We start from the raw sequence: 144,179 nt of genomic DNA on the forward strand, positions 1-144,179 counted from the left end.
CAGAACATGTGCTCGATTGCCCAAGGGAATAGGCAATCCTCCGAATGAATATTGAAATACCCAGTCGTTATTTGTTCTGGGGGAGTGCCAGGGCCGCCTGCTGCCTGGGCTTTAGTGGAACTGAATAGGGGCTCCTATTTTAAATACTCAAAGGGCATTCAATGCAGTTGCCTTCAGAAAGATTCAAATGAAGACCCCCCCCCACCCCGCCCCGCATAAACATTGTTGAGTTGCAACACCTATAATGAGAAAGATTATTGTGTGTTCTACCAGAGAATTATGATTCCAGGCCCAATCATTTGGAGTAAATTCCTCACCGCTGTTTCTCCACTTATATCTGCAGATGAACTGGCAAAAATTCAATGGCCAGGACAGGTTTGGAAAAATGAGGTGTGCATTCAAGTTGCCCAAAGCCCACATGAATAGTGTGTACAGCCGCGCACCTCTCTAGGGAGGCATTATAGACCCGCTTGCGTGCCGCACACCTCTCTAGGGAGGCAGTTATAGATCTCTGGACCCGCTTGCGTGCTTGAAAACTCGCCTGGTACCCTTTGTAAAGACAGAGCTTGAGGGAGTGGAGGCAGCAGAAAAATCCGAGCAGCAGAATGAGCTGAGGATTCTCCCGGGCAGTTTTCTGAACACTGTAGTTGCAAAAGTCATGCTGCTTAAATGAGAAGGAATTTTGCGGACTGCGGGTGATTCTGCCACAAGAATCACAGCGTTTAGGGTCCCCGTTCTCTGTACTTTTTAGTTCTGATTGCTTTGAATGCAAACTAAAAAAAAAATACTGGAGGACAATGGCTCCTCTCAAAGCAGGTCCCAAGCTCCTATTGGGTAGAAATATCCTGTTTTAATATTGAGAGGTACCGCTTTTGTTTAATTACTTTTTAAAAAGTATGCCATCGATTTTTAGAATGGGTCCACCTTGCTCAGCCTGCTACCCTTGTAGACTCTAAGGCATAAGGGTACAGAAGACTTGCTTGCATGGAGCAAGTTTGAAATGTTGGGTCTGACTGCAGCATTCCCCACAAATAAAATACTGGATCTCGATTTAGGGGGAGAAGGCAGAATTGGAGTTTCCAGTAACTATGGCAACCAAATCAGAAGCACATATTAATGGGAGGCAAAAGCAGCTGGCAGTTTGCCTGGGCATCACTCGGAAGCACTGGCTGCCTCAGGTGAGTGTTGTAAATAGGACTGCAGAATTAGTTCTGTAGCCTCTACTTGCTCTGCCTGAAGGAGCGCTGGCCCTGGCCCCGTGTCCCCCTCCAGCCATTTATTTTTGCCACCTTTGAGAAACCTGCCATCAGGCTGTTATTGTTAATTTGAGTCTATCTCACTAGATTGTGAGCTCTTTGGAGTCAGGAGTGCTACTTTAATTTGCAACCCTGTACCCTGAACATTTCTCATTTATATAAATTAGTGTGGGGCCTGCAGACCATGGCACCAGAGAGACTGGCATGGAGCTGGTGAGGGGAAGCATGTCCAGAGACTGGCAGGAGTGGGGATAACTCCCTCCCTGTTGCCATGCCTGCCTTGGTGCTCCTAACCTGGTGACCCTCCAACCAGGGGCTCACAGGTAGTCAGTCAGTCACTTAGCCCAGCCCCTGGAAATCTTTCTATTGCAAACAAGGCATCTTTGTAGCCTCAGCCTTCAGCCAATGACATTTACCCACCCTGGATATTCTCACCCCCTTGGTTACCCTCAAATAAAGTATATGTGTTCAAACCCACCTCAAATAAAGAAATATACACAAGCCAAGGTTGTCTCAGAGTGGTTTTATTGAAAATCATCAGACCTTCATCTAAAAGAGCTATAACATTGAGATACTTAGAGAAAGCCTCCCCTACACACACACACACACACACACACACACACACACACACACTAGCTCCCAGCCTGACCAGGATCCTGCCCATTCCAGACTCTGCTTCATCCCACCAGCCAAGTGTGCAGCAGAATCTGAGCACCCTGAGGGGGAGAAATTGGAAGACCCATAACTCAAACATTCATCGCAGACCCTACTTCACTCCTCCTGGCCTGATGTTCACCAAGTCCCATGCCCCAGAAGGAAGAGGCAGACGATGGATCTTACCCTTTCCAGACTTCACCCCGACGGGTGTACTGGTAGCACCCAGACACCTCATGAGGAAAGGCAGAACCCAGAACCAGAGATTAGTATACTTGTATAACAATAAGAAGCTTGAGAAAGGTTTGCCCAGCTGAATTCAGTTCCATTAGGCTGAATTGGGTATAATTGAATGAAATTGCATTTACTTCCTTCTAACTTCCTCAGCTAATCCATCTTGCTAGGTATATTTGTATTACACAGTAGGTATGGCTGGGCAGTTTAGGTAAGTGGGATTTAGAGTAAATTCCAGAGTTCTTTCTGGGGCAGAAGCAACGCCATGAGTCTAGAAGAATATTGTCTGCTGTCTGCTCCAAGTGGGTCACACAGCTCAATCCTCTGGGGCCATGTTTCTGATGCCACTTCTATTTAGCTGAGAGGATGCTTTAAATAAGTCTGTGTGTTTCTCTACTTATGAACCCTCCCAAATAATTCCTTACCTCTAAGAAAAACTGTGCCCTCGTCGGAGAAGAAAGATTCACAGTGGTGTTGAATTGGCGTCTTCCATTCAATACTCCTGTTTATGCTGAAAAATGTAAATAAGGATATTTGCTCTTTATAGATGAAATAATGGATACGGCGATTAGAAACTTTAAAAACTGCACCCTGAGTTAAGTGATTGTAAGAATAAAACTGTCAAGTGGCCTTCGTTGCTTTTATTTTCCTCTTTCTTAATTTAAGAAATGTGTAAATTTAACCCCTGGTCCTAGAGGTACCAACTCTGCCCACAGTGTCATAGCTGAGTCAAAAACCATCCTTCCATCCACAGGGATCCCTTAACCTTTCACCAGCTGGATGCTCGCCTGCCCTGAGACTTTTATGCTCTCAAGCATGGGAACAGTCTAAGCTAAGTTCTTCTGGATGTTTCTGGGCAAAGATGTTCTTGACAGGGCAACCTTGTGTTTCTTCCTTATCTTCTGTGATCATTGCTTTTGTGGCCAGAAATGCTCTGAAAATGACAGTGTGCTCTCAGTAAAGTACTGATGAGTTTCTGGTTCTTTTAAGGGGGGAAAAACAACAACAAAACACACTTGACTCTTTACTAGAAGTCTTCGTTGTTATGGAATCTGCACTGCAAATGAAGAACCCAATCTATCAGTAACAGGAGTGAGAATAAGGTCAATGTTCCTGGAGTTCTTCCTCTGTGAATGGTACCACTGGAGACTTGCAAAACTGTGCATCTTTAGTTCATCTGCTCCATGGACTGGTGGTGGTGCAGGTACTTTTGTTAAACTGCCTTCTAGACTGTGATCCAGAGAGAGAGAGAGAGAGAGAGAGAGAGAGAGAGAGAGACAGAGACAGAGACAGAGAGGCAGAGAGGCAGAGAGAGAGGGAGGGGCATTAAGTCAGGCAGCTATGAAACACTTCTGCCAGTCTCTGAGCCCAAGTTGTAGGATTTCATATTCTTAATTACTGGCTATTTTTGGAAGGGGGGTAGAGAAGGAAAACGGCTCATGTTCCAGGATCTCATTATGCTAAGTGATTTTTTCCCATTTCCTTCTCATTAAGACTCTTTCATGATGCAAATTTTGTCACCTCCATTTTTCTTCTACGAGCTCTTTAATAATAACCATTAATCACATGGCCATTAGGAGGAAGAATTCTACCCCATCTCATCTTTCTCTTTTGTCCCCCTTCCCATAGTTACTGAGTCCTTTATTCCAAGAACTGAGTTAATCCTGAGAATACTCACAAACAAAACAAATATAAAACAATCTACACGTTCAAGAATTTCACATTTGGTGGGAGATACACTAAAGAAATAATCTTCATATAATTCTTGCATTTGCTAAATTAGTGATATGCACAGGCATGCTTACGTTCCCTTCGCATCTTCTGTTATAGGGAAAGACTGTGTGCTCCATTAAGTTGAGGGTCAGCTACAACTTCTGGATTTGCAGTTTTCTTCATTCATCCCATGCTACGCAATCCAAAACAACTCTAACATAATTTTTAGGTTAAATATTTCTAACTTTTGAAGCACTATAAACAGAAACTGCCAGGCTGAAAACATGTAAGTTGTAGTTAGAGCACAAGCACACTAGAAATAATTTAGAAATTTACCTTGAAGTATATGAATGAAGTGCTTAGGAAACATGAGTGGATTTCATGTTTGGACTTGGGCCCCATCTCTGATAAATGTCAATAGGTATATGCAAACATTTGAAAATATAAAGAAATAACATGAAATGATTCTCATCTCAAGCATTTCTCACAAGCAATACTGGAGCTGTCTGATCTTCCATCTGCTCTAAGCCAGCCATTCCACAATGTGCAAGCTTTACTTTATATCCTCAGCAACGTTCTTCCTGCCACTTTCTCTTCCTTCTTGTGTTCCTAGACTTACTGGGTGTGCCCCCTACCCCTCCAGCAGCTTTATAGAGGAGGACAGTGTCAAAGCCAAGGTCCTACAGCACATCAAATGCACACTCACATGCGTGCTTGCACACACACACACACACACACACACACACACACACACACACACATACACTGCTTCCTGCCAATGCTTTATTTCTTGGGTGCTTGCTGTCTGAGTGTAATATGTTACTGACAGGTCTCTTTAGGTGATAAGAAACTATAGAGTTCTGCTAAAATCAAGATATGTTCCCTATAGGTCCAACTTTTACCCAGAATGTTCCTTTGCCAAATTTTAGTAACAATTATATGTAATCACTTTTAGAATTTCTTAAGTTAGTTATGAGGGTTTTTTTCTAAGTTTTTTTTTTCTTTTTTTATTGGATATTCTCTGTGTTTACATTTCAAATGTTATCCCCTTTCCTCCCACTCCTATCCTCCCTCCCCCTCCACTTGCTTCCATGAAAATGCTCCCTCTCCACCTCAGTGCCTTGGCATTCCCCCACACTGGGCAAACACGCCTTCACTGGACCAAAGGCCTCTTCTCCCATTGATGCCAGACAATGCCATCCTCTGCTACGTATGCAACTGGAGCCATGGGTCTCTCCATGTGTGTTCAATGGTTGGTGTTTTAGTCTCTGGGAGTTCTAGAGGGTTTGGTTGGTTGATAATATAGTCCTTCCCATGGGGTTGCAGACCCTTTCAGCTCCTTCAGTTCTTTCTCTAGCTCCTTCATTGGGGTCCCTGTATTCAGTCTGATAGTTAGCTGCAAGCATCCTCCTCTGTATCAGTATGCTTCTGGCAGAGCCTCCAAGGAGGCATCCATATCTGGCTCCTCCCAGTAAGCACTTCTTGGCATCAGCAATAGTGCTTGGGTTTGGTGGCTGCATATGGGGTGGATCCCCTGGTGAGGCAGTCTCTGGATGATCTTTTCTTCAACCCCTGCTTCTCTATTTGTTCCTGTATTTCCTCCCATGAGTGTTTTGTTATCCATTCTAAGAAGGACTGAGGCATCCACATTCTGGCCTTCCTTCTTTTTTGAGCTTCATAAGGTCTGTAAATTGTTTCTTGGGTATTCAGAGCTTTTGAGGGCTAGTATCTGCTTATCAGTGAGTACATACTATGTGTGTATGGGTTGTTAATATTAATTATTTTTAGTACTATCAGTGGATAACAGAGAAAATGGAACTTAATTTTTGTTTTACTTCTGCCTTCTCAAGGGAAAATATCTCCACATTGAAATAAAATGAGTAAGATGTAGCACCTGTTAAAAGATCATCTGTTTATAGCTGGGGAATTCAAGTCAGCCAGCTCAAAACTACTAAAAAGAAAAATGTGAGAGCCACACCAGTGATGCCTTAGATGCTTCTCGGGGATCTTCCATGGCCAGTTAGGCAACACAAAGCAGCATTCTGGCATTCTGCAAGGAGTGTGGTCCTGTCACTGGAGGTGACTCCAGTGTTCCTATGGTTTGTGAACATAGGAAAGATATGAACGATGTCTTAGAGACTGAGTTCACGTCCCATTGTTCTCTTTGATAGTGTCACTGAACTAATTCTATTGTTCCACAGTTGCTCACCCCCATTCATCTTAGAAATGATGCTGTTAGTAACATAATAGTAAGTGGGCCAAATCTGGCCCTTCCCACTCAAACTGAACAGTCTTGTACAAGCACATAAATCGAACATACCAAGAAACATTGATGAATATGATTTTTTAAAAACCATTTTAATAGTTGACACTATTTGCAATATAGATTTCTAAATCATGTTGAGTTAAAAAGGATAATGAAACAAAAAGCTTCCCCTGCCCCCACCCAAGAAAACATGGAGTCTATTTTGTGTTATCCAACTATTCCTGGGCATAAGGCCTACTCTGGAATGTGGTGGATACACCTAATGACACTCCACTGGGGAAAGATGATTTTCTGTTTATCAGTTCCTATCAACTGCAAATATATTATTGGTTAGGAGTGGGACCCTGTGTCCACTTCAGCCTCACGGTGATAGGGCCCAATCGATCTGGAACTTGTGCGAGCCTTAAGGGTTCTGCCATAGTATCTGCAAATTCATATGTCCATTATTAGCCTTTTGTATATGGAAGACAGTTTTCTTGGAATCACCCACCACCTCTGGCTCTTATACTCTTCCTGTCTCCTCTTCTGCATAGAACCCGGTGGCTTGAAGGGAGGACTTTGATGAAGATAACCCATTGAGGACTGAGCATTCCAAAGAATCTCACTCTCTACACACTGTCTGGATATGAGTTTCTGTGTTAATTCCCATCAACTGTGAGAAGAAGCTTCTCTGATAAGGAATGAAGTCTGTGTTTTTCAAAAAGATGGACTTTCAAGAACCAGCTGAACCTCAGATGCCTGTCCAAGTTCTACATCCTGTTGTTACTGATCAAGACTCATAGATTATGCCAAGATTCCTAATGGTTTGAGAGGTGCCACCCAAAGTGTAGCCAAGGAAACCTCCACAGGGAGCTTAGTCTGGACCCATAATATGTGAAAGACCAAGGATTACATGGAATCTGTATAACCAGAGTCTGAAATATTAGTTCTACAGATAGATAGATAGATAGATAGATAGATAGATAGATAGATAGATAGATAGATAGATAGATAGACAGGCAGGCAGGCAGGCAGGCAGGCAGGCAGGCAGGCAGACAGACAGACAGACAGTAAACTCAGGAACATGGAGACTCTAGGCCCATCACATCTATACTAACTTCCTGTCCTCTGTACCTGCTGCCCAGATTCATTTATCTCCTTATCCAGCTGCCCTAGAGTAACACTATCAACTCTCATTTGCTCATAGTGTGCAGATATAATCTAGAGGACACAGGTAAGAAAAACTAACATTCCATGGAAGATGAGGGTGGGGTTCAATAGTGATCACCCGAGGACGCCATCCTTTATTGCTGTAATCACAGTTGTGTCCCATAATAACTACAGTCCCTGGAAGAGTCTCATGCATGGTTTTTGTTCACTTCATTTTGATGTTCCAAGCATATTGGATACAAACACAGATTCAAAACATCCTGGCCTTGTACCAGATTAAAAACACAATTAACTAGTTAAACATATTTGAACATGCTGAGAGAGGGCTCCAAAATCTGGCTGTGAGGCTCAGCCCTTAGCCTGGCCTCTTCATCGTATTTGGCAAGATATAATGAGAGCACTGAAGAAACAGACTCAAGTAAGTATCTCTTATTGCCCCCGTTTCTTTCTGCTTCTCAGTCTACTTATTTAAATCTATCACAGTCACTTTCTCCTTGATAACCCTTTGCATTGAAGACTTGGAGGTAAATGTGATTTCTCTCTCTCTCTCTCTCTCTCTCTCTCTCTCTCTCTCTCTCTCTCTCTCTCTCTCTCTCTCTCTCTCGGTGTGTGTGTGTGTGTGTGTGTGTGTGTGTGTGTGTGTGTGTGTTTCTAAGAACTAATATATGATTCCTGTGTTCTGAGTCCCATTACTATAAGGAAGTAATGGCAAGGTATGTAGGAGAGAATTATCCGTGCTTTTCTGATGCAGCAATATTTATGGTTCCTAGTCTGTATTTAATTCATTTTGATTTAATAAGTCTACCTCTGAGCAAGTTAACTACAGAGACACCAACAGGCTGAAACATTCACCTGCCTCCAAGCAAGCTGATGAATCTTTGATTAGAGCTGGCAATGCCTGTAGAGAGGCCACCAGTCCTTGAGACTTTTTTTTTCAAAGCACAGCTTGTGGTTATTGGCCTTCCTGAGGATCTCATATTTATCTGAGTCTCTTGTCAAAGGACTTCAGCAAAGTGAGGGAACAATCCCTGGGGCTTTTCTTGAGCTCTATTTAGCAGTGTACTGATGGCCAACACACACACATGTACACACATACACACACCAACTACAGCAATTTGTGTTTGACTTGAATCTTGAAAAAAAAAAAAAAACATACAGAAACAGAAAAGTTGGGATCCATTCCGCAAATTTAAATATAATAGCTAGACTATCTTTGAGCAGAGTTTTCAGTTTTTAATATTTTTACATTATTGGACTATATCATCTTTAGACTCTAACATTTGTGTGTATTTTTTATTGAAACAGCTTTTTAATCAAAATGATTGTGAGGGGATGGGTATAATGACTCAAATCAGTAATATCTGTAGTCTGAGCCAGAAAGAATACTACGGATCTGAGACTGGGATGAGCTACAGTGTAAGTAAGGCCTTGCTTTAAAAAAAAAAAAAAAGATGGTGATTTACTTCAATTAGTACAGAGTCAAATGGTACCATAGTTACATGATGCTATAAATACACACACTCTCCTGAGTTGTACACCTAAAAATGGTTAATTATTAAGGTGAATTATGCTCTATGTAATTTACTATAATAAAAAATTGAAAAAGTAGTCAACATGTCTAAAGCAAGATAAATAATATATCATTTCTTTGAAATTTCATTTTTTTCTCATTTCACCAAAGTCATCTACCATACTAGTTATGTGGACATCTGTTTACAAAACACATATAACAATAACTAATGTAGATCTTGCTTTCCAGACTTAGGACCAAACGTGGTCTAAAATGAAAGTTAAATTTATCAATATTGGGGGTTTTCATGAAGTGTATAAAACCTTCACAGTCCACTTTAAATATGTAGTGTAGCTTCAAGCATAAGAGGTTAGGATGACTTGAGTTGACTTGATTTCCAATGCAGACTCCAAATGTTTTTTATGTGTACTGTTCTTTATACATGTGTTCTCCCATTCCCCCTCACTTAGCCAAGCTAAAGAGCTACTTCCAGGTAACCTTGATGATCTAAACACAATCATTTCAACCCCTAGGACACTGGAATGTGCTGGGTTCTATCATTTCTTTTATCATATGAATTTCAATAGCTTATACATGTTCTTCTTTCACTCGTTTATAAACTCCCAAATGAGGAACTGTCTCATGTCTTTATGTCTTCAAATTTAGTGATGTTTGAATATAATCTGAACAATCAATGTGATCTGGTCAAGAAAAGACCTAATGGCAATCTTCAAGAGTATTTCTAGAAATGGTGTTCTCTCTTTAAACATTTTGGCACATATGTTCTTCATATGGACGAGGATCTTACAGAATTAGCCGCATGGCGGGATGACAGCCACAAGTCCCATGTTTGAGAGTGTGGCTAGAGAGAAAGCAGGTGTGTCATGCATTCTTCCTTGAGAAACTATTCTGAGTCTGCTATTATGTTCTTCTTTGATAAAAAGGAAAGATGATAACACATGAATATATTGAGTTGTTTGAGTTGATTTGGTTTCCACTGCAAAGTCCCAATGTTTACTAGCTGAGTAGCTTTTAGATCTGATATAACGGTATATGGCCTTCAGTAAATTGTGGCATTAGTATATAGGCTCTGTGTACTTGATATAATGATCAGCTGAGATAAGGTAAACAAAGTCACCAGCCCTCAATATGTTTCATGAGTAGTGTTGTGTTATTCAGTTTGGCTTAATGTGCGTCCTCCATTTTATTACTATATGTTAATTACACAAAGAATGGATTTAGGATGAGTATATATATAGTCATATATCTTGACTATAGCCAACCCTCACTTCCATAATATATTCCTCTTTGCCCATTTCCCCTGATCCCAAACCTTTTCCTTAATAATCTCTTCTTTTGCTTTCATATCCCTCAAGGTATTAAAGCTAAGCCCCTTGACACCAGGAGATTATGTTTTGGAAGGAGACACTAGCCATGGAACATATGGGACCTTGATATAACTGGCACACTGGGAAAGGGGATGCCCGAGCAGAGTAGGCCACAGCTGTTAGGCTAATTTTGTTTGCTAAAAATAACATCTCAACTGACCAAAGCCAATCCAGCTATTCTGTGGAAGATAGTGCCTCAAATAGACTGATTCCTCTTTATAAAACTCTGTCATGCTATTGCACGATTCTCCAGTGTTTTCTTTTCCATCATTACCTACAAGCAAAATGCATTATATAAAAACCACATAATTAGCTCAGTAATATTATTAATACAATGATGTCATAGGCCAGCATTATTACACTTCAGTGATGCTCCATGTACTAAAATTGGCTGAAAGAAACAAACAGGCAGAGCTGCATGGAAGAGCTTTGGACCAACTGAGTCACTTGGAATACTCTCTCCAGCCTGCTGAGATGTAAGCATGTTGTTCAGTGAGCTCCAGGTTTCCGGCTGTCACAGGCTTTGATGATGCAGCTTTGAGTCATTTCTGCACATGTAAATAACCCCTCACCCACACTTCTGTAATTAACCTCAATATATTGGTTCCTCACTGGTTCCCTGGGTCAAACTTTTGCGTTGCCCACACATTTCTCTGTCATCTGTGATGAGTAGATATCTGTGCATTGTATATTCCCAGGAAAACTTTTCTTATACAACACCTTCATACCAACTATAGGGGCAAAGATCATACAAGATACTTCATACCATCCTCCTGTAATTTTCCAGAAAGAAAAAGACCAACCAAAATCCTATGAATCTTTCCAGATGGTATAAACACTTTACATGAAACAACCAGATCTGTGGGTTCTAAGAGGTGGATTCTAAAACCTTCTTCATGGTATATTTATATATCTATATGTTTATATGTCTGTATGTCTATCTATATATCTACATATATCTACATATCTATATATCTACATATCTACGTATTTATCTATCTATATATACATCTATATATCTATATATCTACATATCTATGTATCTATCTATATATATATACATCTATATATCTACATATCTATAAACCTATATATCTACATATCTATATATCTACATATCTACATATCTATGTATCTACATATCTATATATCTATGTATCTACATATCTATATATCTATATATCTATATATCTATATATCTATATATCTATATATCTATATATCTACATATCTACATAGCCATAAGTATTTCCTATAGAGAAGCACAGCCATATCTCTGTTCTCATGCTTATACTCCAAGGCAGAGAGATACTTGTACAATTATTCCACTTTCTTCAGGCCCCAAGGGCCTCCACATACAGTTTTAATCTGAGTGTAGCTATATGGGCCCAGTTCTGTTGTCTCAATTGTGGACACCGCTAAGACCAACACTTCAGAATTTCTGATCGAGTCTGGAGGCCTCCGTTGCAGCTAGAGCACTGGTCTACAGCTTGATCTGCCATTCTGCCTCCTTCACGGCATCGGCATTCTCCTGTGAGCACCTTCTGATTAACCTGCTGCATACCAATATAGCACCTCCTCATTTATTCCTGGGGATATTAGGCTATTCCAAGTGGATTCTTGGGTAGCTATAACATGCAAAGAAGAATATGAGAACCAGCCAGAAATTTTAGGACTCCATGCCATAGAGGTTTAAAGCCTAGGGAGGAATAATATTATATGTGTGTGTGTGTGTGTGTGTGTGTGTGTGTGTACATATGTACATATGTATAAAGCTGACTTAGGACAGTGAGGGGAGTAAGAGCGGGGCACATGCAAGAGAGGACACATATTCAGGGCAGAAGCAGCAGCAACATACCCTTCTGCTTCAGTCCCCTCACATTAAGGTATGAGTCACACATAGGCCCTTGAGAGACGGGAAGAATGATGGTGCAATGGCAAAGAGCCTCTCAGAAGGTCATGCCATGCTGACGTGAGTGTGAGAACAGCTAAAGACCTTGGGACTCCAGGCTGAGAGGCTAAGAGCCCGGGAAGGGGATAAAAGAGGAAAATGAGGAAGGGGCACCGATGATCAAACTATATTATCTACTTTAATATGTTTCGTGGAAAACACCTAAGTGGAGAGATCAGCGTCTGCTCATCGGCCATCCTTGTGAAGTGATTTCTCTATACACGAAGGCTCACTTAGGGCTACGCTGGGCCACAGCTGGAAGAATGTAATAATCAGGTTTCTTCTCCTTTAGCCCACTTCCAGACCTGAAGTCTTTAAGCAGGAATGCTCTTAAAAAGATCATATATCTTTATAACATTTTTTTCAAGGAATAAAATGAGCTTGAATATGACTAGAGGATATACCAAATAGGCTTATAAAAAGGAAAACCTGTTACAGGACAGACCACAATTTCATTGGCTATCTACCTAAGTTATTGTTCTGAAGACAGGTATCTTTCCGTTACAGAGGAGAATATAACTCGCACACAACTCTCAGAGGCATTCAAACCACATCAGTTTGTATGAAAATTGCCTACATACAATATAACACTATAGCCAACATGACCTCCTGTGTAATGTATTCCACCTGCCTTGTGGGGAACTCCTACTATTGTTCGACAGATTCACTTATGTAATAAATTTAATACCCCACTCCCTTCCTATCCTCCTCCTTCTCTCTCTAGTATCCAACAATTTTCCCTCCTCCTTCAATGTCTTCTTTTCTGTGAGATTCACTGAGTTTAGTTAAAGTTTCTTGTCTGTGCATCGGCAGAAGGCCATTTCCTGGTACCAGGGCAACACTCAAGAACATGCTGCCCTTCCCCCAACAGTCATTAACTGTCAGTAGTCCATGAGGAAGGGGCAGGTCTCCATGGACACGCCCCCATAGATGATAAAATGTTGATATGTCTAATCTTGTGTGGGTTGTGTGCAGGAAACACAGCTGTAATGAGTTCACAAATGTGTGGCACTATTATCAGCAAACCTTATAATGCTACTGAATATCTCCCCATATTCTAGATCTTATATTCTTCCCACCTGTTTTCCCAGATGCTCCCCGGGCCAGTCAAACATCACTTATTCTCAGCACTTTGGGCACTTACTGGTTTCTGAGCCATTGCCTGCTGAAGTAAGAAGTTTTCTCCGATAAAGGCTGGGGTGGTACTAGACTAGGCAGATAAATGAGAGTATCTGTAAGGCAGTTTGACAACATGACCATTCTATAAAACAATATATTTCCCCTATAAATCCCAAGCCATGGGCTCTTGACCAGGTTTGCAGAAAAAAAAAAAAGTATAAGTTCCTTTCTACCGGGCAAGCTTCAAATCCAATCAGAAAGTGGTTGGTGACCCCATAATACCCACAACACTATTTTGCTAGAAAGCACATTTTGCCTGAAGGATTGTAGATTGCAGTATTCATAGCTAAATGAAGCTGTTGATGCCTTTTCTTTTTACCAAGAAGTCTACATAACACCTTCTGGCTCTATGAAGTCTAGCCAATAGGGAAGAACCCTAAGGCTCAGCTCCAGATTGATTTCTCTGTGTCATGTGACCAATGTGTACATTGTCTTTATTAAGGAGGACTTACTCTATGTGTTTGGAGTTTAATTATGCTGAGTCCTTCACTTATATAGTCTCTTAGTCAGACTGTTCATCTGCAACAGTCATTAAAGGGTATGACAACCAGTTTGCACAATGAAGCAAGAGAGAGAGAGAGAGAGAGAGAGAGAGTTTTAATGCTTTGAGGCATGTTTCTTTTCCGTTACATGTTATTCTTAATAAATTTGATTAAAGGTCCGGTCTTTATTGCCTTACAATCTCCAGTCAGTTCTCCATGCACTATTGGAAGATTTGATGAACCATATTTGTTTACACATGACTCTTTTGTCCTCTCTTCCTCTTTTTTCTTCCCAGTCTCTCTCTCCATCTCTCTTTCCTTTCCTTCTGCACCCCTCTCTGCTTTCCCTTCTCGCCTCTCCCAGTCCTAACCCCGATCTAAGAGCTTAAAGGCTCACAAGTTAACTCTGACAGTTAGTGGAATGTGATCACACGGGGAGATAATTCTGCATCTGTATGTGCTCCAGTACAGAACAGGCTACACGTGTAAAGCATCGGCCAATGAGATACTGAAGTCCAGAACTGTTCAGTTTCTCTACTTATATTTCATTAGCATTTGGGAAGAGTGCCAATGTTTGGTTAAGCTAAGCCCTGCTGATGTTCTTGTCAAGATAACATAAAAATGCAGCGTCAGCTGTAATTTTATTTTGTCTCTTCTTAGCGTCTTAGCGTCTCCCCACAATGCAACAGTGTGCTATAGCAATAGCCTGTGATGTGTTGAATATGTTCTCTCACTTGGTATTTCCTTTCTACAAGATCTTTTCTCACCTTGTCCCTGGATTCATTGTATATCGTAACTAATATTTCTTTCCACACAAAGACTTAAAGGAACATGTATAACTGCTGTAGTAGGGCTATGATGTCTCTTATGCCTCCATAAATGAATGTATATTTCTCTCCTTCTTTGCCACACACAGTCTGCAAACAAAAAGCTCTGTCTGATCGCCTGACCTGGTGAGCCTAGCCCTTAAGCAATGCCACGTGCTTAAGCACATTTCTATGAAATTTAATATGCTAAAGACTCCTTTAAGTGTTCCTGTATATTTTATTTCTCTCTATTCCTTGATGATTGCTCAAACATTTCTGTATGTCAACACAGGCGTTTTCTTCTCTCCTCTGCCTCCACTTCCTGAGGTGTAACACCTGCCAGTAATTTAACATCATTTTGTCATCAAAGATAAGCTCTGGTGTTTTAAACATCAGCTCGCATGGGAAAGCCAAGCATTCTCAGGTTTACTTTGCAGGGGAACGAATTCCTATCATTTTGCCTTTATGTTCATAATCTCTGGTTTATGTAAGGACTTTTTGTATGATGTGGGAAAGATGTCTAGAAGGATTCCTCCTTTCCCTTTTACCCTTGTCTTCTCCCTTCAGGGGTGTAGACAGGGCTATCACAAGGCTTAGAGCATCAAGCACTCCAGAATTAACTTGTAGCTCCAACACAGGTCTCAAGTTGCTGGGACACTCACCTCTATATTAAACTTTGGGTAACAATAAGAAAGCTCACTTGGGTGAATGTCGTTCATTATATAACATGCATTTATCCACATTCATTTCATATATAGCAGCTCAATAAACCTGTGGTTAAGTACTAAATACATTTGGCAGCTCAATAAACCTTGAGGTTAAGTACTAAATATATTTGAATAGAATTTTGGTGTAGTTAAGTAATCTGTCAGTGTTTACACACTTAAAAAGTGGCTCCAGGAAGCAGGTCATTTCATTCTTTGACCCAAATGCCATTTCTCTGCTTTCTGCTAATGATTCTTAGAAATACTTTTTTTTACATACTCATAAACCTAGATTTTTTAAAAGACACTCTTTAAACATTTTTAAACTCAAAGATTAGTAAGTTACTAATTTTAAATTTTAGACACTCAACTCTATCAGATCTAATATAGTAGATTAAAAATGTCAGAAATACATAGTGACTACAGAAAGTTCTCTTTCTCATAGACACACTGTGATTCTTTTATCGTCTCTGTGTGTGTGTGCATGTGTGTGTACATGTGTGTGCATGAGTGTGTGTGTACATGAGTGTGTATGTACATGTGTGTGTACGTGTGTGTGCATGTGTGTATATGTGTGTGTGTGTGTGTGTGTGTGTGTGTGTGTGTTTCCCATGATAGAACAACCTTTGGAACTCATTCCTCTCTTTCCAACATGTTAGATCCAAGGGATAAAACTCGAGTCATGAGTCTACAGCAAAGCACTTTGACCCACCGAGCCACCCTACAGGCCATGGTCAGGTTTTAGGATTCATATTTTAAGTCAGCTATAAAATATCTTCACTTAGAGGCCAGTTTCTGCAGTGTTTGTGTTAGTCCAGCCTTCTCGTAGGTATAAAAAGTAATGAGCGAGACAGATTCAAGGTTAATTGCTACCCAGAGAAGGGCCTATTTTCAAAGCTATAAACCCAGAGCAGTTACCCTCCTGAAGCCGGCTGTCAGTGTTCACTAGGATACTGGATAAGTTTTTAAGTTAACTCAAAAGTAACAAATTAGCAAAGAAACTCTAATGGTGTTATCAGATAAGTGCCACATCACTAAATCAAACAATAAGTTGCTTTTAGAGTCATTAGTGTTAGTGACACTCTGAATCACACTGGAAATCCAAATTTAACCATTTCTCTGAAACAATGAATATCATGTGGTTTTAAAATTCCAGAAATACACATGCCTGTGCTTTTGCTGTCTATATCTCCATGAGTCTTAGAGATTGTAAACCTCCCTCTAGAAAACCACAGAGCAAATCCCAACCATAGTGGGCAGTTTTTTCTCTGGCCTGTTACTTTAAAGTGCTACTTAGTAGCAGGTGGAATAAAGCCGAAGTATTGGTGTCCAAGTCTTATTTTGGTTTAATTTCACACTCTATCCAAAAGCACTGTCTCGTTTCCAGCACCACTCTCTATTTTTTTACATTTTTTTTTTTTTTTTTGAGAATTTCCTACATGAGTACTGTGTTTACAGCATCTCCATTTCACCCTCCCCACCTCCCTCTCACACCGGTGACTCTGTGCTCCATCTTCTCTCTCATATTCGTGACCTTGTTAATTATTATTTTTACACAGGCAGACAGAGTCTGCTGAGTCCATCCAGTGTGTGGGGCAGATCACTTGGGACAGCTCACTTGGATTAGGTAAGCTCTCAGGGAGCTGGTCACTAGAGAAGATGGATTCTCCTTCCTTTATAGTCATTAATTGCCTGTAGTTCTTCATATAGGGTTTGGGCTTTGAGCTTTGTGAAATCTCCTGTCCGCACTGGCATATCAGTTGGTGCTCTTGTGTTCCGTCTCACCCTTAGTAAGCCAAGCACTTGTTCCATTGACCCATAATGAAAAACATCTCCAGGTCTGTTTTCCTTGTAGAGTTTAAAGTGAGTGGTGGGGTGAGGGGAGAAGATGTGGAGGTGGGGAAGTGGCTGGAAGGGTTAGAAGAGATAAACAAGCTAGAACTCATCTCATTCGTTTTGTTTTCCTCTGGAAACTCTGTCTCCTGCTGCAGAACTCAGGAGAAAAATGATGTTCGGGGGTGTCGTGAAAACTTAGTGCTCTCTGCCCTTCTCCAGTTGCTTTTTTTTTCTGGAAAGCCTGCAGAACCATAAACTCCGAGGCTACAAAGTTCAACTCTGATCTATAGTGAAACTGCCCCAGGTGTGTTTTACTACATCATAAAATTGAACTGGGAGGTGAAAGTCGTAGGAATCAGTGATTTTTTTTCTCCTATACAGCATGTTTTTCAAGGAAAAGGTGACTATAGAAGAAAAAAATCAAATGAATCACTAAGTTATTATAAAAGGTTGTCCCTGTGACCGCCTGTACACTCACATACAGGAGAATGGCGTGCTGGAAACTCCTGAGCAGTAGAATCAGGCAGGCCTGGCTTTAATCCATCCCTGAAGTGTAACTTGGAAAAATAATTTTGTCTTTATTATTTCATCTGTTTTCAGATCTTTGGAGGAGGAATCCACCTCAGAATTATTGTGAGACTACATGAGAGGGGCATGCATATAAAGAGCTTCAAAGTCATGCAGCCCAAGTTACAATCATGGCAGAAGGCTCAGAACCATAGAATCTTAGCATTCCAACTTCTGAAAGCAGGAATACCGTTACTACCCATCCTGCACAGATATTGTGGAAGACTAAAGGAGATGAAAAAGCCTGGTCCACAGCAAGGACCACATAAGCATCTGTGGGTGCTCATTGGACTAGTTTCCCTCCAAGTTTAAATGCATCTCTCCGAGTTGCCACTGAACGTTCTCTGCATGTTTTTAACGTATATCAAATGTTCAAATATTACAATTTAGAACTTAGGACAAATTTTACTTTAAATTTTAAATTGCATTCTGAAGAGAAGTAATATATGCCTATTCACAGAGCTATTTATTTTATTAAATTTCTAGAGATTTTTAAAAGATCTTCTGTTAAGAGTTTTTAGAAATAGAAAGTAAGTATGAGAAGAAATAAGGTCTTATTCATGGAATTACCGTAAAAATTTAACAAGATAACTTCTACTTTTCTTCATTTCAAAAAAAAATTAGTCTTATAAAAACTAATTGTATGAGATCCTTAGGGGAAAGAGCTGGTCTCCCAAAAGTGTTGACACCCCTGGGAGCACAGGTGAGACCATCAAGTCTGCTCACATTCCTGACCCACGAGCAATCTGGAACAGGATCCTTCTGGTTTCCACCTGTATGCTGAACTAGCCCTGTGCCACACCTCTCTGTACCCTTTTCCTGCTAGGAGAGAGCTGGTCTCCCAGGAGTGCTTGACACACAGGCTTGCAGGAGGGTCAACCCACCTTCAGAGACAGCAAGACCTGCTAACACCAGACATGAGCAGATGGTGAGAGGCTGGTGCAAGTCCCTAAGCAACAGAAACAAAGGTATCATCAGAACCAAGTTTCCCTACCACAACAAGCCCCAGATACCCCAACACACTGGAAAAGCAAGATTCTGATTTAAAATCACAACTCATGATGATGTTAGAGGACTCTAAGAACATAAATAATTCCCTTAAAGAAAAACAAGACAATACAGGTAAACATATAAAAGCCCTTAAAGAGAAGGGGTTTGTAACCCCATAAGAACAACAATACCAAACAACCAGAGCTTCCAGGGACTAATCCACCATCCAAAGAGTACACATGGATGGACCCATGGCTCCAGCCACATATGTAGCGGAAGATAGTCTTGTTTGGCATCAATGGAAGAATAAGACCTTGGTTCTGCCTAGCCTCACTGCCCCAGTGTAGGGGAATGTCAGTGTGGGGAGGTGGGAAGGAGTTGGTGCATGGGTGAACACCCTCATAGAAGCAGAGGGAGAGGGTATGGACTATGGGAAATGATGGGGAAACTGGAAAAGGGGATAACATTTGAAATGTAAATTAAAAAGTCCAATAAAAAACGTTAAAAATCTTAATATATAACCAAATTTATAAGATAAAGCAGTTGAGATAGATGAAAATTTTAGTCCCTTTCTCAGAAATTACTTCTTTGTAATCAACCATCAAAGAGAAAAATAAAGACACTTTTTATGTGTAATTATCAAAAACAGCTTTTTCAAAATACTACTTTCTGCATTTATGCTGTTACCAGATATGTGCATACTTTTGTAAAATGAAGAAAAGCAGACAGGAAAAGGCATTAGGGTTTTTTCCTTAGAAGTACTATTCACGATCATAAAGCAATAAATATGGTGTTATTGTATGTTGATTTTAAAAGTAACTACAAGTATAGAAAGTCCTTAAGACAGTTTTAAGAGAACAACTATGAGAGAAAAGAGAGAAAAGGCAAATGCAGTGACTGAATGATGTCATCAGACTATCTGAAGGAAAAGACATACTATATATAGTTTATAGAAGGCCACACTGTAAGAGAAGAAACTGGTCTTTGGGAGACTGAGGCAGGAGGGCTGAGAGTTCTGTGTTGGCCTCAGCTGCACAGCAAAAACAAAAACAAAACAAAAAATAAAAAAAAATACTTACAGATTAAAAATTAATTGATGAAGGAAAATAGGATCAAGTTACTGCCAATCAGAGGAAGCAGGAGTGACTCTGCTGATTTCAGATGAAACAAATTGCAAAGCAAAGAAAGCTATCTAGAATATTAAAGGTTAATCAGAAGGATATTGTGTTACAATGAAGGAGTCACTTTTCCAGAAGACAAAACAATATTTAATAGATTTGTACCTAAAAGCAGGATGCTAAACTATCTGTGATGATGATGATGACTATGGTGATAAATGCAGCCACAAGAAGAAAATCAAATAAGTGTATCATAGCTGGAGACTTCACCACTTGCCTTTATGAAGTGGACACAATCAGAAAGTCTGTGAGTTAATTCCAGCAGCATCATGAGCCCACAGGAAATAATGAAGATTCCCTAAACTACCCCATCCAGCAACGAACAATATTCAGTTCTTATAGTCACATGGAAGACAAACCCAGACAGGCTACATTCAGAGCCGTAAAATGCACCTTAACAAGTGTATGAGTCTAGAAGACATACAAAGTGTCCTCAGATCTATGATGGAATTAAGCTAACAACAATAAAAAAATACTGAAGTCTGATTAAACAGCACATTTCTATATAACATATGAGTCAAGAAATAAGTTTCACTAGAAACTTTAAGATACCTTTAACTAATTAAAAGTGAAAAACAATTATGAAAATTCGTGGGGTGCAGTAAATTCAACTCATTGTGTTTCATGCTGATAATAGGAAGAGGGGGGTTCTAAAATTGATAGCATGCTTTTGCCTATTGCAAGACAAATTAAACCCAAATTAATTGGAGAGAATAAATAATAAGAGTTTATACAAATATCAGTGGAATTGAAAATACAAACAAACAAACAATACAGTAGTTGGTCTCTGCCTTCCTAATACTGCAAACATTTAACACAGTTCCTGGTGTTGTGGCAACCCCCAACCATAGAATTATTTTTGTTGTTACTTTATAACTGTAATTTTGCTGCTTTTGTGAATTATAATGTAAACATATGACCCCCAGGGGGTCGGGACCCACAGGTTGAGAAACACTGCAATAGAAACACAAGAAATCAGTACTTAACATGAAGGTGAACCCTAGTATAAACTACAGGCTGTGGTCTGCTCATCTGAAATGACCAGTGTACCCTTGGGGGAGGATGCTGATAATGGGGGGAGGTATGAATGTGGCAGTAGGAATATCTCTATACCCTTTCTTTTCTTTACTTTGGATCTAAAATTGCTCTTTTAAAAAACACTTTTAAAAAAGCTCTAAAGAAAACACTGTAAAAGATTTGAATATTCTATGAACCAAGAGAAAAAACAGTGGTGAGGAAGTAATTAAGGAGGGTAACCCCCATTACCCCATCCCCATTCCTGATAGGGCGAAATTAACATACTAATTACAGCAAGACAGAAAAAGGTTCCTCAGAGATTAAGTAGATTCTCTTTAAACTGCAGAGTTTATCAAAGCTTCTTGTATACACGTTTAATAACATACAATGTCACTTGAGCGGACTTTCCAAAACATACTTAGCTATGAAACTCTATATTCTCCTAGAGGCTCTTAAGGGAGTAATGTTGCCTATGATGTGCTTTCTGAAATATGCTGTAAAGTGAAAGACTTTTTCAGAATGTCTTCGTCTAACTTTTCATCCAACTTCATTTTTTTGTTACTATTTTTAAAGCAATAAGCACTTTCGCAAATTACCAGTATCATTTTCTTTCATTTTCTATAGCAAATATGCAAAGGTTGTTGTTGCTGTTATCTATCAATTTACACACACACACACACACACACACAAACACACACACACACATACCCATCCATGCAGAGGCCAGAGCAAGACATTGATGGCTTTCTTCTAAGACTCTCTGCCATACTGTCTGAAGACAGGGTCTCTCACTGGGGGCTTACAGTGTTGGTGAAACTGTGTGGCTGGTGAGCTCTGGGGATCTTGTCTCCATATCGCTCAATGCTGGGGTAACTGTCAGGGCCAGCTATACTTGTCTTTTCATGTGAGCTCTGAGGGTCTGAAATCAGGTTCTCAAGCTTCCCAAGCAAGTGCTCTCACCCTCTGATTGTCCCCTTCCCCCTTCATTTGTAACTTAAGAGAAAGAGGATATCACACAGCCCGGAATTAGAGGAATAATGTTGGAAGGATTCACTTCCATAAACCTCTATAGAGAACTGTTATGCTAGTGTGTAGAGCAGCAAATTAACAAGCATGCAATCAGTTGAAATACCTAGAGAAAACCAAAGAAAGAGCCAGAGGAACCTGAATGATCTGTAGGAGAGAGAAGTGTCAAAGATAGGGCTTTCCCTTGAAGAATAAGCAAGAAAATGAGTCACGGTAGGGGATGAATTTTGCCTGGCTCAGGAAGCAATCTAAAATGTCATGGAAAACACATTTCTCCTGCCTTCTTCTGTTTCTTGTTAAACAATCAAGTTGTTTGTGTAAGAGATATACATAGACATGTATATAGATACAGGATTATAGATGGAGGATTGTATATAGATAAGTATATAGATATCGAATTACAGATATATTTAATGATTACGCTAAGCCTTTGGCCTGCAAGAAAGCCAAGTAGGATACCTAATGTCACGTGTTCCATGAGAAAGGATGCATCCCAGTTTATGCTCATGAAAATAAAAGGGAAAACAGTGCCATCAGACTTAGTGATGAAAATTATGGGTTTTGGCTACGACAGTTGATGCTGGTTCCTGCATTACCAGGTTCTATGGACTTTGGTAAGTACCCCTCAGTACCAAGCTGTCTGTTTATACAACAAGCATAAAAATGCAAGTCATTGGAAGTGTCTTAAAGTCTGTGACAGAGTGACAAAAGTTGACTATAGTGCTTAATAGCCGAAGCTCTAGCTCCATCCTGCAAAGCTGTGTCCCACGAAGTGATTAGATTTGAGCATTACTGTGGTACTTCTGGTAGTCCATATTTAAAACCTGATCAGGCTTAGGAATCCATCATATTTGGATTCAAATTCTAATTTTCCCACTATAACTTATTAATAACCCCAGCTCCAGGGGAACCCAGTGCCTCTGACATCCATGAACCCCAGCAGTCATATGTGGATAGACTCACACACATGCACATAGCTAAATTCTCTAAAAGGATCATAACACTACCTCCTTGGCATCACTGAAGATTATGTGTGATGTATATGCCATCTGCCTAACATATGACAGGGTCTCCACAGATGTCAGTCTCCTTCCACATTTCCTAGAAAAACCAACATCTACATCTTTATTAGAATCCACAGTCCTTCACATTCTTAACCCAAACTGTTTTTCCGGCTTTGGTTCCAAGCATCCCCCTTCTTAGAATCTTTTTTTTTTTTTTTTTCTTTCTGCTTTCTCTAGAGCCTTTTTTCTCTATGCCCTAAAACCTCTTAGACTGGGATTACCTTCATTGTGCAAATAGCCTCTTGTGAGAGAGATTACAGCCAAAAGAAGATGAAGAAAGCCTCATACCTGATCCTGATTTGTCTTCTAAGCATCTCAATCACTTTCTGCTGTCACCCACACTGAGCAGCCTCTGCACTGTCCAGTTGTCCCCTTGCTATACATAACTGAGGGCAGGGGATGGGGAAAGTTTGAGCACAGTTCAGACAGGAACAAGAAAGCACCCCTGAAATACGGGCAGGAAGATCTGGGAGGAGATTTGCAGGTTGCATATAGTACTTAACATGATGTATGTTGCACAGAGTACATCAGAAGCCCATTCCTTAGGGTGACCATATCGTAAATCATATGCATAGACCACATTTATATTCAAACAAGGCTGCTAAGAACACTGGTGTACATGTACCTGTTAGAGAAATGGTTCTCACCCTATGGGTCAAAACCACTTGAGGGTCAAACAGCCCTTTCACAGGGGTTGTGCAAGACCATCAAAAACTGCAGATATTTACCATGTGATTTATTAGCAGTAACAAAATTACAGTTATGAAGTAGCAATGAAAATACTCTCACGTTTTGGAGTCACTACAACATGAGGAACTGTATTAAAGGTTTACCACAGTGGGAAGGTTGAGAACTACTGTGTTAGAGTCATTGTTTCCAAATTGTTGAAAGTATATACTTAGTAATGGAATGGCTGACTCAAATGTAATTTAGGTTTTGGAGGAAACACTGAGAATACCCTTTTCCATGTCTCCCATTCATGAATAGGGTAGAAAATTTTTAAGGGGTCGTTCTGAAATTTTCTGTGAGTATGGCTGAGAGAAAAGACAAAGAAAACACCTTAAATGTGCAAGTTATCAGAAGACTTGGTGGTCAACAGTGTGAGGTGACACCATGTCTGTGAGTGGTCTGGAGTTAAGTGGTAGGCTGCTGGTGGGGGCTGGGGTGGGGAAAGGCCAGGGGGCATGCTCTTGGGGGACAGAGGGAGGAGGAATGGGATGAGGAACTGAGTGGGGGGCAACGGGGAGCAGGGAAACAGCTGGACTGTAAAAAAATAAAATAAAAGTAATTTTAAAAAGAAAGGAGAAATCTAGGCTATTGAACTTGAATTATAAAGGAAAAGCATAATTTTCCAGGAAAGCAGGAGTGGCCAAGAATAGGTGAGGGATAGAGGAGAAAGGAAGCTAACAACTTCAACCTTAGACCCAATGAAGTGGGAGTGGTCACAAGTGAGTGAGGCTATTGGATACTCAACTGTGAAGCTAGGGTAGAAATAAGGAGCCCAGTTAGTGCTACATGCAAGAACATAGTATGACTGCAGCCGTACAACGTTTTAAGAATACTAGAATGAATGAGAGTAAATCCTTGAGTGTTTCCAGGGTTTGGGGGAGAAAAGGGAATAAGGCCACAAAGCTTTTCCGTGTGGACATCAGGAGAAAGACAAGCCAATGATCTTCAAGGAGAAAGCCCAGGTCAAGGTTGGCTGTGCTGACCTTTTCTATGAATGGATACTGCTCGCTCTCCAGAGTCCCCAAAGAATATATAAATGGTCAAAGCCCGTTTAAAGCATTCCATTTACCATCTAGTCTCCTCATATACTTCCCCGGATTCTCTGCAAAACTGGCTGATCCCAAAGTAGATGTAGAAAGGTTACTGAGTCCCAGCCTCAGTCCTTACCTACGGCCCTCGCTTAACATGTTAGGCATGCTTTCTGCCTTACCCACAATTCTTTTCTACTGGTCTTTTATAATAGAATCAATGTCTTCAGCTGTGCCACCTCTAATGCCTTCCCTTCCGTAGTTTTATGAACTCACTTGGCCCACCTCCATTCCCTTCAGATCTCTTCAGATTCTGCCTTCTCTTTCAACCCTGCCACACCTCCAGGAAGAGTCATGCACATCCACTGTACAGTTCCTTCTCACTTCTAAAACTATAACTCATTCATGTCACTTAAGCTAATCTAGATTTGATACACACACACACACACACACACACACACATTCACTGCTGTTTGTAAAAATAAAGTAATAGGTGTTTTCCAGTGTTATCTTTCTTGGTCACTTTACCTTTCTATAAACGTTTTTTTTTTTTTCTCTGACTTTGTTCTCTAAATGAATATTAGCATCTCTCCCCTTCTTCACGCTTAGCAGATCTGCCTCCTGATTGGGTAATAAATAAACTCCTCCTTCTGATAAGGGCTACCTTGTTTTTCTTTCTATCCTCGGCTAATCTATAAAGAGAAGCCTCAGTCTTCTCCCTCCCTCTTCCAGGTGCACCTTAGCCTCTTGCAGCCTAAGATGTCACCACTATTTCTCCACAGCCGTGACATTGACTTTGAAAATGAACCCACTTGGCACTGTTCATTTTTCCTCTGAGGTCTTTATCTTCCTCCCTCGCCTCCCCCCACAGTTTTTCCCTCTATTGCTTTACCAGTTGGTTCCCAGTGTAAGGTTTTGGGATTACATAAAATAATAGATCCAGCTGATTTCTCAGAGAACTTTTTTTTTCCTTTTTTTGTAAAGGACCCAGAAATACATGGAAATATTCAGACTTTTAAGTTTGGTAACACGATTTTTTAAGCACGTATTATCTGAACTCCCACTGCAGGTCATCAGCTTGTACCGTAAGTCAAGGGCATTTGGATAGCAAGTGAAAATGACTGCTGTGTGCATCTTGGTGCTTATAATGACCGTCCCTATGAGCTCGTCAACTGCCTGCTGTCTTGCATGTGAAGAAAGATTTCATGAAGGTTTTGTTTTGTTTTGTTTTTTGTTTGTTTGTTTGTTTTTTTAGTTTGTTTGGATGATTTTTCTTTGCTTTGTTTTTTCAGCATTTGTTTCTTTGCTATTATTCCTTCTGATGGTTGGCAGAATGCTGGTTTCATTCTCAGTTTCCATTGCAGGCCTGATGCTAGTTAGGTGTTGACTGTCCTTAGGGTTTTGCTTGAAGGCTTTAGGTGCAATATCTTAGGTGTGTCCTGTTTGTGCCCCTCATTGTACTTCCTGCTCCTCAATTGCTTTATCGTAAGTTTTATGCCCTGGTATCACTTACCTACAGCATGGCGACCCTGGTGAATGGAAAATGGTTTCATCAGCTAAAAGACACAAGGACTAGTCCAGGGTTCTGTCTTCCTCTGTATAACATCTCCCTCACAGTAGACAGAGTGACGGAAGTGACCCATGGTTGTATGTAGTCGTGTGTTTATTCATTCAAATATAAAAGGTTGTAAGAGCTGCTGCAGCATACTTGGGTGTGTGGTATAAAGAGGACAAAAATGCAACGTTTCCTCTTAAGACACCAGTATAGTGAGGTGTGGGTTACTCGGAGAAGCAAACCTTCAGCTCAGGAGGTGGACCAAGTGGTTAAGGAGAGCACAGGTTCTGGAGCTGGATCGTCAGTTTCGAAGTTACCACTGTCCAATGTCCCCAAGGCCTGCTGTTGTCTCGTGTAAAATAGGGGAATTAATGAATTCCCGATATTATAGATGGGGGTTAATTCTACCTGCAAAATGCTCATCGTCTAGCATAAGCAAAGGCTTCCTGTTGTAATTGCAGGAGTGGCACTCAAGCCTGGGTGCCTGGAGATGGGTAAGCTAAAACCCAGGAAGGCTCCATTCCTGATCATCCTGAAGATTTCCAGAACGATTCGCCAGGCACCTTTTATGCCCTAGACAGCATTTCAGAGTAAAGCAACAGAGTGTAGGGACATGCACTGAAAATTTCCCAGACACAAAGGACAGGTCCAAAGTCCAAGTGGGCTTCTGGAAGTATGACAGTTTCAAGGTGACAGAGAACAGGGTGAGAATCAAAGACACAGAAGAGACAGCAGAGAAAATGAAGGGATGGTGGGGGAATGCACCTTTCATTCTATACTATAGCTTTTTAGGTTTATTCCATAGCAAGGAACCAAATCTTGCATTAGCAAGGCAGCGATGTGATATGTATGCCTTTACTGTTAGCTGTCCCAACCCAAATTTCCTGAATAGCCTTGCCTCAAAACTTACCATTCTGTGCCAGCCCAAGCTACTACATCTTGGGGATTAAAAACACAAAATAAGCAGTGAAAATTTTCCACATCTGCAGAAATGAGGGGGGCACCTTGATTTGGGGGACCGGCCATTTTATCAAGAGATACTCTATAGTCCATGAGGCTCTTTGAATGACAGCCAGCTCTGGCCCTTCTGGATCTTTCTCACATCTTGTGTGTGTGTTCTTGGTGCACTCACTAACAAACATTTATGTCAGACACGGTCACAAGCATCAGGCAGCAACAAAGAATAAAACTGCCTGGTGGTTTCGGCTCTCTGAGCTAAGTGAACTATTTGGAGATAAAATAATTGAAACAACAAAAAATTGAGGCAGATTAAGAAAAGCCAGGGTGTCCAGTTACCAAAGAATTAAAAGACTAAGGAGCCTGCGGGGGGGGGGGGGTTCTAGTGAAGGAACAGAGCTGCAAAGCCCTCTTTAAATCCAACCTATCAATTATTGGGGCAAAGTATCATCTCTAGACAAGGGCCACAGCGGTATCACCCCGATTCGCAGATGTGACTGTGTGTGTGTGTGTGTGTGTGTGTGTGATACAAGATTTATTAAGCTTCCTTTTAACAATGTAGTGTGACCTTGACTAAAATTCCACAACAAACATTCGGTGGTTGTGGTGGTGTGCGTTTGTGGGTGTGCTTGGGAAGCATCCCCTGGCTTGGAACACTGCCCACCAGAGTTCTGTTCCTAATAACCTGTTCCAATAGCTGCCCAAACGGTAAGGAACCTCTCTTTTTGCTTTTCTTCCTTCTTTTCTTCCTTGTCACAAAAATAAGCCAAATCCAGAACCACCTAGCATCACGGAGTGGTGTCCTTAGTGATTTTTTTTTTCCGTCCTAGCTCTGATTCCAAGGGAAGAATGCCACCTACTGAATCATTTACACCAGCAGCCAGCCCTGCAGAGTGCTAGTACTACTTAACCCTGGTCTGTTCCAAATGTCCTTTGATTATTATTTAGTCCAAAAAAGGGAGGAGGGGTCACTATTCGGGCTGGCAGGAAGTTAGGCTCGGTGATATCTGATAAACGTTTCCACATATTGTCGTCTTCTCATAGATACTATGCCAAGTTTCAACCTCTTCTCTGCCTGCACTTTCCTAATTGCGCTTTCTCCTTCAGAATGCAGGGTCCCTGCAGCTTGCTGCCTGCAAAAGCCAGCGCGGTGCAAATGTGCAAGCTTGCTTGTCCACGCGTGCTGCCCTGCGACTGCAAAGCAACAGCCTTGGGTTAGTTACCCTGACAGGCTTAGCTAGGCAAAGCGTCCAATATGGCACCCGAGGTCCGGCAATGCCACCAGGGTTTCCAAATTTGTCTAACCCCGTCTTCAGAGGAGCGGGGACCGGTGGGAGGGTGGGGATGGGGTGGTCCCTTCCGCAGTCCGCGAAAGCGAGGCTAGGCAGGCAGCCCCTGCACCACCTTCCAGGGAGCTGCGGTCGCTGCGGCAGCTGCGCGGGAAGGGACGCAGGCGGGAGCGAGCGGACAGGCGCGCGAAACTGCCCCGGAGGCAGTGGTGCGTGATGCACGGCGCGTGGCGCGCGGCGGCGAGAGCCACCTCGCGAGGTTAGCGGCTCCAGCGGCGCCGAGCGCGGAGAGCTCGCTCCCGGCGGCGCGGGGAGGGCGGCGGGGGCGGGGCGGGCGCGGAGGGGCGGGGCGGGCGCGGAGGGGCGGGGCTGCGTGGACGGGCAGCCGCCCGGAGCGCTAGCTGCAGCTGCAGCCGGAGCAGAGTGCGGCGAGCGCGACGAGCGCGGCGCGGGCGGCGGTCCATGGCCCCGACGGGAGGCGCGCCGCCCGCACCCGCAGCTCGGCGTCCGGCCTGAGCGGACCGCGCCGCGCAGCCACCCGCTCCTTGGCTTGGGCTTGGCTTGCAGACCTTCTTCATGGAAGCGATGTCTCCGCAGCAGGATGCTCTAGGGGCGCAGCCGGGGCGCTCCTCCTCGCTGACGGGCATGTCTCGCCTCGCGGGAGGCCCTGGCACCAAGAAGGTGAGGACGCCCGGGCAGGAGGTCCCCGTGGGCGCGCGCCTTCCACTCGTGCCTGGTACCTCCGGGGGTTTAATGGCCCCCGTGTGGGGTGAGGGGTTACCTCCCGGGATTCCCCGCTATCTTCTATGTTAGGAAAGGGTCTTGGAGAAGCCCCTTTCCTCTCCAAGGCTCTGACTCGGGTTGTGCCTCCCTGCGAGCCTCCCGAGGTGGCCTTGACCCGACAGCCAGAGGAAGGTAGGCGGCCCCGGGAGAAGGGAAGATGCGCCCACCCAAGGCCTCCCAGGGGGTGTCGGAAATGGGTGCTGTGGGCCACTGTGCGGGATCCGGAGGTTCGACTCGGCCTAGATCTAGGCTGACTGGGGTGGGTGGGCAGCTTCCGGAGGTCCCAGCGGGACTTGGGGGGCTTGACTCAGATCCATCCCCTGAGAGGGGACCCTGGTTGAGTCTGTGGGGGCGGCGCCCTTGTTCCCTGACACCCGGAGGACCGGTGCGGGCAACTACTTGTAGCTTTTGCTGGTGATTGACTGGTCCACGGTGCGGCGGGAGGATTTCGATGGAGGTCAGGTGTCTGCAATAGGTCCCTGAGCAAGTGCACGTGGGCCGCAAGCTTCTGGGCTCCTGGGAATTGATTTGGGTGTTCCTGTAGCCACGTCTGCCCCCCCCCCCCCGCACCAGCACAAAACCTTCCGATATTTGGCCATATTTGTTCCTTACAGTGGTGTTCCAGCTTCTCTGGAAACAAGTTGGGATGAGAGAGATCATTCTAGCTCTTTCCTAACAAATAATGTGAAAACGTTGCATTGCTATAATTAGAGACTCAAAGGGATTCACTGGCTCCCTGCATGTCCGGATTTTATGGCCTTTCATTAATCTTCCCACTAGGATGGTGGGTTGGCTGGAGGTCAAAGTAGAGAGGTGATGGCTGTATAGAAATGCATGTGAGCTTGTGAGCTCGTAAGGACCTTGGACCTGTCGCAGAGCCCTCTATGGGTACCTGTGAACTTGATGTATGGGCAGTAGTGGTGGCTTAGTCTTTGATGTATGGATCTGATGTTTGCCCTTGTGGGTTTTTTCACCCTTCAGACACGGAGTGTGTGTGTGTCTGTGTGTGTGTCTGTGTGTGTGTGTGTGTGTGCGCGCGCGCGCGCCCGCGTGCGTGTGCATGTAGTGTGTGTGTGTGTGTGTGTGTGTGTGTGTGTGTGTGTGTGTGTGAAATCCGGTTTTTGCAAATAAAACGTGAAATTTTCAGGATGTCATTCTTAATTTAGGATGGTAGACGAACATTAGGCAATTGGCAAAGATTTAAAGCGTTTTGGTTTTGTAAACCTAAGGAATTGGAAAGAATCGAGCATTTGTTTTCTTAAAGACCGTGGCCCCGCCCCCGAGGCTGATTAAGAATGCTAGCAAGGGGCGGAGGGGAAGGGATGGAGCCTTAAAGAGTAGCTTTATCATTTGCAAGCCCTGCTTGTCCCCAAAACGGAAGAGAGGCTGTGTCCTTTTTCCTATGCTCTGCTCTCTCAGCTCAGCCACTATCTCTACGCTTGTGTCCTTCGTTATAAAATATGAAGAGCTAGTACATTACCACATCCATCTTCCCAAGGTTATTGTGAAAATTGGATGATGGCATATAGACTGGATAAGGTTAGCCCTTCCTGTGCCTTTTCCCGTGTTTGGAATTCACAGCGCTGGTGCTCCAGGTTACTCGGCCCCGTCATCTAGGCTGGGTTTCAACACCTCAGTCTGCAACCCCAATTCACCACAACAGCTACCAACCACCCTTCCAGAGTGCCCTGGACTTCACTCCATCCTGCAAGGCTTCCATTGCAGTCCAAGCTGTCCTGCCCATCTCTAACCTGTACCTTTGCAGAAATGCCCTCTGACACCTTCCTGTCTTTCTGTGACCCATTCTGCATTTAGCAGAGCCAGAATGGGTCGTTTGCTTTTTGTTTTTTTGTTTGTTTGTTTGGTTGGTTGGTTGGTTTTTTTTTTTTGAATTGATGAAGTTTATTTGCTTACAATGCTGAAGGAGATTCATTTTGCATGCATATGATCCCTTCTACTTCTCCCTTTCCTTTACCCACCCACCCCCTTGTATGTTCCTCAGCCTCATGGGCCTTTGTTTCCATACTCGAAGTCAAATTCATCCCTGTTTTGAGGTTATTCCCTTTATGTCTGCGCAAAAAAGTTGTTGGTTGTTGATGTTGTTTTTCCTGTTGTACAAATTGTGGGTCTTCCAGAGGTCTCTCTCCTTCCTGTGTAAAGTGGAAGCCACCTCCAGTCATGCTCTGGGCCTACCCCTTTATTGGCTGTTTTAGCATTCGTTGCACTTGGCATTTTCTACTCTGATTGTTTCTCTCCCATTACCTGCCTCCCTCCCAACTGTGGGCCTGCTATGTCCTAGTCCTTTCATAAGCATTCCTTGGGTCATGAAAAGCAAAGAGCAGGAGCAATGTGGCCCTTGTCCTTAGAATTTCTCTTTAAGAGGAAGGATACCAAGCCTTAATGAAACAGGTAGTAAATACTTAAGGTTTGCAACATTATGGTCTCTGCTTAATTCTTCCACCACAGCTCTGGAGTAGAAAGGACACTCCATAAGTGAGCAGGCTTGACTGTGCTCCATAGAATTTAATGTATAGGAACTTGTAGCAGAGGAGGCCAGTGGAATGGCTCATCAGGTAGATGCACTTGCTGAGCAAGCCTGGCAACCCATTTGATGCCCAGAACCCACTCTAACATGGAAGGAGAGAACTGATTCCACCAAGTTGTCCTCTGGCCTCCACACACATAGCACACAGGTGTGTGTATGTGCACATACACACACTATTTACATCATAAACACATACAATAAGAACAAAATAAATATACCCTATAGTTTCCTGTCCCCTGGTCTGGTACTTTTTTTGGGCGGGGCAGGGGAGTGGGACCTAGTTAGGTGATGAAGCTCGGTCATACTCAGTGTCTAGTAACCAGTAACCACATGTGCCTGTTCAGCTCCCGAAATGTGGCTGGTACCCTGATGACTTTAATGTCCCTCTTGAAGTTTAATTGATAAACAGTAACCTCACATATTTGGAATTTATAAATATGAGGTTTGATGTGTGCATGCACTTAGATGCTGTAAAGACTGACTATCTTAACGTAGGAGTTTCAGATTTCATAGGCTTTAGACTTCAAATTATTTGGTTATACAAAATGAAGTACCTCATGGGTGGCATTCAAGTCTCAATCTAAAATTAGCTCACGTCTCTTACATGCATAATCTAAAGATTATTTTGTCCATTGTTTTAAGTGCATCTGTATTTTGGCCTCAACCTGTCACAGGAGATATGGTATAGATGTTCTTCTTGTCTGAGCAAGCAGAAAGTTTCAGAGTTTGAGGCAGTTTGGGATGCCAGGATTGGGAACTAGAGATGTTCAGTCTGTGGTACACTTATTCATTCATCTGGCATTTAGATTGCTTCTGCATCTAGACCGTTACAACAGAAGACGTTGAGACCCTTCATTCACAGCTCTGCATGGACCTGTGCTTTACGGGGAGCAGGGGACATATATCATTAGTCATGGATTGACTGGGTCACATATTTAGCCTTATACTCCACTCTTTGAGAAACTGGTTGCTTTATTCTGAAGTGATTTTATAGTTCCAGTAGCAGTGTAGGATAATCCAGTTCTGCACATGCTCAGTAACACATGTCCTGATCTCTGTTTGAGTTAGTCATTCTAGAGGGTTTGGTGTAGCAGTTTGGTGTAGCAGTGCCTCTTCATCTGGATTTGCACATGCCCGGCCATCTTATATTTACCATCCATACATTATCTCTGGTTAATTATCTATTCAAGTACCTTGCCACCTTTCACCGGATTGTGAGCTTCTTTATTACTGAGGTTTGAGAGTATTTTATACATTCTGACTTCAAATCCCTTATTGGGTATATGATTTTCAAAATATTTTCTCTCTGTCCATGACCTGTATTTTATATTTCTATGATCTTGTTTTTCTAAGAACAAAAATTCCTCATTGTGTGAAATCTAACTTGCTTTCTTTTCTTAAATTTGATTTCATCATAATTAACTTGAATTTAAATTTATATAGTGGTGTTTATTTAGTGGTTACAGTATCGGGCAGCAGGTGTAGTGGGAGAACTTAAAACAGTAACAAAACAACTATTAAATTGTGTTATTAAATGGATCATTGAAATTCAGTCCTGATTTGAACAAATGCAGGCATTCACATGTACTATTCTGCGCTGAGCTATTGAAGGGAAGGTCTGTTTAAATTGCCCTTTAACTCTGTAAGGACAGGACTCATACACTAAAAGAAGATTTCAGAAAGTAAGGGTAAAATTAAACCCAGAGATCCTAGGGTGAGTCTCTTTGAGCAGCTAGCCTGTAGGTGTGCTACAGAAGTCAGTCTCTTTGTTTTATAGCTTTATTTATTGTTTTAATCTCAAGAATTACCTAGCTGAATAGCTTGCCTTTATATTTTCCATATTGTATTTTTAGAGATACTGTGATTTTTAGAGAACATGTAGTCTACCCTAGACTAAGAGTTCCTGTCATTGGAGGTCTCCAGAAGAACATACAGTAAATTTGTGTAGTGGTTCCTAGAATCTGGCTCTCAAATGCAATGGTAGCAGGCAGATGACAGTTTAGATTCTTCTGGAGTAACATGTTCTTGAGGGATGTTCGTATTTGTCCTTCATTTGTCCCTGGTACAGTGGAAGCCCATTGGTGTGAGGAATGGCCTGTGTGAGGCTCTAGCACACTGACCCTTGACCTTAGTTTGATAATCCACAGCTTTTAAATGGGGGCAGTGGGTATTGGGGACAGGAAAGAGATTTGTAGGCATAGAAAACCAGTCAAAGTAAAATGATTTGAAAATAGTTGTAGCATCTCAAACATTGCAGCTGCTCTTATGAACTCTACTGTCTCCTCTTTGTGCATGTGGGGGGTTGTCCTAATCTGTTTATATTTCTGGTGGTAGTACACCACCACCACCACCACCCTGTGCTCAGAGCTGACTACTTCACCCTTAAATTAAATGTCTTAATAATAGGCTTTAGTTTTATTCTTCTTCAATACTGAGAAAAGCAAGCTGGTTCTTAAAACGGTGTCCTACTGGGCCCTTCTCTGGTGTTACTCACAAATTGAATTTCGTAAAGCCAACTAGGAAAGATCCTTTGCTACAGTCATGGTGGCCACTGGGTAATATTAGGTGAACACTGACTAATAGTGACCCCTGATGCGGCCATCACAAGCCTTCTTATTTTGGTAGCTCACTAGGTTTTGCACCTGGATGTCTGCCCCTCTCTGGTATTTCATAGAAGGAAGACAGATTTTCGGAGCTGCTTGGCCAAGCTGAAGGTCCATGCCGGTAGCTTATCCTTGCCTACTGTTGGAAAGACTGGCATATCCTGCATGCAGACTCGAGACTACAGTTCAAAGTTCTGTGTAGATACACCAACCCCTGTGTCTCTGATAACTCCGCTGTGGGAAGTGATGTGTGGAAAATGTCACTGAAAGTTACATCAGTAAACTTCGAAGTCTCGAGTCTGAGGGTTGGTTTTCTTTAACATCGATTCTTCAAATGCAACCCATACTGCATTCTAACATAGCAAAAACTTAACTTTTTGTGGCTCTAAAATGTCATGTTATGATAAATTCAGTCAGATATAAAATGAAGACTCTTTCATCTGTATGTGTTTATTTAAAAGTGTGTGTGTGTGTGTGTGTGTGTGTGTGTGTGTGTGTGTGTGTGTTCAAATGCAGAGGTTAGGACATGATATAGAGCTCTTCCTTGGTGGCTTTCTGCTACCTTGAGACAGAGTCGCTTACTGATCCCAAAGCTTGCCTTTCTATTGAGCAGACAGACTGGCCAGGTGGGGAGCTCACAGGATCTGCTGGTCCCAGTGCTAGGGCTGCACACACAGGTGTGCTCCTCTCTATAGGCGATTGTTAGGGATCCAGACACACGTCTTAATTCTTGCAGCATAAGCACTTAGCCAGTGAATGACCTCCCCAGTCCCAGTCAGTTAAATTTGAAGAGTTGCGTCTCAGGGATAAAAATGGGCAGTTGCAACGTACAACATGTAGATACCTAACGCATTCGTGCAGTGGCCGACGTCATCGGTTTTGAAAGGAAGATTGCAGCGAGGCTTGCTCCCGGAGACTTCAGCACTCTCTTGGGTTACAGATTATCGGAGTCTGTGAGACAGACTGCTGCGACACATTTGCTGACTGAAGAGGAGCAAGAAAGCCTGAAAGGAATCCCTTCCTATTAATAACTGAGGAGTTGCAATTCTTTCATGGCACATGACATTGTCGGGATGTGTTGGATTCATTCATTCATTCATTCATTCATTCATTATTCATTTATTTATTTATTTGTTGTAAATGTGTCTGCCCGCCACACAGTTTACTGGTTGTAACTTACAATTGTACAGGTCACGTTGCTTTTCAACCTTTGTGGCCACTAACATCTATTACTATTAAGTATTACCAAAAATAGCTGCATAAAGTCAGGTGTACTGACACAGATATGAACATATACTCATGCTATATATGTGTGTGTGTGTGTGTGTAGTACTTTGAATACACACTTATGTGTATGTGTATACATACACACACATAATTTTGTTACTCAGTGAAGTGTCTTGAAATACACCCCTCATGTCTAAAGCACATCTAAAGTAAACGTGTACTTGTAGAAAAAAGTTTGCTTTCTCGCTGTTTCTGTTGTGTCTCCCGTGTTTGAGATGAGAATTCTGAAGTCCCTGTGTGTTTAAGATGCTCACAGAGAGCAAGCTTTCTGTGGTACCCACAACTCTAATGTTTGTCTGAAACCAGGGCAGGATAATCTTTAGTTTTGTTCTTGTACGGAAGGCTCGGCCACAATCTGGGAGACAGGAAAAGCAGAAGGGGTCCCCTCACTGACTTCCACCCCAGTGGTGCCCGTAGGCAGCACAGCCCAGGTTATTTTTAAATTTCTGTCTCAGCCCTATTTTCTCCAGGACAAGTTTAGCTTAGACACATCCAGCCAACAACAGAGGCAGCCCAGTCAGCACTGTGTGTCAACAGTGAGCTGAGAAGTCCTGACCTAATTTTGACAGACACCTGTCACATGGCATAACTGGACGTAAAAGCTGTTTTTAGATGTCTGGTCACTGGAGAGGACTCTGAGAATGGAAGGTATGTGACACCGCATCAGCTCACGTATCAGGATCTGGAAGACCCAACTTCTCTACAGCCTGTACTTTCCTGATATACCTGGGACCTCATTTACAGCAAGGAGAGCCTAGTATTCTCTCTTCTCCCTCTCCTGTGGTTATTTTACTCCCGACCGTGAATAACACTACTCACTAGGCACCACAACTAAATCCAGACATACCCTGTTGTGTTTCTGCTGATCATAATACCTTTGTACTCTGAGCATGGAAAATGAAAGACTATAGGGCATAGCTTTCCAGTCATTCTTGTATGCTTCCGACCTTTAAGCCCTTGGCCCTCAGACAGGTAGGTCTTAGGATAGCCCGACTGTACCTGTGTTTATCAGAGAGTGTTATGACTGTACAGACAACACCATTTTGTGTTGGGTGTGATGTGACAAACTGCAGCGCAGCCCTGCTCTAAGGCAAAGCGTATGGGTGGTTGGCTGTCCTTGAGTATTGCTTTTGAAAGAGGAAGCATGGCCCAAGGGTGAAGCCGGTGGCTTCCATAGACACCACGGTCCCGCCAGTTCAAAGGCCCGCAGTGATGCTAGAACAGAATGCATTGTGGGTAGAGATGGCGGCAAAGGAACAAAGAATGCATAAGGGACAGTGTGACATTCTCTCATCTATAGACACTACGGCAAGGCTTGAATGTGTGCCCCGATATGGCACTTCCTAGTTCAGGAGAGAGCAGGGATTAGGTCTATTTTAGAGAGAGCCTGGTCGTTGTTGCCATTGTTGTTGGAAATGATGATTTCGGTGCAACAGCAAAGAGGCAAGAGTAAAAATGTTTCTATCCTACGGTCAGAAGGAATGTTAATCTCAGGGTAGTCTCTATGGTGATGTTTGGTTGAGCTAAGAATTCAGACAGACTCTGGAAGGGACGGTCTCTGAATAGATAGATGGACCATTTTACTTAGCGCGGGCTGACCGGACAGTAGCTGGAAGTCTCAGCTCACCCAGTGCTCAAAATCTTTTGATAGTCAGATCCAGAAGCAAGGTATGAGGTTAAACTTAATCCTTCTCCCACTGCACAGCCAGTGTTTCTGAGCTATAACTGTGCAGTGGCTTGAGTATGTCTCCACAAACAAATATGCAGGCACGCGGGGGACGAGAGAACGTTCACTGCTCGCCGAGTCGCACGGACTCGTCATGAGAGGATTACCAGGCAAATTGGAGCCAGCTAGTCTGTAAACTTGATCCAGTAATTTTTGTAGCTGTGAAAATCTGTAGCTCTTTAAACGATCACCTCAAATCCTTTGTTTTAATGTTGTTCTTGTTTACTCTAAAAGCTCAAGGTTTGATGTCAGCACCGTGTCTGTGAGGATTGAAATGTTTGGATTTTTATCTCTAAACAAACCATGAAAAGTTGCAGCTCACCTCTGACTTAAACCTTCCGTCCTATTTATATTTATTTTATTTGTAAGAGCACACTGTAGCTGTCTTCAGACACACCAGGAGAGGGCATCAGATCCCATTATAGATGGTTGTGAGTCACCATGTGGTTGCTGGGAATTGAACTCAGAACCTTTGGAAGAACAGTCAGTGCTCTGACCACTGAGCCATCTCTCCAACCCCATCCCTTTCTTCTGATAGTATTTACTTATGTTTTCTTATGGGGAAGGCTAAGGCTGCCAGATGTGGACTCGGGTCTGAGGTGAACAAATCAGGGCCATGGCACTTGGTGGACATGCAACTAAAATTCTAAGGAGAACCTGCATGGAAAGTGGGCTTTTACATAGACAGGGTCCCCTCTGTAGACCTTTGAAAAAGCCCTGTGGAGACGAACTACTACAGGAGCCTCTTTCCACATAAACAGTTTCAAAGGGTTTAAGTAGAGTTGCCCTAGACTAGGCGAAGGACACCAAGGCATCTCCCAGACAGTCTGAGAGCGTGGAGGAGTGAGGCTGACACTGGCCAGGAAGTACTGTTCCTCCTGGCTAGCTTTCACAGTACAGGCAGGCACTCTGGACACTCAGAGGACAGAAGCAATCATCAGCTGTGCCCAGCTGTGAACCTCGTAAACTGCAGTGACATCCGGCCTGACAGTACATGTCCACTAAGGAAATTGAGGCATGAGTGTTATGGGGGTGCCCAAGCATTTTCTCACTGCATTTAAGGCCTGCCCCGCCAAGTGAGACTCACATCTGGTTTCTTGAACTGCCCCCATGAACTTGTGAGTGGGTAAGTTATAGGCCTTAGTAGAAACTCTACTAGTCTTATCCTGCTAATTGGACACAGTGTCAGACTGTTTTGTAAGAACTCGCCCTACATCAGTGAGTGCATGACTCAGCCCCTCATCAGAGAACCTTCTTCTGCAGTATTGACAGTTAGCACAGAGGCCTCCACATGGTCAACATGCAGAGAGTGAAAGACTGGAGTAGCCAGCCCAGAATGGGACATCTGTATAACACCCCTTCCTCCCAAGCCTCAGGGATCATCTTGGAAGGGAGAGACGATTATAAAAGCCAGAGATGGTAGAAAAAACAAAACAGAAACAAAAAACTCTCTGTGTTTTCTGGATGTGCTACACATGAACTCAGAGCAACTGTGACTACATGTCAAGATCAAGCCAGAGAAAATCCAAACATGGATGGGGTCTGTTGTCCCCTCCTAGCTAAGTAGCAACCGATGGCTGCTAGGAGGTTGGGTTCCTTGCCTTGAGCTGCTGCCCATCTCCAGCAGGTGGCCCTGCGTCCAGCCACAGGCAGCACTATGTAGATTCAGTGGGGTTTTGTGTGTGTGTGTGTGTGTGTGTGTGTGTGTGTGTTTTGCCCATGAAGGTAGGGGGGAAAAGTGTTGGGGCAGAGGAAGAGTTACGGGAAAGTTAAGAGAGGCAGATTTGATAATTTTTTTTTTTTAAGATTGAAATTAAATAACTTTTTTAAGAGAAGAAAAAAACACTTTCTAAAGGGAAGTGTATTGTATTCCTCCGTTGACCTAATATATCTTTTTAAGCAATAAAACACACACCAAAAAAAAATTTTCTGGGCCAAAAAAGTTAATAAAATGTTTTTTTGAGTTGATGAAAAAGCCTGCTTGGTCCTTCAGCTGCCTGTTTGTAAATCAGTGTCCCTACATGGGTGTGTTCACCGCCTTGTGGTCCTAAGTGTAAGTAATGGTAACCACGGTTACCTAGCAACTTCTGATGACTTGCCAGGCCAACACCTATGGGAATGGGTGACAGCAAACCTTAACAAGCATCCGGTCAGTTCCAGAGTTTCATGCAGAGCCACTGAGCTCACTACTGCCCCCATATACAGAGAACAGTCAGCTTTACATGTCCATGTTGTATATGTTGGGTGGCTGTTAGAGTATTCTAACTTCTGGTCACACCTCAGTTTGCTGAGACAGAGCCTAGTTGTTTAAGAGACAGGTAGTTAGATTTCTTTTTTGTTTTGCTCTTTATTAAACACACAGTTGAAATACTGTACAGTTCGCCTGCTTTAAGTATACGGTCATTGATTTCTAGATTGGTTCTTAATTATTCATTGGTCTTAGGGCACTCACTGTAAGGATATATTTTATATATAAATCACGTTGGCGCGTACTCACTACCCGCCTCAGTGGTTTAGGTTCCTGAATGGCAGGCACATACATGCTCAGCCTTTATATTTTGATAGGCCTGAAACAGCTCCGTAGCTGGGCCACTCCCTAACCTCCATGCAGTTAATCCACCTCCCACCAATAATCCCGAGTTATCACTTACTAAATTCTTTATTCTACCTTGGTTGCCCTGGACTCTCTGGGCCACACTCTTCAGGCTCCTACATGGTGGCTATACCCCTGTCCTCTGCTCTTCTCAGGCACGACACTCCTCTCCTCCACCACCCCTGCTATCTCTGCTATTCCCCCTTCCTCTCTGTCCCAAGCCCAGGAATCCTGAAAGTCCCACCTCTCTTCTGCTCTGCCCTGCCCAGCAGCCCAGCCATTAGCTGCCAGTATGGAATCTTTATTTACCAATCAGAACCAATGGGGGTGGGGGGGGGCAGGTTCCCAGAAGCTACATGCAGGCACTCTGGTAGAAACAGTTTCTGGGGAGCATGATTAGCATTCATCATACAAACAGCTACAGGGCACCTTGCTTACCTCATAAAGAGCCACCACAACTCTCAGTCATCTCCTGATGCCCCGCTGTCCCAAGCCCGGGACAAACACTAATCTACATTTTGTTTTTATAGAATCTTTTGTTCTGAACAGCTTCTATAAGTGGGATCCATACTCTATGGTCCCTTGTGACTATATTCCCTAAATTGCCATAATGTTTTCAAGGTTCAGGCATGTCATGTGATAATGCCTATTGGTACTTCTTTTATTACCAAGTAATATTTTATATGTAGCATGTGACCCTGCACTCACTGATCCTTAAGCATGGTTGTTTCCATGAAGCTGCTGTGGATGTTGGTGTGCAAGCCTTTGCACGATCATTTCCCGGGTTGGCATGAGGTGTGCGGGGTCATACACATGGACAAGCTGGTTACCCATTGATGGGATCGTGCATTCTCTTTGAGAGTAACGGACCCAACTTGGAGTGAAGCAGCAGTGTGTAAGAGTCCAGTGTCTCTGTACACAAACTGTCTTTCTCAGTATTGGCAGCCTTTTATTTCCCCAGTGGCTAATGAGGTTGAACAGTTTTTCATGCACGCTCATGTCTTTTCAGAAATCATACCTTTCGTCTTATTTCCACTCGGGTGATGGGCCTCTGTGACTGAGCTCTAATAGCTATTTAGATGTTCTAGATATGAGCCACTTAACACAGGTATAATTTACAAATGGTCTCCATTCCATGCAAGTATTCAGTGTTTACAGCGCACAGCCTATGGGGTTTGTTCTTTGGTTGCCTGTTTTCAGTGTTACAGGAAGAAGCAACTGGTTGTCTCATTGAAAGTGACCAAGATAGCATGTATATTGTAGGACTTTTATATTCACTTATGCTGTCTGTCCGTCACCTTTGCATTTGTTGTTATGAGGCATGAGCTACAAACACAACTTCACTTCTTTGCGTGGTGTAGTTATCCAGTTATCCTGGAGCAGTTTGTTGGCAGCTAATAAATTCTTGCTAGATCGTTAGACAAACATTGACCAAGGAGCATGAAGCAATGGTAACAAGGTGTGTAAAGGACAGCTCCCAGCAGACAGGAGTGCTGCTTGCTGTCTAGTTCCTTCACATATGCCCCCATTTCACAGAACCAGTTAAAGACCGTTCCTTCCTTCCTCTTCCCTGCTTCCCATTGGAACCTCACTGTGTAGCCTTGGCTAGCCTCTAACTCACGGCCATCTTCCTATTGTGGCTCTCAAGGACAGAGATTACAGGCATGAGCAGTATGCCTGGGCATTTGTTTGCTTGTATGTGTGTATGTGTGTGTGCATGTGTGTATATGTGTGTGCATATGTGCATGTGTGTGTGAATGTGTGTATGTGTGTATGCATATGTGTGCATTTGTGTGCATGTGTGTATGTGTGTGCATGTTTGTGCATGTGTGTATATGTGTATGTGTGTGCATGTGCATGTGTGTGCATGTGTGTCTGCAAGTGTGTACATGTGTGTGTATATGTGCATGTGTGTGCATGTGAATGTGTGTGTGCATGTGTGTGTGCATGTGTGTGTGCAGGTGTCCAGACTTTAAAATTCACATCTCCTCCTCTGCTGTTTATTGACTATAGTTTATGCCATTGTTACACTAAGCTTGGGACTGCAAAGTTGAGTTTCAATAAATAATTGCTGAAGAAAGAGGGCACCTTTGGATGTCACAACAAAAGCTGTGTAGCGTTTGCACGGCACATTAACTGGGGTGGGAGCCCTGAGTGTTGGATATCCGGTGAATTCAGCTGTTGTCGATGACTTAGGGTGGGAAACATCGCTGAAGCTTTGAGTTATTTTTGAAATACAAACCAAAACATGAATTACATGCTTTTCATTCTCATCTGCAGCTCTGACCTCTGTCCGTTTGCTCTTGGGCGGAATAGTTCCTTTGACCTGCCAAGCTAAATATAGCTTCAGAGGAGACAGCATAAAAATCAAAGCTTCCATTTCTCCCGAATGTGCACCCTGTAACTTATGGAACAAGTGGCTGCAAAGAGGGACAGGTCTGGAAGTGTGGTCACTATCTCCTACTACCGTTCCTTTTAAGATGATTTCCTCTTTGGGGATATTGGAGTAGACAGGGAAGACTATCTCGTTGTTTATTTGATTTTTTTTTTTTTAGCACAACCAAAATTCTTGTTAATTTTGAAGCTGCTCCACCCTAGGTACCACATGAAGCTCACTTCCAAAAGATGTATACAATTGCTTTTGAATGTATAGTTTGTGCATTTTAAAAGAGAATAGTACCTTTTTTCTCTCTGAACATCTTAATTTATTTTTTTAGGATAAAATATGAGTTTTAAAAAACTATTTCTTTCCCAACTTGCATTTACCGTGATGTCACCTTGCTCTAATCATCAAACACTTAAATTCAGAAGAAAATAGTTAAAAACCGAGAAACTGGATAGTAATTTGTAAGCTAACAAAGCATACACTGTTTGCAGTTTCCTCGTAAAACCGAGCATCATAATTAACCTTCGGACAGCTGTAGACGTTGCTGGCCTGGCGCAGCCTGACTCTGTTCGCAAAAGAACCCAGTCTCCTCCCCTTCCAACCTGCCCAACCCCATGTCCTTGTTGCTGAGTTAAGATCGGCTGCTTCATTCAGAGCCCCCGTAGGCTTTCACACGTAAGCAACAGAGACGGGTGGATCTGAGTAGAAATAACTCTGAATCCGTGGTCAGTTCAGTTATGTTGGCCACGCCCGAGGCTTGGATTAATTGTGGGCAAAGTGAATCCTGTGAATCTGAAATGGTTTATAGGATGCTTTTTCCCTTCTTTCCTTTTTTTTTTTTCTTTTTCAGATCCAGTTAGAATATCAGATATAATAACATCAAATGGCCTAAGAAATTGTGGTGTCCAAATCTTCTTGTTTCCTAGACAGTAGAAAGCCACAGAAGGGATCAAATTGTCTTGGCTTGTATGACTTTGTTGGGGGTAAAGTCTTAGTATGTCTCTAAGATTTCAGTCAATAGTAACATTCTCTCTGTAACTTTATCGAATCCCCTTCAGTCTGACTCTAGTTGGGTGAGGTAGACGTATATAATCTAACTGCTGTGTCTACCCGTGTTTTCATGTGGTCCCCATGGGGAGGGTGTATTTAAAATACCTTTACAGAGGAGCCCGTGTCACTGTTGTTTTTTTCAATTACCCACATTCATTTTTTTAATAACTCTCAAAAAAGATGTTCTCAAATTAGGTGGTTTCTTTTTTTTTAAAAAAAAGATTTATTTATTTAGTATATATCAGTACATTGTAGCTGTCTTCAGACACACCATAAGGGGGCATCATATCTCATTACAGAGGGTTGTGAGCCATCATGTGGATTTGAACTCAGGGCATCTGAAAGAGCAGCCAGTGCTCTTAACCACTGGGCCATCTCTCCAGCCCAATCAGGTGATTTCTTAACCATTGGATTTTTTTTTAAGGAATCCATTTCAGAATCTTCGAAATTCTGTGAGAAGAAAATACTTCACAGCTTTTGTGAATTTAAAAGTACACTTTAGCCCAGGTTGGCCTTGAATCCCATTCCACCCTGCCCTTCCTTCCCATGGATCCCGGCTTCTATGTGTAACAGTGCTGCATGAACGTGGAAACATTCATCTCCAAATAAAGAAGTGCGTTGTCCTGAAGTTCGGGTTTTTTGTTTGTTGGTTGGTTGGCTTTGGATGTGTGTGTGTGTGTGTGTGTGTGTGTGTGTGTGTGTGTGTGTGTACACGCGTGAGCGCATAAGTTCTTTGCTTCACATTTTAAGGCTTTCTCATTTCTTCCCAAATTCTTGATCAACCCTGAATGCAGAGTTCAGAACGGGAAGCCATGTACAAATGAGGAGCTACGCTAGAACTTAAGTCTGCTGATAGTGATGGGCAAGACCCCCAGAGGTGACCCCACAGAAAAGGTCAGCAAGTCCTCAAGGTCACACAGGCAAGGGGCTCCCTCCAGTAGGGGCAGCAGGATTGCTCACAATTTCACAATCATAAAAATGAGCAAAGATAATAATAAGTAATAAAATTAAAAAATAATAAAAATAATAAAAGAGGCCAGATGGGGCAAAGAGGACCAAGACAAAGCCAGAATGGAATCCTGGGGGTGGGGGGAGTCTGAAACAGCTTTGATGATATTAATAGCGTGCAGCTTTCTTAGTAAAATCAACTCTATCTTCTAGTACTGAGGTTGCTCATGCAGGAAGACAGTCTTTGCAGCCTTGGGATGTCAGATTGATGTGACTAATGGAAACCGTGAGAGGGACTTTGAATGCTGTGATGTGTGAAGTTGTTGAAGTTGCTATGGTTGAGAATCTATATGCTGCTTCTGTGAGGAAGGTACCAAAACCACACCATGCAGGCTTTGTTTCTCTGTGTAACCCGGAACCTGTGACTGATTCATTGTCAACAGTGCCTGACCCAGGTGTCTGCTAGTCTCCATTTCTTAACCCGTTTGCTTCCTGCTCTTAGTCGTTCTGTGTAACCGCTTCAGCTGCCCTGTCAGGTGCGTTTGAGAGATGTGACGGTAGAGCATCGGAGACAAAGGATTGGTGAAGCCGCCCCAGTAATGAGGCCAGAGGAACAGTGACAGCAAGCACTGAGAGATCCCCATGACCATGATGAATTTTGGGAGTAGGAACTGCACCAAACAAGTGTATCATCCAACTAAATGACAGTTCTACTGTCCCTCTGTTAGCACCTGAAGTTTTATTTACTAGCTAAGGGTTAATTCTTTTGTGATACACAGTGAGATGCTGACCCTGAGCCAGCTAGATAGTCTTGCATGGTTACAATGACAGCCTTCTCTGGTTCCCAAACCTGGGTGTTCCAAGCTGTTGGGTAAATCCAGTGGAGGGCCAGGCTGGAAGAGGGTATCTCAGGAAGAGCCGTTTTTGTCATGTAGTCCGAAGTATAATGAACATGGCTGTTTGTGATTACTGTTAATCTTAGTCACCAACCTCTAGATGCAGGCTCTCTCTGACTGTATCCACGGCTGTTAACACAGTTGTTCTTTAAATAGAGAATAATTACCTGGATGACCCAGGTTGAATAGATTTTTATTCCCCACAAAATTTTCAGTTATTAGAAATACAGCACTTGAAGTATCAGGCCTATCTTACTCCTTATAAATTTACCTAAATAGAGAATGGGTTTTTCTTAAGAGTTAAAGAAAGTACCCATGTGTGTGAATATTTGAGTGTAAAATAGTCAATTACATGTCTATAAAGCTTCTGTTGCTGTGGTGGATGGCTCAGTGGTTAAGGGTTCTTGATACTCTTGCCGAGGACTGGGATTCAATTCTCAGCACCTACACAGTGGCTCAGAACCACCTGTAACCCCAGTTCCAGGGGCTCTGAGGCCCTCTTCTGGCCTTCACCAGTACTACATGCATATGGTGAACAACAGGTACATACCACCAAATACTCATACACATAAAAACAAATAAATCCTGTTTTAAAAAAAAAAGCCTAGTCACTATGGTTTTGGCTTTAACTGATTTACCTTCCCTTTGTTTTACCTTTCCAAATGTTCTTTCCCACTGAGGCCTAGTTGAGAACACGTTGCTCACCATGAAATGGAGTCAGTAGTATACCCCCTCCCCCACGATACCCTGAGACATAAATAAAAGGAGTCCTGTCTGTCTAGCACAGCAGTTCTCAACCTGTGGGTCCTGACCTCCTGGGACGGGGTAGAACCTTTCACAGGGTTTGTGTATCAAATATCCGAATATCAGACATTAGCATTACAGTTAATGGCAGCAGCAGAGTTAAAACTGAGAAGTAACAATGAAAATGATGTGATGACTGGAGGTCAGCACGGCACAAGGAACTGCGCTAAAAGATCACAGCCCTGGCAAGGCTGAGAACCACTGACCACACACTGATCATATAGACAAAAGGCTGCGATGGGGTTTCTCTCTCTTTTTCTAATTCCCTGGCAATATAACCTGCCGGTACCTCCTGTTGATACTTGCGGTCCTATTTTAAAGGAAGCGGCTTTAGATCCATAATGGGAGTTGTACACCCTCTGATGGCCAGCATGCAATTTTGCTGAATTAGATTGAAAACCAGCATGTAATTCCTTTACAAGCCATCTATCTGGTCATCGTTTTGATTTCTTTTCCCTCTCTCAACAGAAGATGAAGACACTAGCAGAGAGAAGGAGAAGTGCTCCGTCCCTCATTCTGGACAAAGCCTTACAGAAGCGGCCGAGCTCCAGGTGAGTGCACGGGTCACCCCACGGGGGGGGGGGGGGGGGGGGGCTCTGTGCTGGCTGCAGGCTGAGGCATCTGAAGGCTGTTCATAGGCACCACCATTTTCTCCTGGGTAATAGCAACTGTGACCCGTGACATTATTTCAGAAGAGACAGATAGGTTTGGAGGTAGAGCATGTGCCCAGTTGCTTTAAAACCAAACCAAGTAGCTTTCGTACAACACAGCTCACTAGTACAAGTGCAAAGGGCCAGTGTTGATCTGGATAAATTAGAAAGCCCAGTGTTGAAAACTGAGTGTCTGTGCGATACCCACAAATGTGCCTGCTTTTGATCACAATGTACCACCTATCAATGGATATGGTAATCTTTCTCCCGATTACATGTATGAGTAAATAAACCATATTCAAGTTATTTCCTTTAAAAGGTTGGTGTTATAAACTTTATTGTAAATTCAGAAACCTTAAAGTGGAAAACAAAGCTGACTATTAAAATGGCCATTTCATTTATTAAGCCTAAATAATTTTCTAGGAGGATTTTTTAAGTCTTTTATAATGTGTGTAATTTAATTGATATTCAAGCACTACTTCCTGTGTGTGTGTGTGTGCGTGTGTGTGTAAGCCAGAGATTTACATTAGGTGTTTGCCCCAATCTCTCTCTCTTCACTGTAGACTCTGAGCCCAGAGTCTCACCAGCCAGTTTGCTCTGCAGTTGCTCTGCCCCTGCCCCCCACCATTGGCATTAAATGCAGGCACCACTGCTCCCCGCTTCTCATGCCGGGGATCTGAATGTAGGTCTTCATGCTTGCCTGGGAAGCATTTTATCCAATGATCATCTTCTTGGGTGATCTTCATCCATTGTTTTAAATGGTATTTTAACTCAGAGACAATCGTATGGGGCAGCTGTGACTTTCCGCCAAGCTGCAAATCCTTCTGTGTAAAGAGAAGTTCTGTAGCCTTTAAAGTAGTTTATCTATAACCATGTTGCTTTGTAAAAGTAGGTGCTCATTTAACCAAGACTCTATACAGTCTTAACAGAGGAGTTTAGTGGAAAAGATAAACTTCCAGTACTATTTAATGAAATGTTTAAAAATACTTTATTTTTCAGTTCTCAAACTAAGTTTTTTCTGACCTGTGCCCTGAATGCACACACTTTAGACGTGGGGCTGATCAAGAAAGAGAAGCCGCTTTTATTCAATAGGTGCCTAATCAAAGTTTAATTAGGAAGATGCTCTTCCGAATAAAAATACAGCCAAGTACTTCAGTGTCTTATTTAAGTGACTTTAGATGCTTGCTTTAGCATACTTCTGTGTTAGTGTGGGTAAAAGAAAATGGCCATGTCTTCACAGTTTGATCCTGCTCACCTAGGAGGATCAGGGGGAAGTCTTTTTAGGGGGAGTGGATACAGAGAGGAATGTGGTTATCAGTACAGCTAGCTGTCTCTAGTTTTATACATACAAAGATAAGTTTTACAGGGTTTTACATAAAATCTATTGATGGACAATCGTGGGTGTCAAGTGTACAGTCCAGTTCTCAGCTAAAGGAAGCCCAGAGCACAGGGCGGGTACATAGACATCTTCAAGCCCAGGCAGGCATTGACAATAGCTTTGTCATTGACAATAGCTTTGTCATTGGCCCTGGCACTTAAAATAGCATTTTCTGATGGTACCAGCCTCTAGGGGGCGCTTTGGAATTGTGTGGAGGGTCTGATTTTCTGAGAAAATGCAGAGATCAGCAGCAGGGCTGGTGTGAGACAGAATGCAGCCAGGGAAACCAAGGGCAGTGCTGGCACCTCTGTCACATGTCCCACATACAGCATGTTTATAAAGAGAAAACTGTGTGTGTTGGTTATACCTAAAACTTGGCTGTTTTATATAAAAACACAGTGACTTTTTATTCATTTTAACTGATACTACATTTTCCAGAAGCTGGGCTGTGTTGTGCAGCAGGAGGTAATTACACTTTGTATTCCCTTGAACCATTTGGGGAAGAAAAATAATTACTTGGTAGTACCACATTCGGAAATGCTCGTTTCAATAGAGGGTTGCTTATCCTATTGTTCTTAGATTTAAATATATACATTATAAGTAGATGTAAACATTTGAGCCCTGGTTCTGTTTTAGTCCTGCTGGACTAGATTTACATAATTTACTAATTCCACTGTGGTCTTCCTTTTTATTGATCTTGGGTTCTGATTACTATTCTATACTTATGCTTAAATGTCATTTTACAGTACAGAAGGAGAAGTTAAAGTAGATGGGCGTGTTTGTGTAAAACAGATGATAATAAATAAAAGGGCAGCCTGTTTAGTAGATCAGAAACTACAAATAAAAAGACGCAGGTGGATGGCAAATCTGAAGCCACATCCGAGCAACCAGAGGGACAGAAGTTATGGTTTTGTTGTTACCGTTTGTTTTTTCAGAATGATCCTGTTTCTTTAAAAATAAAGAGAGAGAGATAGTCTATTTCAGTGGTTTTCAACCGTTCTAATGCTGTGACCCTTTAAAACAGTTTCTCATGTTGTGGTGACCCCTCCCCCCCATCATAACATTACTTCATTGTTATTTTGTAGCGGTAATCTTGCTACAGCTGGGAATCCTAAATATCTCATTTGCAGAATATCCGATATGTGGCCCCCTCGCAATGGGTCCCAGCTCACAGGTTGAGTACCGCTGACCTAACTGGAGGGTGTTTTGTTTTGTGGCCCACAATCAGGAGGCGAGCCACCAGTGCCTAGCTGCGTCATACTTGAGCTTAGCTGAAGTCAGCTATAGCTACCAAGGAAGTGTTCTCCCTCTGAAAGCTCCCTGCACGGAAAGAAAGGTCCCCAGGCATCAGAAAGACAAAGAAAGGCCTCAGCAGGGCACCCGGCTTCCAACCAGTAGATGCTGATAGGAAAGGTGGGGAGAAGCCTCCTCACTCCACCTGGGTCATAATGCCTTCTCTTTCCTCCTGTCCCCTAGTCTTATCAGGTGTTATTACTTTCTTACGTTAATTGTTCTGTTGTGTTTTTAAACTTGTGTTCACCAGAAAGTGCTTATGGTTGTCCTGTCTCTATACCCACTCAGGAGTGCTCCCTGGAAGAGGCCTTTGGTCCAGCGAAGGAGTGGGTTTTTTCCCAGTGTAGGGAAATGCCAAGGCGCTGTGGTGGAGAGGGTGGTTGGGAGAGGGAGCACCTTCATGGAAGCAATGGGAGGGGGATGGGAGTGGGGGAAAGGGGATAACATTTGAAATGTAAATACAAAAATATCCAATAAAAAATGAAAACAAAAAAGTATTCCCTCATATATTTGATGACACATTATAAGTCATACACATTTCGTCTTATTATTACTCATTCTTCCCGTTTTTCCCATTGCCAGTTCATTTCAGTAAGTCACTATGAATGACCTCAATAATGAAATTAATTATCTATTAGTTAATAATTAATTAAAAATCAACCTACTAATAATAAAATAAATGCTATAAATTGTATTTTCCCACATCAGTTTCAGTACCCCCACTGCCTCAGAAGCTTGTCGGTAACACAAGTACATGAGTACACTACTACACACTAGCACCGCGCCTGCTGTCAGTGTCACGTGTGTCCCAGTGGTCTTCTCTCTAAATAGCGGCAGGTAAAAACACGAAGTGACTACAAGCTCACCAGTCGCCACGTGAAACAGCGGGAACTAAAAGAGGGGCAAGACAGAAGGACAAACCTGACACATCTTCCCAAAAGATACACAAAGCACAACAAATAGACACAAGGAGAGAGGAGACACCTCCACAGGCTCACAACCGCAACATCGAACACCAAGGATAATTCCATAGCTGACATCTCGGGTAGAGATGTCCGATGGTACTTTTAAGGAGGGCTGCTGACTCCCGAGAGAACTCAGGTAGATGCGTGTGAAATCGAACCACAGCCCAGACAGGAAGGTGTCCGCAGAGGATGGACGGGCCCGTGAGGAGACATTTGAAGTCATGGAGGAGAATACAGAAAGGAAATTGAGACTCACCAGACAGTCTGTGCAAACAAATTCTAGGAATGGAAGAACCATCAAATTAAAAACAAAAACAAGCAAAACAGAGGAAGGGAGGTGAAGAGTGAGGTCCAGACCACAGCCCACGCTCAGACATGTGAAAAACGCACCGATGAGCACCGTTGGATTCCCAGTACCTCTGGAATACGTTCAAAAGAACAGACCTAACAACCCACGGGGCAGAAGAAAAAGTGGAAATAACACCTAGAGACAGGAACAGTTTATTCACTGAAAGTTTAGCAGAAAATTTCCCAAACCTAGAGGGAGAAAAATGGCTATCCAAACACAAAAAGTATTTTGTACCCAAATAAGTACAAGTGGAGAAAGATCTACCACACTGGTTCCCAGTCTGTGGGTCATGACCCTTTGGGTTGGGGGGAGCTCAAAAGATCCTTTTGTGGGGGTCATGTGCCAGGCAGAGAACAAAATAAAATAAAATAAAATAAAATCTCTTGTCAGCGTTATCTCCCGCCAGAAAATCATTAGTTCACATCCTGAAAGCAAGTGACCCTCAGCTAGGATCTCTGTATCCAGCAAGGCTATTCCTTAAAATTGAGAGGAAATGGGGCAGAAGATGAATACAAATTAAGGCAGTTTACCACAACCAAAACAATACTGCAGAAAATACTTAAAGCAATACTATACACAGAAGAGCAAAGGCAGTGTTATCCATGATACCGCAGGAAAGCAAACATTTCACAAGAAGAATACAGACAAGAGCCAGGGAGAAGTCATCCATTCTGCGCAGTGAAGGAGAAAGCCCTTGGTACTAACAGGGAAGAAGAGAATTGTTAATCCAACTAGAACACAAGACACAGAAACAATGGAAAGGAGCAGAGCCCTCTCAATAATGGTGTTGAGTGCAAATAGCCCTAATCCATCAGTTAAAAGGCACACAGTGACTGATTAGATTAAAAAGCAAGATCTCACTGTCTTCCATCTCCAAGACTTACACCTGTTGGGATGAAAGTCAGTCTAGCAAGTAAATCAAAGCCATGGACAAGATGCTGTGGCAGGTGTTGTGACTGGTAAGTCACGGATCAGGGATGGCAAAGAAGGCCACTGTTTTGTTTGTTTGCTGAGACAGGGTTTCTCTCTGTCAGCCTGGCTGATCTGGAGCTCCATCTGTAGACCAGGCTGGCTTTGAACCTCTGCCTCCCGGATGCTGGGATTAAAAGGTGTGTGCTGCTGCCACCACCACCCCACATGGAAAGGATTCAGCAAGCATGCATATAAGCAATTTTTAACATTTTTCACATCATATGTCAGCGCTCCCAATTTTCTAAAAGAAACACTGACAAGCATGAGAGGTCAGCCAAGCCCCAGGGCGGTAAACAGTGAGGAACTTCTGTACCCGACTCTCATATTCACATCAGCCTCCTAAACTAAAACGGAGCACTCCAGCTAACGTGCCATACATGGACTTCATCGCACACATAGCTAGAGGATATTCTCTTAGCAGCGAGGGGGATACACATTCCTGCCAGTGGCCCGTGGAACCTTCTCTAAAATAGTTACGTTGAAGACCACAAAAGCAATGTTCAACTAATGCAAACAAATTAAAGAAATTCCTTGTATCTTATCAGACCATCGTAGAATAAAACTAGAAGTCTTCAGTAAGCAACACACACACACACACACACACACACATGGCTTGTTGGAGATTAAACAGTACACTCTGAGCAAAGAATGAGTCATTGAAGATATCTAGGAGGAAATATTAAAACTTCTGAAAGCAAATCAAGATGATAGCAAACCTAATAGAACTTCTAGGGCACAGCCAGGAAACTTCCAGAAGGGATGTGAATAGCCATAGGTACACTTTAAAAAAAAAAAGAATGTCGGGAGCTGTCTATGCAGACAGGAAGACAAACACAAATGTGGTAAATGGGAAGAAATAATTAAGGCTAAGGCAGGGAGGGGTCTTTAGAAAGAAACTGGTGAGTCAGAGTTGGGAAACAGGGCTGCGAACTCATCACCTCCTTTTGAGTCTTGCTGTCGGAATGAGTCTTCCAGCCTACACTCTGTCTTTAGAAACATTCAGACAGGCCAGTGTGCTGTTTCTTCTGACATAATCTGGGGATCCTTAGGACTTATTTGTTCTAGCGGACAAGGACAGGGTTGATCTAGTCTAAGTTTGGTCTTGCAGACTGGCTTCATTCTTCATTTCTGCTTGACTTGATTTGTCCATTGCAGTTACAACTCAGTCTTATCTTTCCTCTTGGTACCTGAGGAGCACCTCCTCGTGTGGAGCACCTCCTCGTGTGGAGCACCGCCTCCTGTGGAGCACCGCCTCCTGCGGAGCACCGCCTCCTGCGGAGCACCTCCTCATGTGGAGCACTTCCTCATGTGGAGGACCACCTCGTGCGGAGCACTGCCTCACTACTGGATGTTGAGTTACTCTTTCTTGTTCACAGGGATAGCAGGCTGTCCTAGGGTACCGTTGCTGTATTAGGCTGGATGTTCCTTTACCCTGTAAAGCTGAAAGCTAAAATTTCCCAGGGTACTTTTGGCATTTTATGGCTGATTTTCTTTTAGAATTATGAGCAAAAGGAGAGCCAAAACATTACTTGCCACATTTGAGAGGCTTTATATGTTGAAAGTCATGAACTCTTGGGCTACCTTTCTGTACTTGAACTGTATCTTCTTACAGAGCTATGAGAACTTTGCCAAGCTTTTCTCCTCTTTGGGCCTTGTTTTCCTCATCTGTAAAAGGGGGCTAATCTATTAAAATGGCGATTTTAATATAATATGCACATCACAGAGACAATGTAAGCTTTTGTTAAACACATTTATCAATATATAAATATACATAAATAATTATATATAAACCCATTTGGTCCCAATCACATGGTGCCTTAGCATCTCATTGATATAGGTGTAGATCTTGTCTTTCCAATGTGACTGAGTGACAAGACCATATTTTATACTCCTAAAAATCTACATGTGCAGTACATAAACGCAGAATTCCGTTCTTGCCTATCTGAGTAACAGCCTGAGAAAGAGTAGAGTGATCAGCCCCGGGGAAGAACCCCCGGAAGGAAGGAGGAGTCTTGAGTAGTTGAACGTATGTTGATTTAATGCTTGACTATTTACTATGTTCTCTGACCAGAACCCCAATGAATAAGGGTTCCAAACAACAAGGTGTCAAAGGGGAGGACCAGGGATGAGAAAACAAAGGCAGGAAGCTAAGACCAGGAGGTCTTATGTAAGCCATCAGCTTATGCCCAACAAGTTTATTAAGAAATACAGCATCTTATTTACATGTGTAAGGGGAAAGCAGCCACAGCCAACAGAAAGCTAAATCAAACTACACTGGCTATGGGAATGCAGGATGCCTCAGACATAGCTGATAACCATGGCCCTTCAGGGGATAAAGCAGGGGTTCTTGGGGCCAAATCTTAACTCCTTGAAGGCCTTGGCCTCAGCCCCAGACCAGATCTTGCCAAGTCTGCTCCTGAGCAAGGACTCAGAATTAGCATCCCCTTTGGCTGTTCATCATGCCTCTGAGAAAGTCTTTGGTTGACTCCACTCCCAACAGCCCTGTGTTTTAGGGGCTGATGCTGTCGGTTCTCCGGTTCATTGTTCTTACTGTAAAAAGACACAGCCAATAGACCCGAGTGCCCTGCCCCATGGAACCTTGGTAGAACTGCATATTCTTCCTACACCTGGGAGCTATTCCACATCAGCAATCATACAGAAGGACTGGGGCTTCGAGGAAGCTGACTCTTTCTAACCCACCTCCAATCCTGTGGATTTTAGTTTTAAATTGTCTCTGTTGCCAAATGTAGTCACACCTTTGGTCTCAGCTCTCAGGAGGTAAAGGCAGGAACATCTCTGAGCTGGAGGCCAGCCTGGTCTGCATAGTGTGTATAGGTCAGTAAAGGCTGTATAGTGGGACCCTGTTTCACAAAACAACAACAACAAAAAAATCTGTATGTGTGTGTGTGTGTGTGTGTGTGTGTGTGTGTGTGTGTATGATGAATGTATAAAGATAGCTGCACACACCAATGTATGCAAATGGTGACCAGAAGAGGATACTGGGGATCCAGGTCTATTACTCTCACTCATATTCCCTTGAGTCTAGTCTCTCAGTGTACCTGGGACTAGACACCCTGTGATTCCCTGTCCTCCTCTTCCTCCTCCTCCTCTCCCTTCCCTCCTCCCACCACACCTGCAGCACTGGGGTAACAGGCACATTATAGGGACCTACCTCGCTTGGGTTTTAAAAGTTCAAATGATTGGCTGGGGGAGGTGGCTCATTGGATGAAGTGCCACCCCTGTGAGCCACACTCAGTGAAGTACACTTGTAATCCCAGCTCTGGGGAGACTGAGACACACCGACTCCTGGTGGTTGCTAGCCGGCTAGTATAGCTGAGCCATCAACTCTGGGTTCAGTGAGAGACCTTGTCTCAAAAGTAAGGCAGGTAAAGAACTCAGAGCATCAGCCTCTGGCCTCCACACACATACATGTATAAAATAGTTTTTATTTAACCCATGTCCTTTGATACATACGACCGAGAAATACATAGAATCAGGACTCTTTCAGCTGAACACTGGTTTCTGTGGGATCTAGCCTGTTTTTGTCAGCCCGCTCCTGCAGGGCCCCTCCCTGGTCACTTCTGCCTCTTGGCAGTCATGGGCTCCTCTGATTTCTTCACTGCATCACCAGTAGAATGTAGCGGCTGATGTCACTGCCATGAGGCTATAAAAATGGATGCCCATTCTCGTTCACCCTCATGATTTTCTCTGAACACTTGATTCCGGGGCAGCAGAGAAAAAGTCACCACACAGTGTTAGCCCTGTGGTGGCAGCCCCCAAGGAAGGAAAGATGCCACCTCCTCTTTCTGAGAGTATAGGAAAATGCTACTGTTTATCAGTGATGTTGTTTAAGCGTTGTGTTCTCTTGTCTAAAAATGTCTTAAATTACTACATTAATTTCTTGAATAGTTAATATGCAGAATTATTTAAGCATTCAGTTCTTTCTCTGAGTCGGTTTTTGCATCCGGAGGATTGTGTCCATTTCATCTTTGATGTCAGTTTAATCATAATATTTTAGTTTGGAAGCGAAATACGCCTCGATGTTTTTAAAGCGTACCGGAACTGTCTCTATGCCCTTTTCATTCCCGATATTGATAATTTCCCGTCCCCTTTGTTTAGCCAAAGGCATTGTTTCGTTTGTATTTTCTGAGAAACAAGCTTTAGCTGCCTTCTCTTTCCTCTGCTGTGTTCTTTGGGCTTTGGTGGTTTGTGGTTGTTTTGTTAGGACTTGTTAAATGGCTGTATATAATAAAGCACACATACCCACAGCAAGATGAACTTTAATTTACTGTACAAGCATGAAGCCAACGCCACAATCACGTGACCTCCAACCTCTCATGGTTCTTCCACCCACGTGCAATCAGTGATTGCTGTGACATCACAGAGTTTCATTCTTATTTTGAGGTGTTAATGAAAGTACTGAACTAGTTTTTACTACTGAGTAATACTGGAGCCCGGGTTCGCCTTTTTAGCCTGCTGGTAGAGAGGACGGAGGAGCATTTCTAGCACGCAGCCAGTTAAAGCTGTGGTGTCCAGCTGTGTGTCAGTATTCACACATGCTTGCACTCCAGTGCTTTCATCTTTGAGTAAGTATCAGCAAGTGTAATGTCTGGATTGTAAGTTAGATGCATGTTAAACTGCTGGGCCTTCAAAGTGGCTTGGTGGTTAAAGCACTTGCTACCAAGGCTAGTGACCCGAGTTTGATCCCTGGAATCCACTTGGTAGGAGAGAACTAACTCCAGAAACCTGTACTCTGGCCTCCACTTGCTTCCCCTGGCAGAGCATATTCCCACAGATACACACTACACATGCGTGTTACGTGTGCACACATGCACTTTGTCAGCAGTGCTGGGTATGGTCCAGCTTTTTAATGTTTTGTGTTGTGCCATTTTATCTCCTGTTGGTTTAGTCGTGATATTCCTGGTTGCTAATGGTGCTGAGCCTCTTCTCATCAGCTTACTTAATATCTGCATCTTCTCTGGTAGAATGCTAGTTTATGTATCTTGATTTTTTTAACTTTATTTTCATTGAGTTGTTTGGATTGTTGTTGGGCTCTAACTGTTAAATGTTCCGGTCTGTACAGTACAATGGCCACTGAATTACTATAGATTCCGTTCCCAACTCACACCATCTACATTTTAAGACCTTGTGGAGATGTGAACCATTATTACCCATGATTCAATGCTGATAGACTGGGTTTAGAATCTCCATGCAAGTCAAGTTTATTTTTCTAGTTAAGAGAGTGTAGAGCTCACCTGAATCACGTGGGAATTTTCACCTGTGATTCAGAACTGTGTATACCAGGAGAGTGAATGCAGAAATATATTAAGGAAGTTATTAATAAATGAAGACCTAATGCTCCAGACTGAGAGCTGTACAGATCGGGATACCTTGGCGTAAGCTTCTGGTTTTACAGATTGTTTACTTATTGCTTTGTAAATGATAGTAAGTTAGTTTGTTTTGTGAATTACCCCACTAAGGCCATGTGGCTCATCAGATGTCGGCTAGTGAGGGTTTGTGGTTATTTTAATTGTTTATATTGTTTCAAAATGGGTATGATGTTGAGTTTTGTGGTTATATTATTTCTCTGGGAGAGATTGCAAAATACAAGATATTCTAGTTGCCGACTAAGGGACATGGTACTTTGGGAGAAAGGTTTTGTCTTTGTGCTTTTAAAAAGTGTGATTCGACTCTGTGTGCCTTCCAGAGAGGATCAAACAAAATATATCTCAATACTAAAATGTTTTCTGTTGAGTTTTATATATATCATAGAATATACAGCTATGGTAAAGCTTGTCATCAGAATGCTAAATTGACCTGATTCCAGACTACAACAATCGTCAGTGTGGCTTTCCTTCTTGAGGCCTGTCTGGCTTCCTCATTCCCCTCCTCCCTTCTAGATCCTCAGCGCCCATATATTCAGCTTGAAGTTATGAAGAGTTATCCAGTTCCATGGACTTTGGGGGGTGAAGATTGTTATTTTAAGGTTGCTTTATGAATAATTTAAAATGGTCATAATTTAACAGGGAAGAATTAGCCAGAATGATTTGTACCATCATAATCTTTATTTGGTAACTAAGCTAAAGTCATCTTACACTGGTAGAGATTTTTCTAATTGATACAAAGTTGAAGTTATAATCTTTACAGTAGTATAGAATTTATTTGATACAGATTTAAGGTTTTCAGTGGTATAATTTCTTATTGATTTAAAATTGAGATTAGTATTATTGCTTTCACATTGGCATTGTTCCTATACAATACTTATACAATACATTTGGGAATGCAAGGCTTAGACCCAGTTCTATAACTGCTAATATACACTGGTTTTAGTTGATTAAACAATACTAGTTAAGGGTCAGATAGCAAACTAATGGTTCTGAGTCAATTAAAAGGGAGTTTTTGAGATATTTCAATTAAAAATGGCCAAGAGTAGTCAAGGCTTAACAGTTCAGAAAGGCTTTTTATAGTTAGATGGTTTTAAAAAACATCAAAAATCTATAAATTATGACATTTAATGTTATTACTCTTTTGTTGAGATATACCTGTTCTTTACAGTTCCCCTTTGGTAGATTTAATGAAGAAATTGAACATCTATACCTCCAGGTGAGGTATACTTTGTGGCTAGGCAACCACTGGGCAGAAACTGCCAATTTCACCTACAGACTAACACTGTACAGAAAGGGACACATTATGCAGAATAGTCGACTGATAATCTTTGCTGAGCCAAAATTATCAGCTCTTCAAGATTTCTGTATTTCAAAGTCTGTCAGTGATCCTGGGCCAGAAGGCTGAAGACTTACTCTCATATGTTGCTAAGAAGGGACAGCTAGTAGAGATTTGTCTCTACAGCCTCTCTCTGCTCTGGAAACTGATAGGCTTCCTATGTTTTTAGATATTTGGCCATTCTCAAATTTCTGATGGAGCTGAAGATGAATTTAGTTTTACAGACTACCCAACTTTGAGAAAACATAGTCATTTAGAATATTTTCAAGTGGTAATAGTTGTACACAGCTTACATTTAAAGGTAAAGGTTCCATTTTTTAAAAAATAAGTAAACAGAAAAGGTGATATGTGGGTTGATGTTAAGGTGATACACATGATAAGGTGACAGTGGAGAGATGGGTGGTGAAAAGCTAGGAAAACAGAAGAGGAGGAGAGACTGGAAATTCTGAGAGGAATCAAGATGGAGCTGGAGGAAGAGGATCTAGGTCCAGGTGGTCTTAATTAGCAACAGGTAGATATGAATAGTCTTAAGGAATTCTATAGGTCTTTCTATCTCATATAGAAGGGCAGTTTATATCTTTGTACATCGGATGTAAGCTTATTGTGTAGAGGGTTTGTGGATTAAGAATTTAATATATAAACCTGATGGATAAGATAAAAGAAATAAGGCAACACCTTCTCGGTTGTTCGGATTCACCTTTGGAGCTGTCTAGACCTGGAAGTCTGGCTTACATGTATCTGTATCATGGACGTCTGTGGTGAGGTTAAATTTCTGTATCAAGATGATTTGCGTCATTCCTTCTCAGTAAGCTGTAGTGTCCTATACTAAGGCTCTTTTCCATTTTCTCTAAGTTGTATAGCCATGTGTTTCCTCATAATACTGTCTAGCCCATTTTTTCATCTTTGAAATATATAGTCACATGTATACAAATTAATGCTGGGTTATGTTGATAGTTTTATTTATAAGGTATATTTCATATACATTGAACTTTCCTTAAACCGTGCCCTGTCTTTAGGTGACATTCACATATGATAATGGTGCTAAGAAGTAGAACTCACTACCTTTACAAACTCTACCTGTTGTCCTTTACAGGTCTTTCGGAGTTAAATTCTGAGGATGCGTTTCTTGTCCTACTGCGGATTTTCTCCCAGGGTTTGCCCCTGTACATCTTGGATAAACATGGGTTTTTCATTTATTGTATAAAAATGAGTTTAGGGTTATGTTTGTGCACCTGGGCACTGAAATGGACCAGTTCTTTTGGGGCCTAGGCATCGTCTGGTTTTTATTAAAAGAAAAAGAGATGAAGATGGGAGAATGAGAAGAAAGTCAAGTCTGTGTCTTGACCTCCAGCAAACACTGGGAGGATGGGCTAACTTTGTAGTGGGATATCCTAAGCTATAACAATGTGCCCTGACATATCTGTGTTGGAGCCGCACATGATTCTGAACATCATAGATCTGAAGCAGATGTTGAGTATAATCTCCAGCCTAAAAACTGTTTTATAGACAATGTGGTATACTTTTATACCGCATCACTTCAGGGTTCACATTAATTTCAGGTTGTCTGACCTGACCAAGGGGACCCCATATGCTTTATTAAGGTGGTTTTCCTCCTTTGCAATTATCAATCTATAAGCTGATATTACAACACCTACCAGATTGCCTGTTGATTGGGCAAGATTTTGAATTTCAGGAGATTTTCACTGTCAGTGACTTAACTGCTTGCACCTTTATTATGTGTCACATTCTGTAAACACATTTATTTTAACCTCCGTAGAGAATTAAATATGCTTTAATTATTCTCATCTGTATACAAGAAAGCATTCAGCCCATAGAGTTTAAAGGTTAAAACTTGTAAATAACAGTGTCAGGATTTAAACTCTGACTACAGGTTCCACATTATTGACAGTTCTGCTGGGTAGTTTTATGTCAACTTGACACAAGCTTGAGTCATCAGAGAGAAGGGAGTCTCAATTGAGAAAACACCTCTGTAAGACCAGGTAAAACAATGGCTGCCACTTTCATTGTATTTCCTTTTATTGTGCTGATATATATTCCATCTATTCCTGGTTTTTCATAACTCTTAACCTGAAGGACTTTTTCAAAATCTTTTATGCATCTATCAGGATGACCATGTGATTTATGTCTTTATTAGAATTGTATAATATACATTTAATGATTCAATGATGTTGAACCAAACGTGCACTCATGGAATGAAACCAACTTGGCTGTATTGTATGATTTTTTTATTATCCTGTGATGACTTAATACCTGACTCCAATGTCCCTGGATCACATCCATCCCCAATTCCTCCCTCCAGATACTCCCAGATCACTCTGCCCACATACTCTACTACTATATAATATACTAAGTTTCATTTATGATAAAGTTTAATTTAGTTACAGAGAGATGTTATAGCAGCAGCTAATAAAATAACAACAATGGTACATTATAATAAAAGCTATGTGAATGCAGTCTTTCGAAATGCCCTCTGTGCTGTCCTTACATCTCTTGTGACATTGTGAAGTGATACTGTATCTGTGTGGCACAGTGAATGACATGGGCATTGTGATGAGCGCTGTTACACAAAGGTTACTGGAACAGGCACTGAACTTCTCTGACATTAGTCTGAAAAGGAAGGCAAAGTGACTCAAGATACATAGTTATAGGATACAGGTTGGGACAGAGTCAGGTTTTATGATGCTACTTAAGGTGGCCTGTGGTTTAAACTCAGGAGCTACTTATTTCTGGAACTTTCCATATAACTAGTTTGAGTCAGGGAACTGCAAAGCAAAACCAGGAAGACAAAGGTGTTCGCTAGGAGGTTCCTCCTTGTCCTGAGAGGTGCTGTGAGAGACTTGGGCTGGGAAGTAGATACAGCTTTTTTCTTGCCAGCCCCATGTTTACACCAGCATCCAGCTAGTCAAATTGCCTTCTTTACCTATTAACTGAATACTGACATGCTGCTGTAAACGAACTGGAGATTATAAACAGCCTCAGTCAGTCCCAGTAGCCTACCACCCTAAAGACTTTGTAACTTGTATTCCTTAATCTTCTAGTCAGAAGTCGTTAGCTGGACACAAAAAGTCTCCCCCTTGGGAGACTGAGGCAGGAGAGTCACTGGAGCCCAGGAGTTCAAGATCAGCCTGGGTAACATAACATGGCAAGCCTGCCTCAAAAGAAAACTTGAAGAAGTTGTCGGGTGGTGTTTTTAACTTTAGAATATCTATGAGTTACAGAGAGAATGCTGGCTGATCTATAACTGCTCTCTTCCTTCCCATGACCCATTCATTATACAGTTGTTACGCAAACCAATCTGCTACATATCTGAGAACCTAGTCAACGTGTGAGCGACCTGGCTTACTGCTCAATCAGTAAGCATTCTAACATGTGGCCCCATCACACTCCTCAGTACATATATAAATTGCTTAAGTGGCTTGAATGTGTTTGGTATTCTCTGACTCAGCGTGACTAAAATTAATCTTAGTTCATAATGGGGATCAATGGTATTTTGAAGTCAACAGGCCACATAAATGTAACAGAGTCAGTTTGGCGTTCCCATTCCCTCTGGTGCTCCCTGGAGCTTACCTGCTTCTCCTCATCCTCTCGTTTTGCAATAGAGCTCTTCTTGCAAAGTTATTGTCTCATTTGAAGTTCTGAAATCCATGTTTCTTTGTGTGTTACTTGGGCTGCGTCTTCGAGTTTATTCTGTGGCTTAAGTCTTTGGATAGCAGCGGTTCTCAGTCTGTGCATCATGATGCCCTTGGGGGTGGAGCAACCCTTTCAGTAGGGCCTCCTAAGAGCACCAGAAAACAGATGTTTACATTACAATTTGTAACAGTCGCCAAATGGCAGTTACATAGTAGCAATGAAATAATGTTAGGCATGGGGGTCGGCCATGACAGAGGAACTGTATTAAAGGGTTAAGAGATTGAGACCCGCTGCATTATAGGGACCAATCCCAAAAGCTTCTTCTGTCTCTTAAGTGACATAAACTCTAAGTCGATGCTTTTGGACCACTTCTTTGTCAAGGCTGTGAAGAAGTTATGTGCTTTATTCTTAGGAAACACTCTCAGTGTGTAGCTCTGACTCTGTTTGTGTAACTGGTGACTGACGTCCATCTGTCCCTCACGGCCTTCTTCCATCTTGCCACTCGGTTTTACTTGCCTGTGTTCCTTCAGTTTTGAATATTCATATTATCTAATTATTAATTATTAATATGATATAGTAAGGATGGCAGCATAGATACTATCTGCTCCAATTAATGCTTTGCTGATTGTAGTGTCCCTTTGTATATCTCTCACTCTTAAAGGCTCTGCTCATTCTGTTTATTCAGACATTGTCCTTCCAAGCTTTGTCCTGAGTTCATTTTCTTAGTGGTATTAGCATTATCACTAGGCTCTGTCCTCACAATCCAAGGTATTTCTTTGTTCATTATGCTATCTAGTTAATGTGGATGTGTGTGTGTGTGTGTGTGTGTGTGTCTGTATGTGTGTATGGCACACTATTGTTTCATAGTAGAATTAGTTAATTTTTTTAGTAGTTTGAATGTGACTTTTATAACAATGATGAATATCGAGAGTCATCAGCATCTGCTTGTTTACCCATCAGTAAGATGTAAGTGCTTTAGACTCAATGTCACAGGGTTTGTTTTATTGCTGAAATGTTCACGCTGGTTAAGAATATACCATAAATCGATTTTTATGGCTGAACGGCATGGATGGGTAGCAATAGTGATTCTGTAGCCTCATTTCAATGGCTGTGTTCTTGGGATTCAAATTATTTCTTGCCTAATTTATTTGGAAAAAGCTCAGCAGGGATACCGCTCAAAGATGATATAGAGTGTTGTAAAGTGGTGCGTTATAAGTGAGTCAAGCTTACTTGTTAGACAGTTTACACTCGAAGATCACTGGCACAGTGCATTTAGAAGCTTCAGTTTGATAGAAACATTAAATGCAAATTGAATAATGGAGTCAGCAAAAAAGTAGAGTTCAGTTAAGGTGTCTGTTATAAACTGTAGAAGTGGTTATAAAGCCTTGGTGTGGTGTGGTGTGGTGTGTGTGTGTGTGTGTGTGTGTGTGTGTGTGTGTGTGTGTGTGTGTGTGTTGGTTCTTCAATAAGTTAAATCCAGAGCTGCCATGTAATCCAGCTCTTGTAGTCTTCAGTGTACTCACTACCCAGAACAGACATGTTATGACAGCATCAGTCACAGGAGCCATAGGTTCAAAGACCCAAAGTACCCCTCAGCTAATGTCTTCAGAAGTACACCCATACAGTGTAACCTGTAGCAACAGAAAGCATCGAGACAAGCTACAGGACGAATCTCGAAACTAGCCTAAAGCAGGGAGACAGAGGACACATGCAGTCTGGTATGATGTGTGTAAAGTAGGCAGATCCATGAAGGGGACAGGCCTGATGAGGAGCCCGTGCTTAAGACCTGCAGGCTCTCCTTTAGGGGTGACATATGTCTTTAATAACTAGACAGCAGTAATGGTTACACATTCAAGGCCCTTGTGGGGAATTGGGTAAGACCTCCTTAAAATAAAGGGGAAACAGATGCACAAGGCCCTAGGTTCAACGCCCAGCAAGGCATATTAAGAAAAAAAGTAAGGTTGAGTAAAAACTGAACAACAAGGCTTTACCTTCTTGTCCATTTCATTTTCATTTTAGCCCCACAGCTAGTTGAAGTTTTAGTAGTGACTATTTTAATAATTCTAAAATGTGTTTTCCTCTGTCCTTTCTTTGTTCACTGTTGAATGTCCTAAGTTAACTGTGACAACTTCCTACTGGTTTTCCTCTCCCTCCTTTGCCCGACTCTGTTTCCTTCAACATCCTGACTAAAAGTCTACAATGCTTTGGGGTAACGTCTAAATGATATTCTTATAAAACAGGAAAATATCTTTCGCCAGTCCTATAATCCAATCCCTCTTGGACGTTCCTGCTATTGGAGCACACTTCCTTTTCTTAGAGCATCCTTGCATTTTTATTGACCTGTCTGCTCATCCTTTAAGACTTTGGGTCCTCCAAGAAACGTCCTAACCTACCCAGTCTCATAGCTTTTCTGGGCCTCAGTACCCTGGGTGTCTGACTTGACACTGGTTTCTCATTGTTTTCTTTCTTTTTATTAGATTGCCGACTTTTTTAGGTTAGGGACCCAACTGGATCTGTCTTCCATGAATGAATATGTCATGTATTCTGCAAAGCAAAATTTAACACCGTTATATGCATTACATGCTATTCCCAGCAAATGTTGAATGGGAATATTGAAGAAGCAGAGGACTAGGTGTACATCATGTAAGAGATAACAGGCAGAGACTCCTTTAAAATTGAGAATGCTGTCAGAGAAGAGAGGACATTTGGAATATGCTGAGAGTTAGGGAATGTTTTGAGCAAACATATTGTTTCTAATAATTATTGAGACCGTGGAGAAAGAGGAACACTTCTCCACTGCTGGTGGGGTTGTAAACTGATACAACCACTCTGGAAATCAGTCTGGCAGTTCCTCAGAAAAAAATGAACATAGTACTACCTGAAGACCCAGTTATTCCACTTCTGGGCATTTACCCCAGAGATGCTCCAACATACAACAAAGATACATGCACCATAATGTTCATTGCAGCTCTATTTATAATAGCCAGAAGCTGGAAAGAACCCAGATGTCCTTCAGCAGATGAATGGATACATAAATTGTGGTACATTTATACAATGGAGTACTACTCAGCTATCAGAAACAATGGCCTAATGAAATTCTCAAGAAAATGGACGCATCTAGAGAATAGCATCCTGAGTGAGATAACCCAGTCACAAAAGAACAGACATAATATGCAGTCACTGATAATGGGATACTAACCCCAGAAAGCTCTGAACACCCCAGAAACAACCCACAGACTGTGTGAAGATCAAGAAAAAAAAGAATATATTTTAATTAAATTAGAACTGTATCACATCCCCCTTTCCTTCCTACAGCCCCTCCCAGTTTCTCTATCTCCTCAAATTAATAGCCTCTTTCCCATATTATTGTTACATATATACATATGTGTATGTATATGTACCCACAAATACTTAATTACAACCTTATAAAAATGTATTTGTATACTTTTATGCACAAATGCTTAAAAATCTGTACATTTATCTTTGTTTTTTTTTAAATAAAGTTAAAAAATAATTATTGAGATGACATTGTGTGCTAGGTAATGTATTAGGACTTGAGGTTGTATAGATCCTACTTAGTATATTGATTATCACTGATGAACGTAGGTGTTTTCCAAGAAAAGTTGAGCAGTTTTGTCTCTTTTACTTTGTAGTAACTTGTGTTGGGGCGGGGGAGGGGTCAGCAGTGAACAGATGACACAGCTTTGTGTGGCTGTCAGGGGACAACCCCAGGTCTCTGTCCTTTCTACCCTGAGGCAGGGTCTTTATTGGGCCAGCCAACAACTGGAGATCCCCCGTCTGTGTTCCTATCTCACCCTGCGAGTCCTGGTAACAAAGATATGTTGTACCACACCCAGCTTTCCTTGGGTTCTGGAGATTCGAACTCAGATGCTCATATTTGTACCCCAAGCCCTTTCCCCACTGAGCCATCTCCCCAGCCACTGCTTTGTGATTTACTCTGAAGCATCTCTCTCAAACTTTATCTAAAAGTCAATTTGAGTTTTAGCATAATCCCAACTAGAAAATATTAGGGAATATTACTACTCCCAGGTTTCAGGGAACTTACCTGGTTTTAGTAACAATTAGGTGGTAGAATTCTCTTTGCCATTCATAAATAGCTTCATAAAATCTTTAAAATGGTATGTTTATGCATAAGTTGCAACAGGTTCATTTTTATACAGTTCGCAATACATGTTAAATCAGTTTAGAGATCTGTTAACTGTAACTTGTAGGTCTTACTTTGGCTATATGAAGAGTAAGATAGAAGGCTATGATCTCACCCTCCTCCCATTCCTATACTATAAGAGACAAAAATAATCACACCTCTGTTGCACTCAGAATAAAAATAAATACTTCATCTTTGTCTGACAATGCATTTTAAGTAAAAAAAAAAAAAAAACAAAAAAAAAAAACAAAACAAAGAACAAAAAACTAAGATGGTAGTTTTTAGAAAGTTATATGTTAGTCCCCATAGATGAAAGTTTTTAATTATGTGAGTGCTGAGTGATGATTTTCTTAAGATTGTACTACAATATGAATTTTTTTAATCAAGGCTCAGCTTGCTAAAGTCGTGAAGCATCTCTTGTCATACATAGAAGAGTTTAAAATTACAGACAATGGACTTGCTTTTTGCTAAATTCACACAGAACATAATCTTTCATTTTCTTGGAGAATTCTTCCCAACAGCACCACCAAATGCTATTTGAAGGTATATTAACTATGAGGTAAAGGCTTTATTATGTGTGGAAACCCTTTTCTTTCAAAGGGAAACTTTCCTTTAATTGCCTGTTAACCCTTAACCTCGTGCATATAATAATAGCTCCTGCGTTGCTTCAGGTTAGTGGCTCTTGTCCAGAATTTCTAAGTTTTAGAAGTAAATGTTTAAATTAAGCTGAGAACAAACTCTCGCTCAGTTAGGTCACTTTATTTTTGTATAACATTGTATAACATTGCCTGTCCATTCATGCATTATCTGTGGTTGATTCTGCAATAGAGGGTTGTAGAGATGTTCTCACCACCCGAGATTGGCTTATGGCAAGGAGATACCATCCAGAAGAGGCTGAGAGAACTCCTATAGAGGAGGGTGTGGGAGGGGCATGTCTGGGGGCTACAAGTGCAGTTGGTGTTGTGAGAACATGGAAGAGAGTTTTGTCACTTGGGCTCTCATGACAAAAGTCTCTTCATTGGCCAGCAGATACTGACCATGCAGAGCAGGGAGCTAACAATGGCTATAATGTGCGTGTGTGTGTGTGTGGCATCATTTTCACGTTGGTGTGTAAAATTATATTGAACTCAGCATCAGTCTCGACCTTTGGAGTGTGAGACCACCCAGGGACCCCCACATGGCCCCATATAGTGACAGAGAAGGCCTTGGAATGGTCATCTGTGTCTTGGTTTAGGAATTCAGATTTCACAGATTTTACATTTGTCAAAACTTAAGGTATATTCACTGGAGGTTTGGCCTTGTGCATAAGTTTTAATTATGAGACAACTGCTAAGTAAACATTGGACTGTGGTTAAAGACACACATGGTCCAGAGCAGTTAATGCTGAAATGCCAAAAAGGAGGTAGATTAATGAATCCTAAGAAAGACAGTTGGATTAGGGACGTGAGGGACCAGTGCAATAAAACATTAGAGCCAGTGTCTAGTTCAATTGTATGGATATTTATTAGGACGGCATTTTCAATTTTGTCTTAAGATTCTTTTTTTTTTTTCATAATGAAATCCGCAGTCAGACCAGAAGAGACACTGAGTCGCTGCTTTTAGATTAAAAAATAAAAGCCCTTGGGTTCCACATTCATAAACAACTGTCAGCCGCAGCTGTGCATCTGACGATGGCTTTGCTGCTTCTGGTCCCTTTCAGAGACAGCCATTCTGCCAGCATCGATGCGTGCACGTTTCTGTCATCCCTCATGTGCTCCAGTAGGACTCTGCTGATCGATGGTCCAGTGGAACTCAGAAGAGGCCTGCAGAGGCAGGAGAGGCATCTTTTTCTATTCAACGATCTACTTGTCTCAGCCAAAATCAAGTAAGTAAATTGTATCTGCTGCAAGTAATCATTCTAAAGCCAAATTTCCTCAGAGACACACATTCTCCACTTGGTCTGACCTCCATTAAGTGGATAGCATTTTTTAAATTGGATATTTTACATATTTACGTATCAATTGTTATGCCCTTTCCCAGTTTCTCCTCCAGAACCCCCTCTCCCATCCCTCCTCCCCCTGCTTCTATGAGGCTGCTCCCATTCACTCCCACCTCACCTCCCTGGCATTCTCCTACACTGGGGAATCAAACCTACACAGAACCAAGGGCCTCTCCTCCCATTGATGCCAGACAAGGCCATCCTCTGCTACCTATGCAGCTGTAGCCATGGGTCCCTCCATGTGTGCTCTTTGGTTGCTGTTTTAGTCCCTGGGAGCTCGAGGGGGGGTCTGGTTGGTTGATATTGTTCTTCCTATGGGGTTGCAAACCCCTTCAGTCCTTTCTCTAACTCCTCCATTGGGGTCCCTGTCCTCAGTCCAATTGCTAGCTGCGATCCTCATCTGTATCAGTAAGGCTCTGGCAGAGCCTCTCAGGAGACATCCATAGCAGGCTCCTGTCAGCAAGCACTCCTTGTCTTCGGCAATAGTGTCTGGGTTTGGTGTCTGCATATGGAATGGTTTCCCAGGCTAGTAACTTTTTTAAAGCTTTATTCATGGATGATTTTGCCATGTGAATGCGGTGCCCAAGAAAGCCAGAGATGGAGTCAGATACCACCACCACCCCTACACCCCCTAACTCAATTTGTAGATGGTTGTGAGTCCATGTGCTTGTGCTGGGAGTTGAAGCTGGGTCCTCCGGAAGAGCAGCCAGAATTCTTAACTGCTGAGCAAATTCTCTACCTCCTATAGCTAATACCTTAAATGAGTAGCTTTGTTTTTTAAGTTGTTTATTAGGGTGTTAATTTAGGTTCCTGTTCGTTCCACAGGAGGGGTGGTGAAAAATGTGATGGGTCTAACCCTCTGAAGGAAGGGATGTGAGAGCTCGCACCCTATGTCTGTCTGAGATGTTGATGATGGCGCCCAACGCTCAGAGTAAAACTTAGATGCTAGAGTAGGAAGAAGATAAGGGGGTGTGTTGTGCATGTAGTTAGGGTAAAGAATTATTAAAGGATGAAAGGCCACTAAAGACATTGAGAGGATGAGCTAAATAGATAGCAAATTCCCCCAAACACGGAAGTTTAAAACGACCAGCATTTTGCGCCATTTGAATTAGTACTCGGGAGGATTCCAGTGGGTAGCTAGAGCCCAATGGCCCTCCTAACCCTGAGGTTTGACTGGAGGACCCACTTGCCAGCCAGCAGCATGAGTTTCTCCCTGGCTATTGTCCAGAGAGCTCATTTCCAAATAGTACTTCTCACAGCCTCCTTCACAGCGAAGCCTTTCAACTCTTCATAACGTCAACATTTCCGACCTGTGCTACTGGCTACACAGACCAACCTGGGTATGGTATAAAAGGAAACCTCACAGTAGTGTATCAGGAGGCATAGAGCATTGGGGGATCTTCTGGAAGGTTGGGATCACTAATCCACACTAGGGAGTTTGGAATTTAATCTTTAGATTCTGTTGAGGAGTGCCATAATGTGATAGAGATTTTTGAAATACTTACTCATCAGAAAGAGTGGGATGTAGGAAAAGCTAGAGTAGAAACAGGTGATGGGCAGAGGAGGTTGCTGCGGTGGCCCTGGGAGGAGAAATGAGGGCTTTACCTGAGGGAAATGGCAGTTAAGGTTAAGGCTATAGACATATTGGGGATGTTGGGGATACACCTCAGGGACACCCAAGAAGATTCTCTTCCTATTCAGCACTGGCTGTCAGTGAAGCTAACATAGAAAGCCATGGCTGCAGAGCTTAACCTGGCCTGCTCCCCTGTTAATTGCCGAACACCATCAAGGGTCAGACAACTTTAACAGACTCATTCTCTGCAAAGTGATTTTCAGTCTCCGGAGTAAAGTAAACGCTTGTTAAATCCACACTAAGTCATGACAGGTCATAAAAGTAAGACTTGGGCAGAGCTAGGTATTCATTTGACAAAACTAGGCTTGATCCAAGAGGTGTACTTGTGGGGGTAAGAGTGCAACGTTTGAAAGCACCTGATAGTAATGAATCCTAAGGCTTTAACTTTCAGAACCATTTTGAGTTGAATATTGTTTCCCTCGTTGTAAAGATAGAAATTGAATGTTGCTCCAATACTGAGAAGTTAGTGATTGGCTGAGTCTCTACAGGAGCTCCCTACTGTGGGGAAACCTGTGGCTGCTCTCAGTCTTCTCCCAGAGTGGCAGCCAGATGACTTCCTTTGCTGATAGAACTGAGTGCAACCCTTAGTGTTTGGTCTTTCACATCACTCCTTCGAAGTCCCTGAAACACTTGAGCTTTTTAACCTCTGTAGTAGATGGCTGGGGGTGGGGGGGCGGCAGCTCCTGTCCAAGTGCTGTATCTTTGATTTCATTGTAGCTTTTATGTCCCCAAATGGTTCTGAATGCTAGGAGATCCATTTCCCTGGGCATCCCCTTTATAGTTCTCACTGCCCTCTACCTACTTAGTCTTAGAACTATCATCAGTATAAAGCATGTCACTTAGGTTAAAATATATTGTGCTTCTGTGACAAGGGTCTAAGGATGACTAGGAAGAAATCACCAAACGCAGCACAGCCGACTTAAGAACTGAGTGTCTCGGTCCCCAGAGCTGACCAGTAACTGTCAGCCCCCTTCTCTGTTTTGTTGCTGCTGTTCTCTAGTTTATGTCCTGTTTTTAGGTTACAGTGTTTTCTGGGAATATACTAGAGAATGACTGGGGGGAAAGTGACTTAAGTGAAGTGTAAGATAATGCCAAGTCACAAAGTCTTCACAACCGTTCTATTAAAAGTTCATTATAAATTTCTCTAACTCCAGGCAAGTTTCCAGTATCTCCTAACATGGAAGTACTTAACATTTTATAAATCATGTCTTTATGTATACACGTTGAAGCGATTTTTGAAAGTAAGCAAGTTCCCAGTATTTTATCACAAAAAAAAATAAAGAAATAAATTTAAGTTGGCGTTTGATCCCAGTGTAGTAACGCACATGCAGAGAAGGTCGGTTTATGGATGTTTTCTGCAGTTAATACAGGCATGAGAAGTAAACCTGCCCAAATGTTCCAAGGCCCAGATAACTGTCCTCCGTGTAATCTGGTGACTCGGGAACGGAGATGGGAACAATAGGACTTTCTTCGCCTACAGTGAGCAGAAGCTGCCCTCTCAGGACACACACAGCACCTCCTGTTAAGCTCCAGAAACAAAATAACAAGAGCACCTGGTTTTGGCTTCTGTCTCACTAGATACAACAACAATTTTAAGATAAAGAATAAAATAAAGCTAACGGACATGTGGACAGCTAGCTGTGTGGACGAAGTGGGAGAAGGCAACACGAACGCTCTGAAGTCCTTTGTCCTGGGCTGGCCCACAGTGAACTTCGTGGCCACTTTCAGGTAAGAGGTGTGGCTTGTCCCACGTTTACCAGGGTCAGCTGCTATTAACAATGTCTAGGACAAAGAGATGTGCGTTTGCCAATTTCATTCCTAATGTCTAAGGAAAATATTCTGCTGCGATTATGTACCGAGCAGTTCTTCCTTTGCCCATAAAAACCTTCAGATGGCTGCTGAAGACCATTTGATTAAAATATGTAAAAATTAGTGATAAATGTTGAGGATTAGAGGGGCAATTCACCTTGGGCCAGCTGGTAGTTAAAAAAAAAAGTTTTATTGGTAGGAAAATAATTTATGAGACTGTGGAAGTGGAATTGGGTGGTCCATCCAGGAACACTCCCATTCTTAATGTCTCTGAGTTTGTTTGAAATATTGACACTCCAAGTTGATCAGTCTTTTGGAACACACACACACACACACACACACACACACACACACACACACACAGACAGAGTGCACCTTTACTGTCAGTAAAGTAGCATAGTTAAGTTTAAATATGGGGTCATGTTGAATAATGTTAAAATAACTTGTTTACTCTCAATTAAAAAAATAGCTTTTTGTCACACGGATAATGTGTCAAAGTGCTGTGCATGCTAAGTTCTAATTTGCTCTCTATGGAGACATGGTAATTGGAAGCTTAGTTATTGTGTTAAAGGGTGTAGATTAGTTTCTTAAGTATCCCAAGGCTGGCAAGTGTTTAGAAAATGCATGACTACCGAGCGTGTCTTTCAGCGCAACATGGCTATTTGACTGCCTGGCTCAGTCATTATGGCCGCACACCAACTCCAGGATTGGCTTTCACTGTACAGATCCTCGGTGTCCATCACATGCGCAGGAGCATCAATCTACTCTAGGTGCCATTCTGAAGCTTGACTGCTAAAGCTTTCCAAACTGTCCTGTGTAAATCACGAGCAGACCTTGTCGGGCCGTGCATCATAGCTGCTGAGGACCTGAATGAAGTATGACCTGTTCACAAAAGAAGCTCATTTGTGTCAGTGTCTGTATTTTTTTCCTTTCCATAGCAGATCTCTAAAGATAACATTCATTCCCAGTGTTTAATCTGCTTGGTAAAAGGAAGTAGCTTTATACATGGGGGTGATGAGGTGTTGTCAAGAATCTCCATGATTTTTAAAAGGGATAAAATGTGGGGGAAGCATGATTCTTTAACCACTTGGTGAAGGCTAATATCCCCAGTAATTGCCACGTACATCTCAATATACTTTGGTAAGTGTTGGGATTCTGTAAACCCCACCCCACAGTTACCTGGCACTATAGAAGAGGCTACTTACCTCCTCCTCCTCTTCCTCTTGCTCTCTTGGTCTCTCGGCCTCTTGTCCTCTTGCTCTCTCCCCTTGTCCCTCCTTTCCCCATTCCCTTCCCACCTCTCTCTCCACATGCTCACGGCTGGCTTCTACTTCTCTACTCCTCTCTTCTCTCTCTCCCTGCCTCTACTACCCTCTTAACTCCCCTCCCCATGTCCTGAATAAACTCTATTCTGTACTATACCAGGGGAGGGATCCCCAACATGGGTCTCCCAGAGGCATCCCCTTGCCCCCATGCCTCACTGCATATGGAGCATATTCTCCCAACGCCCTTCATCTTTTTCCTAACAGTAAGAGCAATTCACTTCTATAGCATTTATTTACATCCAACCCCCCACAGTATAGCTCTAATCATAAACATCTGTCAAATCCAGGAAAAGCCCATTGACTCCCTAGCCACTCCACCCCAAATCTCCAAAGGAGAACATAGACTAAGAAATCACTATAGACCTTCCCTAAGGAAACACGGTCCCTAAATGACACTAATGGCCCTGGGTTGGCTTCTAGAACAACAACAACAAAAATATTTCCAAAGGAATAAAAGTCAAGATTTTAGTTATTAGTAAATGGCAGCATTTCCTGGTTCTCACAGCTGGGCTGTGACTGTGAGAACGTGCAACTGGCTGGCAAAGTTCAGGAATGTGCTGTTCTCTAACTCTTTGGGAAACCATTTTTTCCTGAGGTAAGTATCTTTCAAAGATAGTAAATTATTGAGGAGGTCTGCCTATAGTGTACAAGACTGCAGTCTAAACAGACGGCTGCCCCTGTGGATAACTGCTTAAAATTCAGAGCAGAACAAGAACAGCAACTACCTGGGGCTTCTGGAGAACCTGGACAATTGGGAGACTTGAGCGAGGCATTATGTCTCCCACATACATGTGCCCTATAATCACACAAGCATACACACATAAAGTTTTTAAATGAAAAACTGTAAGAAAGAACCGTGAAAATCTTATGTTCCAATAATACATAAATATACTTTCTGATCACCATCCTGAAAGATTGTGTGAAGACAGTTAAGCAGCTAAGTTACAACAAATTACAAATATGTATTAAACATTTTCTGAAACAAGAAACATTTTTTACCTTCTATATAGAGACTAGAAATATTTTTAAAGTTTTTGACGAACAGGGTCATGTAAGACGGAATTAGATGAATTGTTAACTTTAAACATCGACTTAAGCAGTAGTAGTAGAAACATAGTATTTAATCGTACATATATCCATATTAATCAAAATGTTTTAGCAATCAAAATAGGTTTGCTTTGAGCAAATCTATGAAATTACTGTCTTACCTTGTATCTATGAGATAGAAAAAAAAAAAAAAAAAGTTGCCTTTCCTGACAGTAGGCTGGTTTCTGGGCCAAGGCTTGTCTGTCCATCCGCCAAAACTTGATTTGATCTCAATATTAAGCATACTTTGTGTTGTTACAAATGACAGATTAAGCTGAAAAACAGCACTTGGAGAGAATAATTAACCCAGATTGTCAGGTATTAAAAGTGAAGCTTCGGATAAGTGGCTTGACCATAATGTTCTCTCTCACTTGCATGCAGTTATTTCCTTTCCAAATCAGATGTTCTTTCTACCAAGGGACGCCCCTCCCCGGTGACTGAACACCACTGGGGAATGAACTGTAGCACTTTAACTAGGATGTGCCTTGGATCCACCTGTGTGGGTTTAATAGAGTGGTTCTGGACTGGGTGATCGTCCTCAGGGCCTGCTGCATCTTCTAAGCAGTGATGTGAAGCTCACAACACACGCGGCCAACTTCACTCACAACAGCAGGCTGTTGGCAGAGTCACCTGAAGTGGCAGGCTTTGGGATGTTGGCATTAATATTTTATATGGATTATTTCTCTTCCGTTTTCTCTGATTGCAGTTCTCCGGAACAAAAGGACAAATGGCTCTCTCTTCTTCAGAGGTATTTTTCAGTTCACATATTTTTAATGCTACTATTAACCCTGTGGTTAAAACAAGCACATTACTGCAGAATGTACCCCAGGGGTGCCCCTTCTTCTCTTGAATGGAAACTGATATTTGTCTGCTAAGAAGTAACCTGTTTTTCAGATTGTACACCAACTGGAACATAGTATAAATGACATTCTCTCACTGCAAGTACTTCCTTCTGGGAAGGAAAATACTGGGGTCTGATTAGATCCCATTAGAAAGAAAGAAATCACCAGCTTCTTCTCTGGTGACAAGCTATGGGCCAGTCATTCCTTCACAGAACATTTCAAGTCCCCATAGCTACAAGGTGTTATTCTGAGCACCTCAAAAATTGGTTAATGTCCCTACCATTGACTATTTATTGACTAAAATGGTCAACATAGTTTACCACTTACAGGCAGAGTCCACCCCCCATTTTTCCTCTTCCCACCCTATGGATAATCAGATTTACACTCTGCCCAGCAGCTTAATGGGAGAGCTCATTGTACAGTATAGTATGTGGTCACCAGCAAGGTGATAGGGCTTTCAGAGGAGACAGGAAGACTGTGACAACAAACCATCACTCACAGGTACCTTCACCTGGTCCCACCTCCAACATCATTTGACATGGGTATCCCATTCTTTGGGGAGAGGGTCCATGCCTTATGTCCTGGGGGAATTTTTCCTTTTATACAATCTTATTGTGCTGAGTCTTACATGTATCCTTAAAAGAAAAAACAAAACGTATAAGTACATTGACAATGTTATCAAATTGGTTGATTTTTTTTTAATGAGCTATTAGTGAATTCCATTTGACCCTGTGTTACTTTGGGTTGTTGTCAAATTTGATTAGATACATCGCTCTAGAAAAGGAGAAGGACTACCCGAAGAGCATCCCCCTCAAAATCTTCGCCAAGGACATTGGGAATTGCGCCTATGTAAGTGTTTCTAATCCAGGAAACTAAACCCCGGGTCCCTGCGTGAGATAGAAAACTGTGGGTAGAAACAGAGGCAGGCAGGCTGACAGATATTGCTGGTCAAAAATCTCTTCTCAGGACATGGATGTTTGTCTGGGTCTTTCAGAAACAGCGGCAGATGCTTGCCATGAAGCCAGACGGGAATTTGCTCTTAGTATTAATCAGCTCTCCCCAACTCGTCAGATCTTTGATTGGGTGGTTTTGAAAATGTTCTGATTCTTTGAGTTCTTATGAGTGAAATCCCTGAGATTAAGGAATGGATCGGAAAGAGATGGCATCTAGGAATCGCCATGTTTCTCTGGTAAACATTAGGCCTTTAGCCTCAGTTATGGGTTCTTTACTGGCTGAAACTGTAGCCCAGGAGCTGAGCTTGTTATCAGCCATGAACAAGATGGGAATGTGTTTCCTTGTGATGCTGTGGGCTGTGGTCTCCACAGCATCTCTTCATATCAGTCCCTGTAAGCACAAATGTAATGCAGGAGGGTTCTATTTCAGATTTAAAAAGAAAAAAGTTAAATATTCTGACCAGCCCCTACAAAACAGATCTCACTGCCTGAAGAACATACTTACCTCTCCTTCAGCAAGACAGAAGAAACTGAGACAAAACACAAACAAGACCCAAAAAACTGCTGCATTTCTGCTGCTTTAATTGGTTACATTAAGGATTTTCATGGACATTTCCAATTTTTAATCACTTATTTAATGATGAATTGGGCAATACAAACACAAAAATAGTATACATGCTTTTCAAAAACTAGTTCAGTCAACCATGTCCTATTAGGTAATTCTCACAGGAGAAAAAAAAAATCTGTAGAGGACAGACGAGTAACAAATACCAGCGGGTCCCAACTTTATTTTTTCTTCCATGTCATTTTGTGTGCTTTTATGGAACTACTTGTACCATGTAAGCAAACCTGTGTCTAGGGCAGAGCACTAGCTGCTAGGTTTTCTAATGGCAATCTTATGTACTCATAGGCAGACATAGCCCAGTCATGGTTCAGTAGCCCACCATTGTATGTGAGTCCTTTGGGGTCCAGTGCGAGCTCTGGAAACTTGGACTCCAGTTGGTTCCTTCTCTCATCGCTGCAGATTGTCTTTCTGTATTGGTCACTTTTCACAGACTCATCCGTGCTCAGCCACTGAAGGAGAGCAGCACCGACAATCCCCAGTAGCTCCAGTGCCGATGACTCGGAAAGCTCTTCATTCTGGTCTCTATTTTAGTGATTTTACACCACTCAAAGAAATGGACCAAACCATAAAAACAGAACTCAGCAGAGTGAAGCTAACTCCCCAACCTCCACATACCCTGTACCCCATCCCCACACCCTCATCTCTACTCCAGGTCACTGTTCCCAGTGGGTTATGGAATTACACTTGTAGGGACAGAACGAAGGGATAGCCTTTGCTGATGTGTGCTTTTGTGATTGGCCTGGAATGGGGTTCACATCCTCTCCCTCACAGAGATTTCTGAAGCATTTTTATTTTGTGGACCACATCCTTTAAGAGAAAGGAATGGGCTGTTCATGGCTCTAACATATCTGAATGAAAACGATTCCTCATGGCGGGTCTATGCTCTACTCTGTCCACACTTGAGATCAACACTTACCTTGTCATGATTACCTAAAATGATGTGTTTGCCATTTTTAAGCTCTTCATTTATGACTACATTTTTCTGTTTCTCTCCCTGCAGTTTAAAACTATAACAGTAATGAATTCTGACACAGCGAGTGAAGTTATCAACATGTCCCTACAGATGTTAGGGATAACTGTAAGTTACCTCTGTTCTGTTATCTTCTTTTTAAAACATGGTCCTGCTGTGTTGCTCAGGTTGGCCTTGAACATTTGATTTTTTTGCCTCTGCCACCTAGATACTCCTTAAACTTAGATATTGTTATTTCAAAATAATATCTGGTAATTTAGATGTAAGTATAGTCCCCCGCGTGACAACACAGCCAATAACAGAGTTACACTTGCCCCCATCCCCAAATGTGAAAACAGGAAAGCTGGTACGTTAGCATGATGTCCAGGCATATGGTTAACATAGCCAAAATGGTTAAAGTAGAACTTCAGAGTAATAGTATGCATTTTTATTATATGTTCTACACACGTACACAAAAAAGTCTGGGGAAAGTTGCAGGAGAGGGTTGTAACTCCCGTCACCCCCCCCCCTTTCTGTTCAACTGTTCATCACCTCCTTGGCCTTCTGGCACTGTTTTTATTCTAAGACCCACTCTCGGGATAATTACCAATTCTCAAGGCTTTGCTTTGTCATATACTTTTCCATGAATGGCCTCAAGTCCGGAAGAAGACAGCTGGTTTCTCTTAAGAATTAGAAAATAAAAACACAGCTTTGAATTCTGTCAGTGGATTTTGAAGAGCCTTCCTGTGCTCGCTCGATTTTAACCTGACCCTTTGTTTTCTGGGGTGAATTTGTGATATGTTGGTAATGGAAAAGATTGGAATATTGAGGTTGAGTTCTGGGGGACGAGAACTGGACGGCTTCTCTCTGCCTCCCTCTCGGCACCCCACAAAGAGTTCTTCTGTTAACTGGGAGACTTTAGAAGAATGGAAAGTCAGAGAAACATTTGTGATTTTATTTTTAAACACACTCTGGACATGAGTCATCAAGTGGACAGGTGCAAGCTACCAAGCCTGGTGACCCTAGTTTCGTCCCTAAGACCCAACAGGCACAAAGAGAGAACTAGCCCCCAGAAGTTTTTCTCTGACCGCCACGTGGATTCTGTCAGGCTGCTCTAGTGTGTGTGTGTGTCCTTGCACATGTGAGTGCATGCACAGAGACACTAAATGTGATGAATATTTAGAACTAGGTTGTGACATGACAGACGGACGATGCCATAATATCACCATGTGGTATGTTCAGATTTTCTCTGATCCAATGAATGACTCAAGGTCAACCAAAATCTGGGACAAAATAATCTGATTAGCAAATGTGATTAAAATATAATTAAATTTTGTATACACTGAGTAAAGTAAGTTTTGGTGCATTGATTTCTAATCTGCACAAACATAAAAAAGGGAGATTAACTACTTCGTGACATATACTTAGGATTCCTTAAAATCTGATCGGCTCAGGTTCAAAACAAAAACTGGAGTTGAGACTCTTCAATGACACCCACGCTAAGAGATTTCTGACAGTGTTGTTTAGAATGTGTTTTGATTAGATTGTTCCTCCCTGTCTAAAGGACAAAGTAGGGATGAAGTGACCTTTGTGTCAGTGCTTGTGAGACCAGGCACGATCAGCATATGTACAGTAGCCAGGACCCTGACTTTAAATTTGAGTTCAAGGCAGGACAATAAAATGCTTCTAACAGACTTGAATATCTCTATTCTGGCTGAGGATTCAGCAAGGTCCACATGATACTTTTTTCAAGTAAGATTTATAGGTTTGTTAGATTAAAATTCTACTAATTAATAATTTTATTGTTTCCCACGACGGGGCCTATTCTGTAGGAGAATTCTTAACCCTGGTGTCCCCAGGACCGGATGGAGTTGTTCAAATGGAAGTCAATTCAACTAGCTATTCATCTCCAGAAAGCCTGAGAGGTTAGGTTCAGCCTTAGAACCAGAGCATAGATTCTTCCTTTGTCAAAGGGCTTCCTTAGACCTGCCCACTCTGAGACACTGATAAGAAGGGTCTGATCCCATTGCAGTTTGCAGATCCTGAGTCAGCTCAGGGGCTGTGGGAATGAGAGAACCAACAATGATGGACCCTGGTTTTGAATCATATGGTTGTAGGAATAAGTACTACTATCCCCTAAACTGTATGCACCCCATGAATCTAAATAGAGTAAAATGCCCCAAACTCTCTCTTCACTCAAGTGCCTAACATGAATGATTTGATTTTTTTAATCCTTTTTCTCTCAAGGGCTCTGAGAGAGATTACCAACTGTGGGTAAATTCTGGAAAAGAAGCGGCACCATACCCACTCATTGGTGAGTGTCTGTCAAAGTCTAAGATAACACTGTATTGCTTTGGCTCTACCGTCTTACACCTGAATGTCACTATATCAAGTGAACTAGACAACGGGGTCTTCTCTCTCAGGCTGCTAATGACTACAGTTGAGAACTATTCTCCTCTTGGCTTTCTTACTTTACAAGCAGATCCTACCAAGCCCTTTAGTGGGGGGGGGGGGGGATAGGGAGGGTATCTTCTTTTTCATGAGAGAGCAACACATTGTAATTCCTCTTGCTACACTCACACGTCTGGTTTTCAGTGTCTTAAGTTGCCTGTTGTCTTTCCTACCCACTGACCCAATGTCAAGGCTGCCTCTACACAGAGTACTGTGTATGGTACAGTGATATACTGTCACCCACTCCTGAGTATACAACATCTGCGCTCTCCCAGAATTCCCTTAGCATCACAAAGGAAGTGACATTAACCCATTTTTGACTAAGAGTCTTCGCTGACTAGCTTACCAACTAGCATACTCCCCTTTACTGTTTCTCTAGGCCAAATTTTTATTCATTTTTAGGATTTGTTTTTTCCTTTTTTGCCTGTGAAACAATGTCCAGGCTGGCCTGAAATTAAAATTCCTGCTATTCTGAGGAATTACTGAGATGTAAATTTTACCTTATTTCAACTATTTATTTGAAAATATTTACTGGTTAGTAATTCCATTCTGTAAGTAGCATAAATAGGGCAATTAACAAATTCTGGTACCTGTTTCAGATCCCCAAATGATAACCACAACAACTGTTAGGAATTTTAAAGCACTGTTGGATACTGTGCAGTGTGTGCCCAGGCACTATTGCATGCAATCCTTTACCAGTAAGGTCACACTGGGATGGTTGAGTGTTTCGAGTGATCTTAGTAATTGAAACCAAACTTTTCTAGAAACTGCTTATATACTCTGCTATGCAGAAAATATATACGTTCATACCACGCTGAGGGCAAACCAATTCCCTCAGACAGGTTTGGTTTTAAATATCGTTTATGCAAAAATTAATAAGCAACAAGAAGATAATCATTTAAAAATGACAAATAATTTTATTAAGTTAGAACTCTCAGGCACAGGGCCCGTTCCAACTTCACCGAAGACCACAACTCTAAACTGTGCAATTAAAAACCTCTGATTTAAAGAAGGTGTGGATGAGCTGGCCATTGTTTTCAGAGGTGACTTTTGAATTACGCTGTTATGGGGGCCTTCTTGCCTTAATCTTTAGAGGTTTCTGTAATGTGCAAATGTGTGACACACTTGCTTTGTGTACCTGTGTCAAGAACAAAGGAAGGGTTTGCTGAGTTACATTCAGTATCAGTGAAAATACACTGCCCTGGCTTAAAGAATCTGCAGTACGGCAGGACCACACCACACCCATAACTTACCTGGAGCACTAGCTGAGAAAACTGGTTATGGTCAGATGTCCAAGCTTTATGTGTTGTTGCATCTGTACCTGTATTTTGAAGCCACCACGGTTTTCGTTGGACTGTTTCCTATGAATACCCGGCTCAGAGCAAAGCAAGTCAGACAAACCAGTCCCAGGCCTGTTGTACAACTAATTCTGCAACCAATAAAAATGTTTTTTACACAGATGTGCTAGATGACAGGGTGAGACATGGACTCTGGAGCCTAGGTCCTGTCTCACCTTCAGTATGGCTGGCACCCAGTCTGGCCTCAAACTCACGGCGATCCTCCTGTCTCAGCTTCCCAAGTGTTGAGATTTTTCAGGCGTGAGCCACCACGCCTATGTATCAAGTTTATGTTCAGGAATGCAAACTTCTGTTGAAGGCTCTGTGGGGTGCAGGGGAGGGGGGCACTCACTGATCCGTTGCTAGGTTGAAGTCATCTTTACCAAACAGGCTTCTTTGTCCTTATTTTTAAGACACTCTTAAATATTCTTGATGCAAACCTAGAAAAGGTCAGTTATGCAACCCACAAACCAATGCCTACAACCATTCTAAGGATTCTTTTGAAGATTTTTTTCCCCCTTCATCTGCTGTGAGACAACCTCTCTGATTTGGTAGAGCCACCTGCAATGGGCAGAGGATCTCTCAGTGGACAAAGGGATTCTTTATCCCAGATGCCCCAGGTGTAAATCCCAGTGCGCTCCAGTTTGCAGCACTTGCCGGTGGCTCTCACTCAGCCTCAAGTCTGCATTTGGGTTTTCTTCTGGTTGTAGGACATGAGTATCCTTATGGAATTAAAATGAGCCACCTCCGAGACACTGCCCTTCTGACACAGGGATCAAAAGACTCGGCCAACCCATCTCAGCTCCAAGAGCCTTTTCTCATGGAGCAGCTGCCCCGAGAAATGCAATGCCAGTTCATCCTGAAACCTACCCGCCTGGCGACAGCCCAGCAACTGAGCGGTGAGTTGCTTCCCCTGCTTCCTGGAGCCCTCTCTCTTTCAACAAGAGCTTGCATTCCCAAACACAGGTTTAATAGGAAGCTGGAAGACCCAACTTCTGCCAGGATGAACTTGCAAATATGGGTTCTCAAGAGAAGAGGATGGGGTTTTGCAAGATGGTTCTGTAAACTAGCAGCAGGCATTGCTGACTTACATTTAGAACAAGGGACCACAATCTGCCCCCCCTTTCCCCGCCAGCCTCCCCCCACCCCTTTAGCCTCATGCCCACTGCAGAGTCGAAGGCTTGGGCAATGCTGCAGGTGCTTCAATGCCCTCTTTGTACTATAATACACTCCGCTGTGTGTTCCCCAAAATGGTCACGCTATAAAGAGAGCCTGACCATAGTGGGTGTCAGAAGACTGTGATGCCCTGGCCGGGAGGGATCCGGGTCCTGATAACTGTGAAGGCTAATGTGATTTCCACCGAGGTCTCCCCTTAGCCGCCTAATCTAACATGAATTCCCTGAGAGCATAGCTCACTGCTATCCCACAATAAAGGCTGCATTATGGTAGCTGGGATGTTCAACAGAGGAGCATTATAATTTGCCCTGACCCAAGCTTGCACTAAAGAGCACAGTCTGAAGCAAGACTGTATAGGGAAACAAGAGAAAATTGATACCAAAATGTATAGGGGTGATAGGAAATTGATTCTGTGCTTCTGTGTCTGCCTTGATCAGCTGATCCGGCGAATAGTGACATTGCCTTCTGCAGACAGACAACTCCGGGAGTGAGATTTAAAGAGAGGGCACGAACCTTGAGAGATCAGAGGCCGGCCACCCTCCCTCCAGGGGACAGATTATTGGCATCAGCTGGGTGCCAGATGAAACTTTTCATCTGCACTGCCATAGCATTCATGAAAGTGTGCCTTTTCATTTTCTCCATTTCTAGCCGAGTTGTTGAATGACCCTGCTTTAAGAAAAAAATGTGTGTTCGGTTCTCCAAACTTAGAGGGGCGGAATTATGAATACTCATTATTAAAAAAAAAAAAAAAAAAAAAAAAAAGGTTTTCCTGCTTTAAGGGTTTGACGAACTCAGTTTTCACCCCGTTAAGTTCTGATGCTTTTATTGGGATAAAGTGTGTAGCTGTTCTGATGTTGCAACAGCCTTTGTTTCTTATGTTTGTCCTGTCTGCAAGCTCATGTTCCTTCCTCTTGCCTCCCAATTTATTTCCCTCCACTGCCAAGCCTACGGCTTTCTCAACACATCCCCCGCTTCTGTTCGCCTGCTTCCGAATGCATACATGAAAAGCACGAGTTTGAAGAGTCAGAATATCATTCTCCTTGGCTCAGTTAAATTCTTCTGGGGATTTTTCATTTGTCCACTAAAAGGCCTGTTAACCTGTCCGTTCATGCAGGAAGTATTTATGGAATACTTAGATTGTCCAGGCACTGCTCCGGATGCGAGAATGGAGGCCAGCATCCGACCTTCTCATTTGGGGGGATAAAATCCAGGATCTCCCCAATGCAGTACCTCAAAATGACCCAAAGATGTGCCCAAGCAGCCTTGGAACCCCAAACTCCGTTTACTGTTTCAGGAGAGAAAATGAGGGCTGGCACAGATGTAAGTACATTTGAGCAGCTGATGTCTGATCTGCTCTGACTCGTGCTTTTCAATTTTGTTTTCCTTTCATCATGGTAATTACTGAAGGTTTTGTCCAGTCAACAGACTCTCTTGGAAGTGAAGATGGTACTTGCATCTTTGATGCTCAGGGTAAATGGGGGAGGAAGAGAGTAGTGCAAGCCCCTGCTTCCTGATCACCTGAAGCACCCTCCCTGTAGCAGTCACCGGCAAGCGCAGCCAGCAATACTCACTGAGCATTACTGTCTTTCAGCATTTGGTATGGGTTCTCGTGGAATGCTGTTTTAGAAATCACTGGCTTTTTCCGTAAAGAGCCCGATAGTAAAAATGGCCATACAAAATATTGCCAATGGAATTCTGAACATTTTTATCTGTAGGTGATTCATTTGGTATAGCATGAGAAGAAAACATTATTTAGATGGCACACGAAACAAGCTCCACAGGTTTGTTATTGGTACAGTTTATAAATCAAGCACACTATCTGGAGATGAGAAGAGTTGAATTTGGGGAAGGACACATAGCGTTTTGCTTATTTAGGATGTGAGGTTCTTGATCTGATCATAGAAATTGAACTCAGGTGTGCTTTATTATCTGCGATGAAACTTTTATATTTTACCTTAAGACATTTCACACAGCTAAGCGTAGCTATGCACTGACACCATTATGAAAACTGCCGCTTAATTTTGCCTATTCCTCTCCTGTGTGGCATTTGCAGAGTTTCATTAGATTCTTCTTTTGGCAACTGCCTCTTAGCATCTCACTGCAGATCAATCACCCTAACCCCACAGTTACATGGATTTTGAAATGTGGGTATTTCCTTTGCTCTACATCAAAAGTTAGTGGAGAAGAAAGGATACCGCTGGAATTGGTATGCACCTAGAATTTCTAATCATTCCAAATTCTTTTCAGCATGGCTTTACTGTAATCGTTTTGTGTCTTACCATTTCAGAGGGGAGCTAGGTATGCTGGTGCACATCTGTAATCCCAGCATGCTGGCTTCTGAGGCAGGAGAATTACGAGTTAAGAATGTTACACTCAAGCTAGATGGTGGTGGCACTTGCCTCTAATTTCAGCACTCAGGAGACAGAGGCAGGTGCATCTCTGAGTCTGAAACTACTCTCATCTACACAGTGAGTTCCAGGGCAGCCAGGGCTAGACACAGAAACCCTGTCTGGAGAAACAAAGGAATGTTATAGTAAAGCATCTAGATGTCTGTTCTACAAATGAGATTATTGGTCTCTGTATGATGAAATCCTTGTTATCCAGCAATCTGTACATAGAAATCAGCATTTTATTAAATCAATGGATAGATGAGTTTCCTCAGACAACAGGCACTGTTGTGAAGCATAGAACAGTGGAAGTAAAACCTCACCTATGCCCGCTGCCCTACTGTGTGTGCCTGTGAACGTGAATTCCCTGGGGGAAGCACTGTGCTCTGCCTGCCTCTGCTGCAGTCATGTTTCCACGTGGATTCTACGACAAAGACTGCTTTCCAAACATGGCTTCATGGTGACCCAGAAAATAGGACTATGTTATTCCATCCCCTTTCTTCCCGCCTTTTGTGGTCCAACCCATCACTCGTGTAAATCAGAATTTAAAAAAAAACTCTAGAAGGTAAAGGAGGATTGTTCCATGTTTAAGGCAAGCCTGGACTACAAGGTACCATGTCAAATAAAACAGTTTTCTATCTTCATTCATTCTTACTGCCCCCGTCACACCAGCCTCGCAGTCTGAGCTAAAGTTTCAGCATATATTGTAAGTGCATGGAATCTGTCTGTATTTGCCAAGTACACATGATGTAGCTCTTAGATCCACAGAACTCGAATGTGCGAATAGTCCCAGGAAGTAGCTATTTTTCCACGGTCTGCCGTGTAGAAAATAATACCTGATTTGTCAAGGAGATAACAAAGGAAGATATTTTCTTTCTGTTAATATTTTATGCTGTCTGGTTAAAATAAGCCATGATTAGTCACAAAAACTCTTTATCTGGAGAGGCCTCCTAGTTAGCTTAAGGAAAACAGAAAAATATCTCCTTCTCGGGAAACTGAGGTAAAAATGTTAAGAATTGAAGTCTGGGGGCTGGGGAGATGGCTCAGCTGTTAAGAGCACTGGCTGTTCCTCCAGAGGTCCCATGTTCTATTCCCAGCACCCACATAACAGCTTACAACTGGATGTAGCTCCATTTCCAGGTGATCTGACACCCTCACACAGACATACATGTAGGCAAAACACCAATGCACATAAGAATATTTTTTTAAAGATAAGGCAAGAGCCAAGGTCTGCCCCAGACCATATCCATGAAATTATGTTGTCCCTGCCACCCAAAAGGACTAGGGGTTCGTTAAGACTGGCTTTAAATACCTAAATTATGAAAACTCACAAATTCTGAGCTTTTTGTATTGAGTTCATATTATGAAAGAACCTTTAAATTTTAATCTTAAAGCAATAAAAAAAGACCCACAAAACATAGTTGAAAATACTTAAGATTCCAGAAATTTACCCACAGGGTGATTAGTCTCCAATAAGCCCCATCTACTAAATTGAAAGTTTACAGATATAAAAAAGTTATTCATACCCAAACCTAAATGTCTCTCCTAGCAAAACTTTGTCCCTTCAAGCAGATCAGTACCCCTAATGTGCCTCTTACCTGTGCCCCTAGATTGTGAGAACACACATCCCAAAGCTTTTGCTCAGTGTAAGACAAAGCAGAGGGTAAATAGAAATGGAATGGCTTAGTTGTATGTACCATGGAGACCATTGGTAAGCATTTCAGGTGGGAAGTGGGGCCTTGAACCACATCTGCAGGCTGCTTTCCCACATCTATGCAGACCCAGGGCTAGACTGTCCTATCATCTGTGAATAGTGATATTTTGACTTCTACAGTTTATATCCCTTTGATGTCTTTTTGTTGTCTAATTGATCTGGCTAGGACTTCAAGTACTATATTGAATAGGTAGGGGGACAGTGGGCAGCCTTGTCTAGTCCCTGATTTTAGTGGGATTGCTTCAAGTTCCTCTCCATTTAGTTTGATGTTGGCTACCGGTTTGCTGTATATTGCTTTTACTATGTTTATATATGGGCCTTGAATTCCTGACATTTCCAAGACTTTTAACATGAAGATGTGAATTTTGTCAAATGCTTTTTCAGCATCTAATGAGATGACCATGTGGGGTTTTTTTGAGTTTGTTTATATAATGGATTATGTTGATGGCTGTTCATATACTGAACCATCCCTGAGATGAAGTCTACTTGTTCATGGTGAGTAATCATTTTGTTGTGTTGTTGGATTTGGTTTGCAAGAATTTTACTGAGTATTTTTGCATCAATATTCACAAGGAAAATTGGTCTGAAGTTCTTTTTCTTTGTAGGGACTTTGTGTGGTTTAGGTATAAGTATAATTGTGGCTTCATAGAGAAAAATGGGTACTGTTCCTTCTGTTTCTATTTTGTGGAATAGTTTGAAGAGTGTTGGTATTAGGTCTAATAGAATTCTTAATTAAAACCATCTGATCCTGGGAATTTTGTTGTTAGGAGACCTATAATGGCTGCTTCTATTTCTTTAAGGGTAATGGGACTGTTTAGATGGTTTATCCGATCCTAATTTAACTTTGGTAACTATTATATGTCTAGAAAATTGTCTGTTTCCTCTAGATTTTTCTATTTTCTTGAGTAAAGACTTTTGTAATATGATCTGACAATTTTTTTTATTTCCCCAGTTTCTGTTGTTATGTCTCCCTTGTCATTTCTGAATTTATCTGGATACTATATCTGTGACCTCTGGTTAGTCTGGCTAAGGGTTTGTAAATCTTGATTTTCTCAAAGAACCAGCTCCTGGTTTTGTTGATGCTTTGTATAGTTCTTTTTGTCTCTACTTGGTTGATTTCAGCCCTGAGTTTGACTATTTCCTGCTGTTTACTCCTCTTGGGTGTATTTGCTTCATTTTGTTCTAGAGCTTTTAGGTTACTGTCAACCTGCTAGTGTATGTTCTCTCCGTTTTTGTTTGTTTGTTTGTTTGTTTTTGGCACTCAGAGCTATGAGTTTTCTTCTTAGCACCGCTTTCATTGTTTCCCATAATTTTGGGTATGTTGTGCCTTCATTTTTATTAAATTCTAAAAAGTCTTTATTTTTTTCTTGACCAAGTTATTGAGTAGAGCATTGTTGAGTTTCCATGTGTGTTTTGTTATTGGAGACCAGTCTTGAATATGGTGATCTGATAGGATGCATGGGATTATTTCAGTCTTCTTGTGTCTGTTGAGGCCTGTTTTGTGACCAATTTTGAAGAAGGTACCATGAGGTGCTGAGAAGAAACCATATATTCTTTTGTTTTAGGATGAAATGCTCTATAGATGTTAGAGTGAAAGTGGTGGTCTCCCCTCTGAGCTTAGGAGTGACAGCACTTTTGGGAGACCAGCTTTCTCCAGTGAGATTTGGATAAGGAAGGCTGTGGGAAAGCCTTAGCTCTGGGGTGCAGATGGAGACCAGAAACCAGAAGATTTTAACGTAAAGCTTTTAGGTTAACAACTGTTATTCTTTAACCATGAAGTTGTATAACTAATATTTTTAGTATTGAGTTCTGTCATATAAATGTGAAAAGAATCTAGAAAGGCTAAATTTACACTTAGGTTACTGTGTATTTGCCCTTGTGGCTTTGGTTATTGCTATTATTAATTAGTAGTAATATTGGATCTTTTAGCATCAGCTTTGCCATTTAAAAAGAAAGGAGGAGAGATGGCTCAGCAGTTAAGAGCACTGACTGCTTTTCCAGAGGCCCTGAGTTCAATTCCCAGCAACCACATGGTGGCTCACGACCATCTGTAATGAGATCTGATGACCTCTCCTTGTGTATCTGAGGACAGCTACAATGTAGTTATACACATAAATAAATAATTCTAAATAAATAATTCTTTACAGAAGTATGCACTGAAGTGCTGCAAAACAAAATAAACATCAATCAGTTTTCCCTCAACCCCAGGGGACCCGAAGTCTCATGACAATTTTATGTGCAACAAACAGGATGACTGTCACTAAAAATATTTAGGTGCATGACTCAATTTTGACTTTATCCTCCATGTATGCTCATAGGATAGCTGGGTATGTAATTTGGTGATGGAACATTTTTACATGTGTGCTAGCTAAAGCCAAATAGAACAGTTTTGTAAAATAGGGTAAAATGTACACACCAGGCAGAAGAATTGGCATTTATTCTCTACAGCTATATGTGTGGCTTGGTGGGCAAATTCCTTCCTGTATTTAAGAAGAGTTGGCTCCCTTTCCTGCTTTGTTCTCTTTGGAATGGAAGTTAGAGCCCCGCAGGAAGGAAGTGCTATATTTGAGCAGAATGACGACTATCTTTCATGGCCGCACACTTACCGACAGCTGCCAAAACCATGGAAAATGGGTACAAAGATATGTCCTCTGCTAGGAGAGCCTGGTGTCCTGATGGCTGTAACAGAGTAACCCTGGGTAAATGCTTTTTCAAAATTAGCCTAGTAATCCTTTTTCAGCTAAGGTCTTTTGACAGATAACATCTTTTTCTATATAAAGTTAGGGAAATGCAAAAATCTAAATGGGTGTGGGAGGCTGAGGTTTAAGCAGACTCCTGACTCCACTGTCGAGAACTTCACACCCCCTGTGTTCCCTGCTACGGGGGTATCGGGAAGATAAGTATGGAGTATGGGTGATGGTTCGTGGTCAAGATGCTCATTCAGCATCCCACAGTTTGGCTTATGTAGATTATTCTGAAGAAAGAACATCTTGAGTTACTTTATAACCAAGTGATTGATACCAGGAATTTTTTGAAATTAGCATTTGGTAGTGCTGACCACACAAAAGTAACACCTCTTCCTTTTCCCTCATTTCCCTTCTATCATGTGCTCCCCCCTCCCCCACTCTTTTTTTACTCACTTTTTAATGGTAACACAATTTACTCTTCTGGTTTTTCTATATGCCTATCTTTTAAATTCACAGCATGTGTTGACGTGAAGTACTATCTTCGAGTGGTTACAGTTCAATGAGAAAAGAGTGCTTGTTTGTTGTACAGTGTTAGGGCTGAAACTTGGGCCTTGTGTGAGGCAGACAGGTACTGTACAACTGAACAACACCTCCAGCCTAGGAAATGTAACCTCTTCTCTATGTTTTAAATCCTCGTGTCAAGACTCAAGTCGGCAAGCAGTGCAATGACTTACCCCAGAAAGGGGCAGAAGAAACCAAACACCAGATTCGGCCTTAATTAGCCAAACATTTAGAATAGATTTTTATAGCTAGCATTGACGGTAACAAGGGAGCTCCATTCACACTTCCGAGATATTGTAACAAACTGGAAACTCTAGAAATAAGACTGAATGAATCACAAGTCTCCCTCCTGCTCTTGCTTCTTAGATTCCAGCCAGAAGACATATAAAAGGAGGCGCTCCATCATCAACTGGGCTTTTTGGCGGGGTTCTAGCACACACCTGGACAACCTGCCCATGTCGCCAACATCCCCTATGCCTGGGCAGCTCTTTGGAGTCTCTTTACCAGATATTTGTGAGAACGACAATCTGCCAAAGCCTATCTTGGTGAGTGTCACTTGGGTCTGTAAACCAACTGGAAAGGCTGTTAGTGAAGGAAATGTGCAGCTAGGTGAGTCTTTCCCCAAAGTGGAAAGATTATTAACACACCCTGGCCTTAGCTAAGATCCTCTATGCCTTTCTTCAAAACCTGAAAATCAGATTTCATCACTGCAGAATCTTCAGGGAAATGTAGTCAAAGACTATCCAGTCAGCTTGTTTTTTTTAAGAAAGCAATAGAAGCAAGCCCACTCAAACAAATTAGTGAGCTATGTCATCAGACAGTCCCCAGCCTCAGTCTTCAGCTCTCCTCGTCTGATCACATGGTTTCTTTATATCTCACCTATTTAAGCATCGAGACACATTCTTCAGTGTTTAGTTGTTTGCTCACAGAATAGGGTATCGAATACTGCCGAACTCATACTGTCACCAACTGATAGATAAAATAGCCACTACTAAGCAGGATTTGTTTCCTGTCCAGTGTCTCCCAAGCAGTCTACCCCACTGTACTCTGGGACCTCACTCTTCTGTACAGCCATAAGAGCCAGCCACTATGGCAGATGCTTTATTACCTTGTTTATCCTCCACAGTGAAGTTCACGGGGTACTTATCACCATCACCCTTACTTTATGAATTTAAAGTGCAGACCCTAACTCAGATTGTACAAGAAATCAGGGGCGTGACTGGCTTCCAGATCTTATGGATTGCTTGTCTCCATACACCATTTTCTTCTATACTGGACACAGAGGACATATAGATAGAAAGCAAACTTGGAGAACACAAACTCTATTCTCCGGAGTTTTTAAGCTTACACTCCTGTTAACGATATACTCAGCAGGTTATACAATAAATCTTGTGATCATACTTTTTCTTGGACCAGGTCCTACCTCCATGACCTGGTAACCAGTTTATGTTCTAAAAATGTCACTTGAGCCTTTCTAGCCATCCTTCCAGCTCCAACCCCTCCGTGCATACACCCTGGCCTTCTGACACCCTCAGAAGGCCAGTACTGTTCCCTTTGCTGGTGCGTATAAAGTACCACTTTCCTTTGCTTCCTTGTAGGATATGCTTTTCTTTCTGAACCAAAAAGGCCCCCTCACAAAAGGCATCTTCAGGCAGTCGGCCAACATGAAATCTTGCAGAGAGCTAAAGGAAAAACTGAATTCTGGGATTGAAGTCCACCTCGACTGTGAATCCATCTTTGTGATAGCATCTGTGTTGAAGGTAGGGAACCCTCGCCCACTGCAGACCCCCGCCCACAGCTCCAGGTGCCAAACCCATTCCATTTATTTCTGTGCACAAAGAACCATGATAGATTTAGAATCAATACTTTTTAAAACAAAAGAACATTTCACGAAGCGACCTTGGACATTGAAGTCTTCACCGCCAATACGACACTTGAGTTACACTGTGTATTGGAACACAGAGGGTGTTTTACCACAACAAGCATCCCACGTGCCCAATTTCCTTGCTCTCTGCCTTCCTCATGAAGACATTTTCAAACCTGAGTGAGAGTAGTCACTGCTGCCACCTAAAATCCTGCCCGTTAACTCATAACAGAGAGCAGGGATGGCCGGGCCTTCTGCCACAGTTAGGGCATTCTGACATCTCCTCTTTGTCACATTCTTAGCAATGTCCTTTGGTTTCAGAAAAGAAACAAGGAGTGAGCAGAGCTTTTGACCATAGTGACAGTCTCTGCAGACTTGCCTCAGACTTCCATTTCCCAAAGGGTTTGGGATGCACTGAGCTAGGGGTAGACGAGACCCCAGTCTCATCTGAGGACCTGAAGCTAAGGAAAATATGGTGGACAGGGCTCGTCTTTGCCTGCCCCAGTGATTGGCCAGCTGCAGACAGAGTGGACACCGTGACTTCTAAGAATTCATGTGTTTCCTCATGGGCTGTGTCTAAACTCTGCAATGGGGTTTGGCAAAGACAATACCACTCCGGAGAATGGGCCAGGGCCATCCGATCTGGTGTGCAGGATCTACCATACAGGTACATGGTAAGCTAACCAGGTAGCTCTGTCAAACATGCAGCATAGAGGCTCTCACTCTCCTTAATTTAGGCAGGCACAGCCCATGTTGTAGAAACATCCCCTTGCTTTCTACTTCACAGTACCACACTTCTTAAAATTCTCCACTAAATTACCGAGACTGTTCCTAAAACGCAGTCTTAATCGAGTCATGTCCTGGTCTGTGCAAAAGCAAGCAAAAGGGAAAAGGCACCCGAGTGATCGAAGACTCTGGCTAAACGGGTTCCATATAACTGAAGGCCAATCACTGTTTAATTGTATTTTTCCCCATATATTTCATTTGCTTTTAGGAAAAAGATAAGGCTTGAGCCTTCGTTTCTTTCCCTGTTCATAGCTTTCTTTAGAAAATAGTCTCAAGTCATTTAAATATTTCTTTTGTTTTTTTTTTTTTTTTTTTTTCTAGCTTACCTAGTTTTGCTTTAATATAACTTTAGCTCTCCAAATTGTGACTAGACAGAAATTACTCAGGACAGTAGGCCCTTCCTCCTTCAAGGGAAACTCATCAGTCCAAAGACTCATCCAACATGTCCCCTAGAGTCCTGTCAGCTTGGGCTCCGATGTTAAAGGGAAGAATTTCATTGAGCGCTGCAAGTCATTGTGATCGGAGTGGGTGCCTCAGCTGGGGCGGTGACATTTCATAACCTGCAGCTCCTGCTGTGGGAAGAGTGCACTGCCACAAATTATCACTGACCCACTTCTGAAAGAAGAGGTTTCAGCCCTGGTCGCTCTGCCCATCGAAGTGGAGCTTTAGATGCACCTGATCCGGAGTTGTGAACGCCACAGGCAGCTTTTGTGAGGCTGTATCTCAGTCCCAAGTGTCTGGGTGCACTTATGATTGAATAATACAGAAGCAGCCAACCTTTCCTACCCCCTCCCCCAAAAAATGAATTAAAAAAAAAAAAAAACAGTAGGTAACACAGATACAGGGAATTTTAAATTATTTTAGCATCTTGTTATGGGTGACAGGCCTCCCTGGTCCTCTATTAACTGTCTGTGTGACACTTTGTAAGAGTTCAGTAATCGCCTCTGCTGTGCCAACCTACACCTTACATTATCAGGGGGGTAACAGCTTGTCCCTGCCCCAAAGGAACCCGTAAGAAGTACTAACTCTGCACAGTTAGCTAACTTTTCTTACCCCGATACATTATCACAGTTTCTGCAACATGGGAGCACCAGGCTGCACTGTGGCGTTTATAAGCCGCAGACAGGGTGATCACCACTTTAAAATGCCAAACTTCAGACTACCTCCTGCCTCTGTCGCATAAATTTGTGAAGGTAGCCAACCATTTCACTCACCTGAGTTCTATTTGTCGAGTATTGACTGGGTGGGGACCAGACTGACTAGCGCTGTTCCAAAAGGGACACAGACAGGTATCCAAGTATTAGTGCCCACCGCTCTAAAGTGAAGACCAATCATCTTTTTAGTTTTTTTTTCTTTTTTGTGAACAGACTCCAGAGCGGCAACTGCCTGTGATTACATCCTGTTTATGTCATGATCTTGTTTTTCTACACCCATCTCCACTGTGGTCTTAGCAGAAAAGATAACAAAACGTGGATATGTGCATTTACCATTACCAGAGGCACACAATGCTAGCCCTACCTAGCTCCCAGAACCTAGCTATTACATGCTTTCTTCCCCTGAATGCATAAGCACCTTCTTTTCTTGAGGAATACAAGAACAAGCCAAGTACCTTGAAGTCATTGTGCACCAGCACAGGAAAATAATGTTCTAAGGGCATAGCCACTTGCTTGACTCATTTCTATATCCCAAATACATCCAGCAGGACATAGCACTTGTGAATAAGTACACATGGACGTGATTGTCATATTACAAACCTCATAGATAACTTGGCACATTCCCTTGGTCTTGCTATTTCAAAGAAAGGAGGAAGCAAAGATTTGAGGTGGCAGACTGCCCGGTCCATCATGTTAGCTTGCCAAACCATCTACAGGCCAGAAGCTTCAGCAGAATAGGGTGCCTGTTCTGATTTTATTCAACAGCAGTCCAGAATTGATTATCCCCGTCGGTCCTTAGAAAAATATCAACTCACAGCTTCCATTCAGACAGCTCGGTGGAGAGTTGGCGGCCCTTTTTTTTAAACACATAATTCGCATAAGAATGATTCAAATATTTGGGTTTTTTTTCCCCTCATCTAGGATTTTCTGAGAAATATCCCAGAAAGTATTTTTTCATCAGATCTGTATGATCACTGGGTCTGTGTAATGGATCAAGGAAACGATGAAGAAAAAATAAATATAATTCAAAGGTAAGGATTTGAGTATGAAATATACCTTAAAGTACCTGTTTAAGCTTTTCTCTTAAAATATCAGCTGTGTTTCTCTGATCTTAAAAATTACTGTGTGTGTGTGTGTGTGTGTGTGTGTGTGTGTACACAACTTACGGAAGTCATTTCTCTCCTTCCACTATGCAGGTTTAGGAATTAACTCAGGCCACCAGCCTTGCCAGCAAACAGCCCCTAAAGTCATTTTGCATTTCCTTATCCTCTTTCTCAGTGCTAGTCATCAAAGCTGGGGCCTGGTGCATGTCAGGCACACACTTTGCCACTGAGTCATACCCCAAGCCCTTTCTCCCAAATCTTAACATGAAATTGTTTTTATATATTAACATATATACATCTGTATGAGATGAAATCCAGACTCATTGGATGTTGGTCTTTCTGTAGAGGAGCATCTACCCCACTAAATGACTCTCTCAGTGATGCATTTGGTGACCGGAACCACACAGAGGGCATGGCCTACCCCCTTCGCTCCAGGAAGCCTGGTAGAGTGTGCACACAGAGTAGAAGTGTGTGACTGTAGAGAACCATTACTATAAAGGATTTGTTGAGTGTGATGAGGGTGCCATTAGGAAGGCAGTTAACTTCCTGAGAGGAAAGATTCACAGAATCTCGGGCTCATAATAAAGAATGCAATGCCCAATGCAAGTGTGGTGACTCATACCTGTAATCCCAGCACTCAGGAGACTGATGCAGGAGCATTACTACCAGCCTTGTCTACAAAAAAAATCAAAAACAAGGAACCTACAGGATTTAAAGCTGTCCAGTGAGATTCTCGTGTTCTTGAATTATTTCCTACATTGTAAGATAATATGTAGTGTGCATTAAAAAAATGAAACACCCTGATGTGTGAAAGTCTTAGATCCCAAATATCACTTATTTAGTTTTAATGTGAAAATTATGACACTTAAGCAAAAGCTTTCGTTTAATGTGCATATGTTAATTTGTAACTACCAATAAGATGTTCCATACAGTCCACTCAACAACAGATTGTAGAAACTCCAGCTCTTAGTAACTGAGTCAGACGTGCTGATGGGAATCTACAGAGAGAGAGAGAGAATCAGCTCTTCTTGTAGGCAAGGATACTGACCAATTAGCTGTCCTTCTCTCAGAATTTATTCCCATAGGCAAGTACTGGATGTGCTGCTGTCTGTTGCTCAGTATAGAAGCAGCCCAAAGGCTTCGTACCCTTACAGAATCAGATGACCTAAAATTATGTGCCAGATGCTTTATGTCCTACGGAAAACACCGAAATCGTCTTCTGGTTGACTTCAGGGTCTTTGACCTGGAGTCACTGTCAGCAGCCCATTCATTGTACTGAAGACTCCTGTCTGTGCAATGGGTGTCAGAGTACATTATCTCTAAAGTTGTAGGTTCCCATAGAAAAAGTAACACATACACACACACACACACACACAGAGAGAGAGAGAGAGAGAGAGTGTGTGAAATTGATTTTTGGTGAGTAATCATTTAAAATCACATCAAGTGAGAGCAGTGGGAAGCCTGAGGGAAGTACCTTTCAGGTTTGACTGACACAGGAGACCGGTGCCAGAGCAGACAGATCTGGGGTACAACTGCCTCTGGAACCTGGGTGGGAAGAGAGCCTGGCTCCCAGACCAAACCTGGAAGTCTCCATGGCTGAGACCTGGGTTCTCACCAAGAAAGAACACTCCTGCCTTGCCGCTCGAAGTAAAGGCGTGCTTTAATCTTGCGAGGATGCCTTTTGTGGGTTTGCTTGGGAATATATTGCAGGAGTTGCCTGGGTTAAAACACACACACACAATTGAACTGCTTTCCTTGGAAGCAATAGCAGGCAGCGTGCTCTATGCATTTTTCTACATTGCCACTGAGTTATGAAGAGGACACAACAAACAGCCAGTACCTCTGTGTCATGCCCACCAACTGTGACCTTGTATGTCTGCACTGTGCTCCTGATTTGCCTGTTTGGTTTGCATGGTTTCCCATGCAGGTAAAGTGAGGAGTGCCTGTCTTTACAAGTTTCTTAATAAAACGTCCTGCATTTTTCTGTCTTTAGGCTATTAGATCAGCTTCCCAGAGCCAATGTTGTTTTCCTAAGGTATCTGTTTGGGGTATTACACAACATTGAACAACATTCCTTATCTAATCAGATGACTGCATTTAACTTAGCAGTGTGTATCGCTCCAAGCATTCTTTGGCCTCCTGCCTCCTCCAGCCCAGAGCTAGAAAATGAATTTACAAAAAAGGTAATGACATTTTTCATTCTTATATCCTGCGCCCTCACTCCTCATTTTAATACATTTGAAATTCACGGTGTTCTTGAACACAGTTTATGTGGGTTTATTGACCATTCTGTCCTGGTGGACTATGGCAAGTTGATATCAGAGGGAGAGTGGGGAGGGGAGAGAGGGACAAAGTTCAGTTGTTAGTTCGGTTTTCCTTCTCAGGAGGCTGAACAAGTGCTAAGAAAGCATCTTTAAAAAAGGGAGGCCTTTGAGTTGAGACAAGCCTGGGTTGAATTCTCAGTGCCAACAATTGCCAAACACACAATCCGAGAGAAGTTCCTTGCAGTTCTTTCCCAATGATACAGTAGACACTGAGGTCCCACCCCTGTGCTGGCTCCAGTTCCCTTCATTCAGACCATGTCTCGGCTGCTGAGGCAAAGAAACCCTCGGTCAGTTTTCATCCATCTTAGTAGCTGCACAGAGCCGACATACACAAACCCCTCCCCTCATATGCACCTTAGGGCTATGCTAAGAGTAGTCGGAGACTGTACAGGTTTCCTTGCTCTCTTCCTATCTCACCCTTTCCTTCTGGAACCCCAGAGGAGCCTTCTTGCAAAATTACGGCACTCTTCCCTATACAAAGTGCTTCTGCACCACAACACCCTATGGGGAATACTTGGGATTGCCCTGGTCTAAAAGGCAGAGCTGGTGATCCACAAATAAGTGCTGTCTGCGGACCCAGATTCAGCTCTGTACCCACACGACCCTCCACAGTGTTAGCCATGGCGGTAGGGCTTTTGTATACCTTTGCATACCTTTGCCTATTCTTTTTCATGTTGTGGTTAAGATGAGGATGTGTCTAGGAAGTGCGGTGTCATAACCGGATTTTCTGGATAATAATGCCCAAATCCTCTCCGTTTGGCACAGGTTTCTCTTCTTATCCAATTTCTGATTGAAAACTGCTGTAGGATATTTGGAGAAGAAATCACTTCTCTCTTGGGGGAGCTTTCCGAGAGAAGCGACGGAGAACACACCCCAGGTACTGTGAAGACAACCAGGCTGGTTGTCCCAGAGCCTCTGGCCTGGGTCAGTGGGTCCGAGGGCTTTCATTGCTTCCTCTGAAGGCCTGCTGATGGGGTTAATATGTACATGGGATTAGCCCTCAGCCTACAAGTTGTACACTGAGGAGTCGAACCCTTGTTTTAAATAAACAGAAACTCTGTATTAGAGCTACTGTTGTTGAAACTGGAATCAAAAGTCCAGAGGAAGTAGGGGAAGTCTGGTTTGGGAGGCTTTTTATACCCCCAACTCCTAGTGGACTCTAAGACCTCAGAATTCTAGTAGGTAATGACCCAGTTTGAAACAACCAGCATCTTTGAGGTTGGAGGGAGGGAGGGTTTTGAATTCCTAGACACAGCCTGCATAATACAACTTCTTTACTTCCGATTACTATGATGCTGCCTTCAGTCCATAATTCTGTGCCAGCATGCATCAGCATTTCATCTATAAAACAATGTTTAAAGAGCTTTATGAAATGCTCCAAGGAGACAGGCATGTGTCGCTTATAACTTGTATTTAGTGCACCCCATGCTAGAGGACAAACTCTCACTATCAACCCAGGTCAGCTTGACACTAGTTCATCATTTCTTCATTTTAATGACATAAAGTCACTCCACCAGAAATCGAGATGAATCTGGGAGATTCCAGTTTTGGGTGCTAACATTTGGGAGGATGAAAAGACTTAGGTGGGCAAGGTGGCTTGGTAGGGGGAGGTGCCCACTCCTGCATGACAAGCCAAATAGATTCTAATTCCTGTTGCTGGGGACCAACATGGTAGAAGGAAAGAACCAATTTCAGCCAATAGTTTTCCGACCTCCTTCCCTACGCACTGGCCTAAGTGTGTCGCCCACTCCCTTTTAAAGTTTGTCTCCTTGGGGTTGCGAGGAAGTAGGAGTTTGAACTCTAGTCATGAAAATGGCAGAGAAACAGTGTGGCTTGCCTTTAAGGCTGCACCTATAAGGATGCTAACCGGGATGTAATTTCTGCCCACAGATATGTCTTGCTTCCAAATGAACGACTCCTCCTATGACAGCTTAGAGAATGAGCTCAACGAGGATGCCGACGCTCCGTGCAGCGATCTGATCAAAAAGCTCGGTCAAGGCAGCAGGAGCGTGGACTCTGTCTTAACCCTCAGTGACTATGACCTTGAACAGCCGGAGGTGGAAGGCCTTTTAACCCTGAGCAACTTCGACTTGGATCAGTCTAAAGATGAACACATTCAGATGAAACAACCTCAGGAGCCCAAGCCAGTGAGTGTTTTCGTAGCCTACAGGAAGGTGTCGCAGGGGGAGCATGCCAGGGCCCCAGCTGGCCCTGGTCCACCCAGCTACCTGCCTGTGGCTACAGCAGATGCCCGTAAAGTCCTGCGGCGGCACCGGCGCTCCTCAGAGCCCAGCATCGACTATCTAGACACAAAGCTTTCCTATCTCCGGGAGTTTTACCAGAAGAAGCTACGCAAGTCCAGCTGTGATGCCGTGCTCTCTGGGAAGGACGAAGATTACCTGAAGCAGACCCAGCCTCAGAAGAAGGGGGATAAGATGTGTTATAAACAGAGTTCAGTGACAGGCACTGATGTCAGCAAGAGGAACGCTACTAATGAAAACATTAAGAAGAGAAGCTTGTCTGGTCATGAAGGAAGCCAAGTGACACCTTTCACTAAGTCCAAGCCAGTGGCCATTTCTGTGGCATCTTACAGCCATGCTTCTTCCCAGGATCATACCAGGAAGCAACCCTTTGATGCAGATGCATGCAACTTCTCCCCATCACACAGAGCAGATGCCCAGAAGAGCCCACGGGTACATCGGCGCTGTTCAGAACCCAGCATAGATGACCAGAACTACAAGCTGTCCTATCTCAGGGGTATCTATTCAAAGAAACAAAATAAAACTAGCTGTGAGGCAGACCTCTTCCATGGAGAAGAGGATTATCTCAAAAGGCATAAGTCTTTGCAAATCGAGGGGCAAAAGCTCATTAATCAGAGTTTGGTCATGGGGATTGAGGTAGGTAAGAGCAGCGGCACACACCAAAGCACTGAGAAGGTTCTGCCCCCGAGACTGAACCTTTGCCCAAGGGCTAGCTATTCCAGCTTATCATCCCCTGGCACATCCCCTTCCGGTTCCTCAGTAAGCTCCCAGGACAGCGCTTTCTCTCAGATCTCGGAACACTCCGTGTTCACGCCCACCGACACTTCCTCTCCCGTAGATTGCACTTTTCGGGCTCAGAGAAAACAGGAAGAACTTTCTTCAGACTTTGACAGTCCCAGCCTCGTTTCTGGAATGCCGGGTCCCTCCACGGGGCAGGCCAGCAGCCACTTAGCTTATTTAAGAAAGGGTACCACAGAGCAACCGTCACAAATGCATTCTGTAACTCTTCACCCCAGTGCATGGTTGAGAAGTGGTTTGGTCACTTTAAAAAACTGGTCCCTCAAAAAGAAAACAAAAGCAGCCAGACCAGAGGACAGGAAAGTCTGTTCCCTAAAAGAAACTCTGGAGTTACCTTCCTGTGCTGCTGGTACCCCAGAGGCTGACTCTCTACAAGAGAGTCAGGATGCCATACACCTACAGGTAGATGAAGGACCTGAACAGACTGTCTGTGGGTTCAGTTCTTATGCCTGTCAGGACTCAGAGCCACATGCCAGCTCTTCATTCCACACAGTGGAAAGCAGACTGAAGCTTTGTATGAAGTTGCATGAGGGTGAGGAGAGTGGAGGACAGCACCCTGGTGATGACCCTTGGGAAGGAGCCTCTTCGAGTCTGGAGACTCCAGAGGACGTGGCCAACCCAGGTGCAGAACCTACGACAGTTTGCGATGACAGAGACAAACATTTAACCAAAGACCGTTTCCTACAATAAGAATCTGATAAAGATAATCTGATGTCTGTAAGAACAGGAACTGGGCCAAACACAACGCAGACAGTAAACTAGATAACCCCGTTGATAAGACACGTGGGGGGGGGGGGTAGCACCAGAACAATCATTGCTAATATGGCAGTTTCTCTGTTGAGATTACGGGGCAGAACTTTGCTGAGATGTTTCACAGTCGAAAGTTTTGAAAGGCTTTCCCTGGTAAAGCATGGGTTAAGTCCTTTTCTGAGATTTTTAGGATACTGAGAAGGGTGGAAGGAAGTGTTCTCTGTAGAAGAACCCTCCTCATGTCAGCCGTCTGAGAGTTCAGAGTCTTGAGAGTACCTTAAATGCAGCATCAGTGACATCTAGAGAGGTGTGGCAGAGAGAAGCCATCTTTATGCTGTGGAAATAGTAGGCAAGAAAGGGGGCCAGTGAGCCGCTCAGAAAAGCATGTACGTTCACTAAGAAAATCACGTAAAGCCTGTCCCCTAAAGCCTAGTCAGTGGCCGTTTCTGTTGCTGTTCTTAGTTATGTGACTTCACTAGGTCATTTTAGGGACCAGCTCGCTGATAAAGGCAGAGTAGAGAAAAACTAATGGGTAATAAGCTCTGGGTGCTGGGCCAGCGCAACCTGTCATGGGGCAGCTCAGTTTGGCTTTGTTATTTGCTAATAGGGTTGAACGCATTCACACACATCTTTCAGAAATGAAGATAAAAAGACACGGAAGGAAATGTTCGCCCATTTTAGTGCCCTTCCCAGTCCCTGTGCCACCAACCTGTGTTCCGAGACTAACCCGTCCCTACTTAAAAGGAACCTCCCAACAACCTGCGCTCGAGTTATGCAGAAAGAAGAATGGCCACATGAGAAATTGATCTCCAGGTCAGTTTTCCCTGGCTGACTAATCTCAGAGGCGAGACTTGAGAGAAAGGAAGAGACGCTGGTGTTGGTAGCAGTGTTCGTGCAATAAGCATGTGTGTGCAGAGCTGTATCCAGATCAGGCAGCTGGGTCCTTCAGGACACAGGGTATCACAGGAAACGGCCGCTGGCTTAGACTTAGTGAGAAGTCTCTCTGTAAGTCACACTTCTCTCATTTTGAAAAGCGGCAGCTCCCTGCCTCGGCACTCCCTTCTTGGTTCCGCAGGCAGTGTTTATCAATGTGGCATCTCTGTGGAAAGGTTTCACTGTGGCCCTGCTCATTAGATTAGCCAGCCAAGAGGAGACAAGGGGCAGCTGTTAATCATTCTTTCCATTCTACAGGTGGTTATTGATTAGAGATTGGCAGACTATAAAACATTATATAACACACAATGAAGTTGCTGTTGGGCTGTCTCTGATGGCCACTGCCTTTGGGTCTTCTTGAAGTTCTCCACTTTTTTCCAAAAGATTGTAGTTTATACATATTTAAAGTTTAGAGTCTGGCAGTTTATCATGGACCTTTCTCCTCTCTACCTTCGAGGCTAGATCAGTAGGTCTCCTTCCCCAGACAGAAGGAAATGGAAGGATACTCCCCAAGATAAATGCGCATCTTCCTTCATTTGAGATACTCACCTATTAGAAGTTTCCTAGAGTCTATGTGATCTCTTGAATCCTATAAAAATCCACTCAAAAAACTAGCTTATCCCAAATTATTATTCCTACCAGTCATCAGGAAACTCATAGCAGATGTTCCCTTCTCCTATACACATCAGAATCGGTTATAGGATAAGGACTTATCTCAGTATTAAATATTGAAGTGCCACCTACCTCTCGGGCAAGGCCCTGTTAGCCCTAATCATAATTAACTTTAAAACTGTGTCCAATGAGCTCCTGCATGACACTTAGCCATCTCAACCAGGTGTAACCAACCACTTCCATATGAAGACTCCTACTTATCCATATGTATCTTTTGTAGTATTACTATATAAATTTGGCAGGTCAACTCTTCCCTTCAGAGCATACTACTGTCAGAACTGCAAGATGTGAATGAAGATCTTATGGCTTAGGTTGTCTCTGTCTGCAAGAAATGTCTCCTAAACAAACTGAAGTGTCCTGACTTTTCTTCCCCCACACCCACCCTGCCACCCTTTCATTATGGCCAGTAGAAAATCATCCACCAGTTTGAAACATAGAAGAAAATAGTTGGTAAGGTTCTCCACCAACCATCCTGACTCTGTTTCCTTAGATGCTCCCATGATACTTAATGTGAATAGTCTGTTAATATTGCTGTAAAGTATTGTATGATTTGAAGACAGAAATGTCATTTTATTAGACTCCATCAATCTATAATATATTAGACTGATTCTTTATCTCAAATGCTATGAGTTTGTATAATATATCTTGACAAATTTTATTACCGTGTTATGTAACAAATGTGTATTTTTGTACCTTGCAGAAACTGCTGCTAACTTTTAAAATGTTCGGTTTTCAAGGCACTGAAAATGGACATGTACAAAGTCCATGCGGTCAAATAAAATGCCTCCCTGCAGTTCACAGTCCCACAGAGAAATACCGACTGCGGACAGTTCTTTCGCTCAGCAAGCCTGGGCTCCCTTTGAGTTGACCATTTCATACATAATGAGTTGTGGCCTTAAGTTTTTACTCATAGTTTTTCTAGGGGGAAAAGGAGTAAAATTGTTTTTCTTTTTTATATTTTTAAATCTCGTTTACCAATCAAGTTATGTTTTTTACCTAACAGTCCCCCTTTTGTCAGAAATTGTGGTTTTTTTTTTTTTCCATTGTGTTCCTGGAGTGACTCCAACTAGTTTGTCCATATGCCAAAAGAAATAACAGCTCACTTTGATTTGTGTGTGTGAGATTTTCTTTCACATTTAGGCCATTCTGACGAAAGAACCAAGTTGACTTTATACACATACCAGGATATGTGTTCTTTGAGGTAATCTGTGATGAACGACAGTTTCTCGTGACTACTGTATCTCTGACTTCTTGAGGTTTATCAAGTGGTCTCTGTATAAACTTAGCCACTGTTTCAAAGAGATTCAGAACCTAGAAAAACCAGATTAGGTAGAAAGGACAAATCCAATTTCACAAGTGTTACTAATTGTATTTCTACAATGTATACACACAGACACATTAAATTCTATCCAAATTTTAGAGAAACAGAAATTTACTTTTAATGAGGTCTCGATCTAATGTTAATAACTTTTCTTTATAGTCTACTTAGCAGGTCATAACACTGAATCGGAAAGGTTTAATTTGTCAACCCAAGATCAAGCTTCTTCTGTTTTTTTTTTTTTTTTTTAAATTACTCCCAGTAAGTTTTATACTGTGAATAATAAATTTGGGTAAAGCACTTGCTTCAGTTTCTTTCATTTTCGTTATGAGGTCTTCTTAAAAGCAAAATTCCCTATGAAAGTAAGAAATCCCCCCAAAGTCTCTGCTGCCTGCCTACCCTGAGTGCTGCTCTATCTCTGAGCTACCTTCATGTTGCATAACAACTTTTTTCCTTTTTAAATGCAGTAAACACCTTGAGCTTCGTCTTTGTACAGTGTGAATTGTTCTGGTAGAATTGGAAGACTCCTCTAAGGTCTAATTTGCAAACATTGGTTTTAAAATCTGTTTAACCTCCCCACCCCTCCCCCCCCCACACACATGCTGTTAATACTGTTAGATTAGAATAGTGCTCCTTGTGTCCCAATTAGATAACATCAAGACACAAACATTTTTTTTAGATGAGATCTTAAGTGTCTTTCAATATTTTCATTCATTAAAGTAAAAGCATTTAGATTTTTTACCTCACATAACAATATAAAATTCAGGTTTGTGGAAATTAAGATTTAAATACTACTTTTTAATTTGTGCTTTAGATTACATTAACTTAAATTTAGAAATTACCTTTGCAGTCTCTTGTAATAAGAACTGAATAAATTGGCTAAAATCTTCTGAAATAAGACTTATTTATTCAGAGAAAAGAAAATGGGTACCATGAAGACTTATTCCTTCTCTAGCAGGTCATGGGAACTGGATTATTTGCTGCCTCGAATTTTCAAGTGTAAAGGAAATATTTTATATCTTTACCTGAAAAATTAAATGACTGAGCCTACAATATCAAAATACACAAATAGTGAGGCCGTTCCCGTTGGGATGGTGCATCAAGTATGACAGGCAGGTGAATTAACTCAAGAAACAGAATCACAAAGATCTCAAGAATCAAGATCATCAACTAGAAACCATCTCCATGAGATCACTGTACAAGAGGAGTCAGGATTTAAACAAAACCATTGTGCTAAGCCCATAGCACACTGTTTATACCTGTTTATACTGTTTTCAGGCCAGGATCACCAGTAGCTCTCAGACACAGGCCAGCTTAGAACAGCAACCTGAAGAACCCCACCCAGGCTGTGGAGATGCGGTATACACAGAGAGTCAGAATAGAGACAGAGACAATTGTGATGGAGCCTGAACTGAAATTCTGACTGAGATTCTCCACAGAAACCCTGAGGTCACTTAAGGGACACTACTTTCACCGTGCTTCAGACTACATTAGTGTACTGAGATGGAAACAGTCTCCTGGTAGCCATGCCTTGGAATGGGATAAAACAATTTATTCAAAGAGATTATAGTGAAAATTCCACAAACCTGGACAGAAAATGGGCGGTCAACCATAAGCATTTAGAATCCCATCTAGACATAACCAGAGAACCACTCCCCAGTAAGCCACTGTCAATGTGGCAAAGCTACCAAGCGAAGAATGTTTAGTGCCATAAGGAGAAAACTTACCCATGTTTACTATGAAAATCATATCTTTTTTCAATAATAAAATCAAAAGAAGCATGAGATGGTGTATTTCAAGCCCTAGGAGTATTGGTCTACCCAATATCCATTGGGTTTACCCAATTATCCATTGGCATACCCAGCAAAAGCATCTAAAATAAAAATAAGAACATCTCAAGATAAGTACAAAGTAAGACAGCTCAATTCAAGCCAGCACCAAAGAAAAGACTTAGAAGAAACTATACACAGAAGGTTTCATCTACCAGAACATAAAAAATTAATATTTCATTAGAGAAACAAATGAGCAAAGAAGAGCTAGGAAGTAATACAAGTCCAACAGAGTAGACCAGAAAATCCCTAATCCATAAACAAAAACAGGGAGTAGAATTGCAAACCCAATAATGGCATTAAATGCAAATAGTCTCAACTCATCATTTAAATGCTGGAAATTTAATGGTGGTACAGACAGACTGGAATCAGAAGCACACAACAACTACCTTGTCTCTTAAAAAATTAAAGACCTTACTTGGGGGTGGGGATGAGAGTCAAAACATGGAAATCAACTGACCAAGCAAATGGGAGACAAGAACAAACTTGAATAACTATTCTCAAAGCTGATCGACTTCAAACTGAAACTCTGGTGGTTTGAATATACTTAGTCCATGGAAAGCGGCACAATTAGAAGATATGGCCGTTTAGAAGGAAGTATGTCACTGTGTAGGCGGGCTTTGGAGGGCTCCTATGCTCAGACTCCATGCAGTGTAGAAGAGACCCTCCTCCTCCTGGCTGCCTTTGAAATAAGATATAGAACTCTCAGCTCCTCCAGCACCATGTCTGCCTGCATGCTGCCATACCTCCTGCCCTAATGATAATGGACTGAACTTCTAAAACTGTAAGCCAGACCCAGTTAAATGATTTTCCTCATATGAGTTGCCTCAGCCATGTTGTTTCTTTGGAGCAACAAAACCCAAAACTAAGACAAACTCAGAAGATCAACACCCCTTAAGGATAAGAAATCATTCAAAAGACTGAATTTTCGAACTCAGTGTTACACCTTCCAATTTCATAGAGCAAACACCACAAGGCATAAAGGTCAGATAGGTCATAATGCAGTGATGGCGGGCAGGTCTTCCAAACTTCAGAACTATATACTACACCACTTGGATTTAAGAGAGCTACAGACTTTCTTCCAACAGCTGTGCATTACATTTTCTCAGCAGAACACATAAATGTCTTTAAAATTGAATAAATTTGGTGTGTGTTTAAACATCTATAATGACATTGGACAGTAATTACCCTGCAAAGAAAAGCACAAGACTGAACAAAGATTCTATCAGACTTAAGGCAGAGCTAAAACCAAAGTTGAGAGGGGAAAATGCTACCAAATTCATTCAATAGAGCAATATTACTATAATAACAAAACTAGACAAGAAAAAATACAGGCAAATCTCAGTGAACATATAGGTATGACATATTTTTAACATACTTTCAATACTTGCAAGTCAAATTTAAGAACATGTCAAGAATATCATGTATATCATAAGTCCCTAGACACAAATTTCATCCAACCTACTCAAATATAATATGACATTTTAAGATTTAATATATCATGTGATTTCTGTCCTGAAAGATGCAGAAAAGGCCATTTGACAAATGTTCAACATTCCTTCATGATCAAACACCTGCAGAAACTAGTAACAAAAGAAAGTGTGTAAGAAAGAAAGCTAGATCTAACATAGTAGGTGGGGGAGACAAAATATTTGCTCTAAAATCAAGGGTGCAACAGGAGTTCCCACTCTCTACTCATTCCAGGAAGTATTTAAGACATTTAGCCACTACAGTAAAACAAGATAAAGAAATGAAGGAAATTATAATAAAGTAAGGGAAGTCAAATTATATATCAAATAACCCAAGGGCTGCACCAGAACTCTGAAAAGAAATCAACATAAAACCATTCAGTTTCCTATATAACAGTAATGATCAGGCTGGAAAATGTTCCAACCACAGGAGCTTAAGACCCTAGGGATAAATGAACCATCACAGTAAGAGAATAAAGTGAAAACTTGGAGACACAGAAGTCAAAACCTAGACAATAGGAAGACTTGCCATATTTATGGCTTGACAGAATCTATATCTTAACTATTTACTGAAAGATGTCTTTAGATACAACATGATGCTCTGTCAAAAGTTCTAATCACATTCTTAAAAAAATATCCTGAACTTCATACGGAATCACAAAAGACACAAATATCAAAATCAAATATTACAGGTAATGTTGAAAGTGTCACAACACCTGATCTTAAAGTATACTGCAAAGTCATTGTGATAGCAACAACATGACCTTTGGCACAGAAATATACATGTATTCCAGTGGACCAGAACAGAGGACCAAAAAATAAGCCTTGTCAAAAATTAGGTTGTGATGCTATCAAAACTACACATCATTTAAAAATGCAGAATCTTCACTAAGTAACACTGGGAGAATAAGACACATGCAAAGAACAAAATCAGCTACATCTCTCTCGTACTTTTTTTTTTTTTTAAATCTATTCAAAGTACATAAAGGACCTCAGAAAGTTTGAAACACTGAAACTTCTAGAGGCAAACAATAGGGATGGGAGTTTAAGATGCTGCCATGTGAACTCTTTGAAAATGACCCCAGTAGCACAGTTAATAATTTGCCAATTAGATTACATCAAGGAGAGGCCGGGGTCACCACCATCAGGACTCAGGACCTGTATGCAGAGGGCTGAGCTCCCAGAACAGCCTCACAAGTGCTCTCTCACCTGAGTTCACAATGAGCTTGCCACACATCCCCAGCAGCTATTCAGGGATGAACTCTGGGAACTCTCAAGCACAGACAGCTGGTGCTCTCTGGGATCAGGTCCTTTCTGGCCCAGAGAGATAGCCTTGTGACCAACATCAGGACTCAGGACCTGCCCACAGACAGCTGAGCACCCAGAACAGCCTCACAAGTGCCCTCCCACCTGAGCCCATGAAGACAGAGCCAAGTCACTGCAGTCAGAATTTACTGCCTGCCCGCAAAAAGCCAAACGGCCAGGAACAATCTCCTTTCTGAGTCCACAGGCCCTCAGACCCACAGGAGAGACAAGCTCCAGTCAGAGACAACAATATCACCTATAGTCACAGATAACAAAATGGCAAGAGGAAAGCACAAGAACCTAAGAAATGGAAACCAAGACAACCTGGCAACATCAGAACCCACCTCTCCCACCACAGAAAGTAGTAGATTTCCCAACACATCAGAAAAACAAGATTTACACTTAAAAAGCATACTTAATGATGATAATGGGATCTTCAAGAAGTTCAGGATTAACTCCCTTAAGCAATTACAGGAGAACACACGCAAAGAAATAGAAACCTTTAAAGAGGAAACTCAAAAATCATTCAAAGAACTATAGAGAAACACAACCAAACAGGAGAAGAAGTTGAAAACAGAAATAAAAACAATAAAGAAATCACAAAAGGAGACAACCCTGAAGATAGAAAACCTAAGAAAGAAATTAAGAGTCATAGATGCAAGCATCACCAACAGAATACAAGAGATGGAAGACAAGATTTCAGAAGCAGAAGACAAGATTTCAGAAGCAGAAGACAACATAGAAAACATTGACACAACAGTCAGTAAAAACAGAAAAACTAAAAAGCTCCTAACTCAAAACATCCAGGATATTCAGGACACAAAGAGAAGACCAAACCTAAGGATAATAATATGTGTAGAACAGGGGGAAGAATCCCAACTAAATGGCACAGTAAATATATTCAACAAAATCATAGAAAAAAACTTCACTACCCTGAAGAATGAGATGACCATGAACGTACAAGAAGCCTACAGAACTCCAAATAGATTGGAATAGAAAAGAACTTCCTCCCAACACATAATAGTCAAAACATAAAATGTTCAAAAAAAATCCTAAAAGCACTAAGAGAAAAAGGACAAGTAACATATAAAGGTGGACCAATCAGAATTACACTAGACTTCTCAACAGAGACTAGGAAAGCTAGAAGATCCTGAACAGACATCATACAGACTAAGAACACAAATGCCAACTCAGGTTATTATATCCAGCAAAACTCTCAATTACCATAGATGGAGAAACCAAGATATTCCAGGACAAAACCAAATTTACACAATATCTGTCTACAAATCCAGCCCTGCAAAGGATAATAGATGGAAAGATCATACAGAGCTCAAGTGCAAGTGGATCAAAGATCTCCACATTAAACCAGGTACACTGAAGCTATGAGAAGAGAAAGTAGGGAACACCTTAGAACATATAGGCACGGGGGAATTTTTCCTAAACAGAACACCAATGGCTTGTGCTCTAAGACCAAGGATCGAGAAATGGGACTTAAGAGATTTCAAAGTTTATGTAAGACCAAGGACACTGTCAAGAAAACAAAATGGCAGCCAACAGATTGGGAAAAAAGATCTTTACCAACCCCACATCTGATAGAGGTCTAATATCCAATGTATACAAATAACTCAAGAACTTAGACTCTAGAAAATCAAACAAACCTATTAAAAATGGGGTACAGAGCTAAACAAAAATTTCTCAATTGAGGAACTTCGAATGGCTGAGAAGCACCTAAGAAAGTGCACAACATCCCTAGTCATCAGGAAAATGCAAATCAAAACAACCCTGAGATTCTACCTCACACCAATCAGAATGGCTAAGATAAAAAATTCAGATGACAGCAGATTCTGGCGAGGATGCGGAGAAAGAGGAACACTACTCCACTGTTGATGGGTTGTAAGCTGGTACAACCACTCTGGAAATCAGTCTGGTGGTTCCTCAGAAAATTGAACATAGTCCTACCTGAAGACCCAGTTAGTCCACTTCTAAGATATACCCCAGAGATGCTCCAACATACAGTAAGGACACATATACCACAATGTTTATAGCAGCCCTATTTATAATATCCAGAAGCTGGAAAGAACCTAGATGTCCTTCAGTAGATGAATGGATACAAAAATTGTGGTATATTTACACAATGGAGTACTACTCAGCTGTCAGAAACAATGACTTTATAAAATTCTTAAGAAAATGGATGCATCTAGAGAATATCATCTTGAGTTAGATAACCCAGTCACAACAGAACAGACATAATATGCAGTCAGTGATAATTGGATACTAACCTCAGAAAGCTCTGAACACCCCAGATACAACTCACAGACTATATGAAGTTCAAGAAAAAAGAAAAAAAAAGAAAATGAAAAACCATTATGCTTAATTTTTATACATCAATAAAACTTTGACTAATTCCAGGTTACATCTTGTTTTATATGTACTTTATGATCATTATAACTAGTAAGATCTTAATGCACACTATTAAACCTTTAAAAAAAACCAAGTACTGACAAAAATGTATTAGTATACTTTTATGCAAAAATGCTTAAAATCTGTACATTTATCTTTGTTTTTTAAAATAAAGTTGTTCAATTAAAAAAATATAAATAAATAAAATAAAATTCCTAGGAAAATGGATGCAACTAGAGAATATCATCCTGAGTGAGGTAACCCAGTCACAAAAGAACAGACATAATATGCAGTCACTGATAATTGGATACTAGCTCCAGAAAGCTCTGAATACCCCAGAAACAAATCACAGGCCATATAAAGCTCAAGAAAAACAAAGGCCAAAATGTGAAAGCCTCAGTCCTTAGGACAAAAAATAAGTGCATAGCACCCTCTCAGAGTGTTGTATACCTGGACCTTAAACCATTAATAATCCAAGAGCTAAGAATATAGCCTTGTGGCATTTTTTGGTATTCAAATATCATTATGTTTAATTTATACACACCAAGAAAACTAACTGTTTCCATGTTACATTCTGTTCTACATGTACTTTATGCTTATGGTAGCTAGTAAGATTTCAATGCATACTATCTAACCTCTAAAAGAATTAAGCACTGACAAAAATATATTCGTATAGTTTTATTTCAAAATGCTTTTTTAAAAGCTGTACATGTATCTCTCTTTTTAAAATAAAGTTGTATACAAAAAAAGATGGAAAAATCCAACACAATGAGGAAAGCTACACTCAAGGAAAAACAAAATATAATCATGCAAAAAAAAAAAAAAAAAAACAAAAGAGGAAAATCACATAAACATAATTGTACTCTAACAACAAAAATAACAGGAAACAACAATCACTATTCCTTAATATCCCTTAACATCAATGGACACAATTCCCCACTAAAAATGACAGACTATCAGACTGGATGTAAACAGGATCCAGCATTTTGCTGCATACAGGAAAACTCATCTCAGAGACAAAGACAGACACTACCTCAAAGTAAAAGGCTGGGAAAAAAGCTTCCAAGCAAGTGGTCCCAGGAAACAAGCTGGAGTAGCCATTCTAATATATAATAAAATAAATTTTCAACCAAAAGTTATCAAAAAAAAGATGAGGATACTTTTTACTCACAGGAAAAATTTATCAAGATGAAGTCTCAATCCTGAACATCTATGCTCCAAATACAAGGGCACCCACATTTATAAAAGAAACCCTACTAAAGCTCAAAGCATATATTGTACCACATACAATAATAGTGTAAGACTTCAACACCCCATTCTCATCAATGGACAGATCATAAAAGCAGAAACTGAACAGAGACACAGCGAAACTAGCAGAGGTTATGAATCAATTGGAATTAACAGACATCTAAAGAACATTTCATCCTAAAACAAAAGGATATACCTTCTTCTCAGCACCTCATAGCACCTTCTCCAAAACTGATCATATAATTGGTCACAAAACAGGCCTCAACAGATATAAGATTGAACTAATCCCATGCATCCTATCAGATCACCATGGAGTAAGGCTGGTTCTTAATAAAAACTACAAAAATAAATAAAACAAAACCCCCATGTACATATGGAAGCTGAAAAAATGCTCTACTCAATAATAACTTGGTCAAGAAAAAAATAAGAGAAATTAAAATTTTTTTTTAAATTTAACGAAAATGAAAGCACAACATAACCAAACTATGGGATGCAATGAAAGCAGTACTAAGAGGAAAACTTTTAGCTTTGAGTGTCTCACATGAAGAAACTGGAGAGAGCATACACTAGCAGCTTGACAGCACACCTGAAAGCTCTAGGGAAAAAAAATGAAGCAGATACACACAAGATGAGTAAAGAGCAGGAAATAATCAAACTCAGCAGAAAGCAACCAAGTAGAAACACAAAAAAAAATTATACAAAGAATCAACAAAACCAGGAGCTGGTTCTTGGACAAAATCAACAAGATTGATAAACCCTTAGCCAGAATAACTAGAGGACAGAGAGGGAGTATCCAAATTAACAAAATCAGAAATAAAAGGGGAGACATAACAACAGAAACTGAGGAAAGTCAAGAAACTATCAGAATTTTTAGACAGAAACCAACATTAAATCAGGAGCAGATAAACCATCTAAACAACCCCATAACACCTAAAGAAATAGAAGGAGTCATCAAAAGCCTCCCAAACCAAAAAAAGCCCAGGACCAGATGGGTTCAGTGCAGAATTCTATCAGATGTTCATTAACAATTAATACCAATACTCTCCAAACTATTCCACAAAATAGAGTCAGATGGAACACTATCCAACTCATTTTTCCAAGCCACAATAACTCTCATTCCTAAACTACACAAAGACCCTACAAGGAAAGAGAACTTCAGACCAATCTCCCTTATGAACATTGAGGCAAAAATACTCAATGAAATTTTTGCAAACCGAATCCAAGAACACATCAAAATAATGATCATTCACCATGATTAAGTAGGCTTTATCCCTGGAATGCAGGGATGGTTCAATATACAAAAATCCATCAATGTAATCCACCAACAATTTTTTAAAGAAAAAAACCACATGGTCATCTTCACTAGATGCTGAGAAAGCATTTGACAAAATTCAACACCCCTTCATGTTAAAAGTCTTGGAAAGAACAGGAATCCAAGGCCCATACCTAAACATAACAAAAGCAATATGCAGCAAACCAATAGCCAACATCAAACTAAATGGTAAGAAACTTGAAGCAATTCCACTAAAATGATGGACTAGACAAGACTGCCCACTCTCCCTCTACCTAGTCAATATAGTACTGGAAGTCCTGGCCAGAGCAATTAGACAGCAAAAGGAAATCAAAGGGATAAAAATCATAAAGGAAGAAGTCAAAAGATCACTATTTGCTAATGACATGTTAGTATTCTTAAGTGACCCCAAAAATTCCACCAGAGAACTTTTACAGCTGATAAACAACTTCAGCAAAGTGGTTGGATATAAAATTAACTCAAAGAAAAATTAGTAGCCTTCCTCTACTCAAAGGATAAACATGCTGAGAAATAAATTAGGGAAAAGATACCCTTCACAATAGTCACAAACAATATGAAATACCTTTATATGACGCCAACTAAGCAAGTGAAGGATCTGTATGACATGAACTTCAAATCTCTGAGGAAGGAAATTGAAGATCTCAGAAGATGGAAAGATCTCCCATGCTCATGGTTTGGAAGGATCAACATCACAAAAATGGCCATCTTGCCAAAAGCAATCTACAGATTCAATGCAATCCCCATCAAAATTCCAATTCAATTCTTCATAGAGTTCGAAAAAGCAATTTGCAAATCCATCTGGAATAACAAAAAACCTAGGGTAGCAAAATCTATGAAAGAACTTCCAGGGGAATCATCATCTCTGACCTCAAGCTATATTACAAAGCAATTGTAATAAAAACTGCATGGTACTGGTACAGAGATGGGCAGGTAGATCAATGAAACAGAATTGAAGACCCAGAAATGAACCCACCTATGGTCACTTGATCTTTGATAAAGGGGCTAAAAACATTCAATGGAAAAAGAAAAGTCACTTCAACAAATGGTGCTGGTTCAACTAGCAGTCACCATGCAGAAGAATAAAAATAGACCCTTGTACAAAGCTCAAGTGCAACTGGATCAAAGACCTCCATATAAAACTAGGCACACTGAAACTATTAGAAGAGAAAGTGGGGGAATGTTTAGAACACATAGGCACAGGGGAAATTTTCCTAAGCAGAATACCAGTGGCTTATGTTCTAAGATCAAGTATTGACAAATGGGACCTCATAAAATTGCAAAGTTTCTGTAGGGCTAAGGACACTGTCAAGAAGACAAAACATCATCCAACAGACTGGGAAAGGATCTTTACCAATCCTACATCTGATAGAGATCTAATATCCAATATATACAAAGAACTCAAGATATTAGACTCCAGAGAATCAAACAATCCTATTTTAAAATGGGGTACAGAGCTAAACAAAGAATTCTCAACTGAGGAATACGAAATGGCCAAGAAGCACCTAAAGAAATGCTCAACATCCCTAGTCATCAGGGAAATGCAAATCAAAACTACCCTGAGATTCCACCTCACACCAGTCAGAATGACTAGGATTAAAATCTCAGGTGACAGTAGATGCTGACAGGAGATGCAGAGAAAGAGGAACACTCCTCCACTGTTGGTTGGTTGCAAGCTGGTACAACCACTCTAGAAATCAGTCTGGCAGTGCCTTGGAAAATTAGACATAGTACTACCTGAGAACCCAGCTATACCACTACTGAGCATATACCCAAAAGATGCTCCAACATATAACAAGGACACATGCTCCAGTATGTTCATAGCAGCCTTATTTGTAAGAGCCAGAAGCTGGAAAGAACCCAGATGTCCTTCAACAGAGGAATGGATACAGAAATTGTGGTACATTTACACAATGGAGTACTACTCAGCTATTAGAAACAATGACTTTATGAAATTCCTAGGCAAATGGATGGAACTAGAGACTATCATCCTGAGTGTGATAAATCAGTCACAAAAGAACACACATGGTATGCACTCACTGATAAGTGGGTACTAGCCCCAGAAAGCTCTGAATACCCAAGAAACAATTCACAGTTCTTATGAGACGCAAAAAGAAGGAGGGCCAAAATGGGGATGCATTAGTCCTTCTTAGAAGGGAGAACAAAACACTTATAGGAGGAAATACATGGTCAAATATAGAAATAGGGGTTGAAGAAAAGATCACTCAGGGGCTGTCTCACCCAGGGGTCCACCCCATATGCAGCCACCAAACCCAAGCACTTTTGCTGATGCCAAGAATTACTTACTGGCAGGAACCATATAGAGAGGCCTTTTCAGGAGCTCTGTCAGAGTCATATAAATACAGCTGAGCATGCTTACATCTAATTATCGGACTGAACATGGGGACCCCAATAAAGGTGCTAAAGAAAAGACTGAAGGAGCTGAAAGGGATTGCAAACTCATGGGAAGAACAATATTATCAACCAATCAAACCCTCCAAAACTCCCATGGACTAAAACACCAACCATAGAGCACACATTGAGACCTATGACTCCAGTTGCATATGTAGCTGAAGTTAGAAGGTGTAGGGGAATGCCAAGGCAATAGGGTGGAGAGGGTAATTAGGAATGAATGCACCTTCCTGAAGACAAGTGGAGGGGGAAGGGGTATGGGAGTGGAGTAGAGCAAAGAGATAACATTTCAAATGTAAATACAGAGAGTATCTAATAACATTAGAAAAAAAGAGATTACATCAAATTATAAAGCTGATTCACAGAAGAAAAACACAGAGGGAAGATAAAGCCTACAGAATAAAAAGAAATCTTTGCAACTGTGTCTCAAGGAATTAACATATACCATAGATAAAAGAACAGCAAACAGTAAACATAAATCTTCTAGTCAATAAATGGGCTAATAGTTCTCAAAAGAAGAAATAGAAATAACCAATAAATATTTGCCAAAATGTTCAACATCCATCCATAGCCATCAGAAAAATACAGTTAAAACTACTTTGAGATCTCAGCTATTTCCAATAAGAACCGAACACAATAACCACCATATGACCCAGCTACGCCATTCCTGCATGTATTCCAAAGGGACTAATTATTCCCACAGAAACACGTGTACAGCCATATTTACTGATACAATGTTCACAATAGCTAAGAAACAAAACCATTCTAGTTGTACATCAACATACTAATGGTAGAGAAAAATGTGTGTATATGCCATAGTATTTTATTCCATATTAAATAAGAGGGAAATCATGACATTTGTGGGGAAATGGATACCTCAGAAAATCATTAAACTAGTCAGGTTCAGAAAAAGACTATCCTTTCCTTTATACATGGATTCTAGATTTTAAATATATAATTTATATAGAAACATGAGACTTTAAATATCAAAAGTTCTTGAGCCAATATAAATTCTGGATTATTATCTAATTTCCAAATATAGGATGTATTCAAACTAATGGCAAAAAAAACAGCTTTATATGCCCAAAAAATAGAATAAAGAATGCGGACATAAACTCACATAGCTACCTAAGGACATTCTTAAAGGTGAAAAAGGCATATGTTGGCCAGAAAAGACACCCCCTTTTAAAAATGATACCAGAACAACTGGATGTTTTCATATGACTGTTGAGACTAACTCACTCCATACAAAAAAATCAACTCTGGATAATCAAACCATAACAAGACCTTTGAAACTACTAGAAGAAAATGTACCAGAAACACCCTCACATCCATGCTGAGGTAATGACTTCTTGGACTGAACTCGAAGTTCTCAGGAAATAACTATAACTGAACCAAATTAAAAATTTCTGAACAGCAAAAGAAAAATTACCAGAGTGAAGACACAGCCTACAAAACAAAAGATCCTTGCCAGCGGTTTCTCTGCGGGGGGGGGGGGGGGGGGATACTCAGTATACATAAGGAATTTTTAAAAATGAACAGCAGTCCAGTTAACATATGACATCATGTATGAACAGATACTTCTCAAGCCCTAACAGAAATCTTCTCAAACCCATGGTAGTAATGTCCATCTAGGAATAGGAGGCATTTAGAACACCAGATGGACATACCTGAAAAGAATCTCCCCACACTGTATTAAAGTAAAGCACCAGAGAATAGAATGTAGCTCCCAACATTCATATCAAATAGCTCAAAATACCTGTGGTTCCTGATCTAAGGGATTTAATATCCTCTGCAGGCACCACATTTGGGGTGTGCATTTATTTATGCCACAGGGACATATACATACAAAGATTTTTTTTTCTAAAACTCAAAAAAAGTAAGCTACTAGTAGGGTAAGTTCTCATTGAAAGGACAATAAACTCTAAAAACAAAGACGAAAATAAAAACCAGAGCAGGTATTGATTCAACTAAAGAAAGAAAAATATTTTAAAATTCAGAAAAAAACTATAGCTAGGCTTACTGAGGGGGAAAAAACTGGCAATTGTCTAGCAAAGATCACGAATGATGGTGATCACACCTGACTTGTACATGGGGTTGGGGAGCTAAACTCAGGTTCTTACACTCCTGGAGCTTTCCCTCTGACACATCCCTCTGCTCCATGGATTGACTGAGTGGTTTGTTTAATTTTTGCATCCTTCTGGTCAGAAGAAAATAACTGTCTCTGAATGCCCTCCCCATGCTATTTACTTAACACAGCAATGAACAAGCCCCAGAAATCTCAAAAGTGAGGAAGCAGAGCCCAGTAATTATTGAATGTATTACGTGGTAGGGAGGGGTGAAGCGGACAGTGATGTAAGGAAGGAAGATGGGGCTGACAAGAGGGAAGCTCTGGCTTGGTGTCCACCAAGAGGACTACCCAAGGCGAACAGGGGTTCTGAGGGCATCTAGGGCAAACACATTCCTGGCAATGTGAAGAATGGGCAATTGCCCAGAAGTCTGGAACACTTGACAAGAGTGCAAATAAAGGCGAGCAGATGTGACAGCTTAGGTATTTTGTGGCCCTATTTTTCCCTTCTGTTGCTTCCAGGTTGTGTCAAAAGATTAAAAGTATCAGTGAGAGCCAGATCTATCCGAAGTGACCTGAGAAGCCTACTGGTCGACCTCAGATGACCTGTAGTGTCCACATCTGGCAGTTGTTCTGCCATCAGCAAGTAGCAGGGCATTGTTTCTTCATGGCCCACAGTCATTCCTCTCAGATGCTGATTGGAAAAGCAGGTCAGCCAGTGCTTAGGGACTAGGTAGTGGGGGAGATGCATCCAGGTTGAGACCAAGAGACAGCCTTCCCTTGGCCTTTCTTAAATGCCAAATCCTCTCCACACCAAGAATGTGAGCTTCTCGAATTTAGCTTCCGGTCTTCTTGAATGCTTGGGTACTTCTCTGGCCTTTATCCAGGTGTCACATATCATTTATGTCACACATAGACTTCGAGCCATGGTAACAGACAGAAACTCTTGGTTCTTTAAGGACACAAAAGCAATGCTCGGTCCTAAGAAAGCCAGCCAATGTCTGATTCATCTGGCTCTGAGGAATGCTTGCCTTCCCTCCACATGGTTTCAAGTGCAGGCTGCATCCAATGGACAGGTGGCTGGTCTGCATTCAAATAGCACTCAGTGTCATGTGGCGCTGATCTAAATTACTGGCCTGGAGCCCGGTACACAGAGCTGGAGCACTGGGCTTTGACCCCTCGTCCAGCTTAGGGTGCCCCAAATCTGGGTGGGGCATTTCTAAGAACCGACACCCTTCCCACCCTCCCTCAGAGGCAAGGTGCTTGGTTCTGAGGGCAAAGGAGCATCAAACGTGTGATGTTGAGTGGTTGACAGGTCGTCCAGGAGTTTGGGAAGTTTTTCCTGTTCCTCGGGTTCACCTTCTGTTTCCGCTAAGTCTCTCACGTTTGCCTCAGTCCTGGTCTGTGAGTGACTGGTCAGTCTACAACAAAGGCTTGCTCTCAGAACCTGAGATTAAGGAAGATGAAGGCCCTAGGCCGCCTATCTGTCTACAGTGGGCATATTGCATAATGAAAGCTGTCTCCACATCTTCCCGGCAGCTTTGTAACAAAACACCGGGCTGCGGCTGCTTATCTTTGCTGTGTTCCTCGTCCATCTCCCATCTTTCTGTCTCCCACAGATGCACGGAGAACACCAAGCGACTCCTGCTTTGAAGCCTTCCAGATTGGCAGTTCTCCCTTAGCACCCACTGTTTGCTGAACTCACTATTCAGAAAGACCTTTAAGTTGCCCACCCCACCCCCTACATCTTCGGACTACCTTTATTTCCTCCTCTAGCAGGTGGCTAGCTTCACAGGCTCTGAAAGCCCAACTGGGGTGCCACAGAGCCCACGTTTGAATAGATGAATAGATGAACGGGCATTTTTCCAGTGGCTAGATCAACTCAGAGGAAATTAAAAACAAGACTTTACTTAGCTCTTAGACTTTTTAACTCGCTTCCAGACAGGAGCACTGGGCTCTTCCACCTCAATCCAGAAGAAATGGCATTTTTCTATGCATACTAAAGCATCCATAGAAAGAGCCCCATCTTCTAGGTCCCAGGTTTCGTGATGGTGGCAATCTGCAGCCTCCTGATACTCTTAGGTCTCAAGTTTGGCAGGGAGATGGGATGACATAGGCAGTCTCCAAGTATCCCAACCCGGGAAAACAGATTATTCCCAGCAAAAAAAAAAAAAAAAAAAAAAAAAAAGCACTGCATTTCTAACAATGTTCTCCTGTCTGCTTCCTTTGCTGTCTGAGAAGGAAGGTGGATAATTTTAAACAATGAGAAAGAATTTTTTTTCTCTTCTTAATTTCTGCCAGTCTAGGTATTTCTGCAAAGAGCAGAACTCTCTGGCCATCTGGAGACCCTCAAAGGTGGAAACATAGGCCCCCATAAATTTTTCAGAAAAAAGAAAAACTATAAAACTGAACACTGAACAGGTCATTGGCAATGTTGATGCCCTTGACTTTGATCTGTGTCTCCTTCGGAGGAAATAAACCACCTGAATCATAGAAGCAAGATTGTGTGTGGAAAGTATGCTTTAGTGTTTTGTAATATTCTAATTTGTTCTTTCAGAATTTTCTAGGTGTATGTTTTACAATGAGATTGGCAAAGTTGTTTGAATTAGCCATGAAAGGTGGAAGGGAAGAGATGCCTTTGGTGGCTTGCTCAGGACTTCCTGTTGGGTCCTCTTGGTTCTCACCTTCTGGTTCTCATGCAGCCCCCCCCCCCCCCACCTGCGCAGAGCGCCACAAGGCATCCTGCTCCATGGACTAACATTCCTCAGGGGTATTTTTCTAGATATGCAAATACATATTGAGAGTCAGATTTTAGTTTTCCCATCTTCCCTTCTGCCTTTCCACAACCCTTCAGGGGGAGGGGGAGGGGAAAGGATGATTTTTGAGCCAGAGTTACATAGGAATTGCATAGGATGTAGAAGGATCAGAACTAAGGGCAGGATAAGGAACTGTTGTGAGGTTCCCAATGACCAGGCTAGTACCTTCTCAGAGCCACATGCCTAGACAGTTATATACTTAAAAGGCGAAGGCCCCAGCACCATATTGTATGTCGTTATATCCTGTTCTACTGTACATGAGGGCCGGAAGGCACCTCTCAGCTGAAAATTAGCTCATCAAGGAAAAGAGCCAGTCATCAAGACTAAATGTCTCTTTAGCAAAAGGCACAAGGATATAAAGGGGATGGTGGCACATCCCGCCATCTGGGCACTCGGGAAGCTAATAGCAGGAGATTCAAGATGAGTCTCATCATTTTGAAATCAGCCTGAACTAGAAGATACCCTACATCCTGCCAAAATAAAAGCTGATGGACCGATCTCCACCAGACTGCCAAATTTGGGGCTGGGAGATTTGCATAAAGCACATCTAACAAGTTTAAAGTAAATAAATACTGTACACCAAGCATAAACAACCCAACTTATAATGTTGATTTTTTTAAAAGGTCTGAAAAGATACTTCACCAAAGGGACTAAACAAGTGCCCAGTAAGCACATGGGAGATGCCCAACATTATTAGTTATAGGAAAATGAAAACGTGGGTGGATAGTGATTCTGGCAGAAGACATGAGTTTCTAAATAAAAATCCACAGGAAATCACCATTACTTTTGTTTGCCCACCCTAACTTGATGGTAAGAACCAATGACTGAAAAGATCACAAAGTTAAATACCTGGAACTGACCTGAAAAAAAAATCCCTCCCCACTAGCCCACTTCCAAAGTGCCTGAAGGTTTGATGTGGGCTTCTGGGGGAGAAAAGACATCAATACTCAGCATTCCCATATTTAATATCACTCGAGATAAGCCTATATGTGCAATCACACCAGCATGACTGTTGTGGGGTAGCCAGCCACTTTCTGGTTGCATCTGAGGCCTACTCACCGGAAGAATCCATGTCTAGTACTATAAGCCTGGTCAAAAGCCAATGACAGATATAGTCTGGTGGGGAGAAGTGGGTACTACTGTTGTTTTCTAAATATCTATTTATAGCCATAGCTTAATATAGGTTGATGCTGCTCGTGGCCTTAGGCAGAGAAACTTCTTTTGGCAGTGGACAAATTAAGTAATTAATGCAGAGACGAACAGGAGGTCGGATTTCTGAGAGTGTGTAGCCATTGGGGGCTCATCCCTGAATGAAACATCTAAATCGACTCCATCAAGGCTCAGGAAACGTCTCTTGGGGATGAGGGTAGAGAACATAATAGCAGAGGGATGGGGAAAGACTGTGGAAAGGCCGATATCTAGGCTTGACATGGCCTTTGTCCTCCTGACCTCACAGCAGCTGTGGTCACTTACGTAAGATCATGCTAGTCAGCATTCCAGTGTATCCAGGGAAGGGGACCCACGAGGCACTCCCTCTAGCTGGGAAGCTATTGACATGTTGGCTGCTGGGGGAAGGAGAGTCATTCTGTGTGGGGGAAGGGTTCTGGTAGATTCCCCACACTTGTGTGCATGGCCTCATACCCAAGAACACTCCCGGAAGCAGTAACTGGACTCTGAGTCATTTTGTACAAAGAAGACAACATGAAGATAGAAGGACTTACTGAGAAATAGGAGAATCAGGGAGGAGTTGGGGGTGGATGTGATCAAGATACATTGTATACAGGTATGTAATTATCAAGAATTTCTAAAATTCCTGATTTGAAAAAGAAAACATAAAGATCCCCAGTGAGAACACCCTGGAACAGCTAACATATGAATGATGTCATTAATGGACATGGAGCAACTGGAACTTAAACACCGATGTATGAAATCAGAAAGCATACTGTCTCAGTCAGGGTTTCTATTCCTGCACAAACATCAGGACCAAGAAGCAAGTTGGGGAGCAAAGGGTTTATTCAGCTTACACTTCCACATTGCTGTTCATCACCAAAGGAAGTCAGGACTGGAACTCAAGCAGGTCAGGAAGCAGGAGCTGATGCAGAGGCCATGGAGGGATGTTACTTACTGGCTTGCTTCCCCTGGTTTGCTCAGCTTGCTTTCTTATAGAACCCAGGTCTACCAGCCCAGGGATGGCACCACCCACAATGGGCTGGGCCCTCCCCCCTTGATCACTAGTTGAGAAAATGCCTTACAGCTGGATCTCATGGAGGCATTTCCTCAACTGAGGCTCCTTTCTCTGTGATAACTCTAACGTGTGTCAAGTTAACACATAAAACCAGCCAGTACAAATACTTTGGGAAAGTGGCCATTTCTTAAAGGAACTGTATTTAGAGACTTACCTCATAAGAATGAATATCTATCCATACAAAGACTTGGGCAGAAAGACTCATGTCTGCTCTCATTCAACATCCCAAAACTTACTTATGAATGCAGGCCAAGACACACACACACACACACACACACACACACACACACACACACACAGAGAGAGAGAGAGAGAGAGAGAGAGAGAGAGAGAGAGAGAGAGAGAGAGAGAGAGAGCGAAGCTACTACTGGGCCTAAGCTTTTGAAAACTCAAGGCCTACCAGATAGAAACACTTACTCCAACAAGCCACACCCTATAATCCTTCTAAACAGCTCTACTGAGGGCCGAGAATTCAAACATATGAGCATATGGGCACCGTCCTCATTCAAACCACTATATCCTATTGTCCCATCCGCATAAACCTTTGGCCAAAGTATAACTAGAAATGCACTCAGTCCAATTCCAAAAGTCCCCCCAGTCTTTCATAATCTCAACACTGTTTTAAATAAAGTCCAAAGTCTGAGTCTTCTGAGACTCAGCAATCTCTTAACTGTAATCCTCTGTAAAATTAATGTCAAAAAGCAGGTTGCATGATTTCAAAATACAATAGCAGAATAAATAGTACTATTCCATAAGGAAGAAAGGGGAGCACAGCGAGAGACTATTGGACCAAATGAAGACTGAAACCCAGTAGGACAAACTTCAAATCCTACATCTCCATGTCTGCTATCAAATACTCTTCAGATCTCTAACTCCTAGGTTTGTTAGCCACAGCAGGATTCTCTCTCTTGGGCTAGTTCCACTCTCTCTTAGCAGCTTTCTTCAGCAGGCAGCCCATGACTCTGGCACCTCCAACATCTTGGGGTCTCCAACACAATTCAGGTTTCACCTTTATAGCTTTATACAATGGCCTCTCTGGGCTTCCATGCAAGGACATCCCTGCCACAAACCTGGCCTCGCCATCCTTTCTTAACCACAGAGGAAGATTCCATAACCCCTTCCTGTAGTATCCAATCCAGAACCCCTTGACTGGAGCTATAAACTTCTGCTTGCTAGGGCAGGACTCTAGCCTCTACCTTGAATTAACTTTGCATAAACTCTCCATTGTTGTTCTGGCCTATGAAATCCCTTGGCGTGGGGGCTTTGCTGGGGTGGGTTTCAAGATTAGCTGGGCTGCAGGATTAGCTGGATAGGGTCTTGTCCTGAGGTTTCTACTCCCTTTACTCCACTGACCATCAGACAGTGCTTTAACCTTTTCATCACCTAAAACACAAGATTTGGCTCCAACATTACATTTCCTGGTCCTCCTTTTCTCCTCAAACTACACATTTTTATATTTCGCTTTGCTCCCTTGCATTGTAGATTTACATAGAGTATTCACTATGTGGCATAGTCTTGTGGCATAGTCAAAATTAGGCTGTCTTGAAATTTCTCTGCCAATGGTTTTAGTCCAAAAACTCTTCAGTTTAGCCTCAGGCAGTTTCTACGAACAAGAGCAAAACACACTCTTTGCCAAAACATCACATGAATGGTCTGTAGCCCAGCTGTTAATATTGTTCCCTTCTGAATCCCCTTGACCTGGGCCTCCACAGACCAAATTGCTCTTAGCACCACTGTCTTCCATGCTCCAACTAGGATGGCTCCTTAAGACCCACTTACAACATTTAACTACTTTTTTAATCCAAAGTCAAAAGTCCACATTTCACCAACAAGCAGCCTGGTGAAGCCTGTCCCAAAAAAAATACCCGTGTCCTTGATACTGTCTTAGTGGCCTATTGCTGGAATGAATCTCAGGGACCAAGATAACAGAGAAGAAAGCATTCAACTGGGTCTTGCTTACAGTTCATGGCAGAGAACATTGTTGCGTTAGACAAGTACGGTGATGGGACTAAGAGGATCTGATCTCCAAGGTGTGGGTCAAGGGAAATGGGCAGGGGGTAGGGGATAGGAACAAGGATAAAAGAAGAGATGAGGAGAGAAGTCACTGCCCTGTCATAGGCTTTTGAAACTTCAAAGCCCAGCCCTAGTGGCACACTTTATCCAACTAGGCCACACCTCCAAATCCTTCCCAAACAGTTGTAGTAGCTGAGGAATAGACATTTAAATATATGATCCTATAGGGGGCCATTCTCATTCAAACCATCGTGTTCTGTGAGTTCATTTATGTGATGCTCAGAAGCAGAAAATACTAATCTATAACAGTGTCTAAACTTGGAGGGGTGGAGGGTCAGGGAATTCTTATCCCAAAGGAAGTAGGACTTTGGGGAAAAACAGCAAGACGTGTGAGGAATAGTCACACGAACTCTTTGCCGGGGAGAAGGTATGGTAGAGATATCATATCACATCCTTCAAGCAGATAAAAGGCTACCCAGAGGTAAGAGAAATAGAATTTGATTCTTCCAAACCGCTGTATTCCAATCCCTGTACACAAATGGGGTGACTTGAATAGCAGCCATAGGCTCATGCTTGGGTGTTTATGGAGTATCATTAGGAGTATGGTCTTGTTGGAGGAAGTGTGTCACTGAAGGGCGGGGAGCACTCTGGGACGTCAAATGCCCAATCCAGGTCCAGCATCTTACTGTGTCTTTCTGTTCCCTGCCCGTTCTGATGTTGACTTCTCAGCTACCTCTCCAGCACCACGTCTGACTGAATGGCACCATGATTCCCACCATGATAACGGGCTAAACCTCTGAAGCTGTGAGGCAGCCTCGATTAAATGCTTTTCCATAAGAATTTTCTTGGTTATGATTTTTCTTCACAGCAACAGAACACTAAGACAAGCCACAGGGTGTTGGATTTTAATGCAGAGTAAAATGATTCTTTCCATCTCCAGCGTGCTTCGTTCCCATTCACCCAGCTAATAATCCCTTAACACCTACCGTGTAGTTCTCAGGCTATGATAACTCACCTGCAGACTTAGCCCTGAAAACATGATAGAAGAACTTCGTTCCCATGACCACAGAACCAGTGTTACGGGGCTATATCAATTACTTCCTGGTAACAAATATTAACAAGCAGCAGCCTAAGGATGGATTTGAAGGGAACTGCCCACCATGGTAGAGAAGACATGCTAGCAGGGCTGGCTTTCAGCAGGTTGGGGCTCAGTTATCAGTGGGCCAAAAGCAGAGAAGGGGAATGCAGACCCTCAGCTAGCTGTGTCTTCTTTCCAGTTTCACTCTGTTCGGTAACCCAGCCAGTACAATGGCATGCCCCCACATCTAGAAGTCCCCCTTCCCCAGGGCAATGCTCTCTGGAAACACCCTGTGCACACATACACACAACAACAACAAAAGCTTTAGGTACTTCTTAACCTAATCAAACTGACAACTACTAAATTTGACCATTGGGGGTTGAGTCTTACCTTAAGTCTTAAAGCAAGGGCTTAATTTTTGCCTGTGTTTCTTTTTCTCCCATCACCCCACCCGCCTCACCATGTGCCACGCTTCAGCCCAGTATTCACCTGTTTGCCCGTAAAATAGCTTGCTTTCTTTCATTGGATTGAAGATCTTAGCAGCCCTAAATGTTGCTATCCCTAAGATATGTCTTGAGCTCTCTGCTCACCTCTGTGACTTCTTAAATCTAAATACAGTAAGTATTCCGGAGATTTCATCTTCTGGTGAGAAAAAAACATCTTGAGATATTGATGACCCGGACATCATTTGCATGTGGTAAAGCTGCGTGGAGCACTGCTCCTGAAAAGCATGTACACAGAGACTGGAACATGTAAATTGATGGGATGCAGTCAGTTCTATGAATTACCTCATGGTCTGTGTCTTGCTCTCAACACTGTGCTCATATAAAGCACGAGTATTTCAAAAGTCTGGGAGAAGTGCTGGGGGTGGGGGAAAGTCACTGAACCTTTCTTCACAGCTCCTTCCCAGGAGAGCTATACTTCAAGATCAAAATGAAAACTGAAAATAGACACATAGGTTTTGAAAAGTAAATACATAGCAAAAAAAGCCTTCAATGACTCTCTACTTTTCAAAAGACAAAAGCACTGATTTAGTTGATACAGACCGAATGCCCTACGCGATGTGTCTTTGAAGTTTGTGTCCAGTTCATCATCCTTAGGCCTGACATTTATGTTCTAGATGGGTACTGAGAACCCACAATGGACCAAAACACAAGAACTAGAGTGCTAAGCAAAACAGATAAGGTGCCTGTCCCTGGAAACATGAAACAGCCAGTTAAGCAATAAGCAGTTCCCTGCACTTTCGATCCGCCACGCCCCCCCCACTATCACACCATCCAATCATAAACATTCCCCCAAGCGCTTCCCTGTACCCTGCTGCAGCTGCAACCCACAGAGCAAGACCTCTGCCCCAGGAGTCTCACATTAGTGAGAGAGGTGGTCCAAAACCAGATGGGAAAACACAGGAGGAGGAGATTTAAGGGTGTGATTCCAGGGAGTGGATTAGGCTAGTGGGCCTAACAGGCCTCCGTCCAGCTGGTGTTCTCAAAACTCAAACCTAGATGACAAGAAAGGACTTTAGACAAAAGGAGAAAGTGGGCGGGGCTCAAAGGCTTAGGAAGGGAAAACGTTTGACCTCCTTAAGGAGTGGAAAGGTTAGTGCTGTGAGGCAAAGGAGGAAAAAGAGGTAATAAAAGTGGAGAAAACCAGAAAGGTGGGCAGGAGACAGTTGCAAAGGACTCTGGGAATCCGGAAGTCATGGATACATCTTGGATGTAGCCAGGGGGTGGGGCGGGGGACACTTGATAAGGAGAGCAATGACTCAGAGAAAACATTCTGCCTCAGTGCTGAGCGGTGTGGGGGGAGGGGTGTCCTGGGGACAGGGGAGAGGGGAAAGAAAAGCATCAGAGGAGCTAGAGTCCAGAGATGCCAGGGGTTCTAAAGAGTCTCCATGTGGCCTTGTCCTCCCCTGCCCCACGGTTAAGGTTTCCGGTTTATGTCTTGTCTTTCTGACCGGGCCAGTGCTGACAGAGCAGAGGGGTCAGTGTGTTGTCCCTCCTTAGTTCCCTCATGCCTACCAAGCTCATGTTCAGCTTGGGGAGAAAGGAATGCAGATCGAGGAAGGTTCTAGAAAGTAAATGACATTTTAGGTAAACCACTAAGGATAGGAAAATTAGACACATGGGAGAGTGGAGACCGCAGTGTGTTGAAAGACAAAAAGAAGACAGGGATGTGGGGCGAGCACAGCGATGCTGACCTCAGCTGGGACTGGGCAGAAGAAAACGTAAATTGGAAAGACTAGAAAGCTGCTTTAGGACAGGATTCCTGGCAGTTTCTTAAAAACTTTTTTCAATCTAAGGACAAAAGGGAGCGACTACGTGTTTCTCAGCAGAGGAATGAGGGGGAAAAAATTAAATCCTGTAAGAAACTTAAAATGAAGCTGCCGGAATCAGGAAGGGTGAGTACCAGGAAAGGCAAGAACAAGTGTGGCGTTTAGGATAAAGGTCGCGGTGAGTCCCCTGGGCCACCACTCTTCTCCGGAAGCAAAGCATGACCTTTCTGAAAACCTATGTCCACGTCATTACAGGATATTAATCTGTGACTTACAGAGACAGTCTTGTACCTGCTCCGTGTGCTGGAACTGCTGAGCATTTAAGACTGTGCGCTAACTTACAGAGTCTAGAGGTCCAAGTGCGTCAGTGGCGCGAGGGAGCGTTCTTGCTGCAGGCTCAGAGGCTCAGACCACACCAAGCCAAGAAGGAGGCGAGCCCTTCATCTCTTTTATTAGGACTCTAACGCCCGCCTGTCACGGGGAAGGGAGCCCTTGTCCAATCCTCTCAGAGGAGCCTCACCTGTTAGAAGTACCTGTTCTCTATTAAAGTTTAGCACCAGAATTTGGCAGGACACGCCCTTGCTTAAGGCATAGCCTTTCTGAAGGCAGAGAATGTGGGTAAAGGTTATTCCAAACAAATCCCATCAAAAAGCAAACCAGGGGCAGGTGAAGGGCAGGGTGCAAAAGAGCCTGGCTGTGAGGTCTTTCTGTTCCCGTGCATTTATCTTCTCTTGGTCTCTTGATGCCAGGATTCCCAACACCTTACTCGAGTCAGGTCACCTGCTACGTTGGTTCTTTTTCCACAAAGACACTCAGTTGGTTTACTCCGGGCCAACTGTTGCTGTATTGTTTCTCAGTCACAGGGCAACTCTCTCCCGCAGTGCTTGGAGCACCGGTGGGAAACAGAACTCTGCCTCCGTTTCCCCTCCGCCCTCCACTCCGCCACCATCTCTTCCTGCCCTTGTCCGTTTATACAGCCCGAGCCTCCGAAGAAGGACAGGAGTTGATTGTTAACATGACGGTTTTTATCTTTGACATGCATAATCTATTTTTTCTAACATAACTCAACCCTCACAGAAAGCCTACAAAATAGTGGGAAGTGTGGTTCCTATTTACAGATGACGAAGCCGATAGGCAGCTCGCACGCGTGCCTGAGGTAGCACAGCCCAGAGTGTGGATTTGACCCAGGTCGGTGACCCTAAACACAGAACATCGGTACTGCCGGGTGCTTTTATAATCCTAAAGATGCATGAAGGCATTCGTTTAAAACTAGCGTCATATACATCTATCTCTATTAACGAGTGGAAATCCTTTCCACTCCGTCTCACTACCTGAAACTACACTCTTTTACACATGTTTAACCTATCAACACAAAGTTAGTTTCTAAAATTCACATGGATCCATTTAATTCACTTATTTCGGAATTTTTTTTTTTTAGGGAAACATTACATGGGTAGATGTTTTGGTCTTTTCTAGGGCCCTGTTATTTCAATCTATATTCTATTATCTGATATATGTGTCATGCAAAATGCTTTAAGATATAGACTTAAAATGAAAATTCTCAGTGTGGGGGGTTTTATTATTACTGGTTTGTTTTGTTTCCTAGTTTTTTGTTTGTTTGGTTGTTGTTTTGGTTGGTTGGTTTTTGAAATAGTATCTTATGACTGGCTTTGAAAATTATTCTGGAGTTGAGGCAGTCTTTGGATCCCCTAGAACTGGAGCTACAGACAGACGTGAGCCACCATGTAGGCTCTGGAAATCAAACCTGCATTCTCCAAGAGCAGGCAGTGCTCCTAACCACTGAGCCATCTCTAGCTCCCAAAGATCAAGAATTTTTTGAAACAGGGTCTTGTCATGAAGCTCAGGTTGGCCTGTAAGTCAACTATGCCGCTGAGACTCTACTATAAACTCCATGCTGTCAAAGACCATTTCTGATGGCCCCCCAAAACTATTCATCAGTCATGTATAGTGGTGAACACCTTTAATCCCAGCACTTAGGAGACAGAAATAAGTAGATGTCTGAGATGAGGCTAGCCTGACCTACAGAGTGAGTTCCAAGCCAGCCAAAGCTACATGTTAAGTTGCTATCTTGAAACAAACAAACAAACGAAAACGTAGCATCTGTCCTTCTCTGAGAAAACGGAAACAGAGGAATGTCTGCAGTTTCTCTGCTGCCTTACAAGGGTTCCTTTGGAGCCCAATTACAGCTTGAGGGACAAGGACGGCCCTGTTTAGCTGAGTCCAATGAGAAAATGTCTACTTCCAAAAGGATGATAAAGGAAGAAAATCAATGAAGCATCAAGGTCCCAGCCGGTCTGTGAACTCCTCATCCTGCTGGGTTTCCCTCCTAAGTGTTGGGGGTAAGAGCTGTTTATTCTGGATGATGACACGTGAGTGTGACATGGTGTTTATTCTCGATGCCTCTGAAATATTTCACAAGTAAATGTCACTTTGAGTTGAAGGGCTATGAATTTTTGCCTGCTTTTCTCAGTGGCTTAAATTAAGACTAAGAAAGGACCAAGATCTGTGAAGACTGATGTCCAGATTAAAATAACCTCAAGAGAAATGCGCCATTCCCAAAAAAAAAAAATTAAATTTACTAGAGATACATTAAAGGTTAAAATAATTTTTATAGACCCCAAGCTAGAGAGGCATGTTCAGAAACAGTTTTGATATAAAAGATGTCAGGTGGGATGAGGAAAGATGGGTTGGAACAGACAAGGCAAACATGAGACCTATGCGTCCTGTTTATTTTTGATACACAGAACTTTGCATCAACTAGCCTGAGTTCTATGGTTGGGAGCAACAGAAACTTATTGACTGATGCAGAAAACGGAATGTGTTAGAAAGCTGAGGTCAAAGTGGTCAGGAGGCTGCAGAGCCAGGGTGAACACCATAAGCACCTAGAGGCAGCAAGGATCAGAAAGGAGTTAAGTAAGAGGCTTGGCAGAGACTGAACCTCCACGGCGATTGAGACATGACCAGGGCCAGAGAAGTTCTATTGTTACTATTAGACCCCAAACTGACTGGGCTGAATAAGCCAATGCTCTTGGTGCCTTCCTTCCTTCTTAAAAACAGATACAGTTCAAGGTGAACCACATTTAGGTAGGACAGTGTGAAACTGGCTCTCACTAAGCAGCATGACCAGGGCTGGCTGCTCTCCATCCAAATTGCAGACTGAAATCACACCTTGTGGAGTCCCCTGTGTTGGCTAAGGCTGCTTGTCTTAGGGTTTTACTGCTGTGAACAGACACCATGACCAAGGCGACTCTTATTTAAAAACAAACAAACAAACAAACAAACATTTCATTGGGGCTGGCTTTCAGGTTCAGAGGTTCAGTCTATTGTCATCAAGGCAGGAGTGTGGCAGTGTACAGGCAGATGTGAGGCTGAAAGAGCTGAGAGTTTCACCTCTTGTTCTGAATGCAGCTAGAAGACTGACTTTCAGACGGCCTTAAAGCCCACACCCACACCTACAATGACACACTTCCTCCAATAAGGCCACTCTCTGGACCGTATATTCAAACCAACACAGTGCTCACATACCTTCCGGGCACTAAAGATTCACAAATGACCCAGGAGGACCCAAGGGACCCTGAACAACAGTAAATATCTGTCTTAAATGGAGGCTGGATTTTAAAGACAGTACTCTGATCATATTTGGCCTGGAGTTAACCTTGAATAAGAAATTTTACAAATAATAATACAACATAAAGACAGGTCTAGTCTGAGTGTCTCCTTCTGGAGACCATTGTGCCACCAGCCCTGGACCTCTACTAATTCTGGAAACAAAGAACACTCATTTTGTTCATGTAATGTTAGGGGTGTGTGTGTGTGTGTGTGTGTGTGTGTGTGTGTGTGTGTGTGTGTGCTACATGTGTGTGGTATGTATGTATGTGAGTGGGTACATGTGTGGATATGAAGGTGCATATGTGGAAGTCAGCCTATATGGGTTCTCACCTCATTTGTAAGACAGGGTCATCCGCTGAACCCGGAGTTCCATGACTGGCTAGATTAGCTGGGCAGAGGTTGCCTGTCCCCGCCTCTACTTGTCTTCTGTGCTAACATTACAGATGTAGGTCATTCTTGGCTGTTATGTCTGTGCCAGGGATCTGAGCTCGGGTCTTCAATGACACAGCAGTCACTCTATGCAGTGAAGCATCTCCTTGGTCCTATTGGAGTTTTCTGTGGCATGTGTCTAAAGAATGTGGATCATTTCAAAAGATGAAAAGTGCTTATATTTATCACCAAATATCAAAGACTATGAAAACCAGCCTTTGTACATGCCATCAGAAAATACCATGGGGGTTGGGGCTGGAACTCAGTGATAGAGTACTTATCCAGCATGCTTATTACCCTAGGTTTAAAACTAAGAATCACCATACTTCATGAAATTGTATGTGTGTGTGTGTGTGTGTGTGTGTGTGTGTGTGTGTGTGTTTGTATACAATGAATATATATGTATGTATATATGTATATATATTTGTGTGTACAATGAATATATGTGTGTGTTTATATGCATATATATATACACTGATACATACATGTTTATGTGTGTTGGGTAACTATACTGTATTCTATACCCCATTAATATTATAATTACTACAGTCATTTTAAAATGCAAAGAGAAAGAATGCCAAGCACAGTGGCTCATCCCTGCAATCCTAGCATACAAGAGTCAAGGCCAGCCTGGGCTAGAGTGAAACCTATCTCAAAGTCCATTTTTTTATAAGAAAAAGAATATTGCTGTAATGTGAAATGGGTTTCTCAGTGCTAAGCTGTACAAAACTGATTAGCATAAGTATAAACAAATATTCTTCCCTGAGAGGGAAAAACTCTAGTCGACAGATTAGCTAACACTTTTTGCTGTTGTTGTTGTGTTGATAAAAAAAAGGCTAGTTTCTTTCTTCATAGAAACGAGTTGTCAGAGTCAATATGACCTTAACTCACGTCTGGCCTCCTTTACTTTGGGTGCCTTCCCAATTGCCACACCTTGCTTTAATCCTCTACACAGTATGTTCAACTGGACAATGAATAGATGAACACCTTAAATATTAACTAAACATTCGCCAGAATCCTAACAAGGGAGCCAGAACCAGTTTAAGCGTTCCATCCATGAGAGCAAAGCTGACAAGATGGCTCAGTGTGCAAAGGTATTTACTAGCAAGCCTGACTTAGGGAGTTCAGTCCCTGAGTCATCTTGTGAAAGGAAAGACCTGACTCCCATGAGACATCCTCTGACCTACACACACACACACACACACACACACACACACACACACGCATGGTAGGCAAACATACATGCATGTTATAAATACACATAGGTGATTGACAGATGTTAGACATATAAGTAGATACTAGATACATACATAATACATATATACATACATACATAGATGTTAGATAGATACATACATTGATGATAGATAGATAGATAGATAGATAGATAGATAGATAGATAGATAGATGGATAGATGATACATACATACATACATGGATAGATACATAGTTGCATAGATGCATAGATAGATCATAGGTAATACAAGAGCTGAGAGCTACTTTCTCAAGAGCACAATAAGAGTCTCTGATCTAAACTTGAGTGAGAAGTAAAACCATTTTCAGGAGTGATGAGGTCCATTAGAACTACATCGATCAAAGACAGGAAATCACCATTTTTCTTTCCCCCTGTTCCAGCTTGATCCCCATCCACACGTAGCAAATTTGTTTTACACATTCCTAGTTACCAAGCCAGGAAAAGCGCTGACAGAGGAGATGCCATTAATAACAAAAATAAACCAATCTTTGCCCTCTGTTGTTCACAGGTTAACGGGGAGATGAACTCTGTGCAACACCCTGACAAACAACAACCTCAAAATTAGGTACTGAGGGGTTGCTATGGAAGCCCAGTCCAAGAAGTGTCTCAATGGTGAAATGTTCTCAAGTGACAGAACTCGAAACTGTTATTCAGTGCTATCCTATGTTCAAATGTCTCAATAAATCAGTGTGAATTAACCAAGTTAATTGCTTGGGCATATGCTTTGTTTTGTGCTACTGACAACTTTTTGGTTATCTATTCCTACATTGGGGGTACACAATAAATATTTGCCTCTGACATGAGCCAGGCTTCATCAGGCAGTGTAGGGTTCACCAGTACCTTGATCAAACAGCCACTGCTCAGATACTAATTTCAAAGGACTTCACCTGAAGAGTTCAGCCCAGGCCCATGGTAATCCCTGGGCTTTCCCTACCCTGCTTACCCACACTTGGCCCTGGCTATGTCCTTAAATTATGTGCTTCTCTTATGGAGCATACCTGTTCCCCAAAAGCTTTATTCTCCCTCCCCTCTGGAGGGAGAGGTGCTGCATTCTTGTGCAGACAGGAGGCATCCCACAGAGCCAGCCCAAGTTGGCTGCTCTTTCCCTGAGCACTGAACATCTTGAAGATATTTGTAATTCTACTCCCGACTGGAGGATATAATTCATTGCTTGCTGAATCAAGTCCCACCAGCTGCCAGAGGATTCCAGAGGCCATGTGTGCGATTCCAAAATGTAAAAACAAAAGTGAAAGGTTCAATCCTCATCCTCTTCTCTCCCCTGCACACAAATATGTGTGATCACAACCAAGGCGAGAGCTCTTGTTCACACAATAAGACGCATCATTCCCTGCTTGTCTCTAGCTTCACACCCTTTGGCTTTTCAAGGAGAGATAATCCCACTTGTATTTGGGACATACAGATTTTGTGGGTACAAATCAGGTACAAGCCAACTACAAGATTAAGAGTGAAAGATCGTCCTCTGTAAAGGGCTTGTGGGACCTCAAGTCAAGGGGAGGGAAGAATCCTTGTGCTCCTTGGCAATTCATCATCCTTCAGTGTGAACAGTGACTGCTAAGACGGTAGGTGAGACTCAGTGGCTTTCTCTCCAGCCAAGGTCACAGGGCAGAGCAGTTGGCCAAGGCCTCCTCAGTGACTAAAGCTGGGGTCATGAGAAAGTAGATTTCTCACCATCAGGAAAGACTATAAGAGGACAGCAGCCACCGACTTGGACACTGTTGCTTTGGTCTGATTCTTCCTGTGTCTCCTTCACATGGAAGTTGGACAAATATACAGAATCCCCCACATTCAACTTCTCAAGGGGCTGAGAATAGAAGTTGTTATTTCTCTGAACAAACGCTAGCTTGGCTCTACTGTGTGCATGCACATGCAAACACACATGATATGTGTTTCCTGTGACCCACTGCTGATCTTTTGCAGAACAATAGGAAACAGATACAAGAGAAGACAGACAAGTGGGAGCACAGATAGATGCTTGGTGACTATGTGGATGGAGAAATGGAAGGGGAGACATACAGCTGTATGACTGGATGCATGGATAGACCAGTGGATAACTGAGAAGGCTAGTAGATAGGCCTAAAGACACATGGATGGACACAGATGCTGTGACAGAGCCTGGCCCCTTATAAGTAGGACTTGGCTTCCATACATGGTCATCAAGGAGAAGGGAGGAATGCCCTGGTGTGTGTGTGTGTGTGTGTGTGTGTGTGTGTGTGTGTGTGTGTGTGTATACTGGCCCAGAATACATATATGTATATACATACCTACATGTACTCTCCCCATGACCATTCTTTCTGCTGTCTACTTGGCTAGTATCTGAATGGATTTTCATACTCCTCCCCAACCTGCCACCCGTATCTTGAGGGCAGGGCACATACAAATATCTCTTACCTGTGTTTGCTCTCTCTGGGCATGAGTGAACACTGTACCACATAAGGAAGTCATGGGCTTCTCCATAAGAGAGTCTCTCTAATTCTTGCATATGCCATTACAAATCACATGAAGTCCTAATGCAATCATCCACAAACAACAATCACTGCATGAAATGTCTCCACAGCTCAGATAGGTTACTAAGTGAGCATTTACTAAGTATAGGATAAAGTAAGTCATGCAGAGCGCTTACTACTAACTTAAATAATTTGCATTCAAAGACTCAATATTTATCCCAAACACCAAGAGGTGGGTATTACTGTTATATACATTTTACAGAAGAAGACCACCCTGAGCAACGTTAAACAAGTCACTCCAGGTGAAAGGCAAAGACAGGGACCAAACATGAGTTGGACTCTAAACCTCCAAGCTACAGGAAGAAGTAGGATGGACTCTCATGACTCTGGGCAACAGTTTGATAGCTTTAGTATGTGCCTAGTTCTGCCCACACAGTCCCTCTCCAACCACTTAAGTGATGCTTTTAACTGAGCCGAAGGCAAAAACACAAGCTGGCAACACAACCTTTGTTCAACCCACCTGCCAAGCTCTGCTCAACACCCAAAGCCACATGAGTAAACCCTCAAGGGTCTGGGGTACGTGGCAACCACTCCTTAGTTTTGTGACTTTACTTAAGTGACTTAACTTCAGTGAGCCTTCATTTGTACATCTGCAAATGGGAAGCCATTCTGCCTAGTCCACTGTGCGGAGTTGTTCAGAGTGGAAGATGGCTTATTAAATAAAGGGGGTTCTGCCAGAGTCGTTGGCAGTATTTCTAAGGCCCCCTTAGAAAACATGATCTAATAGGGTGATTCAAGCAGGCTTCCCAAATGCATTACAGATCATTGCTAGGAAATGCTTAGTGCTGTTTGAGTCCAACTGTCCCGAAAGGTTACTCTCCAGGCTCATGAGTAAACCACTGTTATATCATGTTGGGCTGCTGGCCACTTGGTTGGGGTCCAGAACAGCTACAGGCTTGCTCCGTTTAGACTTGGTTTGACCACAATCATATTAAATATTAAATCATCCAGTGGCCATAGCAAAGAAGAAAACTATGTCAGGGGTTAGCTATTCTGCCTTTTGTTGCTACTCACAACAATTTCCTAAGTGTTTTGGGCACTCAGTGTGGAGCCCGGGCTGAGAAGAAATGGTATCAAGCCTGAAGGAACTTTGACCTAATTTCACTGGAAGTTAAGACGAGGCTCTTGGACGCAGAGACTATGTTGTCTTCATGCTCTCAAAAGCAGGATACTGCAGAGAAAACACATGCTTTCTGTTCTGGAGAGGGAAGCAGCTGCTTGTCAGCCGGAATTCTGGTCCTTTGTCACCTTCTACCATTTATGGCGTTGACACCTGGAGCTTTCTCTTTTGTTAGACAGCAATGAACCGCAAGACCAAACTTAAAGTCACCAGCACAGAGACAGCTGATACCATGCCGTGAGCCGTAACGATGAAAAGGCACTTCTCACTGGAAGATGTCACCATGGGCCAAGTATGAGGGAGCAACTAGAAGCATCTAGAATGTGAGACATGCCAAGATAACTGATTGGGACCCTTTGATCTTGCCCGAACTGTTTTTGTAAGAACCCAGGGGACAGAAGAGACCTGAATGTGACAGTTGGATTCTAGACCTCTACCAAATTTTGCATGGAGAATTGACGATGCATTAGTATGTAGTGCAGGTAAGACGGTGCTGATGAGGGACAGTTTTCCCTGGTGGGATAATGGTAACAGGTAGGTTGGAGAGGGTCTTTATTCTTAAGAGCTGCTTTAGGGATACTCCACCCTGAGGACTAGCTTTCATAGTTCCAGATGCCGGCAAGCTTCCAAGAGTAACCAGTAGTTCTATCCAGCTGTGTCATCTATGAACTATAACAATGCCCAGCATGGTACAATATCCCTAAGGATACAATAGGGGCACTCATATCTGGTAGTAACCAATGCCTCTCTAATTGGACTTAGGCAGGCTAAACAGGAGGGAAATTGTGTCTGGTCCTCGAAACCTAGTCAACCATCCAGGGAAACTGAGGTCATGGATCTTACAGGAGATCCTATTGCTGCTACTTTCCTATACCAGCAAAATTACTAATTGTGATTCCAAATATTTGCATATTTATTACAAATATTTATACCCACTGTGCTGGTTTGCACATGCTTGGCCCAGGGAGTGGCACTATTAGAAGGTGTGGCCTTGTTAGAGGAAGTGTATCACTGTGGGGGTGGGCTTGGAGACTTTCCTCCTAGCTGCCTGAAGCTGCCCAGTCTGTTCCTGGCTTCCTTCAGATGAAGATGTAGAACTCTCAGCTCCTCCAGCACCATGCCTGACTGGATGCTGCCGTGCTCCCACCTTGATGATAACAGACCGAACCTCTGAACCTGTAAGCCAGCCCCAATCAAATGTTGTCATTTATAAGACTTGCCTTGGTCATGGTGTCTGTTCACAGCAGTAAAACTCTAAGATATCCACCAATAAATGTAACTATCACCCCTTATCAGCCCTAGATAGAAAACTACAGGCAACTAAGAAATTCTAAAACCAGGCAAAATAGTCTTCTACTCGTATTTTAATTGGGCAATCCCCCTAATTGATTACTCAATGCCAAGTGGTCGGCCCTGGAATCATATAGGTAATACCAAGTGCACTGAAAAAGTTGTATTTGTATATGTAGGCATATCTGTGAGACACACTGAGATGTGAACAAGCAGCCTCACACTCATGCTTCCACAGCCTGGAGCCACTCCTGCATCCCTGCCTTCACCACCATGATGTTGTATAATCTCAAGCTATGAGCTGAAATAAATCCTTCCTCCTTTAAGTTGCTTCTGGCAATCATTTGGTCATTGTAGAAATAGAAGTAGCAAATGCTTAGGTTAAGATACAGTGCTTCTGTAAGCATGCTACCATCTCCCTGGTCCCTGATGACTTTTGTCCAGGTCATCCATGATGATATCCTTGAGTTTGCCTCTGAGTCTCTCTGAACACGTGATAAGGAGCCTGTCCAATCAGAGCAGAAATGTTCAGAGATTGGTAGAAATCAAGTAAATCTCTGAAGGAGAAGACACCACCTCATGTCAGTTCCTTTTGTTAAACAACCAGCTGACTTCTGGATGCAAAATACAAAAATGTAGAAGCTGAGATTTTGTCTCAGAACCTGTTTCTTTTTCTTAGCTAGGTTTGTTATCTTCCCATTTTAACCATTTTTCATGCCCAGAACCAATGTACCTTCTATCTATCTATCTATCTATCTATCTATCTATCTATCTATCTATCTATCTATCCATCATGTATCTATGTATGTATGCATGTATGTATGTATGTATGTATGTATGTATCTATACACCATCTATGTATGTATCTACCTATCATCTATCTACCTATATATCTATCATCTATGTCATAAAATGTGTGTGTGTGTGTGTGTGCACACCTGCAGAGGACAGATAAGGGTGTCAAATCCTCTGGGGTTGAAGTTATAGGCAATTGTAAGCTGCTCCATGTGGATTCTGGAAATCATATTCTGGTTCTCTGTAAGAACAACAAGAATTTTTAACTGCTGACCTGTCTCTTCAGCTCCGCTTTCATCTGTGTAATCTAATATGTATTATATACTTATTTACTTATTTGTCATCTATCAATCCTTCTTTCTCTTTACCCCTTGTTTCTCTTTATTTGTACAGGAGCTAGAGGAGATAAAAAGGAATTAAGGTGTAGCTGGGCAATTTTAATATAGAGGTAATGGTCTAGATTCTATACCATAGGCTTCTCTTGGGCAAGCATGGGGGGAATCAGGGGCCACTCCAAGTTATTTAATCTTTGACCCTGGCAGGAAATGACAGAGTTCTTCCTTCCCTATGAAAGAAGCCCCATAGGACATCCCTTTATCTTCATTCCTTTTAAGAGTAAAAAGGGAAAAACTTGACAGCAATCTGTGGGTGTCAAGAGCATACATTCAGGGAAGGAAGCGACATGTATGTAAAGGCAGACAGAGGCCACATACATAGAAGGTTATGTGCTTCCACTGGGCTGAACTTACTTCTACCAAGACAATGTTCTTGATACAGACTAGCCTTTGAAACTGTGACAAGGAACATCTAAAAACCTACTATCTTAGTTAGTGTCTCTATTGCTGTGGTAATTCACTATGGTAATGTACAGCTTGGGGAGGAAAGGGTTATGTACATCTCCCCAGTTACGGTCTATCAGTGAGACACCACCCCTCTCTCCCCCCTGCCACCCCCCTCTCTAGCTGGAGGTAGGCTGGCAGCCAGCAAGCCTCAAGGATTCTCCAGCCTCCACTCTAACTATGCTGGGTTATATGAGTGTGTATGGACACTCTGGTTTCTACATGAATACTGGGGATTCGGACTCTGTCCCTGTGCTTATGACACCAGTATTTTTTCCTCACTGAGTCATGCCCCTAAGCCCTAGAACTATGTTCTTATGAAAAACTATGACCTATGGCTACCCTTTTCCCTTTTTAGCAGTAATTAGAGCTAGGATTACCATAGAAAGCACTTTCATGTGGAAGCACTCCTCATATAGTCTGGCAGAGAAAGGAACAGAGAGTTGTGGCTCCAAAATAGTAGTGGTGTGTTATATGAAAGGAGAGTCTATTTTCAATTAACAAAATGAGAAGGAGGAAAAGGACATTTCAGCCCTTTAAGAAAACCATGCTAGCCTCACACAGGACTGAAGAAATAAAGAAAGATATAAACTATACACTGAAGACAGACGAGGCTGATGAGACAGCTGATGTAAGCTTGGAAAGACTGCTTGGTTATGCCATGAAAGCTGAGGGGTTGGGTTCAGTTCTAATCACTGGCTGTGTGATTCTGCCAGTCTTTCTTCACTGGACCTTCCCAGTCTGTAAATAATAAGATTAAATAACAGTACCTTTTCTTGCTCTAATGTCTAACATGTTTTGGAATAGCCTGCGCTCTTTGCTAACTATAACCAATGAGAAATCTCCTACATGGGAGTTTCACTGTCCTGGGTTGACCAGAAACAGAATACCCAGAACATGGGGGGAACTTGCCTGTGTGGGAGTTTGTAGGTGTCTGTCACCATGTGCCCAGCATATTCACAGGGATTGTATTTGCCACACTCCAAGCTGGCCACAGCACCTGATTCTGTCCCCTTCTTTGTTATGTGCTCATAACTCAACCAGGAAAACTCAGTGCACAGCTGCCTCCAGACAAGAGCAAAGCAAATGAAAAACTCCATGCTGAGGTATCTCTCAAGAAGAAAATATTCGGTGTTTCCCGATAAAAATAGCAATCGGGGCTACCTAGATGTCTCTGCAGTTGAGAACAGTTGCTGTTCTTATAGAGAACTCCACTTGGGTTCCCAGTGCCCACATGGAAGTTTACAACCATCTGTAATTCCAATTCTAGAGGACCTGGTACCCTCTTCTGGCCTTTGCAGGCACCAGGTACACATGTGGTGCCAGCACAACCCCCACACACATAAAATAAAAATAAATAACTATTTTCAATAAAATATCTATTGGTAGCCACGGGTTCGAATACATGGGTTGCAAAAATCGGTGCATTCCAAATCAGTGTGCCGTCTCAGGCTTTTGGTGAGGTCCCTCCTTCATCTCATGCTTGTGTTTTGACAGCCTGCTACAATCCTAAGCATCCCACCAGCCCTTTGGAAGCACTTCTCTGCAAATAAACCTCTGCCCTCTCTAATAGTTCCCTTTTGGCCCGTTTGTAATTGACCACCTACCATGGATAATTCCTCTGAGATGAACTCTCAAACACACGTTCAGTGAAACAAAGTTACCCATTACATTTAGTTTGAACAGCACAAAATGTGATATTGATGGTTTGTTCTATCATTATTTTTCTTTTTACTTTTAACCAACACACCACAATTGCATATTTATGGGATCTCTAGGATATGTGATCATCTTCTCTGGACTCCCGAATAACTAAACAATTTTTCTTACACATACTGAAAAGGAGCTGCTAACACTATAAAGAAAGTACATCCTGGGGCTGGAGAAATGCCTTAGCAGTTAAAGGCACTGTCCGCTCTTTCAGAGGTCCCGGGTTCAATTCTGGGCACTCACATGACAGCTCACCACTGTCTGTGACTCCAGCTCCAAGAGATCTAACATCAACACACAGAAAATAAAAATAAATATTTTTAAAGGCCATGTCATGGCGGCACATGTCTTTAATCCCAACACTTGGAAGGCAGAGGCAGGCAGATCTCCGTGAGTTCAAGGCCACCAGCTCTTCAGAGTAAATTGCAGGATAGTCAGGGCTACACAGAAAAACTTTGTCTCAAAAACAAAACAAAACAAAACAAAACAACAAAAACAAAAACAAAATGGAAGGAAAAAAAGAAATGTACATCTCTGGCATGTTGGCCTGGTTCTCCTGTTCAATTGCTCATGATAATGATGATGATGATGATGATGATGATGATGATGATGATGATGATGATGATGATGATTTCACATGTATGTATAATATGTAATCTGTATAATCTAGTTTTAAGATAACGTTATGTGTTTCTAGACTCCTGATAGGTAGTGATAGGTTTTAATGAGTGTCATAAAGGAACAGAAATTAAGGGTCAGATGGTGCAACCTCTTCCCCAAGCATCTTCTCTGCAGCTTTGTATTTTCTCATTGGCTATTACCAAAATGAATATTTCCCATTCTCCTTGTGGTGAGTCATGATTGAACCAGTTTATTGTTCTACTTCATGTTATATCCAGTGAGACCTGAGGTCTAGGGTTGTATAATTATCCTCACACCATAAGACTTGTTTCCTTAAATGCAAAATTTCTCCCATACACATCTCAGTGCAGTGAATGGCTCTGGGTACAAGTCCCAGATGAAACCGACTCCTTACAAAGTATACCATTCTGCTTCCCGTTGAACCTCTTCTCCTGGATGCGCAGAAATGGCAAGTGGTTTTTAAATGACTGAAAGTCACACAGGGTGAAAGCATCACATCTGTCCATGTCCCATCAGCCCGCTCTGCAGCACAAGGGAAGGATGCGGTTTCTGTGAGAACCATTGTTTCACATTTCTGCTGAGGACCATGGGAAGTCTAAGCCTTGGTCCTACAAAGCCTACAGCTTACCAACCTGTTGAGAGAATGGAATCTCTCCCGGTTGATGCAGATGGCTTCAAGTGCTTACACTGTGAAGACAGAGAGACCTCCATTCAAACCTTGACATGGAATCTCTAGCTGGATGACCTTGGACAAGTTAAGTAAGCCCTCAGCCTTAAGTTTGTGTCTAAAATGGGAGAGATGGTACTGTTCATTTCATTGGGCTGTCATTGAATATAATCAAGGTACAAATATATGTACAATGATTTGAGCAATGGCAGTCATGTAAGTGGGCCTTGATAGATATATGTGTGTATTGTGTGTGTGTGTTTGTGTGTTTGTGCGAATATACACATACATATACATTTCTTCTCTTCTCTTTTTTTTTTTTCTTGGTTCATCTTGTTCTGGATTTGACTGTCTCTGCCTCTCATGTACTTCATTTGTTTGTTCAGGGCCTGGACTTTTGAGAAGGATTACTATAGTCCAGGGACTTGGTCCAAGTGTTAAGAGTCATTCAGTACATTTAGTGGTATCCTGTAACAGCCCTACCTTGATTTGGGAAGTCGCTGTCATAGGCACAGATGTCAGGAACGCTGAAAAATAAAAATAGTCTCAGTTGACAGTAGGCTGAGGCTCACAGAGGGGAAAGGTAGACCACATAGGCCTCTACCCTAGACCACCTGATTGCCATGACCAAAGGAGCAGAACCAGGAGAGTGGGAAGAGAGCACAAGAGCAAATACTGGTGCATATTTCTGTGGAGTGCAGTGTGATACTTTCATACATATATGCAGTATGTGAGCTCGGGGCACTGGTAGATTCAAACATTTGCTATTTCTTTCAGATCACCTAGAATTTTCTCTACCAGCCACTTCAAACTGTAGGGTTAATTTCTGTCAATCATGGTTAATCCTGCTGTACAGTAGAATATTGAAGTTACTCATCCCATCCTATTGAGCCCCTATATCTCTGTGACCCCCAACCTCTACTTGCTACCATTCCACGCTCCACACTCCTAAAGCCAACTTCCTTGGCATCCACCTATAAGTGAAAACATGTAGTATTAGTCCTTTGAGCCTGACATTTTACTTACTGTGAAGTCTGTTATC

At 42.2% G+C, this 144,179-nt stretch overlaps 1 protein-coding gene across 1 annotated transcript; it reads left to right on the plus strand.

The window, feature by feature from the left end:
- The first annotated feature begins 29,092 nt into the window (after positions 1–29,092).
- ARHGAP20 (Rho GTPase activating protein 20) lies at positions 29,093–103,838 on the plus strand. The gene is made up of 15 exons (XM_080930433.1): positions 29,093–29,209; positions 46,618–46,700; positions 67,995–68,159; positions 71,485–71,634; positions 74,833–74,874; positions 75,733–75,817; positions 77,547–77,624; positions 79,743–79,809; positions 81,994–82,182; positions 90,175–90,353; positions 91,407–91,568; positions 94,534–94,643; positions 96,709–96,898; positions 97,805–97,916; positions 98,930–103,838. The coding sequence occupies exons 1-15, from the start codon at positions 29,105–29,107 to the stop codon at positions 100,786–100,788; spliced, it is 3,576 nt and encodes a 1,191-aa protein (XP_080786559.1). The 5' UTR covers positions 29,093–29,104; the 3' UTR covers positions 100,789–103,838.
- Positions 103,839–144,179: the final 40,341 nt, after the last annotated feature.

Source organism: Micromys minutus (genome assembly GCF_963924665.1).
Source record: "Micromys minutus genome assembly, chromosome: 16".
Lineage (NCBI taxonomy): Eukaryota > Metazoa > Chordata > Mammalia > Rodentia > Muridae > Micromys > Micromys minutus.

What these genes read in the sequence shown, in the direction of transcription:
- ARHGAP20 (XM_080930433.1), top strand. Translation starts at nt 29,105, where the DNA reads ATGGAAGCGATGTCTCCGCAGCAGGATGCTCTAGGGGCGCAGCCGGGG. An exon ending in TGGCTCTCTCTTCTTCAGAG is followed by an intron (nt 74,875 to 75,732) that starts GTATTTTTCAGT and finishes AAATTTGATTAG; the next exon opens with ATACATCGCTCTAGAAAAGG. An exon ending in AAAATAAATATAATTCAAAG is followed by an intron (nt 94,644 to 96,708) that starts GTAAGGATTTGA and finishes TTCTGTCTTTAG; the next exon opens with GCTATTAGATCAGCTTCCCA.